The 144,179-nt window shown below is 39.1% G+C and overlaps 1 protein-coding gene across 2 annotated transcripts; it reads right to left on the bottom strand.

The window, feature by feature from the left end:
• Window positions 1-53,691: 53,691 nt before the first annotated feature.
• Window positions 53,692-112,226, bottom strand: ST8SIA4 (ST8 alpha-N-acetyl-neuraminide alpha-2,8-sialyltransferase 4). 2 transcript variants are annotated; one of them, XM_030968004.1, is made up of 6 exons: window positions 111,632-112,226; window positions 107,057-107,188; window positions 104,867-104,899; window positions 95,257-95,514; window positions 82,877-83,170; window positions 53,692-60,147 (listed from the first exon to the last, which is right to left on the bottom strand). In XM_030968004.1, the coding sequence occupies exons 1-6, from the start codon at window positions 111,742-111,744 to the stop codon at window positions 59,865-59,867; spliced, it is 1,113 nt and encodes a 370-aa protein (XP_030823864.1). In that variant the 5' UTR covers window positions 111,745-112,226; the 3' UTR covers window positions 53,692-59,864. The 2 variants fall into 2 exon arrangements, with proteins under 2 accessions (XP_030823864.1, XP_030823865.1); XM_030968005.1 differs by lacking the exon at window positions 104,867-104,899 and having other exon boundaries at window positions 111,632-112,221.
• Window positions 112,227-144,179: the final 31,953 nt, after the last annotated feature.

Genomic DNA, 144,179 nt, shown 5'->3' with positions numbered 1-144,179 from the left:
AAATGAAGAATAGAATAAGTACTGAAATACAGAATCTATAGAAACTGAAATACAAATTGCATATGTTTCTAAATATGGGCCAAAATTTTAAGGACTTTAACTTTCTCAGGTGTCTTCCAAATCTGACTAAAGTTGCATTCTACTGTTTCAATTTTTTTGTTTGTTTGGGGTTTTTGTTCTTGTTGTTTGGTTGGGTTTGTTTGGTTTGTTTGGTTTGTTTTTTTACTTGCTTCAAATAAATAGCTTCAGTTTTGGTATTTGAATCAAAACTGTAAAAGAAATTTTAAATCTGAAATAATGTTTTCCTTTTTTTTAGGCAGTAAGAAAACTAAAGAACAATTAGTTCATTAGATACAAAAAACACCTCAGAAAAATTAATATTTTAACAATATCTGTCTTTTATTTGTAACTTTTGGAAAGGGTTGTGAAGAAATGTATTGATACAGAGGATATTACAACAATCCATTTTACAATGATGCGCTTCATTAAAGTGTAATTGATTTCAGTAATTTTTGCACTTCCCACATCAAAAGCAATGATACTAACAGGTTAGGACTGTACATATCCAAAAGAACATGTTATTGTTTAATTATTATTACAAAAATACATTAAAATGAATGTATTTTTGTAATAATATATTGCTGCCAAAATATAACCAAAGAGAAATACAAACTTAAACCCAAACCATACAATTAAAACTAATTTGCTTGTGTGCATTTGGAATAAATTTTAAAAATATTATTCTGTCTTTTCAATATGTGAGGGCATTTCTAGCAATTCTCAAAAATATATTCACAAAATACAAAGAGACCTTAAATTATACACAACAATACATGAACATTAATCAAATTGAAAATGGTGAGTCAGTAAATGACCTACCTTATTCATATAGAACCTTTCACAAATTAGTCATTTCATGGTAAAAATGAAGTGTATTAAACTTTCTCATTTCATCTTCCTTGGGGTAACAATAAAGAATATACAGTCTCAAAACTATTAAAGGGAAATTCTAAACAACAGCTGTTGTGGTTTGCTCTTGAGCTTTAATTGTTTAATTTGCAATATATTTCCTATGTTCAGAAATGGTTTGTTCCATATCCCCCCTGTTCAGTTTCCCTAATGGTTCTTCCCAGAAGTTGTTTACCCCATATTTTCCCGCCTTTCTTTAAGTCAATCCCCATGTCAATCTCCTCTGCACCTCCCATGTTTCCTGACTCTTCCCTGTCAGTCCTGTAAACCCTGCCCCTGCAGCTTGTCAGTTATTGTTTGCTACACCCCTTTAACCAGAAGATTCTATGTCAGTTATGTTGTTTCCCTTCACCCATTTGTTGATTATGTATTCACTCCTCCCTCCTTCTTCCCCATTGGTTTTATGTTAATATAAACCCACCCCATGCTCCTCCTTGCTAGCCCATGATTGGTTTGTAGGCAGCCTCCTCCCCTGAGACTGCCCCCCCTTTATAACATGTTATAATAGCTTCAGTAGTGTTCTTCTGTGTGTGCTGTTTTTGGCATAGTTGCATTGTAATGTCTTGGGTGCTTCTTCCTCTGGGGAAGAATAAACATCTTGGAACTTTGCCACCAGGGTCCCTCTTTCTCTTTTTGCCACTCAGCTGTGAGGAGGAACCTCTCCAGGTGTCCACCTTCAGCCAGGCCAAGTGGAAGGAGAGGTTCCAAGCCAGAAGTCGAACTGCTGCCCTCAGTACCAGCTCAGGACGTCGAGGCAGGGAGCGGCCACTTGGTGACACCACTTGGAAGAAAAGGGCTGAGCATCTAGCGGGTTACATGGCTCGCCCTTTCTCTTGGGATCCAGGTGCGACGGCAAACAGCAAAGCCTAATGAACTTTAAGCTTGTGGTGGTTTCATTCGAAACCGCGCAGAAACACCAATTTTGTGTAGTGGTTTTGGTTCACCAATTTGAGATTTTGCCAATTTTGAGATTGCCTGGTCTATGCACCAGTGAATGTGGTGGGTTCCAGTGCTGGCCAATCACCAGTGCACTCACTTTGTGCTGTGAGGTAGGATTAGGAAAAGGCAAAGTAGGCTCAGAACTTCAAAAGGGTATAAAGAAAAATTTATTAACAGTAGCTAAAGAAAGAGTAATAAGAATCAGAGTAAAACCTTCAGAATACTTACCCTCCCCCCACAACCTTTTCTTTCCTACTGACAATATAAAGAAACAAAACTTAAAATTTCAGTCAGTTTACCACCTCTGGAATAGTCTTTTTTCAGTTCACTTAGGCAGCAAAGTCCTTCTTGTGAATATTATGGAGACTTCTCCACAGGAAAAAAATAATGCTTTCATGACTCTTAATTTCCTCATGTATAGCAGCTCCTCAGGGAAATCTGCAATCGTGAAGTCCCTCCCATTTTCTACAAGCTTTTTCCACAGTTGTGTTTATGTGCCATGTCAACTTATGGGGTACTGTTTTAAAGATGAATTGTTCAAAACCAAAAGTTCTCATTATCTGTTTCTAAAATCATCTGCATTTCTGGGAAGACAGATCTTATTTTTTTTCTCTTGGGGGCACAGGACTACTCTTTTCTCATTCTCTGGTCAAACTTCTCATAGGATCACAGCTACTTTAACATCTGCTTACTTAGGCCTTTGCTTGATATCAAATTGAACCCTTCCTCTCCCCATGGCTTTCATGTGTTACAAGGAAACAGGGTCTTTTTTCCACAGCTCTACAAGAGGATTTTGGCCCCATGATCAAGGCATCTCCTCATCCCTCCCATCTGGGACTTGACTTCTTCGCTGACCTCAGTGTCTTCATGTTGCTCCTCTACATGCTTACATCTTAGTAATTTCTCTCACTTGAGGGAGGATTGAAGCATTGAAAGAGTTAATACCTCACCCAGGGCCTGCAGATGATCACTTGGTGTTTGTGGCAGGAACAGTGGCTGGGGATGTGTCAGAATCGGTGGCATGGCTAGTTTTTGGTTTTCTCTTTATTTAATTCCAGCTGCAGGGTTACTCTGCACAGGCTGCAGGGCTGCCTCTGGTCTCAGCCACATGATCTCAACCATGCTGGGGCAGAGGACCTGATGGCCAGATGTTAACAGCCGCAGCCCAGCCCTGCTTTGGCCAGGGCCTCTGCAGCCTCCCCACTCCTGCCTGTCAGCTGCTGGAGCCTGTCCTGGCTGGGACAGGGCTCAACAGGCTCCCTGGAGAGGGGCCCGATCCTGTGCCAGAGTCTGCCTGGCCTGGTCCAGCCCCGGGCCAGCCTTGTTACCTGTTCCAGGCTGGAAGGAAAAGAGAGCTTTGTCAGGATTTTTCATCTTTAACATGTGTTTTTCACAGAGGCGTGGTTCCACAGACTGTCAATTACACAGAAGCTTTTACATCACTTCCATAAATGCCTCCCATTCAAAACCACCACACTGCTGTAGTCACTGGTCTGTGTTAGGGGAATGTTTGAAATCTTTAATTTAACACATTTTGGCAGTGAAACTTGCTTGAAGCAAATACTCCTGTGCCCAAAATAAAACAGGAATATATACCCTGTGATGCAGAAACAGCTATAAATCACAGCAGTTCACTTTTTTCCTATTAACTCTACAAGTAACACCAGCTGAGATAATACTAGCAAACAACTGAGCCATAGCAATGGAGCTTGATGCATTGCTGGTACTGCAGTCACGCACCATGTGCATTTCCTTCCCCAAGCCCAAGTCAGATCCAGCTATTCCTGAACCTCGATCAAAGACACAGCTGTAAGGTGGTTCTTTGAGACACCCTTCTTGAATGCCAAAGGGTCAGAGGTTAGGTTGTTTTAGTAACAAAAAATTGTCAGGATAAGGCCAGTTACTTTCCAACCTAGTTATATTTTGAACCTTGTTCTACAGAAGAGTATTAAATGCTTATCACTTATACAGAGAGTACCATAGCAGTTGCAACTAGAAACTGGCTGAGAGAGAAATCTGTGTTTTGATCAGAAAGTAAGACAGACAACTTATGACAGAAGTGAGAGCAAAGAAATACTGCCAGCTGGTTTTTTGCAGCATTTTATTTACTCAGTGCATACAATTTGACATACAACCTGTGGATTTTCTCAGTTCAGTTGAAGAGAGAACAGAGACAATTTCTCCCAGGCTGAGTCTGGTAATCTCAGATGAAAGAATTCAAACAATTATTATCCCTCTTTCTTTAACCATTTTTTGTAGTTATGGCTCTTCACAGCTTGCTATTCATAGCCACCAGTAATGTGAGATCTTTCTACTTTGAGATCAATCTGGTCCCACTTAGCAAGTGAGACTATAAAACTTGCTGCTTCTTGCTAATAAAGAATTCTTCTTGAGCCTTCTGATCCACCTGAAGACTGGAGCCTTTCTGTCCCTGACTCAACAGCATCAACAAAACCATAAATAACAACAACAAAAGAAATCCATTTACTAGTATTCATACTGGTATTCTACTAGAAATCATTAATTACTGGTATTAAGGCATCAAGGTATTGCTGCCTTGAGTCTTAGCATTCATATTTTTCAGTCTGTACTGCTTTAGTGCGTAACTCTGAACTTCATATTAAGTGTTGGTAAGTTCTCTTCACAGGGTGGTTAGACAAAACAATCCTTTTCCAGCTTGAGAACCAAACACAGCCATTAAAGCCTCAAGCCCAAAAGCATAAACAGCGAATTGAAGAAATCAAACCAGGAGGATGGGACTTAATAACCTGAAGCTGTAATTGGACAATTAACCCCAATTGGTAAATGGACCAAAACTTATTAAAGTGTGAAACCTCATGACTGGTCATTGATCTTGTGACCATCTTGGGTCCATCTTGGGCAAAGCCCAGGCCAGTCTCTTTTGCAGCCCAAGGTGTATCCTTCTAAGGCCTTTTAATAAATACCTACTTTATTCCTTTAGTTCTGTCTAGTCGCTGTTCTAGGTGAGCCTCTCAAGCCATCAGGATGAAATACTTAGAAAAAATACTTTCTATACAAACTATTTTGATCTATTGGAATTATGTTACATATATAAAGACTTCAAAATTAAATCTTAAAATTTAGTAGTATTTCTTTGATAATTTTATGATAGGACCAAAATGATCTTTCTTTAAGGTCCAAAGACCTTTTTGTTTGTTATAATTTTAGTGATTTTTTAATTTGGACTGGGTAAGGGAGTATATATCATGTAAATAAAGAAAAAGAGAGGGTTTAGACACTGAAGCTATGTTTGAGCAAATCAAATGCCTGTAATAGGATGACAATGAACCATTAATGGCCTTTAGAAACTTCCACATTTCTGTGCAATCTTGCTCTTAGGAGGAGTGAACTTCTGCAACAAAACTCTTAAGTGTCCCCTTTTATCATGCTTTAGTTCACACTGTGAATGGCAAGATGAAAACTTGTGCCCACATGTATGATCCCACAGGACACATGTATTCTGGAAATTCACCTGTTGGGCTCCAACTACTGGTGGTCGTTCTGTCATTAGAACCACAGTGGAACCTGGGGTAAACGCCTGAAAGGCATGTAGGATGTCAGTGGTATCTCAGCATTAATTTTACTTCCTGTACAAAAGTCCTCCAGCTTGCTAAGGTGAGCACAACCTTAAAGCAGGTCATCTCCTTAAGCAGAAAATAATAACAAACTACCTACACTGTCTATGACTGAGATGCTGACTCTTCTGAAGCAGAATATACTATCCAGGAGACCTTTTTCCTGCATCGGGAGGGTCAGTTGGACAGCTACAGATAATACAGTGCAATGGGGTTTTAAAAGCTATGTTAAATGCCTGACATCAGAGAAACGTGAACAATGTAAACAGTCAATGAAGTATAATTGATGTGCATACTTTTTAGTTATGCCAATCTTTGTTTTTAGGCAGAGCTCACAAAGAGTACCAATATCCCTCAGTCTGGGTACAGAAAAGTTGTTTTGTTTTTGTTTGGTGTTGTTTGGTTTGTTTTGTTTGTTTCGTGTATTGTCCTTTTTTGCTTTTTAGTATGTTTGGTTTTTTGGGTTTTCTTGTTTGTTTGTTTGTTTGTTTGTTTGTTTCTTGGGGTGTTGGGTGGTTGGTTTGGGTTTTTTTTTTGGCAGCACTTTAAAAATATTTGATTCTTGTAGTTCCACCAAGGTTTTTTGAAACAATATTTATTCTTAGACAGTACTTGCTTTTCTGAAAAAGAAGAGGCTTTGGAAATGAAAAGGAAATACATAAGCCAGACAGTCAGATGCCTGAACATCAGAACAATATTTGCATGGCTGCAAATGCACATGAAACGGTTTAAAACCCTATTCAAAAATGCCACCCACTGCATATGACTGTTCCTAGATAATGCATTACAAGAGCTCTGACATGGGTGTGAGGTCCCCTCCAGAGGGTTCAGATTCACGTCTCTTGCCTGGTTTGTTCAGTTACCTCTGCTGGGAGATTGCAAAATGCAAGGAGGAAGCCCTGAACAGTCATCTGAAGGAACATGACAGGGAGAGGTTCAAGATATGGTGTTTCAGCTCTTTCCTGTGTCAATTCATAACACCTGAAGGGAAGTTGCTTGATAATGGAAGAGGACCTAGAAATGTTTTTCTTTCCTTCATTCTGAAAAGTGACAGTTGTTTGTTTTCTTGCCTATTTAATGCTCAGTAACAAATCCTTGTTGTATCAGGCAGTAAGACCCAAGTATTTCTTTCCTTATTCAGAAAATGACTGAAAAAATATCTAGGACTTTTCATTCTCCTAGGTTTTTCAATGCCCCAAACAAAATGGGAACTTGGCATCAGTTCAGACTTCAATGCATGCCACTGTTTTCATACCCATAATGCCCAATAAGAGTCTCTGTTACATTCAGATTCAGAAAGCAAAGGCAGAGTGAAAGTGGGGGCAGAGAGGAACTTGTGGGCTTTAATTTTCCTGTGCTGAAGAAGAAATGGCAAAAGGAAATGGTGCAGCTGCTTAGAAAAGCTTACAAAGAGGTTTTGCTAGAATTGTTGATAGAGAAAGTCCAGGCATTATTATCTGACTTCAGAAGGGAGTTCAAGACTTCAAGTGAAAAACCTCTGAGATTATCTGGAGGTAGATGTGACTGCAGTCTTTCCTCCCAGGGGTTTTGTTTGGCTGTTTAATTTCTCATTTGCTGCCTTAGCTGTTGCAGGGCACTTTTATGTTGCTTGACTCATCTAGCCACAATTGACGTCATCAGTGGGGAAGGGAAGACCTGTGAATCTCACTAAATATCTCTAAGGCCTTTGATATGCTCCCCTACAACATTCTTATGTCTAAGCTGGAAATATGGGTTTGGTGTGAAATGAGAGTGTCTTGGTTTAAACGACAGGTATTTGTTGAGGAAGGCAGGAACTTCCCTTGGAATGAAAAATACTACCCCATGCAGTTGTTGACAGAATCAGCTCAATATTTGTAAACCTTCACATGAACGTTGAAGCTGGAAATTCACAGATACTAAAGTTTTCATTTATAACAACTACTCTAGAAAATGTCGATCCTGAAATACTATGACAACAGAAACAACATGCAGTGAACCTCTTCAGTACATAAAAACAAAAAATAATTCCTCAATGCAATAAAATAAATAGCCAATAAATGGTGGAAGATTTAGTTTTAGTTATTACTAGCAGCCCAGCTGAAAAATGAATTTTTTACTTTTAAGTGGATGGGGCACAGAGGAGAGGTGAGATTTGGAGCACCAACTCTTAATTAAAGGAGCATGAAGGATGAAAGCTCCTTCTGGAAATACTGAAGGGGCTTAGCTTGGAGCACAATGTATTTTGAAGACTGGCTGCTGTATTTTTCATGATTTTAAACATTTGCCAGCATCCTGCCAATGTCCATTCACATGTTGTCATTTTGCATTCTGAAGGCTTACAAAGATTTGCAGTCTCTTTTTGCATTTTACCTAACATCTAAACATCAGCAAGGGGCTCACCACATGTTTTTAACTTACAATTCTTCCTACTTCTCTCCATCATGCAACTCCAACTTCTTCTAAAAGCAGGTACTCCCTGCCTTCCAATCCTAGCCCAAATGAGAACAGGATTTGTACAATGATTCAAGAGATTTGCTTGTGACTCTGCCACAGAGAACATGATTGTGGGTTCTGGCAACTCCCTCTCAGCAGCAGCACTATGACTGTGAGTCCCTGTCTGCCTCACACATTACCGTGGAACCAGCTGCACAGAATGCCATGGTAATACCAGCCATCTGAGCCACAGAAGTCACAAGTGTGAGTCTGTGACAGTTTTCTAACCAGCAAATTCAGACTAATTAGTCTCCAATGAACTAAACAGCATTTTAATTATATGTTTGAATTTATTTATTTCCTTTCCTCATCCCACTGTTTTAGTTGTGTAACATACTGCTACAAGATTTGCTTGCTTTAATGTTTTGCTTGAAACCCTCCTGGCCTATAATGTTTTGCTTAAAACACCCCTGTATCAGATTTTCTGATTAATTTTTAGCTATATACTACATATAATTGAATTTAACTGCAGTAAGTATGTTAACAAAAGTATTCAACATAGGGGAAAGATGTTCAGAGTAATTTCCACTTGTGTGATTTATTTATGAACCCAAGTAATAGTATTTTTAGCAGATTTTTCTAGATTATTTTCCTTTGTTCTTTTTCATTCTCCTAACTTTCATTCTCCTAACATTTTAAACTATATTTCATAAGTCTTCTCTTTCTTTTTATATTTTAGTAATAATGTTGTCCCAGTGGCTCATTTTGGAGTGTAAGGTGTCCACTTACTTGTGGCTGAGACAAAAACTATAATGAAAATATGTAACTGTGCCTCAAATTCCCTGTAACAAGGCAAATGCCGTCTCTGACCTCTTTCAGCACAGATTTCTTGTGCCTGTGTTGTAAAAAAAGGTCTTGCATATATGATGAAAATCTGCATAAATGATGTTTAGTGTTTCCAAGATTATAACTTAACTGCATAGCTATGCTATAAGCCCTTCTTAGGCCTCTGTCACGTACCCCAAACCACAAAAACAAAATCACAAAATGGGAAAGACTGGAAATAACCTCCTGGAAGTCATCTGGTCCAACCTCCTTGATCAAGCAGGGTACCACAGAGCATATTGCTCAGGATTGTGTCCAAACACACTACTTGTCTACCTCACATCTGCAACATTGAATTTACCATCCAAAGAGACGCCCGAAGGCTTTGTGGACTATGGCACATGGTCGCTTAATCTAGTCCTGATTTGTCAAGAATTAGGTTATGCATCCCTCTGTAGAAGGAAGCTAGTTGCACCTTCTGAATATACACTTCGATATGGCTGTCATGGAGGTGGTGACACAGCTACTACTTCAGAGCAGATTTTACAACAGCATGTGCATCCATTGGAGGCCAGAGCGACTTACTGACTCATGGGAGCACAAACTGTCTTGCTGCCATCATGCAGGGGCTTTGGCTGATCTATGACCTACTGACAAACATGAAGGTTCAGTTAAAGGTTATTGACTATTATCATGGAGCTCAAATCCACCTATTTCAGTCTGTGTAAGGATATCCCAGAGCCAAATTAAAAAAACATTTGTATATTCCATGCCATGCTTTCCCAGTTCTCATACCCTCTGTAGACATATAGTTTTTTCACCATTGTCATGCTGAGGATGTTGCTGGACATTGGACTAAACGGATCCTACCAGCTGTGCTTGCATTCATCCACAGAGTCCTTGTATCATACTAAAAAGAAACCAAAATAATCTTTCCTTGCCATTCCTTTCTTGTCTCACAACCATTACAACAAACTTAACCTGAATTCCTGTCTTCTAAGTCCTCTTCCAAAACTTTCAAGAATAAAAAAACCCCAACAACGTGATTTTCCTTTCTTTCTTTCTTTGCCAGGGCAAATTTTCAGCCTTGAAAGTACTTTGTTTCTTCTGTCCAAAAGTGTGGAAAAAATAGGGTTTTTTTCCTCCCTTCCAGTCCAAAAGATGTTGAGATGTACTTCACTCAGTCTTCTTTCACAATAATCCTGCATAGATTGTTACTCTCCTATGAATCAGAATATCCTGTTACTTACCTAACTTGACTTAATTGTCTTTTATTCACTAAACAACCTTTCTTTTCCCAAAATAGCCATATATGTATTGGTCCACCAGTGAATAAATGGTTTCAGCCCCTCATGCCAACACCGCCTTGGAACCTGAATAGTACTGAGCCATTCTTTCCTTCCTCAGCCATATTTCTGGGTCCTAGGGCAGGTTAATAGAACAAATAAATTTAAAATCGTGACAGAGCAGAACACAGCTGACGTCAAAATATCTTTTTACTGAATAAATAGTGCTAAACTAGAAAACTGTAATATTGAAGGCAAACTCAAAAGATTTTCTGATCAACAGCTAAGAAGAATGAGCCAGGAAGGAAATTAACAATCATAGCAGCAAAATCCTGAAAAAATGAACAAGAAAGAGAAGTTATTAACAGAAATTATAGGTGGCAACAAATCTGGGGAATAGGGAATACAAACCTCTCTGGGGTTCTGCAAAACATTGTTGAATTCATTCATGGAAATGAAGTTGTTTTGCAACATGGCCTAGGAAACAGGCTATCTGTCTGCTGGTAATGGAACTGCTCTGGATAGAGCAGTCCTCTGCCTAAGGGTTACTAGGGTAGCTCTTGGCTATGCGGAGGGAGAAGGAGAATTATGAAGGGGTTTGGCAGTATCATAATAACACATTGCAATGCAGGGTTCAGGTCAGGTTTCTCCCTATTTCTGTATCTTCCTTTCCTTGCAATCTGTGATGTGACCTACTACAGCCAGCGAGCTCGCCTTAGCCAGAGTCGGCCCTAGGCCATGGAGAACCTCGCCCTAAGTTCAGAGACATTGTTTCAAGTCATGGAGAGTCACAGTTACAGTTCATTTGCAAAGGATCATGGAGGGGTGGTGTTATTATGTTAATATGGGTTACATGTATGTCTGTTATTGGTTAGAATGTTTCTAGAATGTTCATCACTTAGTCTATATAAGTTGTAGTCCCCCATTTTTCAGGGTCTTTGTGTGCCTACATTCAGAAGCATCTATTCTGTCGCTGTTGCGCGCAATAAAGGACCCTCGGATTTCACTGAAGACCTTTTACCAGCTTTTAATTTCTGCAGCTGACCAGTCACATTACTGCTTGTCCCCACAGACAGTGGGCAGCATGGCGCGACACCCCATGATAGCTTTCACCATAAGATACCAGCAGGAGTTGGTGGCCGGTCTGTTTTGCAGTGCCTGCCATGTTAGAAAGCATTTCTGAGTTGTCTTTTTCCATTGTCTCATTGGCATCAGAACCAATCTCTTGTCATTCAATAACCTAGGGAAAGAAAGAAAGTATCTCTTTACTACTGCCTGGGAACAATAATTGATATGGTTGCCCAAATCAGTCTTCTCAAAGAGTGAGCATATATTAAAATCCCCTTTAAGAATATGTCTGAAGATGCCAAAATGACTAATCACTGAGCAGATGCTTTACAGCTTTTCTTTTCTTTTTTTGGACTTTGCCCCAGAGCAACAGCAGTGTACCTGAGAGTGCAACTCCTTTTGGAATTTATCTCTATATAAGTGCTTAGAAGATCAGCAGGAAACAGATAAATAATATGGTTGGGAGTTACATTGCAAAAAGTTAGTTGTTGTTTGGAACTCTTATAAATTAACTGTCAATCAAATATAGTGTAATTTGAAGAAAAGGAAAGGGAGATAGAGGTAAATAAACTGCCAGAATTTAGCAACAAAATGGCAGATGGAAAAATACTAAATATAAAAATCTATCTCCAAACTCATACTTTGCATTTATGTAAATAAGATTTAGGCACAGAGAGTGAAAGAAAGAACAGTCACACCCAGCTGACAGTATTACTTCCTAACTCTGCCTGATTTTTTGGAGTGAAATGCTTCTTACTGATTGCTTATTTTAGAACATTTGAAATTTGGCAGTTCCAGGCTCATGAATAGGTTGTGGCCTTCCTCAGAAACTATGATTAAATTGCTACTGAAATGCATAACAGCAAGAACAGAAACAGGTAAAGACCTCAGGTGCTCTTGCCAGTGGCTTCAGACATTATTGCCCTACAGGGAAAGTGAGACAAGGCATCCAGTGTGATCTAGTTCTGACTGGAATAGCCTTTTTTATACTAGTGTCATGACTTTCAATAAAAGCTACAGGAAAGAGAACCTAACAATATATTTATTACTATAGAGGTAGGTAAGACATAATAAGACAGGCTGTCGGATGCACTTACAGCACGCCATGGCAGTACAGAGAAGCTTGTCTCTGCCTGATCTTGGAGGGAAGAGATGTGACATGGCAAATGCCCTACAGAGAGGAGCCTGCCAGAGCCTGCTGGACAAGTAGGCAGTGTGTGATCACCCCCATAAAAGGACATTAAAATGTGTTGCTGACATGGAAATTTGTGATAGGTTTTTTAGTGAAAAATACCATATAAGGAAATACTGTGTCTTGAAGAAGCTTGTTTCTCTCAACAAAAGTCTCAACATCCCTACTGATCTGAATCTGTGCATCAGCTGTTCACAAATTGCATTTAGGAACAGAATGTGGACTGAAATAACACCAAAGTCCTTGTGTGACTGTCTATTACCCTGACAAAAGACAGTCAAATCCCTTGGAACGAGACTGTACTTGTGAGAATTTTACTAAAAGGTCTCAGGTTGACAGAGCATGAGTAAAAAACAACAGGGATCAGTAGATGCCAGAATTAATGGTGTTTCAATTCCCTTAGTGGAAAGTGCAGCTTTCACTGACAGTATGTCCTGAAGTGGTCAGAAAAAACCAATCAACCTTTTTCTTTGGTGGAGTTCAGTAAGTGAAGGAATGGGACAGCTGTAGCATTGCCAATCTATAGCTGCACAGATGGATTGGCATTAACCGACACCAACTCAACCAGCCTAGCTTGTTAGAGAAATAGAAGTAAACAAGTCCCCAGGTATGTTGCTGATAGGTTAGGTCAAACTCAAACAGGGGACCTCAGCCAATCCCTTTGAACTATGAATGCACCCATATCATTAGCCAGTGAGATAGGTGGAGTTAAGACCCCTATCCAAACATGTTTGGAAGCGTGGAAAGTTTGAAGCCCCTATAAAAAGGAGTGCCCAACATGTTGCTGCATAAACGTTGGTGTGTTCTTGCCACATTCCTGTCTCCAAAACTGGGACAAAGGAATAATCCTTTTTCTTTTCTACAAAGGACATATGTAACTTAATTGTGGTAGAATGACGTGTGTCGACACAGAAACAAAAAAAAAGTCAGGAAATACAACTGGTTGATGTCAAAAAGAGATGGAATGTGCAAAAATTGGCAGTATCAGGGTAAAGATTGTTGAGGCACCATAGGGAAATATCTAGAGAGGAAAACTTAATTACAGAGGAATATACAGCATCTTAAAGAAAAATCTTCTCAGAGCCACTACCTATTTCCCACCTGTTGGTTTTACTTACTTTAAAAAATTTTATTTGTCTTTTTTGCCAAACCTTTGTCTTTATGCAAACCTGCAAATCATAAAAAACCTAGCCTTTGCTTTTAATTAAATACATTAGTATCTAAGAACAGTAAAACAAGACACTGTGTAAATTCTGGCATTCATAATTCTGCAGTCTTCATATATATATATATATATATAATCAAACAACTGATAAAAAGGTAGGCTACAGCCCTAAAAGACATTTTTAAGACAAGCCAGCTGGTTAACATTAGTTCAAAGCAGGAATGCTAGAGATAAAATGAGACTCTATGATTACAGTAGAAATGCTTGGACATGGCTGACCCTGTAGGAAATCACTGGCAAATGATCAAATTCTGCATTGCTTCCTGGATTGGTATAAGTCAGGGTGCAGCAAGCACTGTGCAACTGACCCATGAATATAAAGAATACTTTTTTTTTTAGTTTACAACTCTTGCTTTATATTTGGAAAGATAAAACCAAAGAATGCACATAAAAGAAAATACATCAGTAGAAATATCATCACCTTGTGTTGCAACAAATAACATATTGTAGTTACACTTGTCACTAAAATGTAATCAGCTTGATGTTTATCCGCTGTTTCAACTGCTCTACTTTTTAGAGCAGACTTGTTTAAGCCTTGTGCAGAAATTGACATCTTTTTGTTATCACAAATTATTATTTCCATTTTTCCCCCCAGGATTTGCTATTTACAAGGTTTTTCCTCAGGAACAAATAGAATGGCCTGGGTTGACAAGGATGCTAAAGATCATGTAGTTTCAGCCATCCCATCATGGTCAGGGATGTCTTCCAGTACCCCAGGTGGGGTTTCACCAGAGTGAAGTAGAGGGGCAGAATTCCCTGCCTGGCCACATTGCTCATCTCTCCCCAGGAGTGCATAACTTTGACGTGCATTTGGCAGTAGTAATTTTCAGGCATATGTAAGAATCAAAGTGCAGAAATACAGAGAAAGGTTTTAGGGACAAATTGACATTGTGTTGATGAGACATTAGTAGCAGATCATATGCTTGGAACAACATTGGAAAAGGTGCTGGCTGCCTGAACTGAAATTATGTTTCTGAGTTGTCTTGTACAACCTAAGTATTCTGGTTCTGGAGAAAGTTCAAGCTGGGGAAAAGATGGCCTGTTGCTTTATTTCATATTTGAAACCACTGAGTTGTGAAAACATTGTAAGGCATCTTGGAATGCTGCTTTCTATTTCTTATATTTTCTTGGAAAAGCAAAATGATATTTGATTTCTGTTCCTCCAAAACAATTAAGTCACATATATCAATCTTCCTGAACCTTAAAGTAACTACAGATGGGAGGATATTACATAAAAGCATTTGATAAATTTCTTTCTTCTCATTTGTTCTCAAGTGAGCATTCGTTATAAGCCCTTTACTGTGTTTAAATTTAGAAAGAGGCTAGAAAGTATGCTATATTTATTGCTAAAAGTACTGCCATTGTCAAAAATTAATATAACGTTCCCTGAGTACAGAGTTCATCAAACACCTTTTTAACATTCTCTTAATCTCATACACCGCCTTTTCTCCTTGCATACATTTCTTTATAACTGCAGTCACAAAAAACACTGGAAATTACTTATACAACAATTCTAGATATCCACATTAACCCCTTACATCCTCTTCTCCGAAAGTGCATCTTTCCAATGTGTGCAAAAGTGTTTTTCTGTAGTAGCAAGGTATGTACTCAAGTAAATATCAGTATAAGCTTGCATGGAAAGGAGGATTTTCAGCTTAGTAAAGGCATTTTTAACCAAAACTTTGTTGGTGTAGATGAAAGACGAGTTGTCTGGAAAGAATAATTCCAACAAAACTTGAGAAGAGAGAGAAGGTATAACATTTATATTGTAGTGGCTTCATAGTTCTCAAAACTATTTTGAATTTTTCTTCCACGATCTATCCAATTTTCCATTACCTTTTGTCCTGGATCTGCCCATGACAGAGGTAATTTTTTGCAGTAGATTTGGAGTCTTGTTGGAATAACTACATTTGGGACTTCCATTCCTAAACCATGACAGTGTTTTTAAAAATTTTTGCATCTGAATGGGTCAGTCTCATAATTTCACCCTCAGGATAAATTTCTTTATTTCGCTTTCATGTATGTTGATAGCAGAATACTTATTATTTGTGTGTACTCTGGCTGCTAAGATATAACTCAAAACCAATCCATCAGGTAGATTTTATTGAACATTTCCTTTATTTGTTTTATTATATTTGTAACTTTTTGTCAGTGTGCTTATGTTATCAAATAACTTACAACACCCAAGTACATATATTTGTCAGTCTTCATTAAAATTGTTATTTCAGCAAACAATAAAATTATTCTGGTTTGAAAAGATGCATTTTCTGTATAAGAATTAAATTTTTATCATTCAAACTGTTTATTAAATGATTATTGCAAGATCTTTTTATTATTTGTGTAGATTTCTCTAGTCCACTGTTATTTAGCTTATCTTCTTTCAGTGTTTCTTGTTTGTTTGTTTGTTTTTGGTTTAGTGCCCTTTTTTTTCTGTGTGTGTGGGTTTTCTTTGTTGTTGTTTTGTTTCTATATAGTTAGCATAATCTTGTAATTCTTCTTTCTTGACATTTTATAAAGAGAAAAATTTCTCTTTGAGAAAACTTAGGTGCTAATTGCACCAGCCCAATAATTAAAGAATTTTTTTATTCCTTTCACAATAAAATGCAGTCCCTAAGAATAACTGAACTTCATATCACTGTGATATCAAATCATCCTCATTCATAAATACTTACAAGAGAAATATCTACTTTTGTTTTAAGTCTTCCCTTTCTGTTTGATAAATAACAAGTTTTTTCTTGAATATTCTAAACTCCTTCTTCTCCTTGTCTAGCTATATATATATAGAGAGAGGTTTAGCTGAAATCCTTACCTCAGCAATTTTGTTTATTTCAGAACCCATCTGCACCTGTTGCCATTTGAAAACATATTTCCTACTGCTTACATATTTCCCTTTAATTATATGAAATTTAAATTAATTATACAATAGTCTTTTAAATTTCTGATTCAATTCACAGCTGACCCAAGATGGCTTATCAGCAAAATTTATTAATTTAATATTGAGTGGAGCAGAATTCATCACACCTTGTATGTGTTTCAGCATGAACTTTTCCTTTATTTTGGTCTCTTAAGAATTCAGGAAAGGGAATAAGGATTTCAGAATTTAATCTATTTTTGAAGAAGGCAATATGATCTGATGGAGTGATTAAGCAACTAAGACACAAAAAAATAATTCAAACAGCTGGAGAATTTCTTCCCAAGAATGCACATGGCAGATATCCTCTTTTTCTTTTATGCACAGATTGATCTAACCAGTAAGGCTGAAAGAAAGATTGAAATTTGTCATTACATAGTATTCAAGTATCTAAAAGATAAAATAAAGTCAAGGGGGAAATTAAATAACTAACCAAATTGATGATCTCTGTATCTTAGTTAATGGAATTAAAAGGCTAATAAGAAAATTATATTATGGTTTAGTGGATTTGAAATTCAACAGTAATATAGAAGATTTATGTTCTCCAGAACAGAATTTTCCCATATTAAACTGGAGTCTTTGAACTGCAAATGTCTAAATGAGTGAAAAAACGAAGATTAAAAATAGATGGATTCGAAAATGAAAGCAGCAGAAACAATTTGTCATCCTGACCTGCCTGAAGGACTAGGGAAAATAAGAAAAGAAAGTTAACAAATACCTCTTTAAAGAAAAGTTTATTAAAAATTTTATATCTGCATTCTTTTTTCTTGCAAAGAACAGTGAGCAGAGCACATGTTGGCATCTATTGGGGAGGATGAAACAGGAAAGCCTTATAAACATGATTGCCTGGCAAAAGATTTTGAGAATACGGAAACTATAAGCGAGATTGAAATGAAAGCAAGCTTTGAGATCCCTTAGTTACTGAACAACGGGAAAACAATGGTGTGTCTGCTGAAGGTAATCCCCTTTTGATGAAATAATTCCCTCTGCAAGCAGGCAGGTCCAAGGGTCCGAGCAGACCCTGCCAGCTTGGCAGAAGAGGTCCAAAAAGTAGTTTTTAGGGTTTAAAATGTAGCACAGTATGGTAATGTAGTGATCCTCATAGGCTGTATGGAAATGCTATAGGGTTTGTATCTTGTACTAGATCGGTTAGTGAGAATCAGAATATTCAACACAGAAGATAATTTATTGTATTGTAATGGGAACTTCACTCTCTTAGCTCTTAGCTCTTAGCTCTTACTCTCGTCTCTTAGCTTACCCCTTTTACTCTCTTATGCTTTCACACTCTTACTTTCTCATCCTCTCTACCTCTCTCTCCTCTCGGGCCTGCTCTGAGCTGCAGCTGGCAGCTCCCAGCAGGGCCCTGCACCCACGCCCTTTGCAATAAACTGCAAGTTCCATGACCTGGCTGCAGAGGTCTCTTGTCTCTGTCCATCCTGACTGTGCTGACCGCCCATCACTCTTACAGGCATCCACAAAGAAATGATAATAAAGTTTCTTAATTACAGAAATATAGATAAGCTGTTACAGCTGGCTACACTGAATAAGTTCAATTTATAATTCAGATAAGGACTGCCAATCCTTGACTGGAGTATGAAGATACAAAGGAAGCAGAATCCATAGAAACTGAGAGGAAGCTTTGGGATTTTAAAATTGAGTGCTTGTTTTATGCTGCTAGGCTTGAAACTGATGTGCATAAAAAAAGACTGTTTCTTTTATAGTACAGAAAGATTATCACTTTTTATTTCCACAAGAGAGGAACAGACAAGATGATTGCAAATAAAGGAGGATTGATACTCTGAATGTCCTAACATAGACTTTCACAAGTCCTCTCAAGAACAAAGAGTACACAAGGCCTATTCTCAGGGTTACTTCTGTTGTAATGACAGTTTAATGGATAATAGCTGCGCAGGACACAACAGTTTCTTGCCTTCTCTCACCTGATTAAATATTAAATAATTTTAATGCCATGATTCCTCTTTCTCAAATACCTCTCCTTTTTTGGAGTTGTGATGCAGGGTACCTTCTTGGCATATATTTCAGTAGGCTCTTGGACTCCTGCATGCATACACGCATACACCTACACATGCACACAGACAGAGACACAGAGCATTTAAGCACGTCTATCTCTTCAACATTTCTTGGTAGCAGTATTAAGGATTTTGGTGGTCAATGTGCTGGGTTCTGTGAACACATTTATGAATATCTGTATCTCTCAAGTTTCCATGGGGAATTTAGTTACTTGAACTCAACTTCATGAATTTTATGTCTGAGCAAGAAATCTATTGTTAAGGTATGACAGTAGAAGGTATCGTGTTTAATCCTTTCTTTGCATTTGATCCAAGACATTTACAAAGTCATGAAGTGGGAATTATCAAGCTGTTTTATCAAGCTCTCAGCCCAGGCTCTTGTATGTTTACAAGCTGTCTCACTGGGTAGTGATACCGTTTTCAGGTATAGGTACTTCCATTTCCAATTATATTTAAGTTTTCTATCTAAGAATAATGCAAATTTAATAAATATCTTTGCCCTACCATTAAATGTGAAGTAAACATTCTATAAATATTTGGTATTGCTCTTTCACCTGAGTAATCTCTTGATAGGGAGTTAATGAAAGAGCATCTTTCTCTGTGGTAGCTGTGACTGTTTCCAGCTGTTCTCCTATGGGTTAAACAGCTGGAAATGTGATCAGAGATGTCTCTGAGCAATTTCTTTCGAGATCTGTCCTGTCATGGAACTAGGTACCACAACTGCATTTCCAAGCTTTATACCTTATCATACCTTAAATCTCTCCAGGAGACAGGTAATATAATGGTCATTAATAATCCCTTCTCCTGTTTTCTATGTTCACAGGTAAATTGCTGAAAGTCTCCTTGAATTCCTTACAAAAATATAACAGATTAATTATATACAAAGAGTTTTAAATAGGAAGTCCATTCTGTGGAGGCTGATAAATGAAATTGTTCTATCTCTCGGGCTGGTGTAATATTTTCAAGCATTATGAACCTATGGCAATTTTTGTGTTAAAGGAAAAATAAGAAAGTAAGAGGACAGAGAGTCAAGCAAGTGAAAGCTAGTGAAATTGCCTGCCACTTGCATTACTATAATTTTGCTAAGAACTCCCAACTTCAAACAGATAAGCAGATTGAAAGGATCAAAGAGCTGGACAACATTTGGAGAAGCATGTAGCAGCTTGCGTCCCTTGATGGTCCTGCACAAGGCCATGAAGAAAAAGGGATCACTTTATTTACAATGAATTTCAACATTTAGATGTACCAGCTGGACTAAAAAGCCTGTCTAGACATGACCATTGCAGTCAGGATAGAACAATCTAAAAGACAAACAAAGCTGGGTTCTTCCATTGTATGGGAAAGCAGCTCAAAAGCCCTAAGAGTACCTTGGAAAACACACTCCTACAAAATATATATTCCAGATTGGCAAGTATAATACACCCCAGTCTCACAGATCACTGAGCCATCTCTACATCATCTCTGAGCTATTTATTATATTGATTCTAAAACAGACATCATATGCTACAAAGTTTCTTCATGTCAGTTAATACTTAATGCATTGCCTTCTAATGAGGCAGAACGCTAAATGTGATAGCTCAGATATTGTACATTCGCACAGGGATTTTTCAGTAGACAACATACTAGTGCTTTTATGCTCCAAGTACAAATACCATACAAGGATATTGACAGAATATTGAGATATGAGTTTTAGCAATAATGTCCATGAAATAGAAGAAAAAGTTAAACATACATTATCATGATCTGGTCCTAAAAGACACTGAGGAAATGCATTAGACACACATCAGCTATTTTAATTACTAGTTTTAAAGCTTCACTAGTTCTCCTATACTTTGTGCTTAATGAGCTTTTATAACAGCTTTGTATTATCTCCAAATTAAATTTTTCTTTTTTTAAAAAGAACTTATGAAGTAATAAGTTCTTACATATACATATAAGTATGAAGATATTTTGTTTCCAATATACAACTGTTTTAAAAAATAATTCATACCAAGGTATTGTTCATCTGAATAGCTGGTAAATAGAAGAGCTTCTACCACAAGACCAGTGTTTCTCACTTAGTTATCTTTAGCTCTTGAATGCAAATAAAAATGGTTTGATAATCTAAATCCCTGAGGAATTCAGAGACCTGATGACCTAATGCCTTGAGAAGAGATTGGGGTACTGCAATATTCAAATATTTTTAATATTCATCTGAGATGACATGAATGCTTCTGTGCTTGGTAAAATTCTTCACAGTGTTTTTTCTTCATAAAATTTTCCCAGTAACTGTGCAGCAACAAAGGTGGAGTTTTGCAGCAAGATTTTCTCACATGTATTCTGTGCTTTAAATGGGTAGGCATGATCCAAAGAATTTTGAAACACTAGAATGTTATGGAATGCAAATGGAGCATACATATTTTAAGGCAGACCTCTGTCTCAGAGTTAACTAATGCGAAATTGCTAATTTCTGCTGGTACTGCTATTATATTTTATAACAGATCACAGATAGTTTGTAAACCCACAGTAAAATAACAGAATATGCTCACCTGGAAGGGACCAAAATAGATCATTGAGTCTAGCTCCTGATCCCGCACAGCACCATTCCGAAGAGTCACACCACAGGCCTGAGAGCATTGTCCAAACACTTCTTGAACCGTGTCAGATTTGGTGCTGTGAGTACTTCCCTGGGGAGCCTGTTCCAGTGCCCACCCATGCTCTGAGTGAAAAATGTTTCCCTGATATCTAACCTAAACCTCCCCTGACACAACTTCATACCATTTACTTTGAGTTCTGTCACTGGGCACCACAGAAAGGAGATCAATGTCTGCCCATTTTCTTCCCCTCACAAAGAAACTGTAGACTGCTATGGGGCTTCCTCTCAGTCTCCTCTTTCCCAGGCTGAATAGACCAAGTGACTTCAGCCCCTTCTCTTATAACTTCCCCTCCAGACCCTTCATGATCTTCATGGCCCTCCTTTGGACACTCTCTAATGCTGAATAATTTTCTTACAGTTGGTGGTGCCCAAAACTGGTCCCACCACACAAAGTGAAACTACCCCGCTGCAGAACAGAGTGGGACAATACCCTTCCTCACCTACCAATGTGGCAGGCTATGAACCTAGTTAGGTCCAACCCGATGACATGGATAATATTTTGCAGGTTTGTAGTTCGGTTCATGTTTACTGCCTTGCACTGGAACTCCACCAGGTCCACTCACACTTGGAGGCCTTTTATTCCTTATATTAAATTCCACAATTTCTCCATCTCATAAACTGTGGAGGTATTTCCTGGGGTTATTCTTTTTTATAGCAGTTTGATAAACAAACACATCTTCCTTATCATTCCAGGTTATGAGACCGTATCTGTTTTTTACATTGAACCATTTCACTGTCCCCAAAACGTTCATGGCAAGGACTTTCTGACCTTTGCCAGTGGTTTTGTGTTGCTGGTGCCAGACACGTTGCTGGCACTGGTGCTGGTGCTGAGGCGCTGCCGTCCGATGTTTGTCCTGCTCCCAGCACTGGCGGCTGTGCTGGGGCCCAGCCCCTTCCTGGGGGTCTGTCTCGGCTGGGCACTGCCAGCATGGGGCTTCCAGTGCAGCATCAGTGGTGCAGGTCCTGCAGGCGGTTTTGCTGCCAGTACTGCGGCTTTGAGTTATCCCCCGGTGGGACTGCCCACCCGGCTGGCAATGGCAGTGGCCCGGGGACACCAGCCTCGCCTGTCCGCTCTCAGCCTCGATGCTGTGGGCTTCTGTGGTGTGGGCTGGGCAGCATGTATCGGCCGGCTTGCTCCAGCCATGCGGAGCAGCAGCCGTGGGTTTTCCACGATGGGGAGATCTGCGGCAGAGAGTGACGTCAGTTCGTTGCAAAGGGAGATGGCTCTCACCACCTGGCCGCATCTCCTGGTGCTATAGCAACTGAGGTAAACACATCCATTCTTTTGTTTACTGTCCTTTCCAGCACTGCAACACTGATTAAACCGTGTGTTTGGAAAAGGCTCGCACGTGGGGTTTCTTTCCCCTTGGTTGTAAGAAACTGCTGCAGCTGTAATTTGCCAATCAGGGGCCACTCCTCTGACCCCACTACCCTCAATCCTGGGACCTTGGGAACTGTGGGAAGAGACGTGGGGATCAGAGGGCAGAAGGGGAGACCCTGTGGCTCCTGTCATGTGGTCTCCACCATCTTGAGCATGTGAATGTGACCATGAGGCCGCAACCATGTGGTGAGTGCCAACTTGAGCCGGGAGTAAGGACGGGAAAACCTGGAGGAGTCTGTTATAAATGATCAGTCGAAAGCCAAATTATAAAAAATGCAAAAAGTATTTATTTACCTTTTTCCATGGCCAAAATACGGTCCTCAAAACCACCACAGCCAAAGAGACAGCATCAAGCTGGGTGAACTGGGATCCAACCTCTATTGCATCGAATCCGCCCCCATTCACGAGAGTCACTTCTAGCGGCAATGTTTTATACAGTTTATTGTACCCGAGGCGAAGGAGTCCCAGTTTCTTTTGTAACTCTTCACATTCATAGTTGTTTCTTTCACTGTACAGAGCTGGACAAAGGCCGTCTCCTGGTTGATAGCCAGCGTTGATCGAATCCCAGAAGTTGCATATTCACATGTATCCTTCTAGCAACTTCGGCTATCTTGATTGATGTTATCCACAGGGTGATGATCGCTCTTAGGCGGTTTCCGATGACTCAGGGTACTGGTGATCATTGCGTTGGGTGTGTCTATTATTGGGCTAAAATGGCGATTGTTATCTGGCTGACTCCAGGAATTTTGGAGTTTGAATAGACATCTGCCTCTCAGGCTGCTTGTGGTCAGAGACTCGTTTCGATTTCACGATCTTTATAAAATACATTCTTTGATAGCATGAAATATTTCTAACATATATTACAAGTCTTTCCTTGTGACAGGGGAGGGGGTGCAGGGGCATGAAAAAGGGAACACAGAAGAGGGGTTTTTAGCTAGGGTTCACCATTTAAAAAATGTTCCTCAAGAGTCAGAGCGCATTTCATCATCATATTTAATAAAGGCTAGAATTCTTTATGGAATTTTTCCTAGTTCCTAATTTCTCCAAACTACTTCCAAAAGTTCATTGGTTAGGACTTTGGAGTCCTAACAATGAGACTTTTGTACACTAGTTATTTAAGCATTTTCCTTATATTTTGTGGAACTCACTGGAGTTCCACAAAATATAAGGAAAATGCTTAAATAACCAGTGTACAAAACACTTCAACTCCCCCTCTGACAAACAAAAATTTTCTTGAAGGAAAGGCTTCTTAAGGTAAACGTCTTGTTGTGCGTGTGTGAGAAACAACTGCTTACTTTGAAAATTTATAAAGGTTTATTACACCTTAACAAAAATACAACAAAGGACTATGTAAGGAAAAAGTTGCAGCGTGGGGAATTTCCCGCATGCATATCATGTGGGTGGTTCATCTTCAAGATGGATGTTCTGTCTTTTATATCCCTGGGGTTGCATCAGCCAGCCCTGGCCCCTCCCAAAGTCTGTCAGTCAGCTCTTCTTTGCCATTTATCGCTGGAGACTGCTTTCTTGTAACTTGATTGGAGATCAGGTGTTGCCAGCCCCTAAGCAACAAGCTTTTCCGTTCCCAACTTGCCTTGTGCAAGGGACACGTGCAGCCTTCTTTGTACCTGTCCTAGACAACCCCGGCTGTCTGGTGGTCATAATACAGGGGGGAAAAGGGAACTATGGGGAGAACAGAGGACATCTAAACTACAATAGCATAACTATACATCACTAAAGCTTTTATTAATATTAACACAATAGTAATGTTTTAATTGCGAGAGCAAATCCTCTCATTATCCATCTATTACACGTGGGTTAGTGTTGTTTCCATCTTAACCCAACAACCCATCTCTTCCCAACGTCTGAGAGTAAATGAAGAAAGAACCAAAATGTTAAACTCACCACACTGGGGTAAAAAAAACCCCAAATTCTGGGGGTGGTCTAGTGCAGATATTTTCCAGGCGAAGAGGTCCCTGTTCAGTGTGTCATTTGTTGTAGCCTGACTTGCTGCTAGTAAAGTCCAGGGTAAGGAAGTAAAAAGAGCCTTTGCGTAGTATGCCCAGATGTTTAATTTAGCCATGTGGTAAGATGTTCAGGGTCCAAGGCACACTCATGGGGAGCCTCCTCGTTTCTCTGTCCCGAGGGGAAGGGGGGTGTTCCCCTTGTCTTGGGGCAGTACAAAGATGAGGGCCAATCAGGTAATAGGGAGGGAGTGGCTCAGGGACATAGGAGAAGGGGAAGGAGACAATGGAGACTTAACAGCTTTTTAAGGGAAGCTTCTTGTGTCTCCCTAACCTAGGGATGCCTCTTAGGGTGCCCACAACAGGTCACCAGTCTAATGTCACCCCGTTCACTGTCACCCTTTGTTCCTGACCCATAAGCCAATAGCTCATCCATGAGATGATGTGTTTATCCACCTGTGTGCTGGACAATTTGTCCAGGACACTGTGAGAGACAATATCAAAGACTTTACTGAAATTCAGAAAGAAGATTACATCAGCTGCTTCCCCTTGATCAACAAGATCAGGAACCTTGTCATGAAAGAAAATAAAATTTGTATAACAGGACTTTCCCCTTGTGAACTGGTGCTGGCTGTGACTGATGACAATGTAATATCACTTCTTTCAAAGCTGTTGAGATTTATTCAGTGTGAATGAGATCAAGAGTAAGATTTTAGTGAATTCCCAAAGACCTCCCTTGCCAAAATTATTTTCTGATAATTTTCATGTTATTATTCTATTTTATCTTGAAGCCTCTGGCAAAATCTAATCTAATGTCACTTCTTATATATCATAAGCACAGCCACAATGCATATCATATGTAGACCTAAAAGTTAAAGATCATTAAAATAAAATAATGTAAGAATCTGCCAAGTTCTTAGGTTTACTTTGATCATTCCCAAAGGTATTAAGCATCTAAGAGCTTTCCCCCATCTAAAATTGTTGAAGTATCACAGCCCACATGTTCTTTCCATCCTGATATGGAACGAAATTTCTGGTTTCACTGGATAGCATGGGAATTTTGGTATTTCAATATAAAACACATATACATAAGAAGGCAGAATACATTTCAGCCTGTTAATGCAGAGGAGACTTGCCCAAGAAATAACAGACTTCAATAACTAGCCTGATAAGAGTCAGATTCCTCTACTTCCTGGTGACCCATGTGGAATTTACAATCCAAAAATCACATTTGGAGTTGATTATAGACTACCATATGGGCCTATAAGCAAACTTGCAAGAGCAACCATTACTATGAATCCTATGGTACAGGCAGCCAGGAAACTTCTGTCCTTCCTTCCACAACTCTTTTGTTCTACACTAGGAAGCATTTGCATAAAAAAACAGAAATAATCAGAATTAAACTAGGAGGCAAAGCAAATGTTAGGCTTTCTTTAGGATAGCTTCACAACATTGTTAGAAATGCAAGTGTTTCCATCAATTTTCTGTGGCATTTTTTTCCTCCATCTTCATTTGTGTCCCACATGAATTTTTGACAGTATGTTTTTTTTGACAGTGAGTAACACTCACTCACATTATTATAATAAGGACACAAAGGACACGGTAGCAATAAAAAATAAAAGCAATTCTATGTTATTTTAGTTGCAAATACTACATCCATGTATAATCAGTAGTTTTACAAATAACATTGCAAGCAAGATTGTCATTCTGAATAATAAAGTATTGTGAGGGCTTAAAGCAGAATGGAACAGGAGTAAAGCTGGGTGTATTTGTGTTTGTTAAGAGCACTGATCAGGGTCTCCACTAAGTCTTATGAACTACATTATCTTCTTTTCTATTTCTATGATGTCTGTGATTTTCATTTTTCTAATTCAAGGAATATCCTAACAAAACCCACTGTGCCTGAACTTGATGTTTAGAACTTTCCTGGTCTGCTTCGAAACTGAAATTACTTGACAAAAGTGAAATCACATTTGACAAAGATGTCAAATACAAAATTCAATCATATACACTGGCATCCAAGACAATCTACTTTGTGTCTACAAATTTTAGGTTCTTGGCTACTGTGACAGCAGTGAAAACTGTAACATTTAGAACATTTTTTCTCCACTATGGTCAGAATAAGTTATAAAACAATTTATCCAAGGAGTACTTCTAATCTTCATAGTTTTTCCTAGATGCAAATAGTATAAATGTGACCTAAGATTGATTTAGTCTTTGGTTATTACTATACTGTATCACTGCAGTCAGAAAGACACAGCTTTAAAACCAGAGAACCAACAGCAAAGCTAGTTTTACTTGAAAAGGCCCTTAAAAAGAACTGTGACTACTTGGGCTCATTAAATCTTCTTTTTTACTGTCTTTCTCTTAGATGAAAGCTTTTAAGACCAATCTATCTGGAAAATGAATTTTAATGTAATTAAAATAACCACCAGAACAACCAGGAAGGAATCCTTTATGTTATTGTCTTAATTTTTGTTTCTTTAGCTCAAATGGAACAGATTGTCAAAGTCAAGGGGCACATGTGATAACTTTTTAATTTAAATTAATTATTCTTATGAAGAATAGAGCTGTCTGCAAGGCCCATTTTTTGTGCATTGAGAAAGGCAAAGAACAACAACAATGATGCCTTTTCGGTAAAAAAGATAACTCAAATAGCAAGATGAAGCATTTTGCTATTGTTCAAACTGTCATCGTTTTGAAAATGGTACTTCTTCTGTTCTGCTTACTTTCACTTTTTTGCTATTATCATATTAAAACCCCCACTACACAGAATGCAGAAATCAGAATGAATTAACAAACAATCAGGTTCTGCTTCTGAGAAATGTCATTTAGTTTCTTCCAGAGTTTCATTATGTAAGAAGCATTTTCTATTTTGATAGCAGAAGCGTCAGCTGTACTTTCAGTCATTCACAGTTCTTGGTTTTTCTCTGAGCTGAAAAATTCATTTCCTGTATATACCTATATTACTGTAGATAGATAGATATAGATACATAATGTATGTGGACTTCTCAACTCCTTTCTTTCTTGATTTTTGATATTCTACCTGCTCTGTCATCCACAAAAAGGAAGGAAGGAGAGAGGCAGGCTTAGTGAGAAGCATAGAGATGGCAGATTTCATTCTTGGAGAATGTGGCTTCCAGCCTAGTGTTCTGTTCTCTTTGTCTGACGTACAGTGCCATGAAATCTTCCCAATTCTATGCTTTTGTTGTCAAGGCACAGTTGGTCAGCAATGCCTACTTTGGAATGGTGAGGTGGGAATGAAGCCTGAGGGAGCCTACAGTATAGACAAGCGGTACACTTTTCTCTAGCTGAGTAGTTACCTTGAATCATGCAGCATCTTTGATGCTCAGTTCCCTTCCTGGGGAGCGGGTCTGTAGGACTCAGCACACTGGAGCCACATAGACCTACAAGCCCCTGAGAAGATATCTGGCAGCAGTACTGTCTTCTTCGTAAGCAGATCTGTCTCATGAGGTGAAACAGATGTCATCAAATGCCTTTCAAGGAGACCACAGTGTGGTGCCCTCTAGCTGTACTTTTAATTGTCAGAAAGTTATGTGGCATAACCTCACCTGCACAGAGGAGCATGGAGAAACAAAGGAGGTGTGGAAGCCCAAGAACACACTGCTTTGCCATATCTAGGCGCATCATAGGACTCATTAACACATCATCTTCCTGAGTCCAGAAGAGCTCAGGGGCACAAATACAAATGGGAATCTAAGAACACAGAAAGGCCTCCCTATTTTGGTCTTTCCCAGAGCTGTTCCAGGAGAGACCCAGGTGCTTTGTCCAGACATTAAATTCTTTATTGTCCAGGCGTGAAATCTTTCAAGATTAATCAATTCCAGAGCAACTTTCAGACTGCATGGTCACTGCCAAAGGGAAACAGAATGCAGAATAGCATTGTGGGAAAAGTCTACCTATGGGATATATAGTGCAGGAACCACAGGAAAGGAAAGGGAATGGGTTTTAATTATTTAGGAGAAACAAATGTGGGAAAATAAAGGAATAAGTTTATGGAAAATGGTCAGTCAAGTGTAAACCCTTTGCTGGGAAAAGTGTACTAGGAAACCTACTGTGTCACAAACATTTACATGCTGTTAAGCCAAAGGTTCAAAAAAAGCTTCAAAAAAGGTTCAAAATAAGATAAAAGAATTTACAATACGTAACAAGTCTAATAAATTATAGAGGATAAGCTAAATATACATTTTCCTCTAAATTTGGGGGAGACAGACTGTCTTGGTCTTATGAGTTACTCTATGTCTTAGCAGATGCTGTTTCTGTAATCCACTTCTTCCATTCACCACATTGTGTAAATATGTCTTTTCTTTGCAGAGTTAACTAAGATGGTTAACTGGTTGCCCCTCTCAGCCACTTAACCTTTTGATAAACTCCATTTTATTGATTGAACTCTGCATTTTGCAAGAATAATGCAAAAATAAAGTAACAATTTCTAGTGCCTTCACTAAATTCCTCTGTGTTTCCAGAAGTGGCTGTTCTGTACAGAAGAAAAGTTCTGTACAGCCTACATGCAAAGGAAAGCTGACTCTGCAGCATAAGAAAACAAGAAATATATACTAAAGATTGCCTTATCTTTAGTATATAGCAAGGGCAAATTACAATGCTTGAGCTCATCTAACAGATTGCTGTTTCATAAAGCAATTGGTTTTTTAATCGTTTGTTAACCAATTTTTACTGGTTCCAATTATCCATTTAATGTAATTTTATCCCTGATATAATACATATGCAGCAGCAATAAAACTCACTAAATGTCCTCAGTCAAATCAAGGTATGCAAATTTAAAACAGAAATGCAAGTATGCGTGAATGGCATTTTTTATAATTCATAGCTTGGCTTTGTTGAATTTTGTTCTAATACTTAAAAGAGACTGGCCCTGACAGATTCAGCAGAGATTTTAGGTATAAGAAAGACTGATACTTTTTTTTTTTTTAATTTTGAGATGCTACTCCATTTCCTTTCATGAATAAAAATGTCTTACTGTCCCTTTATGGGTTGCAGACGAAGCTCTGAAGTACGTCAGGAGTTTTTTATCATTTTGCTCAATTTGTTCATTATTAAACCCATAAAGATAAATTCAAAAGCGAGAACAAAATGCTCATAGCACTTCTTATTACAGCCTGCTGCTATTTAATTTTGGACAGCATAAAACTGTTCATATTAGGAATGTTTATTGTGGATTTTGTAAGCCCAGTAGGCCTCCCCAATCCCTCTTCCTCAATCCCTCCCCCCGCACCCCAAAGACATTTAAAGACTGAGTTTTATGATAACATAACTACTACCCAAGAAGGTAAATTTAATATTCTTGGGCATATTCTATATCTAGTGCTTCTTCCCTCATTATTGCTATTATATTAACCTCAATATAATGTCTTGAAGACATTACTTTTGCACTTCCACATACGCACCTGGTAAATTTCTAAGTATATGCACTTATTAAATCATACTGATTTGGAGAATACCACAAATATCTGTAATACTACAGAATAATCACTTTCCTCATACAACTGTCCTTCTGTAATTTCTTACACTCATGAAAGAACGGCTTAGTTGCAGATAACTTAAATTGTCTAGTTAAAGAATTTCAAATTGGTAGAAGGTCCTCTGAAAGGGCCAGACTGCCAAATAGGAAACACTATACTGAGGGATTTGGAAGGAATTTAAGCTACACATAACTTTTAAAAAACAGACTTAAGCTTTCAGATCCTTCAGGTTTCAACTCAGATGCCTTCACTTAGATAACGAAGACATTAAAAATAAGCAACATCTTTTATTTATCTAAATTTATCATCCTGGATCTTAAACGTGTTTTGTTGACAACAGTGTACACTAAACACACATTTACTGGAAGTTCACATTTTTCTTAGGAGATTCACTTTATGCCTTCTAGAATACATACATTTCCATGTCTTGAATGCCTATGAATGAGCATGTTTAAGATAAAAATAAAAAAGTTTCATCTCAGAGCTAAAGACTGAGTTTAATTACACTGGTATCTGAACTGTCAAGAGTACATACAGAACATGATAGATAATTTTCAAGGCTTCATCTTTTCATAAGCTTTTAGCTGACAAATTCATCTGGAAGCTATTTAAAATACATAAAATCACAAAGCACACTTTATAAGTAACTTGTGCAATCAAGGTGCACATTGAAAAGAGAAAGGGAGCTATAATATTGAAGTATTGCAGTAAATTGGGAAAGACAACAATGTACATTTGGAATCCAGATCAGCTTTCCAATGTACATTTGGAATCGAAGTCTTAGAAATGAAAGAAATCACCTAATACTTGTAAATGTTACAGGCTTTGTTATATATAGTAATAAAAACAGATCTGTATTTTTGTTGTTGTTGTTCTACAGAAAATTGAGTATATTTCTGCTCATACAGCCTGAAATTCTAGTGAACTAGCCAATATAACTGAAATGAAAAAATGCTATCTTTTAATATTGAAATCAAATCAGTATATCAACATGTGAATAAAAAATTGGAATGACCCAACTCATTAAAATCCTGGAAAATTACAGATTATATGTTATCTGAGTTAGTATGACCCCTCTGAAACAGAAGGACAGACTTTGTCATCAACTTGAGGCTGCAAATGCATGATTTTAGGCTATTGTTTTCCAAGCAACAGGTACAACTAACTCTTATGCTGCCTAAATATTCCTTTCTGACATGGAATGTCTTGCAATCACTTTTACTTGATGTGGTAAAGTAATTTCACACTGAGCAAGCATGGATTATGGCTGCGTTAGTGTTTGTCAGAGTTAGTATGATGATCAAAGCAGAAAAACAACAACAAAAAAATTCAGAATATGATTCTGAAATGCTCTACCCCAAAGCAACAAGGAAGATCAACAACTCCCTGCCACTGCAATTAGGAGGGATCACAAGTTGTTCTTTTGCATATCACATAACACCACTTTTAATTAGAATCTTCAGCTGTGATTATCCTTTGGCTTTGGACTTCGTACAAGGAGAATTTCTCACTTTTTTCCCCTTTTTAGACTGTAAGGACAGCAAAGGCCTCCATTATGACGTAGATGCTGAAGGAAAACACATATTTTTGGTATTTATGAATATCTAATTTAACGGGTTGCCATTTTTCCCCCTTGGATACATATCACTTATTTCTACTCTTTATTCTGATTATCTCTTGTTTCTATAAGTAAAAATTATTTCAATGATACTATGAGCAACACCTGGAAAGGAGATGTCATCACAGGCACAGCATTAAAATCATTATCTGATTCCTGCCTAATTTTCTCTCTTTGTTTTTATTTTTTCACTGAAGAAACAACTGATATTTTCTCCATGCACACAATTAACTTTCTTCACAGTTTCTTTGCATTTCCATTACCTAAACAAATTTAAAAGCAATCATAATCTTTTTTGTTTATTTTGAAGAGGCAGAAGTAATTTTCTTTATTTGATCAAATAAAACTAATACTTCGGAATATATGTCTTACTTGTGAATTTATATTCCTTGTGTATCTGTTAAGTAATAAATTAAGAAACAGTTTGCTGATTTAATTTTACCCAGAGAAAGCGCTTCTGCTGTATGTCAGCATTGTTGTTGTAACACAGCTTGCAAAGTAATATTCAAATATCCATTTCTGTGGAATAGTTAGATTTTATTTTGCAAAACTGAATATGTGAAAATAAAACCAGGGTATTTTTAGAAGATTTTAATTTAACTAGTTTCTATAGTTCTTCTGTGCAATTTTTTGTACAAATAACAGTTTAATTTCACAGTTTTAGTTAATATTTCTGAGTGCAAAATGTGCATTCTACTTCTGCCATGACTTCAAGACTAGAGCATAAACTGTAGGAATTTTTTTTCATTGTGATTAGTCAACATAAAATGTATATTTTTATTTATGAAGAAAGACAGAGTTTCTGTGCTGAACCTTCCGCTACTGATCTGATTAACATTTAGCCTTCTTTTCAAAGTGAGGTCATCCATGCTTCACTTTTCTCTTCTATGTTTAGGAAGTAAAATCAAGCAACATCAAATACTATAGTACTTTCAAATATACTGAAGAATTCTCAATTAACCCAATTTGTTAAATCAGTTTTAAATTTAGATTTAAAGATCAGTCTTTTGAAGCAGGCAAATTTTCAGGCATCTTTGCAAATGCTTCCATTTTCCCTATGGAAATTATGCTTCTGCTGCTACAGCTCAGCATATTTTTAAAGTTTTCTCAAGTTAAATAAGAACAATTTTCATAAACTCAAGCTAAAAATAAGTAATCCTGTGACGGTGTTCAGAGTGGTTCTTGGATCGGGGAAGAGACGAGGATCTGACTTCACGTTTCAGAAGACTTGATTTATTATTTTATTATATCTATTACATTAAAACTATACTAAAATAATAGAAGAAAAGGGTTCATCAGAAGGCTAGCTAAGAATAGAAAGGAATGATAACAAAAACTTCTGTCTCGGACAGAGAATCCAAGCCAGCTGACTGTGATTGGCCATTAACTAGAAATAACTCTGTGAGACCAATCACAGATCCACCTGTTGCATTCCACAGCAGCAGATAATCAATGCTTACATTTTGTTCCTGAGGCCTCTCAGCTTCTCAGGACGAAAAATCCTAAGGAATGGATTTTCCATAAAAATTGTCTGCGACATAATCTCACTCTCAGATAAGATGCGTTTTCAATATCAGATGGAACTTCCCAATGCAAACTCTTGCATCATATGAAACTTCTCTTCCCTCACACTGGTGTTTCCACATCATTCAGATAAACACTGGGGCAGAAAGCGAAAGAAGGAGCAAGACTTTCATTTCTCTTATAGATCATGTGGACCTTCTTTTGCAGTCTGATCTGAAACTGTTGACTTCTCCCTTTCATTATTTTTTTTCTTCTCTTGGAGGAGAATCAAACAACAAAGAAGTGAAATGAGGTGAAGTCTGTCTGTGGGAAAGTACATATGGAGATTTTACCTCAGCTGGGGTAAATCAGCCCTTTTTCCAGGAAATCTCACAGTGCTCTGGTAATATACCCAGGCTGAAGGACTGCTCTGTTTTGAATAAAAACATAGAGAGAAGTAGGCACTTAGCTAACAAAGGGGCATGCCTGCTAAAGTTAAAATAACTGCCTTAGTAATGATGAATGGTGCTGTAGACAATACACCCCTAATGAAGTATCTACTAACAGACAACATAAGAAAATACTTCCTTTTTCATCTCAGTCTACACATAAAGGGATTCTATACCTTTGAGGATGAAAGGAAGATAAAGCTTAGAGAGAAAAAAGAATGTGATTAATTATCTGAGAACATGTCAACATATAAGACAAAATAAAAAATTGTCACTGATTTATAAGTAACTAAAAAATCCTGTGAGGAATATATAAACATTTCACTAGGTTTTGTGTATAAATATTTAATATACATACACCTTTATTGTCGAAAGATTAGTGCTTTATATGAGTTTCTATTGATCTATGTATGGGTATGTTCTAAACCTATGAAACACAGTATGTTGAACTGCACATTCACAGGCAGTAAAGCGAAAAACTTTCCATGCTGGTTGGGAATTAGCAAAATATAGAACCTCTAGGGTAAAAATAGAAAAATATTGGAAAAGTGCTCTGTGTTGTAGAGAACTTTATCTGAAACAGACTAGCATCAGCAGGAAGTCAGCAGTTTCCTAGTATGTCATAACCCTGAAGTTAAAGAACATTTAAAAATCTTTACTGTCCTGCTTGTGTTGACAGGGAATCCTGTCAGTCCCTTGTAGCTAGGCAGGAGAAAAAGCAGACCTTAGATATGTAGTCAAGAGTCACAGATAAATTAAGAAAGAATAGGCCATCAAAGCACACAGAACCCCACTTACTCCCATCACTATTTGCCATTAATCATTGAGAAATAAACAGTTTGTACTTACAGAGAATGGTCATCTTATAGTTCCCCAGAACTCCCCTTTTTTCCTTGGGATAACAATGCTCCAGAGACCTGTCAAGTTAGATTTTATCCTAGTCCAGCTTAACTCTTTTGGGGTCTATCCATTCCCTCCATAACCAAAACTAAGCTCTTAGGCAAGAGGGAGGATTGTAGAATATCATAGTTCCAGTCTAAAAAGCCATTTTTCCTTATCACATTCCATCTTTTAAATTGTTTTATTTCTAGGTTTTGAGGGCCTTTAAATTTGGAGAAATGGAACAGTCATTTTAAAAGCTAACCTTTTTTGTTCAGGTACCTGTACAAGTATTTGTTACAGTCCTAAATTCAGGTATGTACAACAAACAGCTGAGCTAACAAAGAATGACTATAATATCTGGCCACTCAAAACAAGGATTTTTTGAGTGAAAAGTAAATCCTACTGTGTTTAAGTTTTCGTTTGTACTATCTGTTTTTTAAACATATTTGCTGCCTATCCATGTGTGAATAAAATGCAAGAGTTTGTGAAGAAGGGTTATATATAATTTGGTAAAGGTTATGCAATTTTTTATTGTTTTTCTTTTGACACCATGTGAGGCCAAGGTGATAATGACCTCTTTCTGTTTTGCTGCAGATGGGTGAAAAGGCTTTGGAGATGTAAGAGATAGTGTTCAGAAAGGTTTTTAGTCCTGTGAGAGTGAATGTATTTCCTTTCTCACATGCACAGTTTGCAATGCTGTCATTCATATGAAGAAAAGTCCTTTCCCCTTCCATCTGTTTTGGCTTTTGCATACACAAAATCCACACTAATTCTGAAGGGAAATGGAGAGATTCATTCTGTTGTTATTGTGTAGCGTGACCCCTGCTGTGTTTTTTCCCTATCCTTTATTAATAATGCCTCTGTGTTGCCTTAGCTAACCTCAGGAGCCCTGTTCCCCTTGAGAACAGAACGCCCGAGGACCCAGCGTAGCTCAGGCGTGGCCACAGGGCTATTGCCAGCAAGCATAGGTGATTGTCAGCTCTAATGATATTCAGCTCAGGATTTCAGCTTGCCTGCTTGGCAGGGTTAGCCCAGGGCGAGAGGCACAGCGGACGAGAGAGAGGAGAAGAGGCGACGGAGGTTCCGCAGAGATGTCTTTATTGATGCGAAGGGTCCGGACTGCACTCGTTCCCACAAGTGGGCTAAAATGTGCCCCTTGTATAGGATTTAGGAGGATTGAGATTTGGACCAATGGCAAGGGGTTAAAGTCCTAACCTATAGGGTTACAGGGATATCCTCTAGGGTGGGGGTTAGGAAGTCAGGAAGCAAAATGCTGATTCAATTCCTCCAAGGAGCCTTGCTTGTGTCTATAGGGACTGCTACAATCCTTGGCCTCCTAGAAACTCAACTTCTTCTGACATTATAACCAAACACGTTCAGTCTTAGACAACAGCGCACATTTGTCACTGATGCCAAATAGCCACTTTCCTTTGGATTGCCTATCAGTGAGACGTAGCGTTAGCGTTCGGAAACATAAAACCTCAAAATAATCATATGTTGGTGCTTTTATTAAGAGCTCTGGAAATCAGGGGTGTTTTCACCTCAAATCTGATTTCGACATACATTCGAGGTTGACATGCTTTTATATTCTATCGTTATATAACTTTCATGCTAATTTTTAAACTTATATTGTTCTATTGTATACATAGATTTCAGCTAATCATAGCCCACTTAAGTTTCCAACATAGTTTCTCATGATTCTTCCTATAATTATATAATAATTATATTTAATTACTAAACAATCATCACATCTAACAATTATATCATTTATCATACTGCTTACGCAGGTGCAGTGATCTGAGAAAACACAAAGCCTAACATTTTCAGAATCTATCTTTAGCATTTTCCAGGGTCCCATTATCAGTAGGATCTCTTTTCTTCCCAAATAGCTTAATCGTACTTCATCTTTTTTCTTGGATCCCATTTTTCATTAGAATTCCTCAGCAGAAGTTAAATGATCTCAAGACAAATCTGTAAAAATCGGAAAAAGTGAAGAGGTAGGAGCAAACATCAAGATTACCTGATGCTCCAACAGAACAACTTCATCTTAGTACTCAGCTGAGAAAGCAATATACTTGGTTGCAAAACTAAACTAGTTATAGACAAACAAAAGAGAATTACAATTTCTTTATATTTCAGACACAACAGGTATTTTAAAATATCATAATCAGGTAGAAATGACTGTTCAAGTCTTACTTACATTACTATTACTTCTTTATTGTTGTAGCTGTTGAGTAAATTGGATTGAAGAATGATTTAAATTTTTTATATACTCTTAAGTAAAGAAAAAAAACAAACCTGAACACTCTCATTCACTCCTCTAAACCACAGCTTCTTGCCAGTAAGTTTTTTTTAAAGAAAAAACAGACATACAAAAATTAAAATAGGTTAACACTGAAAGAAAAATTAAGCTAAGGAGATAGATTTTTAAGGGAAATAATCACAAGAATTTTACACACACAAGTATGAAATTAAAAAAAAAATAGATAAACAATCACAGACTCTTGAATGGCATCACCTATATATCTAACTAGACAAGAGTCAGTTATAACTTCTTTAACCTGATCATCAGTTAAACAAAAAGCTTATCAACAAGAAAATAACTTTCTCTAAATATTGGCAGAGTATTTTTTTCCATTTGTGGCATTACCTGGATAAGAATTGTAGCCAAAGACATGTCATTTTTAGAAGAATATGGAGTTTTACTTTGTTTCTTGCAGCTCACACCATTATCTAAATACAGTCTTGTTTACAATTATCCCACAGAAGCAGAGTTATTTGTTCTGACAAAAAGGGAATCTAAATCCAAACTTTTTATTTTGTAAATATTATTTTCCTTAAACTTAGGGTAAAAAAACAACTTAACTAGGTGAATTTTCCATTTCTTTACTTTTGAGTGAACTAGAGAGAAAAGGAAGTGGCTCTTCCTTTTCTCTCTAGGGGGTGGGAATAGAGGCAGAACATGAAGAAGTGGCTGGATACAGAGGGTGTGAGAGAGAAGGGGAAATAAATTGAGAGGCAATGCTACATGAGGAAAGAGTGAAAGAAAGAGGGAGAGATGGAGACATAAGAGGAAGAATGGGAGTGCATAGAGACAAGATGTGCATGAGGAAGAGAGGAGCACAAGAAGTAATAATTTTCAATTTACTAGTAAAACTAAGGAAGATTTATGACATCTAATGAATTATAAAAAACTTCTGAAAGAAATGAAACATTTTCTTGCCATATATTTTCTTATTTTTGACTTAGATTTCATCTTCATTCTTAAATCTCCCTCAAAACCAAAACTTTTCCCCCTTTTGATATCACTTTCAATATACTTTTATACTTTTTAATAGAATTTTCCCAAACATTATATTACCTCCAAAGTGTTATTAAGAGACCTGGTCAGAGAATAATGGATTTGTACTTACAGTACAGCAAAGCTATGATATCAGATGACTTCAAAAAATGCATTCCTACCAACAAGCAGATCAGGGGGTCTCACTGTGACAGATACACAGCTTAATCTCTCTACCACATCTTCTGCTATGAAACTGCATAGTTATTTGGGTACTGTTACTTTAGGCACTGTCATCTAAGCGTGAAAGCAGTATCTCTATAAAATATGTGTATGTAAGAATCACAGATTATGCTATGATGAGAAAACTCAGAAATGTTATTGTAATTTGGAGTACTGAAGTAAGAAAAGCCCCCAGAGCCTCATAGACAAACTTCCATACCAACCTCCATACGTCACCTTCCAAGATTCAGTCTGCAAGAGGTGGTTCATTATATGCACCATGTTCACTAAAAATAATCTCTTGTGATTAAAATGAAAACTGTGTTTCAACAAGGTGACTTCTGTTGCAGCACTTCAGCTGGGCTATAACTGCTGTCTTTGAAAGACTTCGTTTTGGCTCATCACAGATGTTTTTCTGGGATGTTAAATGCAGACTCCAAGCAGAAAAAATTCATTCCTGATGGTGTCTTGCTGCAAACAGTGTGGAACAATATGAAGGGAGGCCTGAAAATTGTGACCAACATGGAATTCAAAGCTCTTGTCAGAACAACTGGACATCCTGCAAGTGAGCAACAGAGATGTGAAGGGTAATTGAGCACTTTCTGGTGAGCTGGCACTAGCTCTGATCAAGTGATCTTAAATTAAATGCTCATTCAATAATTTTCATTCATGTGTGATTTGCTTACAATTTTCTAAAGGATTTTTCTGATCTCATCTTAAAACATTTGCTAAGTTGCAGCAAAAAGACATGCAAAATATCCTGAAAATTATAAAGAGATCATATTCTGGTTTAATCCAATCCGATGTTCAAACATGATTAGTAAAAAATGAAAGTGACACAATTTCTCTACCATGTTCACCATCTTCCATCTTTGTAAACGGATGCACAGACTCTTCTGGGAAGAAATCTACCCAAATACTACTGTGCTGCTGGGTCTTCATGTTGATATTGCACAGTAGCCTCTGAAGAGACCAGTATGCCAGAGACACTTGATGCTCAGGCAGTAAAGCTCAGTTTGCTGCCTTGGATTTTTCAACATTGCTTGAACTTCCTCTAGTTCATCCTATTGGCAGGAGAAAAGGGTGTGGTCTTCCAATAAGAGCTATGACAGCACTCTTATCACTTAGATCTTGAATCATGCTGACCCAAACAAATTTGAAGCCCAAAATATTACCCACATCAGATCAACCTTCCAATTAAAAAAAAAGAAACAGCCTAATTTTCAGTCAGGAGGAATGAAAATTTTTGAAAAACATTGCTTAAGTATTTTCATTCAAGCAGTTAGAAGCATCAAGTCAAGATGCATTTCTGTAATTCTTCTGAGAAAACAGGAGTATTTTAAAACCTACAAGAATGCCTGTATGAATAAAGCTATGACACACTCACCTGCCAAGCACCCTATTAACCTGAGAGTATTTAATGTCATGACTATTTCCATATCCAGCACTTTTCAGAAGCTGTTAGCTCTCTCAGGTTAATAGTGCCAAATCGTCTTCCTACAAGTACATCCATTTCAAAAGTAATTCACACTGTGAGTAGAGGGATCAAGAATTTTGCAAGAATTTGCCCAGATCTTTGCATGCAACTATCTCTAAACATTTTTACTTATAGGTCTCTGTTATGTTTGGCTGCTATCAGAAAAAAAAAAAAACAAACAAAATCCAAACAAACCAGTTGTTGAGTTTTCTATAGTGGTTCCCAGTCAGTTCCCTGCAGACTGAGTGTACAGATTGTGCAGATTGTTCAGAGAGTGCAGATTAAAGGATTTAGTTCTTTGTAGCAGTTCAGTGACTGACAGGTCTCTGAAGGCCACCTCAGCTCAGCTTAACTGAGCTCAAAGATTACTCTAATATAGCTGAGTGGCTGCTCCATGAATCAGAGAATGCAGAGGTGGACAAATACAACTTTGTAGTTTGTCCCTTTTATCACACAAGCTAAAGATAATAGAGCTGCAGCTCTTCCATTTAATGATATATGTTTGAAATTTGCTGCCTTTCGAGAATCTGCATAAACATTCCTGCATGTTTTATAGAAAAATTGATTAAACACCTTTATGGAATAGCTGAATAGCTTGGTAGAAAAAAAGATATTATATACTGATATAAGATAATGAATTAAGAAAATGGTGATATGAATGTTATCTGCTTTTTAAAGACAAAGCTTCTGAAAATACAAACAAAAAAAATTATTTTAGATGACAAACTCCTTAAGTAACTTCTTTCCCTTTTTAAAAGACCTTCAGAATAAAAAAGTTACAATTTTAGAATTTAAATACTCAGAAAAATAAGAAGGATAAAAGAACATGACATATTGCAGTTCTTTAAAATGAAAGTTTATCTTAAGCATCTCTTGAGTAAGGAGCTCCCTTTCCATTGGACTTGAAATATTTAAACATATTAGCCAATTGGTTTTTCAGTTTGCCTGTCCTAAAATAAGATAAATTTTTTCTGTTTTACCTAAAATATGCCTAAACAGCTAGAATGTATGTCTAAAACCCTAAAGCAGGTTATTTCTACTGCCCTAGGAATTACTTACTACAACAGGAGGAAGCATGTTACATTCAACTACCTGCAGATGTTTTACTCTAAATATTTCTACAATGAACACTTCTGTATCATCAGGTGGTTCATATATCTATTGACAACATTACAACTCTCCTAGAACGTGGGCAGAAATGCAGGCCTTTCATTTAAATGTCTAAAAATCAAAATATTCTCCACCCAAAACAAACTAGTTGCACCTAGCTTCTGACAGTTCAAATCTACCACTGCTTAACAAACACAACACACACTGCTTAAGCAGCTCTGGAGATGCTTTGTCCTGCAGCTGAGCACATACTGGGACAATGTGTTAATGACAGCTTAAAATATTCAGATTGGAAATTTTTGGTATCTATCTGAATGCTGAAAAATAAGAACGGTAAAGGTCTAGGGTAAATGAGGGCTTAAAGGTCCTCATTTAGGAAGAAGCATGTGATTTTTAGACATTTCAGTACATAAAATAAGAGTTACTTAGGTTCTCAAGACTTTGCCTAGAATCATGTCACAGTCTCACTATTAAAAGTCTCCCTTCTCCAAAGTGGCATTTTTCTGCTGATGAAATATAGAGTTGGTGGTTCATTCTGGGTCCTGTGCTGTGACAGTATTCTTGTTTCTTTTTGCTATCATTGTTAAAAACAATGCCACCATCCCTTGAGCACATAATTTCCAAATATCAACTATCTTTACCCAGAGTATATATATTTTGTATTGATTGTGTGTCATATATTTCTTCACAAGATAATGTAATTCCTTGTGGGCAATGGGATCTTACTCAGCATATGTCAATTTTATCATCAAATAAATGAGCGTACATAAAATAAATGAGAGTATCTGTTTCAGATAAAGTCCTCTTTTTGGAGAATCTTTCTTCATCTACAGCTGCTTTACACTGAAACTTTCATCAGACTTCTTCTGTGACACATTGCCTGAGAACGCAAACCTATGAAAGATAGTCTTGCCCATATTTTGAGCTAAATAGAAGTTTGCAGAAGATCAGAATACGTTTTATGAGAAAAGACACTCACTTTTTAAAAATTTCATAGGTTTATTAAAAACCTTAACAAAATACAACCATGACTGAATAAGGAAAAAGGACAGCGTGCACTGGCAGTTGGTGACCCAGCAGCCACAAGCTCATTTACAAAATGGCTGCTCCACCTTTTATACCCCTGAGGCTTGCCTCAGCCAACCCTAGCCCCTCCCAAAGTCTGTCAAATGACTCTTCTTTACTGCTTATTGGTGGAGGCTACTTTCTTGCAATCTGATTGGACGTCAGGTGTTGTCACGCCATGCCTCCTAGTAACAAGTGTTCCATCCTCCCAAATGCCCCATGCAAGAAGCACAGGTACATCCTTCTACATGTCCTGACTACCAAGCCTGTCTCTTGGCAACCATATGAAGGAGCAGGGTGGGGGGAAGAGGACTATTGGGGAGAACAAACAACATCCAAACAAAACACAATAACATAGCCATATATCAATAAAACTTCTCTTAACATACACATTATATTCATCCCTTAGTTGTGCAAGCCAATCATCTCATTACTCATCTATAACATCTTTAGTTCTGTTAGCATGTCAATACAAAGTTAATGAATTCTCCTAAGAGGCAGAAGATATTGGTGTAGCAATGGATTTAAGCTGCAATAAAAGATGCAATAAAATATGTTTAGGCTGGAATTTGGCTTGGATTCTGGGTACACAGAAAGTGGGCTGCAATTATGCCATTCTTCAAGTGTCCTGTATTTCCAGCCTGCGTATTAGGGCAGTTCATTCCTGTCATGACCCTTTTCCACATTACAAATTTAACCCCCCTGGTCCTGAAAGCTTTTAAGCACTGTAGAAGATCTTGTAAAATGTCAGCAGAGTACCTTGTAGAAGTGAGACCTACCCATTATCATTGTTTCATGGTATACAGGATCTGCTTAGAAAGTACCTAGGGGAGTAAGACTGATTTTCTATCACATTATTTCCTATCAGACTGCCACAGAAATACAAATTTTCCTCAAGAATAAAAGCTTCTTTTCAGCTCAAAGGTCTTGTCTGTATTCTGGTAATATAAATAGCTTCAGCACATCATCTCCTGTTCTTCAAGTCAGTGTACAAAGATCCCACACAGATCCTGCCTGTGCTGGCAAGGGTAGGAGCAGTGCTGATGGCTTACCTGGTTCTTTTGCAAACAATAATTTCCCAAAGTTAATTCTATCTTCATAATGCCTTTTTCTCCAGACTCAGCTATCTAAGGCATTCCTTAATCAACTCATGCATTCATACAGCACTCCGAGCAGAAACTTTTTACCTCTTTAAACTAAGGAACTAGTGGACTCATTTCTGTAAAACAAGAAGTATAAAATAGTTAAGGCAAAGGCTTTTGGGCTTTTAGACTCTGCTTTCTTTTTTTCTTTCTACTATATTCAGGGGGGTACTTCCTCTAGAAAGGTTTTGTTTTCCCACCTACCATAATTATTAATTTCTAGTGTATGTCAGGCTAGTTAACCAGCCTCACAGCTAAAATGGCATCACTCATTTCCTGCTAATATTTGTCAGTCTTCAGTTCTGGCCACTGGTTCCTTTCAAAGACTTTTTTGGCACCTTTAACTCCTGGCACTTTTCCCATGCATGTATATCTATGAGATGTTACCATGTCTTGATTATTTCTGCATCCTGCTGTCTTTTCTTATTGGTAGAAAGTAGAAGCTCTTCCATGGTTTTTTGTTGTTTAACCTACACAGCATCAGAACCCAATCTAACTATCAGCTGTCTCTAAATTTTAATTTCTGGCCTGCTGCAGGAAAGCCTTTAAAGTAAGAGGAGAGTCTGATTAGCAATTAGCAGCGACCCAGAGGTGTCTTCTCAAGAACTCAGTTTTAATTCCAGAGGTTGATTAAGCCTAAATGGCATATTACACGAAAGAAAAAAAAAAAAAAAAGGAAAAAAAGTAATGTCTGACAATATGTGGCAATGTAAGAAATAGATTAAATGCATAATCCATGTACTTTGTCAATGTTAGCCATGGCATAGTGAAAGAAAGTGTTTTTCTCACTCTTTCCTTTCAATAGATCTGTGTGACATTATGAGTTCTAACTGGCATAAGCTTTCAAGGATCAGTAAACTGAAGGTTAAATGCTTATAAATGCTTATAAAATACATGCTTACAAGGCTTCAGAAATGATGAATCTCATTCTAACAGTTTAAGATCCAAACAACTTGAGTGGCTCCAATAAAGTTAATGGCTTTATTGTGCTGCACTCTGAAACAAACTCACCCAGATGGTATTTCCCTAGAACCACTTTAAAAAGCCAGTCCTCTTTCACTTTCCTCTGCCCCACCAAATCTATTCAGACCAAAACTTACCACCAGCAGTTACAAAAGTGCCCCTTGTCTTATCAATGAAAGGAGACTCTATCAATAGCAATAGCACCTGTCCCAGGTGCTGGAAGGGGACATGGGCACAACTGAGTGCAGTTTACTTACATGGCAAGAGCAGCAGGATCACACCATTAACATCAGCTCTAAACTTTTTCTTTTCCCTCTTGCTGTGTTTATGGTCCTTGTAATTTGTCCATCACAACACTACCACTCATCACTCTCCTGGACTAAGTTTCCCTTCATATACTTATTTCCACCAGTGGTTTCCGTCATTATTCCAGAATTTCTTTTCTAAGGAAACACAGGCTTTATTCTTTTATTAAAAGCATTGTAAATATGTATAGCTACTCATGTCCCATGTCAAACATCACTGCTTGGTCACCATTCTGAGAAAGTAAGCTGGTCTCATGCACAGACAAAAGTAAACACATTTACCCAATGAGGTTCTTGCTCTGCTGTCTGTATAATGCTCACCTATTTTCTATCTGGAGTTCTTTTCCCTTTAAATTGTGTCTCCATCATAAGAGAAGGAGAAGAAAAAGCATTCAGAAGAGTTTTTTGTCAGTTGCATCACCAGCCACAGCAGTGACATCAACCATAAGCAAGGGAAAAATCCTTTGTTCTGACATATACCCACATTATTAATGAGCTTGGTCTGAAGTCACATGTATTATGGATCATTCCTAATTTATAAGTTATTCAACATTCAAAAATAAGAGCTTTTGCCACTGTCAAATTAGAAGCTTGCTTTAAAATCTTAATGATCAACTTCATTGCATGAAGTGCCTTAAGCTACTTTGAGTGGTCAGAAATTTAACTATACCTAATAAATTAAGTAAATACCTATCTGTATGATTTATTTGCTCTGTTCTGTAAAATATTTACTACTTTGTCAGGGCAGCTCAAGAAGAATTGGCTTCAATTAAAAACTGTGTTCTTCTCTTCAACAGCCAAGCAGAACAATGCCACTGCAAGTCAAAGACTGTTTCCAGATATTCCTGCTATACTGTGTTCAGCCAGAGGGTAATGGAACCTCCTGTGAAGTGCAAAGACTGTGATAAATATAGCTGAGTCATTTTTTGTAGATCTTCTACTAGTTCTTCCACATTGCCTGCCTGTTTGACCTTTCTTTTCAGGATTTTGGCCTGCAAAAAGGAAACTGTATCCATACTATAACTAATGATGCATTTCTCACAATTACTAACTTATTGGCCCCAGGTTACACAGTTTTTGTTTCTAGCTCTCCTGCCTAGTGAGGTGGATAAGTGACCTAGTGAGGATGGAATGATTGCCTTGTGACAGAAGGTTGGCTGAGCACAGGTGTTTTCCCAGCTTAGAAATTTTCGGCCAATTGTTTTCTTAATGTTGGTAGGTATACATGGGATATAAATCTTGTTCTATACAATTACCAAAGAATCTTCTAGTGTTAAAAATGACAGCATGCTCCCGGTACTAAAGTGATTTCAGCATTTATTATAAGAAAAAGTCCTAAAGCATGGGGGCCCGCAGCCTGAGCAGGAGCATTCCAGTTAAAGAGGCTGCAACGCCGGTGCTGGGTCTTTAGGGCAGCGATGTAGTGATGTCCCCGATGTCCCTGATGGATCATCACAGGTCCAGTGAGTCAGAAGTCCCCTTTTTATCCTGTTTATTTGTCCATTTGGATTGGTTTCTTTTTGGATCCTTCATTTGCATGAAGGTTTAAGGCGCTTGATTGGCCCATCAAGAGTTCTGTCCAGGCTGGCTCGTTTTGCTTAGGGGTGGTGCAATTTAATTAGATGTAATATGGTATGTTGAGCACCATATTTCTTATAACTACCCTTTTAAACCCCTTTTACCATAAACAAACTAACAGTACATGCTTAACAATTATCAACTATTTTACAACAGTTTCTAACCTATTTTTAACAGCTAGCAAACACAGAGAACACCTTCATTAAAAAATACAGTATTTTTAAGAAAATACAGTACTGTATTTTCTTAAAAAAGAACCAAACAACAAAACAACCTACACGATGAAATAAGAGCACCATCTTAAAAATTTCCATTATAAATTTTAATTAACTATTACTGTTGTTATAGCAGATTAGATCCTCTGCTTAGTGACCACCTTTAGATGTGCACTATATAAAAACAGAAGGATGTTTGCATTAACTCTTTGGTGACTTTCAGTTGACTTTCATTACAGCAGCAGGTGAACTGAAACTGAAATTACCAAAACTGAAATCTACCAAAACTATGAGGTATTCTAGTGTTGGGGTTTAGGACTTTTTCCTTTTGTTTATTTCTCTCAGGGAATTTTTTTTCCCATTTTGTTGCTAAGAGACAATAACAACTGGGTACTCAAGAAAGACAAAAGATGTTGCCACAGGAAGGGTGCAGCTGGCTATTCTCTTAGCTAGGGTGGTGCGGGATCACGTTGTTGTTCCTGGGCAGGTGCGGTCGAGAGCTGTCTCCTCTTGGTCTGGGTGACCAGCTCCCCCAGCCCACCTTGCTCTCAGGCCCGGAAGACAAGACGTACGCATGACCAGACGATGAAGGAACGCTCCGAACACGGCTATAGGTCCAACAGGGTTTATTGCAGGAAGGTGGGAGGGTCCAGGTAAGGTGAGGACAAGAAGAGGGGCAGGAACACAACCACTGCGGAAGGGAAATCAGTGGCAGAGCCCAGAACAAGGGCGGGGCCAGGGTATATAACTGGGGGAAGGTAGGCAGGGTCAGGATACATGTATCCAATGGGAAGGGGAGTCAGGGGAGGAGTTGAGGTGGGCTGACAAGGGGTACACCAATGAGAGAGGGGGGCAAGGGCGGTCCTATGAGGAGACCCAACCAGGAAAGGAAGAGCTGAGAACCTTCTAGAATCGGGGAGTGGATGACAGTTGATTGACAGTCAGGCTGAAGCCTCTTCCCAGGGCATCTCCGCCCCTTCCCCCCTGTGGTCCCCTCCCACAGGGCAGTTTCTTGTGGAGGGGCAGAGATAGCAGGCAGAGATATCGCGAGAACTGGGCTGGGGAAAAGGGGGCTCGGTGTAGCTCTTTGCTCTCCGGCACTCTCGGCATTTGGAGGGGGAAAGGGGCTGCAGTTGCTGTGGGAAGAATTTGCCACCACCGCGGGTTTCTGTCTCCTGCTGCCTTTCTTCTACCATGAGTGGAGCTCTGCTCATAAGAGTTGTTATAAGTAGAAAAGTTGCCCATTTTTTAAAAGGTTGCAGAGTTCACAGGTTGAGCCAATTGCTGCCAGGGTGGAGTTCTAACTGTTTGTTATTGTAATCACCTGTTGTTAATAGTTTTTTGTTAACTACTTGTTGTTGATGGTTAGGAATTCCCATTTGTTGAGTAACACCCTGCTGCTTCCTGGAGGATGGTGCCCTGGACGGTGAAGAGGAGGGGGCATGGGTGTTGGCATGCAAAAGAAGAAACCCCTCACAAAACCTAGCAAAAACCCCCAAAAATAATGAGCCAACACAGAATTAAGAGATCGAAGTGATGTCTAGACGTGAGGAACAGAATCCAGTGTCCGCTAAGACCCTTTTTACCTTTCACCCTAACCTAAAAGGATGTCAGATAGAAAGAAGACCTCAAACGTCAAACTGAAAAAGGGGGAATTTCCTAGTGCTCTCATGAGGACAGAAGCCCCAGCTCTGCCGGCAGACCAGCAGACAAAGCTGCACTTTTCCTCCTCCTCTGTGCCACTCCTGGAAGCAGCAGCAGCGTGAACGTGACCCATCAGTTCTTCCCACCCGAGCTGATTTTTAATAAAGGCATTAAAAAGGAGAAAGATGTCCTGCCCTATTTATTTCAAGAGTGGCCTTTGCACTGGGACCTTATTAACACCCTACCTCACCAAAAAAAGGACCCTTCGCATTCTGCTCAGGTGCCTCAGGGGATACCCCGTGATTCCCCAACCCTTTTCCCCTTCCAGGGAACCTCTCCCTGTCGTGTGTAGGAGCTAGGCTACTGCTGCTAGTCTGCCCTGTACCTCTGCCACTGCTCTGGGGATTTTTGTTTCACTGTAGCCCTTCACCCCCTGCCTGCCTATAGCGGTTCCAGCTACAGCTGCAGAGTTTGTGATACATCTCATCTACCGCTTCGGGACTGTGCTCCTCCCTGCCATTACAGCTTCCTGCTTCCCTGCTACAGCTCTTTTGCTATCCAGATGGGCACCACGGTCAGCTGCTTCTTGGGGTTCGTAAAGGAGACTCCTTCTCCATCCCTTCTGTCAGCTGTGTTGGCCATTACCATGTGAGAGATGTTTGAAACTCGCGGTACAGTGCCACCTGCAGCCGCGGGGGAATCACCGCACCCGTCCGGCCTAGCTGGGGAGCCGCCAGCGCCCGTGCCGGCTGTGAGCGGAACTGCACCAAGGGGGAAATAGCCTGACGGCCGACAGAAGGCTGTTGTTGGGTCTCTGATTTTTCTGTTTGCTGTTGCTGCTGCTGTTGTTGTTTGTTTGCCTTGTTATACACACATATATATTCTAGTAAAGAATGGTCATTTCCTTTCCCCATATCTTTGCCTGAAAGCTCCTTAATTTTAAAGTTATAAAAATTTGGAGGAAAGGGGGTCATATTCTCCAATCTAAGGGAGGTTCCTACCTTCCTTGGCAGACACCTCTTTCAAACCAAGACGAGTAGTTAAGAAAAAGTCAAGTAACTAAACATTAATATACCTCATACAAACTATTTCTATGCAAAATAATTTCAGATGCATATGAAAGTTCTGCATGCTATTCAGATAAAGAGAGTGTAGATTTTTTTCTTACCGATTTTTAGAGAACCGCTGGTGTCCTAACCAAAAAATTTATCTTCTCCATATAACTGGTTTCAACAGCACATTGAATAAAATCCAGATCATTATATTTTTTCAGTATGAGCAATTGCCTTCAAGCCAGCTTCCAGACATATTAGTCTATTTAGCTCTAAAAATAAAGCTCAAAGACATATGGATGTATGTTTTAAATATATTTTCCATTAATTGAAACCTTGTGCAAAGTATGAAAGTAAACAATATACAAGTGTATCTGGAATCACTTCATCATAGTTACCTAGAGATCTGCTCAAGACAGAAGCCATGTTAAAGCTATAAAATATAATCTGACCCAAGTCAGTCACAAGAATTTAAGAAAAATATTCTCCTGCTCTATGTGGTAACTTTCATATTGTTCCTGTGAAGCAAGTTACTTTCCCCATCAGAATTACGCATTATCTTTCCAAACATTCATTACATGCTCCAGGCAAGAAGCTACTGAAAATGAAAGGAGGAGAATATGGTCTGGATTACTACTCATCTGCCTTTATATCTCAACCAATACACCAGTGAGGGTGTTGAAATACTAGCAGTAGTAGCAAGACCAGGAAATAGGGTTTATCTCATTGACAACATAAACAATTCTGTTCAGGCGTCTTTCTATTTACAGTCACATACTTTTGTCTTTAGGTACAGCTAATTTCATCTTGGTTTTCGAAGGCAATAAACTTTAAATTAAATGGTCAGTCCATCCTAATAACTTAGCAAATGAGTTCTGCACAGGTCCATGAAGAAATGTAAGGGTCCAAAGCATTTTTTGCTTGAGGAAAATTTCATACATTTTTTGTATGAAAGAACTGGAACTGCTCATTTTGCAGAAGGCTCAGGGAGGTCTCAAAAATTGTGTATAAATAAATGATGACTTTAAAGATAGATGAAGGAGTCACATTCTTCTCAGTAGTGCACTTTAACAACACAAGAGGGAAAAGGTGCAAATTAAAAACTGGAAATACCATATTAACTGAAGATAATGTTGTTTTGGGTTTTTTTTGTTTTGTTTTGGTTTTCGGTTTTTTGTTTTGTTTTGTTTTAGTTTGGTGTTTTGTTTTTACTGTGAGAATGGTAAAATAAAGGACCAGGCTGCCGAGGGAGGTTGTGGAGTCTTCATCATTGGAAGCTTTCAAAACATAAAATGGTCCTGGGCAAACTGCTCTATTTGAATCAGCTCAAGCAGCAGGAGATGGACTTGATGATGTCAAGAGACCCCTTCCAAATTAAATTATTCTCTGATTCCATATCCCTTGATCAAATTCAGCCATATTTGTTAGAAGAGTAGCTGACTTAGACATTTTTAATTCTTTGGAGTTTTTGGAAATAAGTAAGTTACAAGGAGGAGAGAAAGAGGGAACTCCATTTCTACTTCTGCAGAACAGACAATTAGCATTCTGCACTCCCTCAGCAGCAACAATCCCCTAAATGGGATTCAGATTTATTAGCATGGGCATATTAGTGCTTGCATGGCTGCTTGGCTTATGAGCTTCTCCTGTCTTTGTGGAACAGGTCCTTCTTTCCCATTCTACAACAGTGGATGCAGCAGAGATATGGGATCATTGGAAGAGGAAGCAGCTCAGTGAGAGAGCTCTAGAAGACACTGGAATTGTAAAGATGGAAGGTGGAAAAGCAGTGATACAGCTGGCATGAGAGGAGCTGAGGTTACCTCAGAACATAACTGTAAAATCAGGCTTTACACATTGACTTGCTTGATAAACAATTACAGCCATTACAGCACTGAGTGCTGCTTGCATCACACAACCTTTTCTGCGTGCTGTAGAAGCAGAGCAAAAAGCATTACCATAATCCATTTCCCAGTCAACTCCTTCATTCTTCTTGAAGAAGCAATTCATCCATGTGGAGCACCTTACCACAATATCTGTTCTTCCTCCAGGTTGGTGCATTGCTACATAACACTGCCTCAGGCTTCAAAGTCTCCCTCCACACACAGATTTAGGACTTAGCTTGTGCTTGCTAATGTTTCAGCAGGAGGAAGAACAGAGAGCTTGGAGAACAAGTGGGCAGCCCTGGAGAGGAAAGGGTGAATGCCATGCAGCTGGAGATTCAGGAGAGATATTTGAAAGCATCTGTTTTTATTTTGCTACTTTTTTTTCCTTCTTCTTGCTATTTTCATACTCTTACAATGTCATTAACCTTCACTTTGATTCTTGCTTTTCTGCAGTCAGAGGATTATATGGCAAAACATGTGAATGGGCTGCTCAGACACTGTTCTTGAACATATGAGACTTGAAGAATTTTCTTGTTAGTGCAATATGGAAGCACTGGAAAAAAGGATCTGAATTACCCAGAACAGCTATTGAGTCATGAAAGTAAGCCTGAGAAATGTGATAGTGAATAGAGGCAGGTAAGTTGACTAATTACTTTCTCTAATAGCAGCTGTCAATCTCTGAAAGGAAAAGAAGCTACAGAGAATAATATTCATGAGCTAATAAGGAAGCAAAAGTCCTAGAAATACTATCTGAACAGCACAGCTAATTAATCAAAAAGTTTTTTTTAGGATGTATTTTTTGAGAAAAGAATGCTTGCACTTGACTATCTCCTGCCATCCAGGGAAGTAGCCCTTTTCATCACTTCTGTATTAGCAAAACACTTTGTGAGCATGAATCCACTTTATCATAACTTCAGAAGCTGACTGCTTACTAATTTGAGGCAAGAAGACCTCTACAAAAAATCCTACATCTCTTAAAAGTATTTTGGAGATACATATCACGTAAGGATGGTGACTATTTGGAAGGGTTTTTTTCATGTACAGAACATATTATCAGGCAGCCCTGGCCATGCCCATTCTGCCACTGGAACTAATAACTTCTCCTGCTTTACATAGGTCTGAGTCCTCATTCCTTGATAGCATCCTTGTGAGTCAACAGGGTTTTTTTTTTTTTGGCAGGGGTATTCCAGGAATGTCTTTTATTGTCCCTTAGATGGAGACTGTGCTTAAAGTCAGGAGTTGAATTTTTACTTCAGTATACTCATGATTATTCACTGTATGTTATTTACAGATTAACATAATTGTCACAGTATGTTTTCAATGAGTGGTTTAGGTTGCCTAAAGAATCACCATCAAACATTAGCAAAAGCAGATTTGATGTAAATAGGCAGAAAAGAGAGTTGGATGGCAAGGCTCACTCTATTGCATCACTACATAAATGAAACATACAGAGGAAAATCAAGTCAGAAGCACCAAAAGAAGAACCACGGAAATATCCCTGTTGGCTTCTGATCTTGCAGCTGTTTGCTCGAAAACAATAAAAGAGCACTGAGACTCAAACAACGTCTCCTTCTTGTTCCTTTTTGTCATTTTATGTTTCTTCTTGCACTTCCCTTGGAATACATTTTAGTTTCCAGGAAAGAAGTATTCTTTTTGTTTGGGACCAAAGCCCCTGCAAGGGGAAACAGAATAAACATAAACAGAGAAGTTCCCTCTCAGTATGAGGAAAAGCTTTAACTTTGAGGTTGATAGAGCACTGGAATGAACTGCACAGAGAGGCTGCAGAGGATCCATCTCTGGAGATATTCTGAAGTCACCTGGTCATTGGGTGAACCTGTTCTGCCAGTGGGGTTGGACTAAAGGATCTTCAGAGGTCTCCTTTCAACCAGTTGTTCAGTGCTACTCTGGTGACCAGCTACGGGTCCAGTTGGCTAGCTCTGTTATCACCTGAGCACCATAATAAGACAACTTAACCAGTAGTGGAAATTACCTGCATTTTCATTACTCCTTCTGGGAGGACTCCTCTGAAAAGCAGTTTTTCATCTTATCAATCAGGTTCCTTAAGGCAGCACTTGAATCTCATAAAAAATCTTTAAAGTTTTGCAGTAAAAAAAGGGTGAAAACATCTAATTGATTTATGCCTTTATCTGGGGATATAAGGAACAAGCAGGAGATAAGGCATAAAGTTAATACAGAAAGGAGAGGTTCATGAAGCCACTTGCAAAAGTGGCAGGAGAAAGTAGGGCTGAACAGTGCCAGTGTAAGCAAGTCTTCATTACAGTGCAGTAATTTTTCATGAATCCAATTACTTACTATCAATTATATGTGGGGGCCGGAGAACTAGCAAAGGGAAAGCCTCCTGCATTCCCCTGGAGGGCCAACACCTGAGCTACAACCCTCCCTTGCAAGCTAGGGAGAGCAAGAAAATTGCCCCCAGAGCCCTTTGCAACTGTATGTTGATTTCTTCTACCCCACTGACACTTCCCCCTCACTCCACCCCTGTGCCCTCATCCCACTGGCCTGGTATTCTGTCCTGGCCCCTGAGATCCCTATATAAAACCCTGCTTTCCCAGCTCTGAGTGGCTCTTTTGTCACAGGACTCTTTGAGGAAGAAGCTGAATAAAAGCTGTCCTTGGAACCCCACACACAGACCCCGTCTCTCTTCTGTGCTGCCCAGATCACAGAAGAGCTGAAATCACTTGATGTGAGCACAGACCCGCCTGTGCTCCCAAAGTGTCTTTTTCAAGGCACTTGGGAATGTTGTGGGACTCTGGACAAGCACCTGCCATGACAATTATGTGCTTGTATTTTTGCAGGAGTAAGCACCCAAAAGACCAATAAGAATGGATAGCAATTTAAAATAATCTAATTAATATTACAGAGCCTTAAGCATAATTCAGCAAAATTTGGCCTCTTTTATGCCCATGTAATGAAAAAGAACACAGTCATAGGATTCTCAAAGACACATAAGCTCCAACAGTGTGTGAAAATGGAAACTGCAATTACGGCATAGAAATATCCAACTCATTACAGAAAAAGTTGGGGATATTTTCTAGTATCTATAACCAGAATGGAGGTGTGTATTTCCTTTTGCAACATGTCTGGTAAAGGTTTAGAAATCTGTTATTGTTTTAATCTATTATTTGTAGGGATGGATTAATGGGCTTTAAATATACTGTACTGTACTTGCAGTACTATCTATGATTTCTATGTGTCTTCATACAATCACTGAGCAAAATTTTTTCATTTTTTTCCACTTTATCTAAAAATCTAAAGTGCATACAGAGTTTAAATCTAAATCTCACTGATCCAGTTTTGCTGTCCTGTGAATTGCTTCCAACATTTTATAATAGAGTCTATTAGTGGGGCATTTGGGCCAGGACCTCTCCTGCCTCGCTGATATCCAGTGCCTGGGGGCCTGGAGTCTGTGCCCAGACTGAGGGCAGTGTTTTTTCCATTTCCAAGCACACACAGAAGTGAAGCTGAGCACATATTCTCATGACACACAGAGGACACCAACACAGCTGGTCACTCACGCTGGCACTGCACAGTACTGCACAGCTCCCTGCTCTTCCTCCTAGGCTGGCAGGTAGAAGGTCCCATGTGCAACACTCCGGGAACACTCTCCAGGCTCATGAGCATACGCATGTTCATGGGGCCACCTCTGCCTGCCTGGCGCCCCTGCCCCAATCCCAGACCCCCTCATTACACCCATGTGTCCTCAACCTGCTGGCTAATCCAGATGGAAGTTGGCTGGTGATGGCCACATGCACCCCATCAACACCAGGTTTAGGGAGAATACAGATATTTCATCTCAGCAGCTGGCACCACACGGATAGAATGTGAGCTGTGGTTCTATTGCAGCAACCAGCGCTGATCATTTGCCTCACTCATGCAAAGCCTGCCCAGCATCTGGTTTTGTTAACACCCAGCATTCCCTTCCCCCAAAAGGAGGTTAGTCAACACTACTTGCTACAGTGCTGACACTGAATCACAGAATCATTAAGGTTGGAAAAGATCTCTAAAATCATTGAGGAAAACTGTTAACCCAGCACTACCAAATCCACCACTACAGCACATCCCCCAGGTCTGACTCCACCATATCCCTGGGCAGGCTGTTTAAATGCCTAACTACCTTTTCAATGAAGAATTTTTCCCTAATATCCAATGCAAAGCCCCCTGGCATAAAGCCCTTCATTCAGTAGTTGTAGAGAGTGACTGAGATTCCCGCCACTCACTCCAGCAGCTAATACCACAGGCCAGGGGCATCTACATCCCTCATCAGCACTCCAGCAGCTGGCACCCAATTCTCTCACAACAGTCCCCCACTATCTGGTACTGAGTCCTTCCAGCATGCACATACATAGGACAGACAGTGAGATGACACAGAGAAGGAGGTAAGAGAAGATTTAACGGACTTAAGATAGACTGGGGCAATCACCCTTAGGAATCTGCCAGACAAGCATACTGACCTGCCATGGTTTACAAGCAACTGGCCCCTTTTCTGTCTGTTCCTCTTTTCTTCCTCCCCTGAACACTGCCCAATTTATAAAGACCCATCAACTCCCCTCCAACATTCTGAACCCCCAGGACTGCATTCTTATCAGTTGCAAAGTACCATTTGCCCACAGTTTATTGATAGCTGTTCAGTGCGATTGATGAGGTTGGCTTCTTCTTGTTGTCTCCATTATGATTTGCCTGTCAGGTTTGGGTCTCCATACACTTTGGTTCCCCCTTCTCCTTAGAATCCCTTTTGACAAAGTCCCTGATCAGAAAATCATACTGGAATAAAAAATCCTACACTTGACCCTTACTATTTTGTGTGACTCATCAGTTTTAGTTCTCATCTCTGCCTCCCTTGTTATTGGTCAGACAGGTTTGTGTCTCTCTGTTCCTGTTTATGGCTTCCTCCTTTTCTTAATATCCCCTTTTGTGTTGAGAAAGTCCCTGATCAGACACCTTAAGAAGCAGACATTCTTCTTCCACAGATTCTTAAAATTAGCACAAGATTGATTAAATTATCATAAATGTGTTACAAAGAAATATGGAACAGAATATAGCAGAAAACATGAAAGGAAATTTTTTATTTTTCAGTTATACAAATAAAAAACAATCCCCATAGCTGTACTTGAAATAAGAACTAACAGTGTCAAACATTGCAATTCTGAAAGAATATGTATCAATACTTTAAACCACAGAAATTGTATGACATACACTCAGTAGCAATAGTACTCTCCTTTATCTACATCTATAACAATTGTGCTTTTCCTTGCACAAAGTAACAGTGCTCTTAAAAATAAGTAATGTGCAATTTCAGAGTTCTATCCCGAAATATGCTAATCTAGATCCCCATGTAAATCCAGGACATGTCTCTCCCAGGAAAGTCACCGCAAAGAGGGCTTAGCACTTTGCTAGATCAATAATTTAAAAAGGTACTGAACCTGCACCTGTTTTTCTTCAAATTGCAATTAGAGAAAAAGTACTGACCTCAAACATGTTGCTTATATTGTCAAACAAAAGAATGATACAGTTGTTACTACACATCAGAGTCAGATTTGAAAGGTTCAGTAGATCTTGTATCTGGAGAGTGGCTCAGAGCTGTGGAACAGAACTATCCCAAAGCTGGAAAGTTAACAATCAAACACTTATCTATTGTTGTATGAAATATGAAGGACTGTCACAGAAACATTAACATGTATCTTAACAAACAATTTACAATCAATTTATCTGAATGAAATCAAGTTGTTTAATGCAAAGCTGCCATAACCTTTGGAAAAACAGATGCAGTCTGCTGTCTTGATTTAATTTCCAGTTCTTATTTTTAATGTACATTTAGGAACTACAGCAGGAAACTTATATAGCTGATGAGAGGATAAATTTGAGGAACACTCTGAACACAACTGATTGGCATTTCAGTTGTTCCTCACCAGGGCAGATACATTAGGGATCTTTCTTTTTATCCTACTACTTTGTTTTAGTTATTGATGGTATTGGATTATAAAAGTGGTAATTATAATACAAATTGATTATCTGCTCTGTGCTGCTGGCAGCAGAGGTGTGAATATAGATAAAACAACATAAATCACCCAAGGCAGCTATGAAGACTTAAGCTGTTGACTGCTAACCAGTAAAGGACTGCAAAGTGAAATCCATTTCACCTCAAAGTCTCTAAAGAGCAGTTAAAACTTTGCTGCAATGTCCTGGGTCACCTTTAGGGAAAAAGTCACACAATAGAAGTAATCTGTTTTTCCATTTAGGTTCTGGGGTGCCTTAACAGAAATGCCCCAAGAGCCCAGGAAGTATAAGGGAAAGATAAGAAGGGTGTCTGCAATGAATCCATTGCCACAGCTTCCCAGCTGTAGAATGCAAACAACAAGGAAAGTCCTGGGCATGTCTCACCTCAGGTTACCTTAGACCAAACAGTAGCTGGTGGTCACAAACCATCTCGAAACAATTTTTTGAAACATCAAACCACAGACCAAAGAGCCACCCAGAATCTTTGGGCTCCACATGGACACAGGTCTTACAAAAGAACAAGCGTAAAATGACCACTATTTTTTGTAAAAACCAACACAGTCAGATGACAACTACCTCACAGAATAGTTTGAGACCCACCCCTCAGTACATCACACCTCAGCTCAGGATAAAGTGAGGCAGGTGAGAGAAGTGTACTGGTGTGGAGTCCCATGGTTTTGGTAAGGAGACACACCTAGGTGCTGGTTTAAGGGGAGAGTGCTGTGAGAAGGATGAGTGTTGATGACAGCTGAGTGCCCTGAGCCTATAGCTCACAGTGTCCAAAAGTGCAGTACTGAAGGTAGAAAGCCTGCAGAGCATGAGGTTAAGGCCCAGTTTTGAGGAGGTATGAGAAAACCCTGTTGTAATTGAAGCAGGTACTACTGTCATGTCTTGTGCCAAACCAAGTCAGAGAAATTTAGCGATTTGGTAAAAATCTTGACTCCATGGCTTTTGTACTAAACTTAACTTCACTTGCAGAAAATCAAATGTGAAGCATGCTAAACCAAGGCTTAGGCCAAGGTTTAATTTCTCTGCTGACTTTTAAATGCAAATTCTCTCACCTATCTTTCTATTTGTATGATACTCTTTTCATGTATTCATTTGCACAAATATTTTTTTTACTGCCAAGGAATGCAAGAGTACCCATTTTGCTGTCAGATACATAATCAATTGACATTCTCAAACCTTCCACAGGTGAACAAAATCATCTGTCAGTTAATATTTTAGACTACTTGAGCATGAGGTTTGTCAATGGCCTGACACTAGAGAGAAGAAAAGACACTCCGAGAAGATAAAGCTGAGCAGATGTTTCTCTGAGCTTCTGAGAGACTGGCAATCTGTGAATTCTTTATTTCAATAGCAATTTTGTCAATGTGTATGAAATATGCTTTAGAAGATCAACAGTAGCAAAACCCTAACAGCAAGAAGAAGAATATGCTTACCCTTAATTGAAGAAATAACCTTGTATTAAAATGAAGGTGTACATAGAGAACAAATAGCACCCTCTGGTTTATAAACACCAAATAAAACACATTCCAGTCTGCATGGCTGTTTACTTCCTCATGATGCCTTGGTTTCAGTGAGTTTCATGTTAGGACCACTTATTGCACATTAGCATGTGGCCACAGTAAACTGTCCTAAGTACAAGAGTCTGGTGACTAGGGAAAGATGTTACTGTATCTTACATATAACAAAACTGACTTTCTACTTCCTGTAATATTTGACCGCAAGGCACTGATTTAGCTACCAATAATCCCAGATCTCCAATCATGCATAATGAAATACATGAACTTAAGAAAATGGGTAATAAAGAGCATTTTCAGCTAATAAATGTCTGTGAGATTGGTAAAACATATGAAATTGCTCAAACTAATTAAAAATTCAGTAGATATGCTGAATATCATATTTGGAGATCAAGACCTAATGTAGCTCTGAAAATATAACAAGAAAATATCCATACATTATACCTGCACGCCTACTCCTTAGCCAAGCATAACAGGAAAGATATGAAACCATGATGTTAACCTATTTAGTGCTCCTTTAGCACTAAAATACATGATAGGACAACAAGTTTTATTCCTTAATGTGTGCTGTACTGACACTCCACTCTCCTATACTCCTGTAATTTCTTGTTTTCTTTTTTCTTGGAAAGAAGGAAGTGAAAGAACTCTTCTTTTTTTGGATAAACAAGACTGATGATCAAAAAACCAACTGTGAGATAATGTGTTATTTCAGTCATACACACATCAGAACATCTAAATTATACAAGAGGTATATTAAATAAAGAGATCATTTAACAGCATTAGAAGTTTAAAAGAACTGTATGATCTACATCTTTTCCCATTAATTGGCTAGGTGTTTTTTTTCCCTTTAGTTCTGCTGTCACCTGAGTTTCTTTAGACCTTTTCTTTCCACCAAGGATAAAACTATATACATACATACATGTGTATATATATATATATAGCTAGATATACACACATATGTATTTGAATACATGAAGGAATTTCTTTACTCCTTTGCAGATTTTTCTGAAGAATTCTATATGTGAAGTCTATAAAAGAGCTTTGATTTGAGATGCTTAAAAAATATAAATAACAAAGAATATGTTCCTTTAAGCAGCAAAGAAACATGAATCCACAACATTTCTACAAGATAAGGGAAAAATGTGTATAAAAGTTATCTTTGGCACTGAAAATAAGGGCACCCTCTTGAATGCCTTCAAATCTCTACAGGAGAGAAAAACTTATAAGTCAGATCAAAATGGTATCTGTGTGGTTTCATGTAATGGGTACTGGGTATCTAGAAAAACAATTGGGATGTTGAGGAATGTGTGACAGCAGGATGCGACACAATAACACTCGGTAAAATATTTGACGTTCCGCTCCATCCTCCTATGCTTACAAATCTTCTTTCCTTAAGACAATCCCATAAGATAAAAAATGTAATTACTCATTCCTTGAAATCTTGTAAGGGCTCCAAAACTTAAAAGCAACAAAACCCAACCAACGGCAATAAAAACAGCAACAAAAACTGAAGTTATAATACAATATCAGAAACAGTTCTCTGATTGAAGGCATTTACTAATTTTTTTGATCTTACAGACTTCACTTTCTCTACTTAAATCCATCATGACATTTTCTGCCGAAGCCTGATTTATTTACTCAAGTAAATATTCCATCCACTGGGTATTCCTGCGTGGGCTGTCTGACCACAGCTGCAAATTGGCAGGCTCTTTTTCTTCTTTAATTTGTGATGAATGTGTCACTGCATCCTGTAAACACTACTGAGCATACATTCAAGCTTTCTTTTTAGTAAAAGTGGCACTTAAACCCTTGCTGTCAGGATAGCTTAGTTATATAGCACTTTACAGGTATAACAGCTGGTTATGTACTTCTGATATAACACGTTCTTCCAATAACTTCGTGGGTATTGAAACAAATCCCCACAGTGGTCCCACTGCCATTTCACATCATCTTTATGATCTTTATGATGAGGTGTGTATTCTGTATTTATTGTACAATACTAGTGCTTTATTGCTGTATGCATTTCCCTGTTGTTAATTTAAGTGCTCCTTTGTTATGTAACACATACAATGTTTTAAACTCTAATGGCATCCTATGAGGACTGGCATTAGAAAAGTACCGATACTTCAGATCATCATAATAGTGATACTTGACTGGTTTTCCAAGTAAATCCTTTGGGAATGGCCAAAATCCGTACAGGTGAATTTCATCACAAAATCTGGTAGCAAGTGTATACATGAGAAGACCAGTGCTGGGTCGTTTAATGTGCACCTTGTTTGTCAGCCAATAGCTGCGAAGAAAGAAAAAGTGCATTAACAAACTCATACAACTTCACGTGAATAAATTCTGTGAACTTATTTTATCGACTATGGATTCATTTTACACGATGAAAAGGTAAAAGTCTCCTTTTCTCTAAACTGAGATCATAATGACACTGTTCATAATGGCACATTTATTCCTCCTAGGAGAGGTAAAGGGAAACCTTAGCACAGTGCTGGAAAAAACCTGGCCAACTAAGAGACTTAGTTCAGGCTTTAATTCCAACACAACATCATATCTGCAGAAGCTAGAAGACTGTAGTTAACCTCCTCAGCCGGATCAGGGAACAGTCTCCTGCTATAAAAAATCTGACCTGTTGTGGTATCCAGTTCATGTGATCAAGTGAGCCCTATGCTGAATATTTGATTGGTCTGGTGGTCACTTCATAGATTGCTTGTCTAAATAGAAAGCAAATGGAAATGATACACCTAAGTTAAGAATGTAACTTTCAGAAGTCAGTAAAAGAGAAGCTCGATTTACTTCCTTGTGATTAAACACATAAAACTACCTGTTGTTAAAGGCAGTCTCCAGATAAGCAAAACCTTAACACTACTGATTTTTAAAAGGTTTTGTTTTGTACTCAAACATTCAGTGGTCGGACTGAGGCTACAGGACAGTTTTCCTGAGCCAGTACCAAGAAGTCTGCTTATGGCTTTAAAAGCAGCAGAGAGTTTTCTAAGACACAAATGGAAACTTAGCTGGATTCCAGCACATAGCTCATGTTAGTACCCTCAAAGTCTGTCACCAACACTGTTCTACATCTCTAACCTTTAAAATTAGAACGTCATTAAAACAGTGCCAGCTATTGCTGGCAAAACACTTCTCCCAGGTCTGATTCAATAGAAAGTACAATAGTACTTAATGAAAATGAAAAAGGTCACTTAGATTCTTAAACCTGGTCATTTTTTTAACTCGGACAAGCAACAGCCATGCACACAGCTATACTGATTGGACTGTGGAATTGTGTTACTGCAAGTAAGGGAAGTAAGCATGACTTAGCATTACCACACAAATGTAAAATCATTGCAGTGTGGCACTGTACTCTTAGTTGTAGGCTGTGAATTGCTTCTACCACAGTCTAGGAAAAAGGTCAAGTGAGAAAAGCCTCACCAGACCAGAGTTAGCCTTGTTTTAAATGGGATTTCAATAAGGCTGAAACTTAAAATTATACATCCAGAGTCCTATAAAGGCATTAATGATGTAGTAGAAGGAATGTCCCACGCCCCCAGTATGAGACAGGACAGCAAAACTATGCCTTTAATCAAAGCTCAAAGTATGTTAAAAGCAGCAGTTAATATGCAACATTTAAATTAACGATCCCACTGAAACTGGCCTTTTCAGTTTCATTCTTTGCCAAAACCATAGCTTTGAATCATAGATAGGTATGCATGTGAAAGCTAGTTTGGTATTTTTGGTGGGTTCTTTGATTTTTTTTGTTCTGTTGCTGTTGGCTTTTTAAAAATTTGGTTTGTTTGTTTGTTTGCATTATACTGAAGTTTATTTTTTGAAAGCTGAAGGACCCTGTAAGCAGAAAACAGTTCTGAGCTGAGTAACTGCTTCTCCAAAGCCACTATAGGGAGAATTTCACTTGTCTAAAAACAGGATGGTAAAAACAGGATGGTAAAAAGCTTATTTAAGGGTGGAATGCAATTGGGAATGGGTACATCTACAAATGACACATGCATATATAATTTTTTATTGTCTTCATAAACGCCACGTTTTAGACATAACATGCTAAGCAGTTTTCACTCTAATAAGCTGCAACTCTAAGATGAGAAACGAAAGGAGAGACTCCATTCTAGAAAATAAATGTTTGTTTATGGAAAAGTTGCTGGAGAAAGAAATCGGAACACTTTTAGCACTTCATAGCGCTAAAAGTAGCTGTCTCTTGAGAAGTCGGTACTTTAGTCTCATGCAGTCATCCATCTAACATTAGTGTTTCTAGCCAAAGAGCAGTTAAAATTGATGCATCTGGTACTACAGGGTACCACTATCATTCCAGCTGAATTTCAACCCTCCAGGAATAGGATGCTCATGGCAGAAAATTAAATTAGTAAACAGGTAAATATGAAAAGGACATTATATCTTAAGCATTTCTGTGCAGAAATAAGTATGTAATGAATAAGATGCAATGAAGACCCTCTTACAATTTAAGAGTATAAAAACGTATATTCTCTTCTGTTTGTTATACTCAGGTATTATACAAACCAGAAGTTTAACTATTTGGTATTTCTTAAAATTGAAAAGATACCCAAAATCTCTCTCTATATATACTGAAAATATAGTCCTTGATGTAATTACTATAACAATTTTGTAACTTGGGATCAATTATACTTCAGATTAAAAAAAAAAAAAAAGAAAAGAAATGCAACAAATGAAACAGTTGGAGGCACTCAGCTCTAGGCTGATGCTTCCCAAAGATCATTTATCTCTGCAAATTCCTGGCTCCCAACGTCTGCTTGAATGAATAGAATTATCAAGTGGTGACACAAATCTCAAGTAGCCTTTTTGATCTGAAAGATATATGCAAACTTTTCAGTCGCTCAGGTACCTATTCTGATCTCTGAGTGAAGGCTGATTAGGGGTGATCGATGTTATAGATGCTTTAAGCAATAAGCATCTTTGTACCTGTTTTTAGTTTCTGGAGTTTTATTACAGCTTTAGTTTAAAGCATAAAGATACTCTCCCCATATACTTTTCTGGGATGCACTCATTTTCTGTTTAAGTAAGATTACATCATGAAGGAAGCAACTAACTATAGAATTGAATGAGAATCTCTCTTGTTTCTCATATCTCTAGATTTTCAACTGTGACCAGTTCCTGATTTTCCAACTGGATACAGCATCAGCTTAACTGACAGGACTGGGTGGATCTCACCATGTGAAAAAACAGTCATCACTATGAAGTCTGTAACTGGCGACACAGTGCACCACTACTCATTTTCTTGATGTCTCATGCTAAAACAACTCTTTTGTGGGGCCTGAAGCCTGAATTTATTGAAGATTAGTGAATGCGCCAATGCATAAACACTCTTTTAATCCTATAATTCCTGTGACTTGAAGTTGAGTAGCTTGAATTTAAAGAGATCTCACTTCAAATTACTTTAAAATATATGGCTGATGGTAATGTAGTAAAGACATTGCCAAGATACCATGAATTTCAATGTATGCTCAAAAGTTAAAAGTAATCTCTAGGGTAAGTGAGTAAGCACAAATAGAGAGTATGTTGAACCGTCTGCAATGAAAGGAAGGTCAGATCTGTACTTAGGTCCATGTACTTGCATTTTATAAAATTGCTGTTAATAAATACCATGTTTGCAACAGGTAACTAAAAAGCCCCATAATATACTGTAACAGTAAGGGTCACCCTGCTGACAGCAGGAGAGTACTAAAAATGACTCTTCCATGAAAAGAAAGGGTATTTGAGCAGGCAGTGGTTCCTGTGAAATGTCCTTGTGCTTCTACAATCATTCGGTCTATTTTCACCTCAGCTCCTCATCCCAACTCCAAGCATCTTTGCCTTCAAAACTGCTTACCCACTTCAGACAAATTAGGTAGTGAGTCATGGCCACACATCCAAGAACACTTTCACACAGTCCAATATGGATCTCTCTTCTACAATCCATTCTTTTTACAGAGCATACATATTTCAAATAGATTTCACATGATTTTAAAATTTGAACAATGATCTCTTGCATGTTTCACTGTATTTTACATTAAAAAAAGGAAATAATCAAAGACATTTTTGGTATTTCTGTTAGTACCAGAATGAAATACTGTCAATAATGGATTTCTGCCAGCATTATATTTCAGATGAAAAAAAACCTTTTTGATGCTTTAAACATGCATGTTTTTTGCTTCCTTTTTATTACTACCTTAATGAAACGTAGTTCCTATATGCAGTTCCACACCATAAATAAAAGATATGTTTTACAATTCTTTATGTAAAAATGTATTTTTTGGCAAAGATCCTTATTTGTCTCCACTAAGATACTACAAAAAGCCGTAAATTTATATAAAGAATTGATTTTTTTTAATTGAGGCATTGGTACAAAACCTAAACTTCTCAGTGATAATGACTTTTAGAAGTATCATGTCATTATTTGTATTGGAAGGAATGTCAGCAGACCTCTGACAGATCTCAGTCCAACATCTTTCTCCAAGGAGGGCTTCTCAGCCACTGCGGCTGGGCCTGTGCTCCAGCTGAAAGAGATGGTCTGAAGTTTCCCTAATTTTTGCCTCACAACTGTCGCAAGAACAGAGACCCTATTGAAGACCCTATTCAGAGTTCTGGCCTGGTTGAGGTGGATGCCCCACCAAGCGATTATTCACAGCTGTGTTGACAGTGCCACATGGTTTACTGCTTCTAGCAGGGCCTGCCAAGGATCTTGTGCCTGCTTCATGACAATGGCCCATGAATTTCCCCACATCTCGGCCAAATGACTTTCAGGGGCAACTTTGGTGGTCCCTCAGAGAAAACCCTTCATCTGCTTCACTACCACTGTGATGGATGGAGATTGAAGCCCCCTCCCAAGGACTGAGACCCCTGTAATCCTAACACGGTGGGGGGGTGCTGCTGGCCCGAGCAAAGTGAGCCCAGGTGTGTTCTCTGGACCAAGAAAACAATGGGTCTCGCTCACTGCTGAGAACATGGGCTGTCTGTATCCGTTCTCAATACCTGTTACCCCTCAGCAATTTCAACAGACTTATTCTTTATTGTATCTGTTCCCCCTTGGTGATTTCAAGATCTGTTTCCCCCGTTGGCAAAAGACTATAATAGACCCCTCAGTTAACCAGGACTTTGAGTTTCTCACTGATGTGACAATTCCCCTGGTGTCCAGACCATCGAGGATTTCGTCCCTGTGTTGGTAGCTATACCTGGTCCCCCCTCTCTCTCTCCCTCTCTCTCTCTCGCATCTCCTTTCTTCCCTTCTAAATCCCTCTATCACATTTGCTGTGGTCATTCCATAAAAGGTGTATTTGTCTTGATTAATATTGAAATCCCCACCGTGTTTTTTCTCCACTCTGAGATCAATTAACAAACCATCACGATGCCCGCTTGTACCAGTGTATCGTGACACCAGCCCAATCACCTCTAAACAGCTCACTGTTTAGCTTGTTTCAGTTGGAAAATACTTTTTGTGTTTTAAGGGGGCTCAAAGATGCTTGAGTGGGAAACTGTCTACATTAAAAAAAAGCAATGAAAAAAGTGAAAGTCTGCCCTGGTGAATATGAGATAAATAAATTATTTACAACTGTAAGCACTATTAAAAGATCACTTTGACACATTTGAGTTTATGGCACTTCAATATTTTGGCCTTTAAAAATATTAAACCTGTTTCTACCAGATCAAAATGTCACCTATAGTTAAATATACAGTCAAATCCACCAGACTTTCACCTATATCTAGCAAGATATCCTCATATTTATGAAAATGGAATGTTCTACTATCAGCATGACTGCCAGAGGAATGTCAATTGAATAGCATGTTACTACCTGAGAATGACTTCTTGCAGGTATTGACAAAAATTAAATGAAAATAAACACATAAACCCACAGATATCTGTTTTAAAAACAGTTAATGTTAAAATGATGTTCTGAGGACACTCTATTACAATGACTAATACAGGAAACAATTGATTCCAATATTCATTACATTATATGAATGGAAATATATATGGGGAATTCAAATTACAATTGTTTATCCTGTTACTATGGAATAGATGACTTGTGACTAAAAACATGAGATGTGCTTTCTCATGGCTGTACTCAGAGTGAAGTGTTGTCTCAGACACAGAAAATCAGATATGATGGGTTACATTCAAATACCAGGTAATTTAGTGTACTTAGCATCTTTATTTGCCTTATTTACAAATTCCATAAGATGTCATAGCACAAAGAGATTCAGAATCTGGTTGTTTATATTTCAATGGATTTTGAATTCCTTGTTCTGGACAGGGGTGAATCTGAGGAAACATATATGCTTAAACTCTGAATAGCTCAAAAGATTATATATCGAGCTCTGTTTCTTGAGATATCCAAGCTGATCTCCAAGCAAACCTACTTAACATACCTGGCTGTCACTGAAATTCTGATCCTTTTACAGACAGAGAGGATATTTTTAAAAAGAGCTTTCTGAGAAGTCATGTATGGTATTTTTGAAGTTAAAATATTAACATCAATAGGAAGCTAGGAGAAAAAAGATTTTGAAAGATGACAAAACATTTCAGTGTTACTCAAGCATGTCTGTGTGAGAAGCTAGAGGATGTATATTGTCTTGATTACACTTCCTCAAAAAATACTTCAGAATGGGACAAGACACAGAGTAAAGCGACATATGCTATTAGAAGAATAAAGTAACTTCTGTATGAGGAGAGAATAGCTGGAAAAAGAGACAATTAGATGGGAAGATGCAAAACACTCCAAAATTATGAAGTGGTGAAGGTGGCAAATAGGAATTTAATTACTACTTTAACACAAGCACTGTAACATAAAAAGTAACTGACTCAGTAAAGACATTTATTAGGTCTCAAATAAGGCGTGAAATAAACAGATGAAAGTACTTTTTACACAATACAACACTGAACTGGGAATTCAAGGCAATAGGATGTTTGGATGCCATTGACCAACTGACTAAAAAACCCACAACTTGTCAATGTTCATAAACCCAATGGTGCAGATGAAACTCAAAAGTTTGCTCAGCTGCTGGTGATGCATATATCACAGGGTAATTTTCCTCTATTTCTAACTTTTCTTCTACATTTCTGTGTTGACACCTGGCACTGGTAAGACTACAGACTAGAAAGGGATCTCTTAAATAGCAACTTTTATGATCTTGGACCTAACATCTGTTTTCTAAAGAAAGTATTAGGGCATGTTTCTTCCTCAAATTCAAAGAACAAGCCTTTCCTTGTGCTTTCTTGTCTTCAGTGGGATTAATCACACCAATGACAGGAACAACTCTTCAATTTACCCTCTCAATTTATGTGAATGTTTTAATTAAAAATGCACTATTTTTCTTTTTCTTACTGAGATATGCTTTGTGCAGAATGCTGCACACAAGGAATCTAAAGTGTGAAAGAATTAAAGTATGAACAACAACACAGAAAATGTGACAGCAGCACAAAAGCACTGCTGAGTGCAAAGATCTACTTGAAAGTTTTCAGTGTACAATATTTTCAAAGAGCACACATAGAAAAAGTCTTTCATTAAAAAGAATAATGCACTTTATGAAGAGCTGAAACTCCATCAAAGCTCTATCAAAACATCAAGATTCTGTCCTGATCTGCCTCTTTAGTAGTTAGAAATGTTAGAAACTGTTTTGAGCTGAATATATCACATTACAGGACAACAAGGGAAAGTAAAGGCTACTTACTTATATTGCTATGAAACTTGTCAAGAATATCCATCAATACGTTTTAAAAATTATTTAAGCCCTCAGGAATCCATTTAGATGAAAAAGAGACCTGACCCTTTGCCAGTAAATATGGTTAGTTTTCTACTGCATGAAGACTTAAATGTGTACCCTTGCTTCAGAGTCATGAAAGTCATCAGCTGACACACTAGCACAGTACATGCCTCTGCTAAGAAGTGTTGCTCACTCAACTCACACACAAAACCATTTTCAAGAGTGAAACGCAGCTTAATTTTAGAAGAACTCATCTATAAATAATTTGAGATTACAGTTGCACTAGATGAGCACACAAACACATAGCAAAGGTGCAGGAAAACAGACCTAGAGTATATTTTACAGGCTCAGAAAGTCAAGAAACTTCTGGAGAAAAGATTTTCCTTTCTGACAGATCAGCTCATCAATGGAATATGATGGAAAGAGACAGATCTTCCAGTAGGTGTTCCATGGCTATGTTATTTCTGTGACATAGTCGGACAATAACATATGCCTACTGTGCAGATAATGGAGCAAAATACAGAATTCTATGAATTAGAGAATCACAGAATTGATTCAGTTGGGCAAGACCTTTAAAGATCAATTAGTCCTCTCCCCCTATTCTGGGCATGGATATACTTCACTAGACCAGGTTGCTCAAAGCTCCATCCAACCTGGCCTTCAGCAATTACAGTGATGGAACATCCACAACCTCCCTGAACAACATGTTTCAGTGTCTTAACAGCCTCATGATAAAACATTTCTGCCTTCTGTCTAATCCCAACCTACCTTCTTTTAGCTCAAAACCACTGTCCTTTGTGCTCTCTTGGAGAGACCAGTAAAAAGTCTCTCCCTCTCCAGCTTTCTTGTAGGCTCCCTTCAAGTACTGGAGGGCCACAGTAAGGTGTCCCTGGACTATTCTCTTCTCCAGGCTCAGCAAGCCGATCTCTCTCTGCCCTTCCTCAGAGGAGGGATGCTCCAGCCCTATGATCATTTCTGTGTCCCTGCTCTGTACCCGCTGCAGCAGGTCCCTGTCTTCTTTCTGTTGAAGACTCCAGAGCTAGATGCAAGACTCCCAAGTGGGGTTTCAGCAGAGCAAGATTGGACAGAATGAACTCCCTTGACTTGCTGGCCATGCTCCTTTTGAAGCAGCCAAGGATACAATTGGCTTTCTGGGCAGTGAGTGTATATTTCCAGCTCATATACATATGAAGACATGTTAATGTTTCCTTCAGGTTAAAAAATCCTAATCACTCAAAAAACATTTTCTAAAATCAATTTGTAGCCATAAAATAGAATCCAACAGTGATAAACTTGCAGTGTTGCAACAATTTTTTCTTTTACTCCCCACATAGACATTATAAATTAATAAACTACCTTCACAATTATAAAGTGAAAGTCAATATGCCAGTGTGTAATTTCAAATCAATCTGGTTTTGATTAATACAGACTGAACCTGCATCAAGTAAACTACTTTTTGTTCCACATTTGTTAAAAACTGCTGCACTTCTGGGCTTTTTAAAATTCCCTTTACAGTTCTAATGGGTTTAACAACTATTTATTATTTTGCATATTTTTATCTTGTTCTATGGAACCATTTAAAAATATGGAAATATTAAGGACTAAGGTTTTAAAAGTTTTTAAGGTTTTAAAACCTCAAAAATGTTGGAGAACATTTGAACAGTGTGACTGGTAGATGTAAAAATGGTGATCAAGAAGCATGCATGACTTTATGAGGATTTGAAATGTCAGGAGATGTTTTTAGATGGTACAGTCAAATGTAAGATAAACAGTCAAATCTAAGTGACATACAATATCTGTGGCAACATACAGTAGCAATGATAAAACACAAAAGAGAGGGTATCTAATAAAAAAGTAAGAAATAGAACCACCCGGTTGAATAGTGAATCTAAGCAGCTATTTGCCATAATTTTATAGTCCTCCTTTCTCCTTTGTTTCATTCCTTCTGCATGAAACCTCAGAAGATAAACTATTTACCCATGTCTATAATTATAAAGCTCAGCTGCAAAAGAAAAAACCTTGTCTGGAAAAGTAGTGTGGGATTGCCATTTTAGAAAGCACACTGGGCCCAATTCTAAGAATAGAACCTAAGAAAATTCTAAGAAAGGGATACAACTATATTTTAAATAAATAGGGCTACAAATGGTTTCAGAGGGTGTCAGTGGCTTTTTTCTCTCTTGTATAGGTTGAAAATATTATTTCTTTTCTTCTCTAGAAAGGGTACTGGTATTAGTTTGGATTAAACAGAAACAAGGAAGCAAAAGGATGATTCATATTCAGATTGAAGATGGCACAACAGTATTTTTTTCATCTTAAAAACCTAATTTTCTACTCAGTAAAATAGGATTACCTACCACCATTCCACACACAGAAACTTATGAAAAGGTGGGAGAGATAAGCTTGAAAGTAGGAAAAATTGTCAGGAAAAATCCCCCAAATGTGTAGTGTACAGAAAAGCTCCAGCATTTCCTAATAGCAACATGAGAAGGCAGTCACAGGAAAGAGATATTTTCAGGTTTTAGGACATTTAGAGACTAAGCTTATATTTTGACTCGTGTTTGTGCTGGGTCTGTTTTAGAAGTAGACTCTTCCACTGAAGAAAAAGTTTGGCTGTGAGTGGTAACAACTGCTAGAAAGAATTACTTTGCACTCCACTCATTTTCTCGGGCTCCTTTTTCACTTAGATGTGGCACATGGCTGCTGTTCCCTGCTAAAGGAAAATTCTATGGACCTAGAGGTTGATCCAGGGCAGCTGTGACAGATGTGGCTGGTGGATTTCCTTGGCAGGGATTGTGTCTGTGGCATCAGGAAGGTTGTTATCAGCAGCCATCCTCAAGCTGAATGACAGTAACACAAGCCCACTCTGTGATCTTTCTGGAGCTAAACTGAGAAATCTGAACTCAAGAGTATAACCCACCTGACCCACAGGGGCAATTCTAATAGGCAGAGATCAGGCAGGATGATAAATAAACAGCCTATTTTCTATCGGCCTTATTCCCTTCCTGAAAGTACCCTTATTATACTCAGAGTAGCTATTCAAGCCTCAGAAAGACTATTGAAGCAGTCCCTTGACAGGAAACCTTGAAAATGGCTTAGGTCAGCAAAGGTACCAAGAAGTGAATTTGACCTATGTTTCCACAGTAACTTGGTTATACAGAACCAGTGCTGTTGGGTATGTAAAACCAAATGTGCATACTAATCTTGAACTTCTGTGCTTTGTCAGTATGTGTCCTGGTGTTCTGATTTTTCTGGGAGTTGGTGAGGGCATAACAAAAATTACATTATATTCCATTAAAAATTACCACTAAAAATCTATCCCTCATGCCAAAGATAGGCAAATGGAATGAAAGAGGAATTTGGTTTGTAAAAAGAGTGCCACCGATGGGATAAAATTCTTCAGCTGTGTTAGTGAAAGCTTGTCTGGGTAAGCCATGCCAAATTAAGAACATAGAAAAACCTTCAGTTGGAGCAAAGCTATTCAAAAAATAAAATTCAGTTTAAGGATGGTAGACTAAAAAAAAACTATGCAACTTTAGTGTAGAGTTATAACACATTCTGTACCAGAGTGACTGGGGACATTGCTAAGTGCTTTGAATCACACAGGTAACTTCAGATAAAATTCATAAAATATGGACTTCAGAAACTCATATTAATTTTTAATATTTTATGACATAAAATTAATAATATAAAGCATTAATTCTTCATATTTTATGAAGACATTACAACAACTTATAATTGATTACATTTTTCCTATAAAAATTTGAACAGAATATTACTGGAGGATTGTAATTAAAATCAGTAACATGTCTTTATTCTAGCTTTCACCATTAGATCTAGTCTTTCCTAGTGAGTGAATATCTGTTCTTATGCTAATGGACAATTAATATATTTCTGTAACAGAAAAAAATCCTATCTAATTTTCTCTCTTTTCAAAACAATGCAAATAGTTCTGAAAAGACTATTCAGACAAGTCATGCATGACCAGTCATGTTCAGAAGAAAAATTTCATATATGAAGAATAGGAATAAAATGCAGTGTCCACTATGCATAGTAGGGAATCAGAAAGAGAATAATGGAAGGACATACTCAATTTGTTAAATTCTGCCTTTGATCACTTCAGAATAATTTATCTGTTGCCTAGAACATCCATTCCATAGGTCTGTATTCTTGAAAGCCCATTTTCCAAAAAAAAAATCACTTACATCACCTGTTAAATCTACCCTAAAACAAGAAAAAGCTTGGTAGGAAAAGCTGTGTTGAATTTCCATTCTGCGTCCAATCCTAACAAAACAGTTATAAATGTAGGCAAAATAAAACAACTCCATTTTAAGTAGGGTTACAAAAGAAAGATGATCCCAGGATGAGTACTCTGCCCTCATCTGAAAGCATTTCATTAATGGCACTGATACTGAAAGTAATGTTGATAAGTGCAGCCTATAAATTTGAGAATTATGTTCAGGATGCTCTTTGCTCACTGGACTAGAAACGGTTTTAAACTGCTTCCACCTTGTGCCAAACTGCCCTTTACAGATGAAGTCAATAATGCCCAACACCAGGTCTGGATACAGTAAAACAATACGTTCATTGCTATGCTACTTGTTAGACATTTTGAAGTTCTTGAAGTTCTCTGTATATATAAATATATATGAAATATATTGAAGCTCTATATAACTTCAGTTATATAGAATAAAATATGGTTTGTATTGATTTAATAAAAATAATTTAATAATTATAATATTAGTTTAATTTAACTGAAGTCTCCTATTTAGAGATTATTAAAGAAAATATGCATTACAGGACCTTAAATTTGATCAGTGAAATGAACCAGAACAAATGAATCAGATATAAAAGCTACTGATTTTACTTTCTGTCTTGGAGTGATTTATGATGATAGTCTATTCCATGATCCTCTGCTTTATGCCCAAAATTGATTGCTATATCTTTAAGGCCTGGGACTGGGTATGTGCAGGGCTGGGGATGGGGGAGCTTATGGGGGTTTTGGTGGGCAATTTCGAGGACTCACTGCACACGTGTTCCATGGTCTGTGAGGTTTGGTTCTGCTTGGCTAGCTTGGTTTTGTTGGGGCAGACAAAAGCTTTTCCCTTCCCTGGCTTGAAGAAGCTGCAGTAGAAATCTTTCATCTGCCTTGAGGTGAACACAACAGCTGCAGGTCTGAGAACGGAGTGTGACTGGCGGGAGCAGGGCTGCCCCATTCCAGCCTCAAGCCTCAGGGAGCCAAGGGAGAGAAAGCACACCAAGAGGCTCTACACCAGTTTTTTTGCCTGCCGTGACAGCTGTGTAGAGGTCAATACCACAGAGCCACCAGGTTTTTGCCTCCTGTTGAAACTCCTTGTGGAAGCTGCACTTCCCTCAGAATGAAAGTTGGTGCTACCTTGAACCATGTGTTGGGAAGAGGTATTTCTCCAATATTTTCCCAATTTTTCAGGCATTTTTGGGTTTTCATTCCTCTGTGAGTGTGGGGTGGAACACAAGTTCTGATGGTTCAGTGCTGTTTTTCTTCCTTGCATTGGAGGCATTTTGTTGTTAATAAACCACTGGTTTTTTTTTTCACTTTCCTCTATTATTAGTTTTATACTGGTGCAGGGGCATTGTTGAAACTCTTTAGAGGAGACAACTCATTACAGAGCGTACTCTCTTAAATTTGTCTCAGAAGTGAGACATCATCATAAGCCCCATGGTTCTCATTGAATTAACCAACTGATAGAGGCAGGCTTCATATAAATAGAAGTATACTACTTCAGTAAATGGAGGAGGCAGAAGTTACTCCTTTACCTCCAAACGTTAGACAAAACCTTTGACCAGTCAAAAACATTCACCGAAGCATGCGTGTGTTGAAGAATGTGTTTGAACAGAAACAATTTGCTGCATCACAGCTTATGTGGAACTCAAAGTGGCAGATTGCCTTACAAAATCCATTAAATATGAAAAGAACACCTGAACAATACTGGAGTCCACACACCAAAGGACCTCTGTCTTTAAAGAAGGAATGAATGATCACTGTTCACATCCTATTAAATTCTAGCTCACTGCAAACAATACCAACCAAAATACCCATTAAATAGCAATGGGATGTGACTGGAGTTCTGTCAAACCCATCAACTGGTTTCACAAGAACATGCCATATACAAAGGAAAAAATTGCTTTTAGTCACTTCTACAATCCATCAGAAACAAATATGACACCTATGTGTAAGGCTTCAGATCCCATTACTGATTTTACAAGCAGTAACTTCCAAAGAGAAATTTCAAAAGTAAGAAGATAATTGGATGTTTTTACTCCCCAAAGGTTTTCTGTCTTTAGCTTGCTTTCTGATCTGACAGCCTTCTGCATAATTTTCTCTTCTGACTATATACAAGAGGAGTAAAGAGAAAAATGACAAAAGACTTTGCATTATTGGCTAGTATTAGAAAAATAGAAATATGTCCTCTGTATTGTACAATTTGCTTTATTTTCTTTATGTGGGTTTTACGCACTTTAAATCTGCACTGCATCAATAGAGGCATACAGTAGGTAGTACCTACTATTTTCCACTTTATTACTGCTGTTATATATCAAATAAAGAAGGAATCCTGAACCATATACCCACTTCACTAGACTGAAAGATTAAAACAAAGCAAATTTAGAAAAAGGAAAAAAAAGGTTGTGCAAATGTATTTAGAATGATTTTAAAAGGAAAAAGTTATCACATTATGGATTAAAGCCTTTAAACAAAATCTGAGCTGTCTTATTGCTACTTACAATGCTATCTTTGTATATCGTCAGTGGCTTTACTAAGTTACCATCAACCATGTAACCAACAGTCATTTGAAGTGAGATCTTCAGTCTGAATTCAAGCTACTCAACTTTAAGTCATTAATGCTATAGAAATAAAGTGTGTTTACACATTGGCACTTTTCCCAGATATTCTGTGCCCAGAACTTGCTATGCATATTATGAACCAATTTACAGAATTTGAAAACAAAACCAGAAAGATGGATTTCCTGTTCTCTTTCACCTCTGCTTCAGAGAATAATTATCATACCAAAATAGCAATGGTGGCTTAGCAATCCCATGAGTTAACACAAGGAGATCTGAGGCATAATTTTGTGCTCTTCTCCAGTCTTTATGTAGTATTCTTGCTTGTGAGAAGCCTACTGTTCTTTTAACAGATTCATTTGGAAAAGATTGCTTGCTACTAACATCTTCAGAGAGCTGACATTAACATATGCATGAACCAAATCTTCCTCTATCCACATCTTCTCAAACCTGTTTTCTCTCTCCTGAATTCATTCAGTTCATTTTCTAATAGACTCCAGGGCCAGCAAGCATCATCTCTCAGGATCTGCTCCCACTGTGAAACATCCCTGGAGGAAACCCACAAACTACAGCAAATAAACTCCTCTCTGGAAACTCATGACAAATCCCTTGTAAGCAGCAGAAATCCCAATTGCCACCAGTGATCTATGGGTCAAACCTGTATTTTGTTTTCAGTGCCAGCATGCAGCAATACTCCCACAGCAGGCAGAGCTGTCCTATCTGCTTGTCACTCACTTTTCAACAGCACAGCTGTGCTCCCAGGGTTTCACACACCCAACACAGCTTCCAGCAGATGCCTTTTAGAGAGGAGAACACACTGCAGCATGGAGGGAGGGCTTTCTCTCTTTGACATTGTCTTTATCAGACCTGAGGATTTCTCTTCAGTGATTTTTAAATGACTGCTTGATTTCCAAAGGAAGAGATCACTGAGATTATTTTCTGAAACCTTCTTGTCATGGAGAGCTATGTAAACCACCTTTTTCCTATTGTGTTTCAATGCTCTGTCCATTATAGACTAAAAGGCAAAAAAGGCAAGGCCTCACCCATAAAGTTTGAGCCACACATGAATCTTTCTACAGCCTCGTTAGCCCATCTGTATATTACATTTCATCTGAGACTAAATAATTTGATACCAGCATAAGCTGTGACACCTGTTGGTTTCAGTATGACTGTGAAATACCCATTTATTTCCCCTCTGCCAATTCTGCTAGTGGGTGTGCCCACACTTGTACTAAAATGAAAAAAAAAAGGAAACAAAACCCCCCACCTTGTGAGCCTCCAAAATGTTCTGAAACCAGGGACTGTATTTGTTTTTGGTACAGCCCTATCTCAGATTCTTTTATGGGTCTTCTCTTTCTTTGGAAAGTCCCCTGTACCCCAGAGGTAGACAATAAAGTACAAATAAATGTGAAATGAAAAAGCAAGTTCTAGCAAGAACTTTTGCTAAGTCCATTTTCTTTGACTACTTCACTAAAGATATGATAGAAAAATGCAAATTATGACACTTGCTTCCACTAAATACAGACTAGAAAACATCAATAAGCTGTTTCTGCAGTGCTCATGAAGTATAGGAACTATAATATGTCTATTAAAAATATTGCTTTAAAAAGTTAGGAATAAAAGTAATTCTGTTTTACACATTACAGCAGTAACTATTATTTTCCTAATTTTTCTTATGGCCAATTAATTCACCTGTTGAAGACAGAAGGACAGAGCTCAGAAAAGGACTTCAATACAGCAGTGTTATAGTATTGGATTCCTAACATGAATCCAAACAGCACTAACCTCTCACATGTGTATAGACAGGTCCTCATGGCTACAAATGAGGATAAGAATAAGCATAATACCTAAGAATAGGATTCACAGGAGCAACTTCTGCTGAAAGAAACACACAAGACACAATAAAGAGGGACAGAGACTTCTGTCTAGAATGGGAAGGAAATGAGTACTGGTGAGAGACTTCAAATCTCATTCCATCCAAAACACATGCATTACTAGCATCTACCTCAACTATGGTGAGCCTTCCGACAGCAAAGGAGCACAATCCAGATTTATCACCTAATGAATCAGTTATTTTCTTGAAAACGTGTTCTGTTCTTAAAACATCACACCAGACATGTCAGCACTGACCTAACCCTCACAAGGGTCTGAAATAGAGCAATGCTCACCCTTCTTCTCACGTTCTAATTCTTTGATGTGAACTCAAACAGGCTGACAGGCTTCCCTTAGCCTCTGAAAAGCCTATACACGACTTGTGTATCAAATAAAAAAATTCCTTCCTTCACATGTAGGCCTGACACTGCCCAGATGCTCTCACTCCCCTCCCCACTCCTCAGTGGGGTGGAAAAAGATCAGGAAGAGCAAAACCAAGTAAAGTCAGGAATCAAGATAAAGACAGCTTACTAGGTGAATGAAAGAACCACCTCTCACCTTCTTATTCTGCTACCATAGTTGTATTGCTTGCTGAGCATGATGCTGGACTGCATGGCATTTCCTTTGGTAACAGGGAAGTTTTGAGGCTGTGCAAGTGCCATTCAGGTGCAGCCAAAACATTGGTGCGTTATTAACACACCAATGTTAATGTAGGTGCACACAGCACCTACATTTTGGTACAAATGTTCGGGAAGAAAGTAGTAGCCATTAGTCTTAGCACTCGGAAATTCCAGACAAAATATCCTCACATACTTCTCAGTCCTTCTGATCTCAAACACTCCCTGTACACCATCAAGAATTTAGAGACTTCAAACAAATCCATTTAAACATTCTTAAAGGAACTCATATGCATTAAAAAGCAAGGCTACAGAAGGCACTAAGCCAAACTGCTCATTCCTATGCTGACACCACTGTTTATATTTGTGCTAGTGTATTATTTCACTGAAGCACTTCTCATGTTAACAACCCAATGACTTGAAGTGACAGAAGCAAAAGGCCAAACCATATAGTGTATATAGCTATAGCTTTGTTCACTTATTTCCACATCACCTCAGTAGTTAATTAAACATTAAAGAAATCTGTTACTGGCTGGATGCTTAATACAACCTCTCCTCATCACAGAAGATCAGTAAGGATAAAACTAAATGCACACATCTTTAAAAACACTTGGAAGACGTTACAATCAAAATAAAAGAAAGCAGAATTTTTATTATTGTCTTGGAAACACCACTTTAAAAAAACAGGAAGGAAGCCTAACAATTTTCTTATGCATACATGTTCTAGCCAGAATCAACAGATAATTCATCTCATGTGTCAAAAAAAAATCCCAAGAGAAGATATTCTCAATTCTATTAATACTATATGGCCAACATCACTCTCTGTGGATTCCTGTCCTGTTACTGGTTCATCAAAAATAGACTACAAAAAATGTTTCTAGTTTGCTTCTCCATTGCACAGCTACAGGTTTTTTACAGGAGTATGAAACGATCAAATGGGAGTTATAACACATTTTTATGGTTTTCAGAAACACAAGTTTTATGTAAGGGAAAATAAATAAAAACAACCTAAAATCAAAAAATAATATAGTAAGTACCAAAACAGTTGTCAAATAAATATAAATTTGCAGATACACTGTATGAATAACAATGTGTTACTCCCTGCTTAGCTCCTAGGAGTCATTAGCATTAGTTAGAGTGCTATTGCTCATGGTAGATAACCTAAACAATAAACTTGGAAATGGAAAATTTCATTCCTATTCTTGTTTATGACTAATTCTGTTGCTCTCCACTAGTTGAAACCTGAAATTCAATCTGGGAGGAGTAAGTTTTATAAGTGTTAGGTATATTAACATTGCTGATAAGGAACCAAGCAGTTGCCTCAGTAAGAGATGAAACCGTTCTCCCAAAACAAAAACTTACAGGAGTGTATTGTCAAAAGGTAAATAAGAATTTAAAGAATTGGATAGAAATACCCCTATTATCGTGATAAACTTATCTTGGTTTACCTGGCAGAATGAACCAGGGAGTGAAAAATACAAAAAAACAATTTAGTGTGCTGTCAGTTCTGCTTTCATGTCCTCTACTTCAACTGTGCTTGCCTCCAATGAAAACTCTCAAGAAGTAAGATATTGACAGACCTTGCTAAATCTTTCAGAAATGTGATAAAATAGAAGAACTTGTGCAAAGGAAATAAAAGCTCATCCTGTGAAACTTTAAAACAAGATTTGGGCATATCCTTAAGAGACACAGGGTGTTGCTGCTCTGGAAAGCAGGTGCTAGACTGAAAAGTCAACTCTGGAGTGTCGCCACTTCAAGAACAGGAACATCACTTCCTGCTCTCCACATAGGACAGCATATTGGGATTAGATGAACAACATTATACAATAGATTAGGTTCTTAAAATCCAAACTAACTGGCTTCCTATTTGTTTGTGTAACTTAAAGAAAGCCAGTTCCAAGGATACCTTAGGTTAGGGCACAAGGGTACTTACAGTGTAAAACACTTCTTTTTAACATCCACATATATAAAAAACAGGATCGTATTCCACTGAAAAGTAGCTAGTATGAATTTTTTTCACAGTATTTTGAATATTTATATACATGATGCAAAAGACACAGTCATTTTATACATAGAATTCTGTTTTTAGTGTAATGGCCATTTTTTTTCCTCAGGTGATTTATTTATCCATGTATTTCAAAACATCTTTTCTTAATAAATATATTTTAGCAGTTAACTGAAAAACTGAAAAGGGAAGTCTGTTAGGAAGAAGAAAATAAACAGAAGTATTTATAGATTACTCACAGTAGTTGTTTCTCAGTACAGAGCTGCTGGAAAACTACTTGATTTCTGCACATTTCAGTTTCTGAAACTATTTTCTCTGTAACTCCCGGAGTAAAGAACTCTGAAGATGTGGTAATGTTATGCAAAAGGTCACTACATCCAAAGAATAGCTGTTTGACCAATAAAGGAAAGGAGATCCTGCACTGTGACCATAAACATGACTATAAATAGGTACAGCATACTCCTCACATAGACAAAACAGAGATTTCAGCGGGAGTTCTGCCATGTTTAATGCAGGATAATACTGCTCTTTCACAAGCCAAATCAAGGAGGAAATAAATAGAGCACAGGCAAATCCCACAGGATGTCTACACAATTGTTCCATACCCAGAAGATGGGAAGGAATCTAATGTGAAGCAGTTGCGGTGATATTGCTGCTGAATGACTAATAGTTCAAAATATCCAGTTCCCTGCTGGCTCCACTTGGAAGAGCAGCCAAGAAAACATTCTTACACATCAAGATGAGCGTGAGAACTTTTGTTTTGTGGATTTAGGAGAGGAAATACAAGAAAAAACTTCACAGAAAACTAGTGTATTTTGAATCTGTGTTGCTTGTCAGGGCAAGGGGGTGGTGGTGTTCAGCCTCCTCAACAGACATCTTCAAATACTCACCGGCAGAAGCACAAAAAAAAGAGCTGTGCAAGGCTCTGGGAGTTAACTGACCTCTGCTTAATGTACCAACTAGATGTTCAGTGTCAGGAATCCCTCTAATCCCTCCACAGATCCATGAGGTGGGATCCATAGCAAAATGTCTTGCTGATCCTACTTTTGAGTTTGGTTGTCTGCCACCAGTAGAAGCATGATCTGGACTCTAACTGCAGCAGCCTCAGTTCCGGTTTACCTGCTATTTAGTCCACACTCAATTACAGCTCTGCTACTGAGACAAGCCTCTATACAGACACTTTCCACACCTGAGAGAGTATAATTTCATTTGGAAAGTATTACTACAAATAATCCTAATGAAACAGTTCAGCATTAAATCTCAGCCTTCTTAATAAAGTTTCTGAAATTAGTCACTGAAGTCAATAAAAAGAAGTTATGAGGTTTGTTCATTACAATTACTTTATATTTAAACTTCCTGGCAGCGACATTAGAGAGCAAGTAAATGTTTTTAATCAGTTAAGATGTTAGTTTAAAGATCTTAGTTCCATCTTGAACTCCATCACACATTGATTGTCTAATTTATTTTGTCAATATGTGCACAGTGACATTAAAAGTTCTATAAATTAGCTTTTAGAAACACTTTGGGGGAAAAAACCCATGCAATGGCTCCCAGATCACTCTCAAAATCTCATATTCCAAACTTGCTGATGAAAAGATGAAAAAGTAAAATAGAGAAAAATGATCACAGGTAACCACTTGAACTAAACCTACTGAAGAAAAAAAAATCTGAATACAATGGCCATTTATGATACTACTCATTTAAAATATAGTTATCATGCTGGATCTTGTATGTATATAATCTGGTTTTAAAACCTAAAATCCTTCTCAGATTCTAGAGGAGCATCCATCACTCACAGCAGCTTTGTAAAGCATGAAATCAGCAAAACAGTAGCTTCTTTTTCCAATACCACATTACCTTATTTTTAACCTAAAAAGTGCATAATGGACAGAAAAAGTTTTAAAACTTATCTCAGAATGCAGTCAACTGATCAATAAAGACTATCTGATCAATAGCAACTCTGGAACACTATGTACAGCTCATAACATTTCTTTCATTAAAAGAGAAGGAAGAACAGGAGCAAGAATTTCAGTGCAGGGCTGTGATTGTAGCCAAACTGACCCGTTACTAGATAAAACTCTAATATAACTTTATACTGCATTAGAAATAAAGAATTTGGCCTCATTAGATCAGAAGCCAAAGAAAATTTATCTTCTGCCCTTAGAAAGTGCCTAACACCATATGCTTTAAAGGTTAATGAAGGAAATATTCGACAGTTTGATGCATATTAAAAGGAATATGGACAACACTTTTCAAACCTTGAGCCTGCACTGTTCAGCATAGGATATTCTCTATTTGTATTTAACATGTCAGGTTGGAATCATGAACCTTACTGATTATTAGATATGAAACGATTTTACCCAAAATTCACCGTATCTCCATATTTTAATATAATTTTAGGTTCATTAAATCAAAGCTCTTGATATCAATTTAAATTTACTGTGGAATTTAAACCGCAGATTCAACAATTGCACAAATCTATGCAGTCATATCAGATGACATTGCTAGGTATAATATAAAATACACTTAATCTAAATTTTCAACAATTCAGATGGCAGAGCTTTTGTTGCCTCATTCAGAGAGACAATGTAGGTACTAATACTTCTTTTAAGACAGAGCCCCCTAAAGGACCTTGAATTTGGCCAGTTAAAGACTGCACATTCTGAACTACCATTCACACTGGATAATTTTACCCAGATTTTAGCAGATAGAAATTAAAAATGTTGTTTATAAACCGGAAGCAATCTCAGACAGGTTTATATACACATACAAATGACCATAACTATGTACTACAGACATTTTGAATACTTGAAAATTCAACACAATCATGGCCCATAAATAGCTAAAGTCTAAATGTCTAATGAAATGGAGTAACTCAGTAATAAAGTAACAGTTTTCTGAAGGATTCCTTAATATCACAGGCAATAGATTTTTTTTCCAGTGCCAGAAGTGCATCACAGAGGGAATGCAGCAGTTAATCTATGAGACATAGCAAAATATCCTGAAGAATAATTTATGCCTAAGCTTTACACACATACTACACTGGGATAACGGTTCAAACATCCCTTCTAAACTTATCTCTGCTGCTGTAACAGTAAGAACAGCTACACAATCAGTAACTGGTGTACAAGCCATTAGGCCTTACTTTATGTATACAAGTACTTACAAGGACTTTAAGGCAACTTCCTACACCCCACAAGGAGCACATTTCAAGGAACTCAAGTTGAATATTACCATACTGTCATAATTTGATGTACAAACACATTGCATTACCATCATCTTTTGAATGATTTTCAGACATAGAACTATATACTTTCAGGCACAGACCTACATATAGTAGTTACAAAGACACGGGAGACTTCATCTGACAGTTTTTTTAAATTATGGGGTTAAAAAGAAAAGTATCCGCTTAAAGCATGGATACATCTTTTTTCTAATAAGTGGTTTCATTAACCACTTCATTAAGTGGTGATTCTTATCAATGTTTTTGAATTGCCAAAGCATCTTGCCAAATTCAAAAGGAGAAAGATTGCTCCAAATCCTAGATACTTTATGAAGGAGTTCAGTACTTTCAAATCTGCCAGGCCTCATTATTTACAGGGTTGCTTCCTTACCCTGATGCTGTTGAGATTGTATTTTTTATCTTCACAATTGTTTCCCAAAGAAGACATGTAGCACTTTCATTATACACTGAATTCAGACTATTTTTAGGATTAGTTTATCATAAAATGATGATACTTTTTTTTACATAAAAGTGCAATTTGAAAAGTTATTGTGCAAATGCACTTCAGTTGTTTGTAGCAGAGCTGGCTAAATGAGTGGCCAGCATTTATTACCAAACAAACCTGCTGTAAATGCAATCCATTACATCAATATGGGAAATACCATACTCCTTTTGACATTCATCTTTTTTTCTGCCTGCTAGGAATTCTAGTTATGATTTCATTGTGCTGAGGACAGACCAGTCTTTTCCATACACTTACCCTCTGACAGCATGAATAAGTCTCAGTGATGGATAGGCAGTTCGCACTTTCAATTTATTCTTAAGGATTAATGCATTAACCCACTCCACGTGCTTCTCTCCACCTTTGACCATGAAAGCTGGGATCCAAAGGACACTGTCATTCAGCATGGACAGTCTATGCACAAATTTTTCTCTGTCACTCTCATTCCGAAAGCCTCCAAAAGCTCTTTGTACAACTGAAGGGTTCATGGTAATAAAATCAGATTTAGTTCCCACATCAGCAGCATACTCCACCACAGGAGCTAGATTGCACCTGAAGAGGAAGAAATTAATGGAAAAATGAAAACAAATATGAAATATTAATCAGAAAAATGTGTGCATGAAGGGAAACCTAAAAATGAACATGAAAGCCCAATTCAATTTAATGTGAGAAAAAAATACTAATATAGAAGGTGTGATAATACATAGTATTTTACTCAAGTTGGACAAGGATCAAACAAATTTTTAAAAACATTAAGTGTACAGAATGCTGTGACAAAAAATACTCCTCTTGGAATCATTTGGAAGCCACATCATTATGCTCTAGAATGCTCAACATCTAAAGCAGCACTTGTGAGTAATATGCTTTCTTAAACCTATTACCTTTCATTATTTGTTTACCATCATGTTGCCAACAGCTCTCACACAAAGAAAGCCCCGCTAACAAAATAAGGCATATTTTATACAATTTAGTCCATGCATTTTTATTTTACTTTATTTACAACACAGTATTTATATATTATTTACAAACGACCTTTACCCCATCTTTAAATGAATTTTTTGTGTTTTTGGTTTTGGTATTATCACTGCAGTTGGGAAGATGTTTAGAAATTTAGTCTTTTTATTTGACTTAGAACTGCAATTTTTGGAAAGAAGTATTAAACTGTCAGTTTTTCATTCATATCTCATTTTCAAACCTTCTTTAATTTTTCAGTAGGTTTGTGCCTTTTTCCTAGGGTTGAAAAGTTCTCATTATGCCATTGTTCAGCAGATTTTTACCTCAATTACATAAATGCATACATATGTAATCCCACATATGTGTTGAATGCAGGTGACAAAATTCAGAAATTAGCTGTGACTTCAGCAACCAATGTAATGTGACAGAAACAAATCATTTCCACAACAACCTCAATGAATTAGCCTGTAGCTGGTATGTCCCAAAAATATAACCTAACACAACAATATTTTAATAACATAACAGACTGCTCTGTTTGAGGCAAAGGATGGTAAGAAGCAATGTTGGAACAGGTTCCTTCAAAACATTTGCACATTATCGCACTCCTAATATAACCAGTATTCCATTAATTTTGCCATTTTTTATCCACTAGTTTCTTCTAATGCCAGACGTCCAATGACATAAAAATGAGTCAGCATTACTTAACACCAACTGATGACCTAGTGCTGTCTGATAATACTAATTACCCAGAAAAAAATTTTCATTATGCAATTATCAGGTTAAGAAGTGGTCCTACATTCTTCAGAAAGATGTTCTGAAGACTATAAAGCAACTATATAAAGACTATTCCTAGGAGATAAAGAAGTCAAGGTTTCTGATAACATGTGGGCAGATGTAGGCTAAGGAAATAGATTTACATTCTTCATAATCTTTATACATCTATTCCATAAATCATCTGCATGCATTTCAGACTGCTAAGAGTCATATTTTCTAGAAAATTGTTAGGGCATAAGAAAAACTCCCACTGAATTTAACACTGGCTTTGCAAATTTCTTCTGAAAACCTTAATGCATGAACAACCTGCTACTATTAAAAGTTTTTTAAAATCTAAAAATAAATGTGATAAAATAATCAAACCAAGTACTTAAAACCAACCAATCAAATTGACTGAATTACTGCTGCTCTTGAAAATACCTCTTTTAAGGGCAGATTGCACAACATAATGAGGGATTTGTATAGTGGGTTTGTTTTAGTAGTCACATATACACACATGATGAAATCTATTACTGAAAAATGTAAGACAGATCTTGACATTGCAAATCCTTGTTTTCTCTGAGTCCAACTTTAAGAAACAGACCACGCAGGCACGAACATCATCATGTCTAAAAAGCTGTATGCCATATGCATACATTGTATGGAATTACTGCTACATCAGTAACTCAAATATGTATTTTAGAAAGGTATACAGTGTAAGCAATATAAATTTGTTACTTATTGCATACTCATTTTTCACGTATAACTTCAGAAAATAATGAGCAATCCAAATACACTCAGTAACAATAGAACTGCAATTCTTTACCACTCTTAGAGTAAAATTTCTCGCTTATAACTAGTCTGAATCTATGTTCCTTCACTTTAAAATTACTGCACCTTGTCCTGGTGCAACAGGCTGGGCTAAAAAGTTTATCCCTACACTTCTTCTATGCTTCACGGTTAATAAAACTGGCTATTGTGTATTTGCATATAGACCTGAGTGTATGTATAGAGCTTTTACCTGTTTTGGAGCTTTTATCTTAACCTCTAATACATCTTTATGCTATGCCATAGTTTCATACTGCTGTTGGAATTTTTAAGTTTATTTTGTTAGAAGATGTCAATGATCTCCCACGAATTCTCATGATTCTTTCAAGAAAACTTCATATTCAGAGGCAAACATACATATATTAATATTCTTCTAAGTGAAATGAAAAAGCCTATTAACTGAACAACTTTTAAATAATCAAAGCAATATTCTTCCCTTGTTGTATTTTTTAATTCTAGCTAATTTGCCATAAGGCACAGATGCTAAATATAATCACAACAGAGATGAGGTAGTGAAAGTGTTTCTGCACCAAAAGCATTACATGCCTAGGGATTTATTAATCATAAATGAAATCATACTTTTATTGAGGTTTTTTAAGGAAGAATATATAAGATTGTAATTTACTGAATTCCCTCTTTCTCACATGCCACGTTATTAGTACCATGTAACATATGAATGCATATGCACAAACTTCTTGCAACATACCATCATTTTCCATTCATTCTAAAAACAACCTCTGTGCTGCCTTATGTTAGCATGCAAGTAAGCAGGCAACAGGTGAAAGCTGAGCAAGACAAACTTGCTATGGTACTATTACTGAGAATAAAAGAACAGTAATGAAGAGTCAAATTGAGCACTGAAGATTGATTTAATTAAGCAAATAGCAATACTGAAATTGATAATATATCACATTATAAAAAGGTTTGTAAATCTCCTAGATCTCCTTCCCCTGAGCAAGCTATTGACCGTTTTCAGACAAAAAAGATAGAATGAGTATTCTCCCAGAAAAAATAATTGTCTAAAATAATGGTTTTCATGGGTTCCTTTGCTAGTTTTTCCCATAAAAATTCAAACTCAGTATATTATTTGAAACAAAGAATCTCATGGGTATTTTTTCAGTATAAAAGCATTTAATCAGAAGCTCTACCTACTACTTCTTTCCCTTGCACAAAACTAGCAAATAATTAGTTATTATTTGTTCCCTTAAGTCCCAGTTCAGGGCAAATCTCGAAGAAAATCTCCAAAGGGGGCCCATCCATAAAGCAAACCCACACCGCCCCTCCCCCAACCAGTTTGGGAAGGATTCCTCAGAGACAAGTGGAAAGAACCTGTTTATTTAACAGGCAAAACACCCCCCAGCACACAAAAGGAACAATACTGGATCACAGCACTCTTTCACCACTCTGAAAAAGATGATAAATTCAGAAAGTCTCTCCTGGGAGTGGTCGCTCTGTTATCGGTCCCTCTGGCGCCCGGGTAGCTGCTGCAGGCCACAAAGTGCAAACTGTTCAGTATTTCCCAGGTCCCAGTCTGGAGCAGGTTTGAGTGGTTCCAAGAAAGGGAAAGAAAAACAATCCAGAGAAAAATTCGGACTGCTTAGCTAAACTAACTAATGAGCAGAAGCAAAAGCAAGAACAAAGCAGGAGCAAAGCAGGAGCAAAGCAATATGCAAAGCAATAAGCAAAAGCTGCCCTATGTATCACCCCTGTCTCTGTGTCCTGCCGACTGCTGGGGGAGTGAGCAGGCTGATAACAAAACAAAACAAACCTTCACTCTTCAGAGCCAGTCTTGAAGGCACAAAACATAATATCCAGCATAAACAGAACACATGATTGGGGATACAACCATCATCCTAGGACTCCTTACTTCTTCTAAGCACTATCTATGGCAGAAGTATTTAGAAAATGGTCTAATGAGACAAAGATTGATACATTTTAGAGAGGGGGTTAGAAAAAGACCTAAATGTATGGGAAACATTCATAATTCATGTGATAGCTAGTATCATAGCTACTAATATCCATGGTACCTCAAATTAATGCTGCAGTGCCTGCTCTTCCCATGACGTCAGACCAGACCATAGACAAAACCTCTGCACAGCTATTTCAACAAGGTGGCTACTCTAAACATAGTATTAAGCATCAATTATATTATATAGGAAATTTCTAAGCTTACAGAGGCACCTAACTTACAAAAATACTATGTACAACCATACTACTAAAAGGCAAATATACCTATAAAATATTCCCCGTAAAAATACAGGGGTTCTCACACATGAGCTTTCAGTGTGATAACAGAAGATTTTCAACTGAAAAATGAACTGCAATGCTACCACTAAAAAGAGCTCTGGGATATAAAAGGGAAAAATTAGATAATGTTTGAAATATTATGTAGTATTTGAGCACATATAAAACAACTGAGAGACTAAGATACACAGACCAAAAAGTCTCAGTGATGGAAAACATGCTTCTTCCACAAACACCTGTAGAATGTATTAGTTACGGTAGGATAAGAAAAAAAAGTGGAGAAAAAACAGTTAATAGCTGAACTTGTATGCCATGAGAAAAAAATGAAGAATGGAGTAGGTGCTCCTATACCACACTTTCACCAAACTGGGTGATCATCTCTGAGTTTACTGTGCCATTTTTATGGCCCAAACATCCATAACATAGTCTTTTAGAAAGCAGATCTCAACAAGAAAATAATGCAATCAAAATCATAAAAATATGCTCAAATGAGAAGTCAGTTATTCTTCAGAGATTCAGCTCAACTTGCTTTGTCATTAATAAGTATACAGATCATTTATATGAATACAAAGGTCCAGCACACAGTATTCATAGACCATATTTCAAGTTAAGTTTTAAATAAAAGCCATTAAAATTTCATTGAGTAAAATAGCTATCATTTCCATTTTATCTGACATTGAGAACCAAAAGAATACACCTACAGTAGAATAATGCAAGAAATGGCCATGAATCTGTAGACTTTTAAATCCTCTAACAATTGGTGGACTTGAGGATTACAAGTTGAAATAAGTACTTTGAAACACTATTAAGCCATGGGAAAGAAGTGCTTTACACTGATGCTTTGTTTCATTAATATCTTCTCTTTGTAGATCTAAGCCAAAAATATCAGTAGCACAGAAATAAACACATAATTCTGAGTAGACAAAAAATGAAAATCAGATTGTTGCTGGCAGATATATTAAAGCTTTCTGAAACATAAGGCATTACACTAGATTAGTGTCAATAACATATACTCCTTCCTGAGTAGCCTGCAAGATTCACATCCAAATTCTTGTAAGAATCAAAACAGTAATCTTGAGTTCAGTGGTTCATGCCATTTTTAGGAAATAATTGGACATGAAAGAAAAATTAAAGGCTCGAGCAAGCAGAAGAGGGAAAAAAGAGTTCAAGACTGAAGAGAACCTCACAGCTGGACTAGACTCAATCTACACACAAGAAGCACACTGCCCTAATATTTGGGTGCACATAGCACATCTTTTGACATGGTTCTCCAAATAAAAGTGTGCAGCAGTGCTGTGGTAACTTTCACACATTCCCAAAAAAAGAGGAATTTACAAAAAACAACATGCACCAACTTCCTATTTCCCCCAACAAATACAATTATTAGTGAAGTGTATGGATTCTCACATGTTCTGCATACTTCTGTGGCTACTAAAAAAAACTAAAATTGCTTCAAATTAACCATAGGAATCTGAAGTAAAAGTGAATCCTCTAACATACCCACTTCATCTCTCTTCTTATCCATGGCATGACAGAGGATGTTTCATGAGAACTGCAAGGTTAGAGGCTCAGGTACAGTACTGCAGATTCTATTCACATACAACAATCATGAGGGGTTTTTAGTATGTGCCATGTAAAATATTGACCTGATACACCCTTCCACAACACAAGTTCACAAAAATACTGAATCTATGACTTCAGTATGGAGATGGTTTTTGTAACATCACCTGCTAAAAAACTTCCATAATTCCTGCTGCCCAGATTAGAACTTCTACTGCTAATCAACAAATTCATTCTTCCGAGCATCTCCCTGAACAGCAGTGACTGAAATCCAAGTTATCAACTGACACGGAAAGTGGAGTGTCACAAAAAGTCTAAATGGCATTTTAGAAAGAGCTGCAAAACACATCATTTACATCTTTATTGTGTGTCCTGCTGCAAAATTACACATGGATTAGATTTGCTGTTCTTCCCAGTACTATTCCTTTGACAAGAAAACAAAGCAATGAATTTCTATCACTGAAAGTTTTTTGCACATATAAAAAAATTATGAAAAAAATCCCTACAAAAACTACACCAGTGAAATATTAAAAATATATTTTACTGCATGAAAAACTAAGAAATGGAACTTAGCAGTATCCTGAACACCCGTGCCTTAGCCTTTTTATGTGAAAATGCCATCACACATTACTATCTATAAAGAACATATTCTGTAGGGCAATTATGAAGACCCACATAATTGTTATAATTCTGATACAGAAAATTAAAAAAAAATTTACAACATTATCAGGACAGAAAGGGTTAAAAATTATTAGCCCTGCAATACATTCAGAAAAAAATTATTATTTTCATTTTTTTTGGATAAGGACTTTGGGGCTGTTAAAATAGAATATAGTAAGCAGCAGTAGTTTGGACTTTCCAAAATGGAGAACAGCTAAAAAGCCAGTTATTTAGATTAAGACTCTTCTGAACCTTTTCAACTCTTAAAAAACAGTCAATGGGAAAAAAAAAGCAGCACAGTGCTCCGAGTTTCCAACCATTTAGAAAACTGATAAATTAAAGGCTCTGTATTATCAACAATAGGAGCAAGTGACCTAAAAATAATAGTATCCTTTTTTTCTCAGGATAGTTATAAGAAGATTCAAGGAAGATTCAGACTAACCCTATCTGCTCTACATTTGGATGCTTATAGGATATGTATTTATTCAAACAGCCTCTTTAGAACCCATTATCATTTGTATATAGGTGTAGAGAAGTCACTTTCTACTGGTATTTCTTGAGCATTCTAGACTTCTGTCCTTAAATATCCTCCTGAATCACCTACTTAAGGACTAACTTCTTTTTTTAAAAAAAACAATAATCCTAAAATGTGGCTACATGAGTCAAGCCTTCTCCAAGGCTCTCCTGAGATGGAGACCACTCACACCTGGCTGACTGGAACAACTTCACCAGAGCTCCCCTTTTCTAAGACGCTTAAATCCCTGAGCAAGAACATTGGACGATGATGGCTTTCTCTCCTTTAATTTAATTTTTCAATGTAGTGTGACAAGTTTAAGGAAGAAACAGAAGGCAAAAATAGAGCTGCCACATTTGAATTCTGAAAAAGGCCTAATGATCTAGTCATGATGTATTCAGACGTTATTTTTAGAGGAAGACTCATGCTTTAAAATATATGTGTTAAATTGGCAACTTTGCTTTCAACAGATCTGCTGGCTCCAAGGATTTAGCTCTACTTGGCATGATGGCCATGGTCCAAGCAAGGTGTACTAAAAAAAAATTGAAGATAAAAGCTGATATTAATTACAAAAACCAAGTTCCAGGATATAGGCAAACTAATATTCTTAATACCTTTATTCTGACAAATTTATGATGCTTTTTTCCTAGGGCCTGAAGGAACAACACACATTAATGAAGCTACTACCTATTTCTTATTATTAATTTAAATTGTTCTCCTGAAATAAGATACCACACCTCCTCACTATGATTAGGTCCGTCCTTTTCTTCTGCCAGACCACATGTGCTGTCTTCTGCTTGTACCATATACGATGCTTGCTTCTGCATATCACAGAAACATTCACCTATTGCCCACAAAAATCAACACGCTAGGGAGAAAGTCAAATCAGATTATCCTCACCTATGTGCAGGGCAAACCAAGACATCTGTTAAAGGATGTATTCTTTCCTCTCAAAAGGAAAAAAAAAAGGACTACAAGCTTTTTCATGTTAACTCCACTAACCACATGGATGGCAAAGTTAAAAAACAAAAGTCAAAGTATGCTGGAAAAATAGAGCTGCATTTGCCCAGCAAAATTTTATCACCAGTGATGGCAAAAACATCCATTTGGTTCCTAAATGCTGGCAGAGTCACCAGGAAAAACTCCGGTGAGAAAACAAGAGTTGTAACATATAAACTAGACTCTCCAATCCAAAGAAAGAAGGAACTAATATCTTCTCATGGCTGTTCCTAGTCAGAGCAGCCCTAACCTACTGACCAAGTTTCACTCAACAGGCCTCTTCTCCATACTGTCCAACTGAAATGAAAGGGACTTTTCCAGAAGTGGGGTTACCACAAGAAAAAAACGCAATATATTTACTAGGGTTTGTTTGACTGGTTGGTTTTAACCAAATTACTCCAAAACTGAACTTGGCCTCTGCTTTTGTGTAGGTCTCATCACTAACGTCCAATTAAATAATTTTAAAAAATAAAAAATATAACTACTTACTCTGATTTTTGATATTGTTCAAATTCTGAACCCAAAGCTGAACTGTTTGGTACATATTGGTTTCCAGAAGTAATTCCTTGCCAAGTTATTACTTGGCAATGCTTAGCATTTTTATTTTCCACTTGCCCAAAATACAGCTGCACTTCTCAGAAACTCCTATATAACCACTACATTTCAAAATATACCACTTACTATAAGAAGTTCATCTGCTCCATAAGATGCAACAGTTAACTCACCCCTGGCTTGGTAATTTCAGCATGAGAAAGTGCATAAATATGGGAACAAGATGTACTTATTCATGTAATCAGATATTTTGGAGTGCTTCAGACTCTGTCTGGGTATAGATCAAAATGCAGCACACTGAAGCTTGGCACTAGAAGAGAGTAGCAGGGACATACAGATCAACAGTTTCTTATGGGGTATAAAAACATGAGAGATAAAAAGGAAAGGTATATGGGAATCAGAAAACAGTTCACAGTCATCACATCATCAGTTTGGGATTCTTTTACAAACAGTCTCCTTTCTTCCCATTTTAATTAGATGGACCACATTTTCTACTGCCAAAATAGGCATGACTTCACTAAACTTGTGAAATTTCTGTGTGTTTGTCCATTATTATTAACACTTTCACTCCCTTCATAGGATCTTGAGTTGATCAATACTGCAAATATTGTTGGATATCTGTTGTGTCCTCCTCATTGTCACAGACCTTCACTGTCAGTTTGATTATTAAATTAATGGTATTGTTAGTGTTAACTCTAACCTAAGAACTGCTCCTCTAAGAAACAACTCTGAGACAAAATTTTCCTTCAGATTTCACCCCCTTTCCCCCCCCCCCAATAAAATACAATCAAAATCAATGGAATATATTTAACCAGAATAGTATGACATACTTGTCACAGCACACAGACATAATGCACTTAGTATCAGAAGATTCTACAAAACTGTCCTTCGCCAGCCTATACATTTCAGGCAACACATAAGTGAGGACATTTTACTTCTAGAGAGATCAGATAAGAGGATTAACAGAGTGTCATGGTACATTTTAATACCAGAATCCTAACAGCAATACTGATAAGGGTTTATGAAGCACTCCAGAATTTCATAATTACACCATGTGATTACATATCAAGTGATGTACAATTTTTCTAAAGGGACAATGAGGAATGAAGGAAACTAAGTCCGATGACTGATTTGTTTTTTTCTTTAACTTCAGTTACAAACAAATCCCTTGCTATTTAAACAGACGCTATATAACTATACATCCATTGAGACGTAAATAAATAAATATAATATAGTTTAAATTATAATATGTAAATTCTAAAATATCTCAACTTTCATTTGTAAATTTAAAAAAAAATCACTGCATTTAAACTCCCTATAGGCAGGAGGGCCAAGCATGTTATTCTCAAAACATTAGAGATTATTAATCAGAATATTGTCAGACTCACTAGTTGTTATACAGACCACTTTACTGTCATATACCATATGAGAGATGTTTCATGGTTTAGGTTGAAAGGGGGCCTTAAAGATTATCTAGTTCTAAATCCTCCACCATGGTCAGGGAGACCTTTCACTAGACCAGGTTGCTCAGAGCCCCATACAACATGGCCCTGAACACTTGAGGGATGGGACATGCACAGCTTCCCCGGGGCAAACTGTTCCATTTCCTCATCATCTTCACAGTACATCCACATCTCTTGCCAGTCTAAACTCCTGATTAGCAACAGTAACTTCCTACTGATCTTATTAAGCTCAACCAAGTCTCTAGAATATTATCCTTCCTCCATGTAACTGAATTAGTTAAAACCTCCTATCAGATATTATCACTTGGTTCATGGCTAGTTAAAATGTGCAGAAGAGCATGGGGATGACTGCAAAGAAATTCAGCACATGATTTAAAATAAAGTATGTACCTTGCCTTCTCTATGAAAAATTTAATCTAGAAAATTTAGCATCAAATTTTTTCTGTAGTCTTGTGTCCTGGTGTGATTTGTTCACCTGCTTTGTGCCCAAAAATGGGTCCCACAGCTTTAAGCTAAACCCAGAGAGAGAGAAAGAGAAGCGATAACATTTTTTTGCCACCTGTGTTTAAAAACACAGAGATGAGACTCTTGGTTTCTCCCAACTCGTGGCTTTTTTTCTCTAAAAAAAACCAGATGGAGTAGTTTCTTTGCTTTTTAAGCTAGCTTTTCATTTGTTAATTGAAGCAGAAGTTTTTCCTGAACAGTAGCTCCAAAACCCAAAACATTGTCCAGGGCCCCCCCCACATTGCACTGTGGTCCAGAGACCAGCTCCAGACTCAGAAAAAGACTGAACCACACTACAGAAACAATTCTGAATCTCTTCAAAGCAGCAAAAAGTTTTATTATTTAACATTATTCGTTCTTTTCATACCTGTAAACAACTTGCTAAATAAATCATTTTTTCACTTTCTCCAAGAAAAATCCTTTCAAACCTGTAAGAACCCGTGAAAAAAAGTTTCTAAAACCTATTCTTCAGTAAAGTATACAGAACATTTCCTTTCAGAAGGGTTCCTCCTAAATTTGTCCAAAACCAGGACATCCTGTTAAATGAATCACATTTAATCTCAGAGAGAATACAAAAGCATGCCACAGACTACATGCAGTTTACAACTGTGGTAGTTAATTTTAGATTTCCTCTGCAGTAAGTAAGGATGCTGATTTCAATAACTAGTGGTACAACTAATAAGAAAAATGAAAGAGAAGTGTGTTATTACTTCAGCTGCAACTTGTTAAAATAACTTTCAAATTAACTATAAAACTCATGTACATTCTTTTATTTATGTACTGCAAAACCATTATTTTTCTTTTCCATGTCCTTTTACTATTTATTGTCCTCATCATTCTTTAAGGTGAAAAAAGGAAAAAGCAAATAACTCATAATTACTAATATTTCTCTATTGCTTTCTGTCACAATCATCCTGTTTTCTGTCCTTTCACCCTTCTCAAACCAAATCAACTGAAACTTCTGCTTCAAAAGCAGAAGTACCCATCTCTTGCTCAGCATTTTCTACATAATGCCAAGATGTCAAATAAGGTCAGCTTTTACATGATACATGAAATCCAAAGGCCCTCTACTGTGTGTGTTTGAAGAATAAATAAAAAGTGAAACATATAATTTTCCCCCAGACTGCAAGAATAGATTCTTAAACCATTGTGAAGGAATATATTAGGGTGACTTCCAGCTACCTCAGGGGCATCCTCGTTTAACATCAATATACCACACTGAAATTTTACTACATGCTACACAAAAGTAATGTAGTAATTTACAAAAGGCTATCTATGCTGACCAAAAGCTAAAAAAGATATTCTTAAAAAGAAACCATTTTGCATTTCTTCTACCAAGACCTCTGTAAGAATCACTTTGTCTGGAATAAGCACAGCAAAAAGCAAAATTAAGTAATGCAAACCTCTCTCCCTCGTTTTATTTTCACAATAATCTTCTTATCAATAACACAAGGATGAATTTAAATTTGGGGAATCACATCTTACTGGATATTGTTTCAGATTAATTGACATAACGCCTGTAATATGTACGTCAGATTAAAACATTTCCCCAGCTTTTCTGCAAGAAACATAGTACCCTCCATCTTCAACAGCAGATAAAAACTTACCTTATTACAAAGTCATGGCTGTCAATCTCTTTTCCACAACCACTCTTCAGAAGGACGCCAGAATTCCCAACAACTGCACAGGTTTTAAATCGGCGATTTTTCATTGGGGAAACTTCAGGGAGAAGGCTGTGCAAATCCTGAGAAATATTTAGAGTGCGTCGTCTATCCAGTACATAATGAATTACATCTCCAGGCTTGAAGCTGCTTTTGACCACCGAGACATCTCTTTCGGCATCCAAGAACTGAAGAATATTCTTCCTGCATTGACAGAAAAACGTAGAGACAAAACCCAACACTCCCTGCTCAAATGGAATTTTATCTAGCAGCAGTATAGACTGCACAAACTATACATAAAGCAGAGAGCAAACAGTGTCAGTCCTGCCAGGGTAATTTCCCATGCTCTAGGATGGAGTTAGAGCAAAGCTTTTAGGATTAACACTGTGGTTACAATGTAACACACAAATACTACAGAACTAGAGCTTAATGACTTCTACACACACAGACACAGAGAGACGAAGGAAAGATAACTGAAAATTTGAAGGCATACTGTGCTTGACTATCTTCACAAAATTTTGGAATTAGGACATTTTTAAAAATAACTGTGTCAGTTTGTTTCCATAAAAACAAACTCAAATACATGAAACATTTGTGATCAGATAATGTTACGTCTTACAAATCAGCTTGGCTCAGGAATGGCGCTGTTTTCTTGTAGATTCTTATTTCACCATAAGAGTAATATATTCAGTTTAGCATAAACTTCCTCCTAATTAACTGAAGTTTAACTAAAGCTATCTTAATTGACTCTATATGAGAATACACCCAGCCTTTTGTACCAATTTGAACAAAATCAGCTTAAAACATAATGTAAATTAAATTACTGCAGCTCAGGGTCCAGTCAAGCTTTTAGCCGAACTCAAAATCTCTTACAAACTCATCAACACTTTGAAACATTGATCAACTTTTCAGCAAATAATTGTTTAAACTATTACACAGGTTAAGACACACATGACCAAATATGAGGGTTTCATAAACTACCATGTATCAAGCGAACTGTGGCAGATGTACAGTTGTATACTCCCAGCTCCCAGCAAATAACTGAGGAAGAATGTTTGCTTTTATGTCAGCTGAAAAGTGAAGTCATGGTATCTGCTTATGGGGACATCAGGATGCTCTGCCTAAGTGGAGGTAGAGCAGCTCAAACTTGCCTCTATTTGCAGAAGTTATCAGTGCTGACGGAGAAGAGGGGTTCACCCAGCATTTGGTGTTGAAGAATGCTGAGACCAGCCTGACTCATCAATCCCAAAGTTAAACACTCTATTCTGTGAAGAACAGTCTTTCCCAACAGAAATTGACCCTGGTGAGGATGGAGCAGACAGAGCTCCTTATAATGGAACCAAGAAGTGACAGCACTAGTAACTTAAGTAAAGCTGCTGAGCTGATACATCTGACTGTCAATCACTTTATAGTACAAAAGGCGTAGCCCCCTTTTTAATGGCAGAGAATTCTGACACATTCCTTCTTGGATAGAGTGTGTGTGTAGCTTCCTTCCTTGAATGGGAATCCCCTTACAGGTTACTCCTTAAGGCTGAGTAAAAGAGACTTGCCCATGGTCACTGGTATGGTAAGTACTATCAATTTCTTTTCAATTATTTTGCTATCTTTATTATTGTTGCTTCCATATGGTTTCAGTAAACAGTGCACTATACTGGAATTTATAACTGTACCATGTATTAAATAAAACTGATCTTTTAGTCTAATTTTTATCATTAAGATCATCAATAAATAATTTACTTTAATAACTTAAGTATATTTGGTTTGCTATCCTTAATCTTGTGGGGAAAGTCGCATAAATGTTTAATTACACACGCACAATCCTTTAAACATAAACTGTTGACCAAGTCAGGGGTGAAGATTAGATCAAATCATACCTTGACTCCTCTCTGAAAAGGGGTTTAACATACAAGGGGTTTAGAAAACAAGTTCTATACCTCGTAACTCAGTGGGAGGGATTCTCTAATAAACTCTGTCCAAAGCTTCCACTCTGCCCACAACAGAATGGTAGAGACGACGGTCCAAAAATTGGCACATGTTCAATACGTAGATTCAAAACAGATACAAAATGACTGCAATGTTATGACTAATGTATGCAATGATGGACACCTAAACTGGCAGAGTAGAGCAGTTTCCAGTACACCCTTGACATAAAAAGCTGAAAAATCCCTAGGCCAGAGATGGAGGAGCCACTGATGGCTCAGGATTGCAAGTGAGCTGTCTTAGGTTGCAAAAGCAAGATGTGGCCAGAGATGTGTTTTCGATTGCTGTCTGTTAAAACCAGGTGGGATGGCTTTCTTTATCTCTTCCACAACCAATCCTCCCTCTGGGTAGATATCTTCTGTTAATGGACCATTGAGTTTCACAGCATGACTGATAAAATTACATCATTCCATTGCGAGATGTTCCACCCAGGGGGAGGAGCCAAGGATTTCTACCTGGATATAATCTGCTATTTAGAACACCACAGGCAGCTTTTTCCCACTAGAATCCCAGAAGATCAGCCTTTTCCTACTAGATTCCCAGAAAAAGACCAGACCCATCTACAACACCACTGTAGCTTCAGAGAAGACCTACACCCTTTCTACAGAGTCATTGTTTCAACAGAAATACATCTGTCACTTCGGGAGGACTGCAGCCACCATTTAATCTGACTGCTACCACCACCCTGACCCACAGGGTGTCAAGTTGTATTCTGACTCTGTCAGTGTTGTTTTGTATTACTGCGTTTTTATTTTTATTTTTCCTAATAAAGAACTCTTATTCCTATTCCCATATCTTTGCCTAAAAGCTCCTTAATTTCAAAATTACAATAATTCCGAGGGAGCGGGTTTACATTTTGCATTTCAAGAGAAGCTCCTGCCTTCCTTAACAGACACCTGTCTTTTCAAACCAAGACATGAGCGAAGCTTTACAAGCTTGTGTCCACCTGTGAAGCAGGTATGTTTGTGAAGAAAGATCATATCTGAACCAAGTAAAACCCTCTTATGGAACAGACAGGGAGTGCTGAGCCAGGCCAGGATGTTTAGTACATAATAAATCTACTAGAAACCTTTGCTTCTACCAAGATAAGAAGAAAAACAAAAACTTAGTATTTTTCACTGTTGTCAGTAGGTAAGGTGGATTTTTAAAAAAATGGATATTTTGTTAACTAAAAGAATGTTTTTTACATATTAAGCTTCTAAAGAAAAACTTCCATAGAGTACAACCAATCAGGAAAAGATAACTAGAAATGAGATTCTAGCAGTTGTAACACTTAGTCACAGCCATAAAGGTGAAACAGTCCCCCACAAATTAAAAGAGATGAACAATAGAAAGACCCATACTCATTAGCCAGCTCTTGTGTTGCTGCCTCAAGAAAGAAGAGTATGTCTGAATCTTGCAACCAACAACACAAGATACTTGCCATGGAACTGATCTTAAAAGCCATAGGAAAAGTGAAACATAATATAAATGGTTTTTAAGTAATTCTTCTCATTTCCTAAACTTGGCCAAAAAAAAAAAAAGGAAAGAATATCTGGAATGTGTTGGGCTATCTGTTACAGCTGTCACATATGAAGCAAGCAGCCTCAGAGCAAAGGCAACTTATGCTGAGGCATATGAGGGACTCAGAAAAGCAGGATAAACAATCTTAAAATCCTTAGTTTAGCCTTTGCTAAGGCCAGGCAAGGGATTTCTGTAAAAGGAAGATGAAGACTCCAATTTGGCCTTTAAATTGAATGGACTTTAAATTTCCTTGGGTTTGATAGTTTAACTTGGTGGGCGCTCTGCAACAGATAGATCAACTGATGCAAAACAAAAAAGAAAAGGAAAAAAAGAATTGCCCAATCTAGAAGCATTAAAAATTACTGCAATTATTCATCACATAGGAAGAGGGCTACTACAGCTGGGGCTGTAAAAGATAATATGAATCCATCAAAAGCTACAAACATCATTGGCCAAGCTATCGAGAAACTCATTTCACATCAACTTTGACGTGAGAAGGGATAACCACTGGTGAGTCTCAAAACCTCAAAAAATTACGTGCAATTCACAGGAACTAGATTTCCAACCACAAAAAGTCACATGATCACAGATTTGCTTTAGTCCCTGTTATCTAGAAAAAATTGGCCTTAAACTGCCCATGTTAGCAAAAAAATAACAACGTTTGTACATGAACACAGTATCCTCTGTATTATTTTTAAAAGAGGAAGGCAGTGAAGTTACGCAAACAGTGTCAAAAAAGTAAAAGCACATTGGCTTCCATTATTCATTTGGTTGCTTACATTCAAAACTCATTTATCTATATGCTTATTAAAGTCCTCCAAAGAATTTCATGTGGACCTGAATTAGAATCAGATAATCAACCACTCACTTAACACAGCCAAAATTTCCAAAGTGTCTACAGAATTTATTTTTCAATAAAATGCTGAGATGGTCAGAAGTGTCTAATCTTAGTATCTTCTACATATTTAAAAATGTTTTCTTATCCAAAGCTGTCATTAGCCTATTTAGTTAAATGTGAACACAGTTACTGCAGTACACAGTAGAATCCTTTATATAAGAGAGATGCATTAATGTTAACATTAAAATATTTTTTATTGATTCATCTGACTGTATCCAGTTATCTTCTAATACTGAAAGTAATATGATAAATAATGCAGAGTCCATGCTATTGTCTTAAGTTCCTCTGTGCTACTGACTCACTGATACCATGGCAATAACAGTACTTCCGATTTTCACTTCAAGCTGCATACTAAATTCAAAAGTAACCTCAACTGCAAGGGAAAAAAGAATAGTGTTTTTAGCAAACCTTGAAGAAACAGTGTTCTGCAGCCTTAAGCTAAACTGTGTAAACAAACAGTTTCATTTAAGGTGGTTTTCAAGTTTTTTTACGACAAATAAAACGGTGTCAGGGTGTGACCTGAGCCATTTTGTGGGCAGTTGAGACTGATGTGACTCACCCTTAATTGTAGCCAAGCAGCTGCTTGGAACATGTTTACACGACTCAAAAAACCACAGTGTCATAATCTGTGACTGACCCATGGTTTTTCTTTACTGAGCAGAAACAGATCTCCATAATATTTAAGTACCAACAGAAAATCCGGGTTGTCTGATGAGTTCATGCAACAGTAATGTCTCTGAACAGCTTTCCAAATTTTAAGACTATGTACTGTTCTGGGGCAGTATGATGGCATTTTTCTCATCACACATTTTTCTAGTTTCATTTTGTACTATGGTCTTTGTACCACAATACTATTATACAATCTCAAACTGTTCTTCATCTGCCTCAGAACTGTGTGAATGAACAAAAGAAAATAGACCACTAGACAATATGAATTTTAAGATTACAAAACCATGTATATTTTTAGACATTCTTAAGAAGACTGAAATATGACTGTCAATGCTTTTTCTGGGGAAAGTCATTTTTGTAGAGGAAGCCAGTGCCATAAATCATTGCTGCTGGACTTGAGTAGACCACCCCAGGTGTGAGGAGAAGCCTCTAGAGTGCATCCTAAGTGCCCAGGAGGGTTCGCCAGCAATCACATTATGGAACAGAGATGGACTTGATCCTCTCTATGCCCACTGAAGATATGCCTTTATCTACATGTCCCCTAGCCCACGTTTACCTAATATGTTCCTAATAATCCCGTGTGGTGGGGACTTGACAACCTCCCCAGGCACCTCTGTCAGTGCTTCCCTGGCCTTACTGAAAGCATAGTATTCCTCAGATCTTTTCCACAGAAGCTGAGGCTGCTCCTGTTCCTTATGCCTTGCTTAGGCCTACACCGTATTCTTAGCAATATCCTTCATTTACCTGGGGATAAAAAACCACTCAACATTTTTTTAAAAACTTTTATGCTGTAGATTTCTAATCCCTCCTCTTGATTTCCTGCAGACTGTCTCTGACAGGCCTTCATAAACAACCCCACTTTCCAATCTAGCAAGCCCTAACTCTGCTTTGCACTCTGCAGCTGGAAAGCAGAAGGCGCCTCTCAGCCTTTAGAATCACCAGGATTGCAACCTAGATAAAACATGATTTTTTGCCAGCTAAATTATTTTAATTAAAAACAACATGAAAGAACAAACTCTGTGGTTACAGACGGTCACAGTTTGCTTTTGTACATGACTAGAGTTCCAGCTCCTGCTGGTTTCTTGAGGAGGCTGTGGGGACCACAGCTATCTGCACCTGTGCTAGGTTTTACTTTAGTCTGAAAGGGTTTCAAGAAAAGCTCTTCAAGGAAAGCAGTCTTTAGAATCATAGGATAGTTTGTGTTGGAAGAGGACTTGAAAGATCATGTAGTTCAACCACTAATTTGGATTTGTTAAAAACATACCTAGCTGCAAATAACCCTGGAAGGGCTTCTAGGAGTTCCCAGCTGATGGAGGCCACACAAACAGAAACACTTTAATACAAGAGAGCGGGCATGCAAAAGGAAGAGGGATTTTAAACAGACCATAACCCAACTACTGTTTATCACAGGAAGGTCGTCCACATACCAGCTTTTGAAGAAGATAAGCAAGGCAGAGTAAGACAGATCGGCAAGCAAAATCTCCTGAGGATTAATATGACTAAACCAGACCAGAGAACCCTGGATTCTATGTCTTTGACACAAAAACAATCAGAAAGAAACAGTGCAAATGGCTTCAGAATATTGCTTCAAAAGCTTCAGAGCAATTGTAGTGCTCCGTTGCTGATTCTGTATTTACTACTTAGCAATTGTAGTGCTCCTTTGCTGGCTCTGTATTTACTGCTAGCACTTCAGGGACTTGTCACAGCTGTTTCACACTAACTTGTAAGACAGAAATTGATAATAATCTGAACCTTTTGAAGGAGGAAGATGCTTTTTTTTTTTTTACATGCTGCTGACATCTTACAAATTCTCACGCTTTTCTGACAGGAAATAGTCTCTGTTACATTGCAGAAATAAATATATTCCCAATGTAGTTATTTAAAAATTTGCCTTCCTGCAATTCATAATCTTATTTTGCTCCCTTCAGCATAAATTTCCATATTTATTTAAAGGTAAGTAGAAAAAAGTCACAGACGTGAAATTGTAGCTCATTTCACACAGGTCATAGATGTGCTGTCATGAGCCCTGTGTGGAAGGCCTTCCCAAACAGGTTTGTGCCATCGCAGCCACATCCCTACTTTCTGAAACTACAGCCTTCATTACAAATGAAGTCTACTTATTTCTATAAGCATAAGAAAAACTTTCACATTGCTACAGAGAGTAGAAAGGGCATAAGACATAAAACCTTAGCAGATGTTGGACTCCTCTTCATGACTTAAATAACACAGATAGAAAAGGTAGCCAAGAAAGCAGTCTTCTTCCCTTTTCCCTTTGTCACAGGAACTATCAATTCTTCTTCAAAGAAGTTGCCAGCAATGAGAACATCAGTTGCAAAAATCAGTCTCCTACTAAATCAGTCACTGCAAAGGCAGAACATTTCACACAGTCCCAAGTAATTAGTAATACTAATTCGTAATACCCATAATTTTCACCTCAATCACAGAAAATCTAGCACTTTCTTCTTAAGCCTGCTTAGTATCTCCAAAAGGCTGCTGCCTTCCCAAGAAGGCTGCTACACTCCACAGACTGCCTTCTCTGGCTGTAAAGTTCTAGAGCACCAGAAACCCACTGAAAGCTTTCCATCCTTCCATGGGGTACTGATAAAGAAGATTTAGCACTTATTGACTCCTATCTGAGCCTGGCTTTGCCAAGAATTCCTAAGGCCTTTGAGGCTGACAGACACATCACTAACTTGAGCAAAAATAAAATAGCCAGAGATGATGACCACAAAGTCAAGAAAGCAATAGCAAAGCACAATATTCTACATTCCAATCAACAAGATTTGACACATCACTGACCAACTGTCCTTGCACAAAGCAAAAAAATACTTTATACATTTGAAAATTGCTAATGTAGGTGGCTGTCGTGGGTTTACAGGAAATAGGTTTTTTGGGAATGGAGTGGCCAGAGGCTAATGGGTGTTCAGATTCTAAAATTGACACCAGGCTTGGCCACTGAGGGTGGATGCGCCTCTGAGAACACAGGGGTTAGAAGCAGAGCACTCCCTTGGGCTCTCTCTTTGATTTCCAGCCAGCAAAGAGGCAAGGCCTCCCCTGCCCGGCTTCGAGCTGGGCGGGGGAGAGGAAACCTGCGCCGGCCCCTCAAGATGTAACGTGTGGCCGGGCAGAGGTAGGCCTGACCCCTCAGGATGGAAGGGTGGTGGGGGCACCAGGAGGCGTTGGGCAGCCCCCCAGCCAGAAGACGAGAGAGAGAAAGCTGGTACGGGCCTGTGGCCTTGAAGTGATATCGGCTGTGGAGAAGGAGTGGAAAGGGGGGAGTGCAGCAGGGAAGGAGCCTGGCTGCGTGCAGAAGTTTGTTAACCCCTTTCTGGATGATGAAGACCTCACAGAGCATTTGGACCTTTCCTGGAGGGGAGATGGAGTGGATGATAAAGAGGAAATGGGCAAGTGAATGACAGTCGGAGCAGTGAGTGAGGCTGGGAGAGTAAAGAAGAGGCCGGAAAGAGATGATGGAGTAGCTGGTTGCTGGACTCTTTTTGGTACAGCCATGGACAGAACCATGCTTCCTTGCGACACAGAGGCTGCATCCAGGGGGGAGGCGATGGCGCAGAACTGAGAGGGTTCAGTGTTGGAGACCCCCCGGCCCCAGGGGGTAGACAAGTATGGGGGGGACAAGAGGTCCCAAAAGTGAGAGACTGTGCCCTTTGGGAACTGGGCAATGCACCCTTAATAAGAACAACCCTCGAAGCAGCTCTGATCATCTCAGATGGTGAGAGCGCTGGGCATGCAAGGAAGAGGTCACCATGGACCTCCAAGAAGGACTCCACTCCTCTTGACGGACTGAAATTGAGTATTTACAGGGTGATGGATGGAGAGTTGAAATTTGGAAGATGTATTGGAAATGTGGTGGGGGGAGGAGGAAATGCTTTTGTGGAGTTTTCATTTTCCAGGTGTGTGTGTGTGTGTGTGGGTGGGTGTGTGTGTGTATGGTTTTTTTTCCTTTTGTAGTTTCGTTAATAAACCTTTTTTTTTTCCTAAGCTAGAGGCCTGCTTTGCTTATTTCCTGGTCACATTTCACAGCAAACACCAGGGAAGTATATTTTCATGGGGCACTGGCATTGTGCCAGTGTCAAACCATGACAGTGGCAAGCTGAAGTAAGACACAAAAACATCTGTCATTTATGGGTGACTCTAAGTTTTATGAAATATCTTTATGATGCACACTAATGGCTTCACAAATTATTTTTCCACTACTTAGAACTGATAACATTTTATACATTACTCAACAGGCACTACCTTGTTTTTTATTTCTCTCTTATTGTTACTTCCTGTGATCACACCACAAGACCACCAACCACTCTTCACGTTAACAGCAGCAATTATAAACAATGAATCATCTTCATAGTCTACACAGTGCATGCAACATATTATGGAGGGCTAAGCAGTTAGTTAAACCACAAGAATACTGTACGACTTTGCTAGACACTTTTAAAGTTAGTCCTGATAGGTGTGTAAGTGTAAAACTACAGCTAAAATGCTTCTTACTGTAACATGGAAGAAAGGTGCATAGCAAACCACCTGAAAAAGGGAAAGAATGTACATAATTTAGTCAACATCAGACTAAAATACATCATAGGGGGTTGCATGCAGCTTCCTCAGTGAAAAGCATGCCTGATATCCCTCCCTCACCACTGAGAACCATAACTGAATGTGCTATGCATGTCAGCAAAGAGGATTGCTGGAAAGATTATGCCTGGCGGGTAGCACTGACTCCTTTCATAGAGCTCATGTCAACTTTTGACCCTAACTCACATTAATCTAAAATAATTTTCTGGTTCGCACCTACCTACTCTGTCTGCCGCAGAGTTCACTAAGGTAGCCATTTCCTCTGAAAACAAGACTGGCAATGTGGACTTCTAAATAATCTCAGCTTTATGCCCTCTATGGTACAATCTTACAATGAAAGAATTACAGTGGAACCTCTACTTCTAGTACTTAAGCCAGCGTACAAGATCCACTGTTTTCTTCACTATACTAATGAGACAAAAAAGACCCCCTTCCCTGCATGGTATTTTAAAACCCCACATATAAAAGTGGTTCTTAAGTACACAATAGTGATTTATTAAATAAGAGAGATTTCCCCCTCTGGAAACAATAAAGAAAAAATCAGAGATTTTGATCTGATTAAAGAGATTTTGATTTGATTAAGAAAAAATGAAATTTTGAATCTCATTAATCTAGTAGATTGAAATTATTACACATGAAATGATACACATGTATTAACAGGATGAAAACAGACTAAAGCATTCTCTACTGTTTTACTTTGTTTTCTGAATAACATATTTTGCATTTGGAACAGGTGGAAAATTGGCAAAACCCAAGCTTAATTTTCTCTCTTGATTTTAACCAAAAGGTTATTGTAATACTTTTTCTTGTTTGTTGTTTGGCTTGAGCATGAAAGCGTATCGGTTTTAAATGGTTCTGAAATATGATACTCAAATTTTCAGTAAAATGACTGAGAATAATTGTCTCTACTTATAGCCACTCAATCATTTCCAAATCAGCTTACTTCACAAGTAGAAAAAAGCTGGTTTTTCCCAACTTTGGGACCCATAACTTATGATACATACATTTCTGAGCTACCTTTATCTTCTGCATGCTTTAGAATTAGGGACTTAAAATAGTAGTCATTAAAAAAATCCCTAAATTTCTCATTCAGAGAAGCCATGCTTTTATACATGAAAACAATGCCTGATTTAGGGGTTTGCAAACTGTCCTTTAATTAAAAAAAAAAATAAAAGTAGAAAGGGAAATCACATAGAAACTACATTTTAATTGGAACACATTACTATTCAAAATCTTAATATTCAGAAATCAGGTCTAATCTACTATGTGATAGTTGTTAAAAATAGTTACTTTCCCTCATTTTTCATAGCATATGACACTCCTAGATCTCCACACTGCCAATCCATGCTCCATGTGCTTCTTTCATGGGCCATCTTCCTGATGAAGATGGGGAAGATACGATATGACACACTCAGAGGCATCTCTCTGTGGCCCTAAGGTGCAGAGATACACTGTAAAGACACATCAGAACTATCACACAGTTCAACTCTGCTACTGGGTTGCCCCCTCAGCATAAGCCTAAGGCTCTTTTTGGCCTCATATCAAGAAAGGAAACTGCTTAAGACGCAGTTATTGTCAGTGTCTGACCCTGTGATGTGGACCAGCCACAGCCACAAGTGGACTCACAACACTTGATGGCCCAGCTACTGACTCCTGCACCCCAGCCAGCTGTTTGCCTAAGCTCCCTCTGTAGTCAAGGGAGGAAAACTGGTATGCTTAAGATACTTTCACCTGTTATATGTCAAACCTTTAGGATAAGGGAAAATCGTGTCCTAAATGCAGTTTAGGTTTCTCACCATTGACTGTGGAAGAGTTCTAGACAACCAGCTTAAATATGGACATGAATAATAGAGATTGATTGCACAGGTCTTACAGTCACAGACAGATGAAAACATTTTATTAATTCTTATGAAGGATGACTTTACTTTGAAGCCTAATGTCATACAGTTGCATTTAACACTGAAACCTAAATAGATACAGTTTAAAAACATCCACCTGCAAATGTAAATCAAATTACTGTTTTATAGACCAAAGGAATCATAAAGCAACATGAATTAAAATAATCATAGGCAAGGTGAAATGAATTGCTTATTTATTTAAGAAACTCACCTTATTTCCATTACCAAAGAAGAATTGATTTTCCAACCTCCTGCAGCATGTTGGAAAATTGAGGAGCCACTCTTTTGAATTATCTTATCGGAGTTATTGATCATTGATCTACTCAAACTCAGTATACCATCTCTGCAATGCAATATAGAAAGCACACAATTACATCAAGGATAACTCCAGTTTAAGTAATTTACATCCCAAGCACCAGCAATATATCGTTTTATTCACAAAAAAAAACCAACTATCTCTTAGCTTTCTAAAGAAAATAAACTGTAACAGAAAAAGTCTATGACAGTTATCTGTAATAGTTGAATATGCAAATTAGGAGCTTAAATTTGTTTATATTTGTCATGGAATAGCCATAACAAGAACTACAATAAACTCCAAATTGTGAATCTGGACAAAACTTCATTATGATTGTGAGGCAGATTCTGCACTTCTAGGTTCCAAATTTCTAGTACTAAACTAAGAATCAAGTGTTACATTTCAAGCCTTTGCCCAGCTCATAATCTGCAATACTGGTTTAACAGATATTTTTGGCCTCCTGCTTAAAAATGCTAAAGATTTTTAAGTATGGAATTCTGGAGTTTAATGATATAAAAAATACAAAATTTTCCTAACACTTCCTGAAACTTTTGCTTGCACACATCCAAAACATTCCAATTGTCTTATCCTGTCCATCAGCCTTATCATCGTCAAGGTAACCTTAAAAGAAATAAATACTGTAAGCTTTGGGTGATGACCACTGAACACCTGGTGAGCTAGCATAAGATGCAGTAATATTAGCCAACAGGATAACATAAATGAGACAAAGAAGCCAAATGCTACAAGCATAACTTAAGGTGTTATGACTAAAACTCATTTTTATCTCCACATCTTTCCATTATCATCCATAGTGTATCATCCGTTGTCTTTTAGATGCCAGAGCAATGCTCAATTGAGTTCAAACATGGCCGTTAATCACAAATATATCAAAGTTGTTGGAGGCAAAAGTCCACCAGAAAAAAATGTCTTGTAACTCAGGTGTGCACAGGACAATAATACACAGAAATCTATTTGTCTGTCAAATAAGCATGCTCTGAAATACTGGCAATAACAATAACTTGGAAACAGAATATCTGACCCAGGCCCTTCAATGAACAAAATGGTAAAGATGTGAGACTGAAAACTTTCCAGAACTGCTGACTTTTGTTTTTCTGTGGCTGTAATCTTCGATAACAATGGTATCAGAACCCTTAGTAAGAAACACAGCAACATTACTGGCTGTATATAAAGCAATAATACTTAGTAAAATATACAACAGACTAAACACAAGCAATAGAAAATTAATTAAGGGCAATAGGACATTAATTAAGCTAAATTAACAAAACTGGTAATATGCAGTATTTTCTAAAATGTGCTGTCATTGCAAAAGCCCCTATAACTAACAAATCATTACCATACTCTTCACCAAAACCATCCTGCATTACTTGCAGCTCCCTTTCTCCCTCACCCTCATGCCAACCAACACCCTGCAGCCCAGACATCACACTGGTGCAGAGGTAAGGCTGCCATCTACCAAAAACCAACAACTTTAGGTTCATGACCTGTATGCAACTTACCCAAATCCTGCTAACTTGAATGCATGGGAAGATGCTGCAGAAGTCCCTAAATCCAATAGCCAGAATACAACTAATACTTTTTGCTATATAAGTTTTTTTATTCTCTAAAACTTTTCCAAAATTGTTGTAATAATATTAATTACATATATATTCCTGCATATATTTTCTACATGCATTGAGTGCATGCATCTAAAGGAAAATTACCAAATTACATCCAGGTAAAGCTCTCAGTCTAAGGATACTTCAGAGATGTCTCTAGTTTACTCTAGATTAAATATTATTTAGTACACACTTGAAAAGTGAAACAAGTGACAAAACTTAGCAACAAAATGCACTGCCAACACTCAAACCATAGCACTTGATACGTGGCTGATTTCCATAGTCATAATTTACAACTGCAGTGAATTACACAGATTGTACATTGAAAAAATGTTAAATTATGTTCTTATGAAAGAAGATCCTAAGCACTTTGTGTTCAAGTTATTGCTATGAATACAATTGTGCTCATTTAGATGCTCCTCTCCCCTTTACTAGATTGATTTTCACTTAAAGCACTATTAAATAAACTAATACAGAAAAATCAAAACTTTCTCCTGGTAATTCTTCATTGTGCAAATAAATGAAAGAAACGTGGATTATTTTGTATCTTCTAGAATCACTGCAAATCCTCTCTGATATAACTGAAAGAACTGCCATACTGTGGCAGCAACTTACAACTGACAGTGTCAGCCTTCACTTTGGATTACCTTGCCTTGGTGACCAATCAGACCTATATAACAAGACTCTCTTCTCATGAAGATAGTTCATTAAATAAAGTAACTGACTTCAAGGGTATTCCATTTCAGTAGAAGATGACACTGTCTAAACAACACTACCCTGCCCATAGCATGCACGTTTCATTACTTGCTTAACCTTTAAAGGGACATTACTGTCTATTAGAAGTAGGGCACACTTCACAGTAATTCTCCTAGCACACTTCTCTATGAAAGTGCACAGCTGGTTTAGAGGTTCTCATGTAATTTGGAATTGTATATAGCCAGTCCATTTTGAATAGTCTGGTGCCACTAATAACCATAAAATGGGCCACCTTGTACATCCATAACTTCTGAAAGTAAAATAACCCATGGAAAACTGACTTTGCTTGCCCACATGACCAGTCAAAAATAACCCAACATCCCAAACCCCTAGTCCAGGAGAAAGGAAAGTGTAACATCAATAGGGGCGGCAGTGATGAGCAACACATTTTTAGGCTATTGTTTTGCTTCATACAGTAATGAATGGGATGACAGGCTGTGAAGAGAAAAAATATTTCCATAGTGAAAGTGAGTAGTACCATACAGCACAAGAAGTCTCCCTGATAAAGAAATAGAAATATCACAATGACTAATCAGAAGTATATTATAGCTGTATTTTAAAAGGTTTGTTAGGAACATAGGTATTTATAACTAAACACACTTGTTTCCTTCCATTTAATATTAAAACAACAGTTCATTTTAGTAAGGTTTTAAGTTGTGTCAAACAATGTGCAGTGAGCGGAAGGCAGTTTTTTCATTGCAAACTTATATAAAGTGATTTCTGAACAATTTCATCAGTTCCTTCTAGTCTGAGAGGAAGGAGCACATGCTAAGAAACATGGGTATCTACGACAATTCTACCTCACATGTTCATTTTCACATCTGTTTTCACACAGCTGTAACCCCAAATTTTAAACTTCTGTACATCTCCTAAGAGCAGAGATACGTTTGTGGTAGAAACCGGGTTACACCCAGGCTGAACAAGAGGAAGAGATACCAGAAAGCTGTAAAAATCTTGAATAAAAAAGGAAGCAAATATTGCACACAAAGGTGAGGACAGCCCCTGTCCTCAGCATGTGCCAGGGCGACAGCTGCCCAGCCGTGCTCAGCTGCCTGTGTCCCCCTCCCTCACCAGACTGCCTGAGAAAGAGGGATGTGCTTTGTCTTTAACTCCGGGGCCCAAGTAGGCTGTACTCAGCTTCCTCCAGGCCTGTACGGGTACTTACAACCCCCTTATGCCTCCTCCTTAAATTAAGGCAACGGCTTACACAAGAGGACAAAAATCTGCTGAGAAAGAATTCTACCCACGGTCGACATGCACAAACAAATAGAAAGTGTGAGTTCCTACTTAGCTTTTATCGATTACATTGAACGACCAATAAATTTATGCATTGCTCCAGAGAAACCAAAATCTTATACATCACTATGGAAAAACCAGCTTGGCTGAAAACCCAGCATCTCCAGAGAACAGCTGCAAGATGGGACAAAAATGAGGAATGTAGGATGAATTCACACACATAAAGAGAAAGCTGAGCTGCAAATATAAAAATGGCAAGGAACTCCTTGTCCTTCGTTTTGAGTCAACCATAGGCAGCAAAGAGAAAGAGTATGTAACAAATGGTCTCAGCGAGGGACCAGACTTTCCCGGGGAGGAAGCTCGAGAGCTAAGAGCGCTACACTTTTCTCAGAGCAAGAATCCTTAAGAAAAAGCCAAGTTAAGCAAAGCTTCCAGGCAAACATCAAAGACGGAAGCAGACGTTCACCCGCATCCCACCACGCCTGACTGCGAAAGGCAAGAAACCGAGGCACAATGAGCTCCAGCGACTGCCGCCGCCGCCACCACCTCGGGCCGTCCCGGTCTCCGGGGCAGCCGCGGACAGGTGAAACTTCCCAGGAGCGCCCCGTTACGGCGGCTAAAAGGCAACTTCGAAGCAGGGCAGCTCCTGTCCTTTCCCGTGCACTCGCACCCACCCTCGGCCGAGCCCCGGCAGCAAGCCCCACTCGCCACTCTTCCCGTAGCGGCATCCGGGCCCTCCGGCAGCGCCCGTCAGCGAGAGGGCCGAGCTGCGCCGGTATCGCAGGCTGGGGGTCACAGCCCGAGTAGCGCCGGAGCACCTGACAACCCACACGGCCCAGCCGCCCTCTCGGATCGCCCTCCCGTCACGGCGCCCCGCAGTTACCCGGCGAGAGCTGCCTCCTGGCGCTCCTCGGTCCGTGTTATTTCCTTCGTCTTATAGAAGATCAGGAGGAGACTTATGGTGCACGCAGTCCACCTCTTCCTGACGGAACGCATGTCTTCCGCGAAACGTGGCCCCCTCCCCCTTTTCCTTTGTTTATCAGGGGTGTGCTGGAAACAGCTGCATACGCGGCACGAATTGTTAAAAACACGGCGATGTATTTTTGGTTATTTTTTTCAGAAATAATTACAGAAGATAAAATAAAACCAGGCAGGAGCAGAGGCTGGAAGTTCTTTGGCGTTTAGTTTGTCTCTTTTTCGCCCTGCCAGGCAGCTGGGCTTGCAAGCTCGCCTCGGCCGGCGAGACGAGTCCGCGGCGTCGCTGGGCGTTAGATGAGCAGGGCCGAACCGAGGAACGCTCCGCGCCTCCCCTCTCCGTCCAGATCCGCTGCAGCGCCCCTCGGCCGAAGGCGCGGCCACTGCCGTCTTCGCCGGGGCGGGGGTAGGGGCGGGCGAAGCGTGGCCAATGCAGACGGAGCGGGTGGGGCCTTGGCGCGGGGAGGAGGGCGGAAGACGCGGACGGCGGACGCGGGCGCCGCTGGCGCGGTGAGAGGAGGTGGGAGAGCTCCGCGGGCGGCTCCACCGGGTTTGAGGAAGGGTTGCACTCCTCGCCTGGGTCATGTCCGTTGTGCCCGTGTCTGGGCAGCTGGGCGTCTGAAAGTGAGAGTGGAGGACTGCCAATGCTGTGCCGCAGAAAAGGAACACACTTCAGAGAAGGATGAGGGATTTTGGCCATTGGTTATTTTTTTTCCCCTCGCTCCCGATATGATTGTGGCTGGAACAAGGCACTGGGGGTTTTTCCCGTCTTGCTGTCCCAAAGCCGCAGGAGAAGGCGCGAATGCAGAAGGAAAGCGACGTGACCCCAGCACAGACCCACCTGGAGTCCTGGAGTCCGGCCAAATCCACCGCTCATGCCGCGCTCTCCAGGGTCTTGTTTCATCCACACCGTCTCAACACGGCCGTTATTTTCCTAATTTCTGCTGTGACAGTTTCTCTGAAATGCAGAAGGAAAAAAAAAAAAAAAAAACACCCATGAAACCTGTAAACGAAACAAAAACCCCCAAACCTTTGAGATGGATAATGCCACATGAAGATTAAATTATTGGCTAAATCTGCTTTTCTCAGTATTGTTTTGCCTTTTTCAAAGTGAGTGAACTGGAACTATGCTGATTCTGTGTGACAGGGATCTGCCCACAGCCCTTAAGTTTGCTCTTACGGAACAAGTAAGACCGATATGACACACCTCCCACAGGGATCCAGGAAGGCTTTTATGGTAAATTTAGTGTGACTTCTCTTTCCTAGCTTATATTACAAACAAGAGATCATGGGATGACAAAACCTTCCCTGGGTCTATTTGGTCTGCTATCTTGTATCCAGAACTGATCTGTAACAGACATTTCACAGGCGGATGCAAAGAAATTTGGAAGTACACATTCTTCCTTTCTAGGAGAGTACTCCCTCACAGGCATGAGGAGTGAGGAAAGGTTAGAGAAGTTGTTGAAAATCTTAAGGCTACTAATAGTAGTTACGTTGGAAAAATCAGTTGTGTGTAGTAAAAAAGTTTTAATTTAGTCTCTGTGGAATGGAATGGAAATTGCAGTTTCCTTCTACACAAGCCCGACCAAGCTGCATTTTCTGTGCTATTCTCTGCTGTGGCTCTAATAACTTAGTCTCAGAAAGTGATCTCTCTAAGGCATCAGCAGCAAAGGGAGAAAAACCCATTCTATCTGTGAGAATGAATTTCAAATTTCCCATTGTATAATACCTGACATTCTTAAAAAAAAAAAAAAGTTGATTCAATGCAAGACCCTACTTAATACCTTTGTAAAAACTACATCACATGTTTAGCCTAAAAGTAGGGATGTCAATTCTGTTGAATATCTGTGATTTTTTTATACCTTATATAATTTTTGTATATTAGATTATTTTTGTATTTAGATGGACTAATTCAAAATAGGCATTGAAAATGTATATATAGGAACCCGAATTCAGCCATCTTCAGAGGTGATTTTACTTGATTCCATCCTCAACTACCAAAGGCAGTTTATGATACAGTTAGCCACAGCAGCTCCTTGGTGTCATGCCAGACCACATGTAGGTTCAAAAGAAAACAATGTTGCCTCCATCATCTTCTTCTCCTCTACCTGCTGCAGCACTTCTTCCTCCCTGAAGGTTAAAACCCAGCTCCCCTGCTGCTTCATGAGAACTAATTCTCACTCCACACAAGAAATCCCTGCCTGCATCTAAGACACTTGAGAATTAACAGTGATGTTCCTACCGTGCCCAGCAGTGCACTTTTCTTTCCCTGCCTGGTCTGGTTGCAACCAGTCTGACTGAAACTGACCAAAAAAGTTCAAGCTCCTAACCATCAAAACTCAAAAAGATTTTTCCAGTTACTACAATGAAAAACTGTCAGTTCATACTTGGGTAAAACATGGAGAAAACCACTTCTCAACAAAAGCACAATGCACATAACAACCTGTGGCATTTTCCTGAAAATTTCATGTTCCCATGCCTGTCATTCTACTAACATGAATACATACTTCTGGGTCAGAAAAGGACTGTGGCATCCTGAGACGAAAACCAGCTCATCCCCTACAGTGATTCACTGTCTTCATCTTCTGTCCATGCCATTCAAAGCTCTGATGTTATCTATGTAACAGAGACACAGAGTCTCAGAAGATCCTTAGAAGTGGATCCAGAGCAAGTTCCCAATTTGTTCATTCCTCTTCCAAATCACTCCTGAGCTTTCATTCAGAAATAGACTTACAGCTCTGACTACAGTGAGGAGGACCCCTCTCAGCTGTTCTGCCCTTCCTTGGGTTGCCCTCCTGGTATAGTTTTATTCTCTACTGAATTCTCTACTTAAAACTACTACAGTTTTATTCTCAAGTAACAGGCAGACACAAATAATACATATATGTATAGCACATATGTAATATAATTCAGCCAGATGTTACATTTCATTTACAATGATAGAATTAATTTTTTACAGAAAATGAGTTTACAGTGCAGAGTTTAAATATTCATATTTAGTATTTCACCAATTCCTTTGTCTTTGTGCCATCTACAGCAGTTCATACTTCTAAAAAGCTATCTAAATTATGCCTTGAAATTATTTCCTCTTTCTCATACATCCTAATGATATTTAAATCATTAATCAATTTAAATATTTGAATAGCATTTATATCAAATAGTGTGATTTATTTTACATTAATTAGAGGCATGGTTTCACTCTGTGAACCAGAAACATGTTCAGTAAATCCTATTTTGTGGCATCTGGTGATAATAGTAGAATTTCTTTCACGAAGACTGCTGGAGGAGCAAAAATGTGAATGATACAAATAATCTTGCATTTAAGCATTTCAAATTTCAGAGTGTTAATTAGTTTCTATGGCAAAGAGTTCTTGAAGAACTGCATTTCATGCTGAAGATGGTGCCTAGAAACATGAAACATTTATGTTTGTTAATGTATATTATCATATAAAATCCCTTTTTCATTAAGAGTATTTTATGTTTTACGTGGGTGGCCAGAAATCTCTTCTGGATTAATTCAGGCTATTTTATCACTGAGGATAAAGAAACACTAGAAGAGATCTCCTGGGGAAACTGTAGCATTTCAATCCCTAGTTGTCTTTAGGACCAAGTTACACAAATTGGATTTTTGACTGAAGGTGGAAGGATGAATGAGGTAAGTTTGTCAGGTACCCTTAAACTATTTTTTTTACCATATAATTTTAATGTAAATCTATCAAATTACAGTGAATACAGATTTCTGATTCCTACATAGTAACTTTCAACAAAATACACAACATTATGTAAAGGTCATGTGTACATGACCTTTTATTTCAGGAGCAGGCAAGGTTGTGTGGCATTCTTGCATTTGCTTAACAACTTTGACTCTGATTTAATCCTATGGAATGTATTTAATAGTATTAACAATTAAATTTTTTTTTTGTAAAAAACCCAGCTAAAACAAAGAATGATGCTTTGTGAATTTATAAGTTACTACTGCTACTTTAATCTTTTGTCGTTGCCGACTTCAATATCCTTCAATATTTTCATTGATGGTTCAAGCAAAGGCACCAGACATCCCACTAGTTGCTTATGACTAATGTGCACAGAACACTTAAACTTACAGAATTGCTCATACAGCCTAAATTTGAATATTTTCTATGCTTCTGATTATCATAATCTATCATACTTTCATAAAAATGTACACCTCTTGAAATATTATCTCTTCCTCTTGTAGCAGAAGTCCAGTATTACAGTTTTAGCATTACTGGCATTACAAATAGCAGCACATAAAATACTTTATAATTATATGCAACAGCTTTCCATAGGCAGCAGAATAAAAGATAATGCACTAAGCTGCATTTTTGCATAGTTATTCTACCATATAGGACTCAAGGTTTGGGTTGGTGGATCTTAAATTTCTCATGATGTTCAGAGGCACAAAAGCCAGGTCAGAATCCATATTCCCATTCACTTTCCCTGTCACTTTTGTGACCAGCATGCAGTGGTGACTTAGTCTTTGCAATTGCTTTGCAGAACAATCACATGATCAATAGTGAGTAGACAGAATAAACTTATCCAAATTTCTCAGCCATTTCTTTTGTGTGGGTGATAGGAAGAGAGTATACTTTTCTCTAGAAGAAATTCTGCAGTAATTCCTTAGGAAGTGTTAGAACTAAATCCCAATGAAGCCGTAGTCTCTGCTTTGAATTCTTTTCTGCAGTAGTGTATTTAGCCAGTGCAGAGGTCCCCAGATAAAGTTGCAGTGCAACAGCAAAAAAGGATGTTTAATTTAGGGACATACACTGTTGTGTTTATTGCATTGCATACTTCCCTGATCAGTGCACGCCTTCCACAGTAGGAAAATACAAACCATGTCCATATTCCAAGCCAAATGATCATGCAGATAGGGACCACTTGGAAAGAAGATGTCGTCAGTTGTCATAAACTCCTCCTTACTTTTGTGACATAGGATATTGCAGAAGTCCCACAAACATTGGTTATAAAAATGCTAATTCAAGATGGTTCTCAGCTAATATGCCTTGCAAGAGGGCTAAATCCTCACTACTTTTAATCAAAATGTCTATCACATGCATAGGGACTATATATCTGAAATTTAATAATGGTGAGCTGCAGTACTTCCCATATTGTATTTGAGCTAGGCTCAAGACAGCCTGTTTTTTTTGTAAGTGGGAGGAAGAGAAAAATTAGGGAACAGAGATAAGGGTTAGAGAACACTGGGAAACTAACAGAAGAGAAAGATAGAAGTTGATATAGAAGAAAGGTGAAGATGAAAGGATTAAGGGGTTGGCAACGGGGAGAGAGGGCAACGACTATATCTGATCCAATAAAAGAAATTAGAGGAAAAGTTCAGAGTTCAGAAAGGGTATAAGAACCTACTTAAATGGTATCTTAAGTTACAGTGTAAGATGTAACAAAAAGTTTGTATTCTATTACTGTCTTCATAAGATGTTAAAACAGGTGGAGCAGCGTTCTTAATCTCCACCACGAGACAGCCCTAATAACTACCTTCAGAGGGCTACCTCTGCTAATGGGCCATCAAGGTCTCACAGATTGACTCACAAAATTACACCATCCCATTGTGAGATGCTCCGCCCAGGGGGAGGAACCAAACAGTCCAAACTGCATATAATCTGAGGCTTAGAACGCCAGAGCAGTACCACTGGATCCCCACAGGAAAAGAGCATCATATCCACCACTAGAGCTCCAGAGAAGGACTAGACTTTTCAACAGGACCACTGCTTTGACAGAACCACATCCATCACTCCCAACAGGACTACAGCCACCATTTCATAGGACTGGTCCCACCACCCTGACCAACAGGGTGTCAGGTTATATTCTGACTCTGTCAGGTTAAGCTAGTGTTTCTGTCCTATTGTCTTTATTTAAATTTTCCTATGAAATTGTAGTCCTGACTTGGAATCTCCCACTGCTTTGCTTCAAACTGTGCAAATGGAGAAGTATGACTAATTCAGGCCTACTGAGTAAGCAAGGTAAGAAATGCATATAGCTGTGTCTGTTTTTTGTCTTGATCTGTCTTTCTTGCAAGAACATGCCTCTTGTCTCCCTTACTTAAATGTGCCTGCACCTGTGGTCAAGACCTAAATTCACTTAATTTATCAGATACAATTCAGTTTTGGAGTCCAAATGAAGAATTTCTATTTCTAGAAGATAAAATATGACTTAGCCAGGAGACTGCTTTTTACTTAGGTGTTTCTTTTAGGTCAAATGAAAGAAAGTGAAGTAAATTGCTGGCCATATTTCCATGCTTACAGTTTAATTTGTAAATTGCAAACACATCTAAAATGTAACTGGATAAACATTTACAACTTGAGAAAGCAATTTGCTTTCTGATTACATCAAACCTCCAATCCTCTTTTCATTAGGGCAACAGGGCAGCTTTTCCTTCAAATTTTGAAACTAGCAAAAATTATTTAAAGTATTTCCAAGTAAGACTTAGGGAATTATGATAACCTGCATTACTGTCCAGCCCTGCTGAGACATTCCTTATGAGTTAGGGGGTATTCATGAGAGTTGCAGAGGACTCTGTACACCTCCTTATGCTATTAGTTGAACTGGACATATTGCTGAAGGAGAGAAGAAGAAAAATCACAGCTGTGTTATCATTAGGTTAATCCTAATGTGTTTGTCCTTGATCATGCCTGCAGCGAAATCTTGTCCAAAGTCTTTCCTCTTAGGTGTTAAGGTTAGGGTTTAGGTTTGGAGTGAGAGGTCAGGGTTGGGTTTGGGGTTAGAGTTAAGGTGCCTAGAATTAGGGTTATGATCATTGCAGTGTAGGGTTGTGGTTAGGGTGGTAGGGTTAGGTGTTAGGGCCTAGGGCTTACAGGTTAAGGCTGAGTATTAAGGGTTATGTTTTGAATGAGGTTTAACTCAACTGCATTGAGTCTATTCTGGTTTTAGGTGGTCTCAGATCAGTGAATCCTGCAGAGTCCCTTACTCCATCGAACAATCAGGAAGGTCTGAAACTGTTTGCCCTGTGTACTGGATTTGACTGTTACAATTTTTTCATAGTATCTGATAAGGTAAAGTGTTTTGCATTTGTGTTGAATACAGATGTTTTTGTTATTGCATACTAAAGGCCTTTTCTCTTTTCCATACTGACACACTGACAAGGAAGTCAGAGATACGTGGTAAGATGGGAGGAGATGTGACTAGGATGGGTGCCCATAACTTACCAAAGGTAAATGTGATATCATGCTCAGTATACAAAGTGGATGAAGAAGGGGGAGAAGGTGATGTGAAGGGATGTTTGGAGTGATGGTGTTTGATGTTTATTTTCCCAAGTTACCTTTATGCATTATGGGGCCCTGCTTTCCAGGATATGGCTGAACATCTACCTGTCCATGGGAAGCAGTGAATTAATTCCTTGTTTTGTTTGCTTGTGTGTGTGGCTTTCACTTTCCTTATTAAATTATCTTCATCTCAGCTCCTGAGTTCTTTGATTTTTACCCTTCCAATTATCTTCCCCAGTTCTACTGGTGGGACAGTGAGTGAGCAGCTGGGCTGCTGGCTGGGGTTTAAGCACAACACCCTGTATTGGTCCTGTGGTGTTTCCAATGGCCCTTCTGAGCTAAGAAGTGAGATCAGACGTAGGCAGGTTGTCATTGGCTTTTGCAAACTCTTTTAACATGGCACAAAATGTCCAGGTTTGTAGCGGTCCCTACGGACATGAGCAAAGCTCCATGGAGAATGGAATGAGAGAATGAGACAGCAATTTTACTTCCTTACTCCCCTGACCCCCCGCCCTAGAGCGCATCCCTGTAACCCTATAGGCTAGGACTTTAACCTTTTCCATTGGTCAAATCTGAATCCTCTAAAACCCTATAAAAGGGGCATATTTTAGCCCACTCCTTAGAATGAGAAGCTGACTGAGACCCCTTCGCACCCTTCTTCAATAAAGACATCTCAGCGGAGCACTCGTGTCGCCTGTTCTCCTCTCTCTCGTCTGATGATGCCTCTCGCCCTGGGCTGACCACTGCCTAGCAAGCAAGCTGAAATCCTGAGCTGGAAATCACTAAGAGCTGATAACTACCCTCGCTTGCTAGCAGGCAGCCCTGCGGTGCCGGCCTGAGCTAAGCCTGGCTATTTGGGCTCCTTGTTCCCCTGGGGACAAGGCTCCCGATATTAATAAAGGCCATACAAGACGCTTTATTAATACAGGTTGATTTTTTTCTTCTAATATTTAGGCAAGGTTCTAGGGTTGAGAGGCCTGGAATCACAGCCAAGGTGAACTTAGGTTCCCACACAATCCTAAACCCCTGCACAGTAGTGTGATTAGTTGTAGTTATGCTGTCACCACACCTGCTAGCAATCTTATCTTCAGTTGTTACTGCAAAAATGATGTTTAAGGAATTATCTCATAAAGTCATGAAATAATACTTGCTTTACATCTGTTAATGTAGAGTTTGCATATTGATTTCTTTTTCAGAGTGAGTAACCATGGTTGTAAAACCAAAGCTGACTTTTTCCTTCATTTGGAAGGCTGTGCTTTAGTTTCATTTATTTATATCTCTATGTAACACATTAGCGCATGAAGCGAAAATATATTTCCTAAGAATATTTTTGTGAAATTATGAGAGATTACTTTATGAGTTGCTCATGACTGAGAAGGGGAAAGAGATTTTCTGAGAAGCTAAATGGTGGGTTGGTGAGGTTCTATTATATATATTTTAAAAACAGTGAATGGCTTCCCAGTGAGAACAATGATTTTAATAGAAGTTTACAGCCAGATACCCACCTAGGTTATAGATTTGAAGATGGGGAAATAACTTTTCTTTCTGAATTCCAGCCACAGCAACAGCTATTCAGTCTTTGCGAACTAATTCCCATTTTTATTACTACTATTTTAAGTTTTGCTTAATTTAATGCTGGTTTAATTATATAGCTAGACAGTAAAAAATTACTTGGCTTTTATTACTTTGTGCTGGATGAAGTCATACAAAAGAGCTTCCCATGCCTTCAACTATGTTTTCTTACATATTTCTTTGACAGTAACATTTCAAGGCATTTGCTGAGTTTGACATTTTGTTGAGACCTTTTTCCTTTCTTTTTCCTAAATGGAAAAGCATAGTTCAACAACACTGTTACAGCATCCTTATAAGTTTCAATAAAAAGAAATCTTCTCTATATCCAAAACTGCATTTCTGGTCATTAACTTAGCCTGTTCTGAACTGACCTGACATACAAAGCCTGTCAAAAGAGGGATTTTTCTCTGTCTTCATCAGCAGTTTATACACCTTACAGACCTTTTTGGGCACGTGAACAAGCGAGGCCTTTTGATTGGCAATTAAAATACCTTAATATAATCTTGTATTTGCTGCAGACAAAAGCACGTGTGTGAATTTTTACTGCATAACTAACAGATGCTGTAGGTTTATAGTACACCCTCTGCTGTGGTAAATTATGAAGCTAATTCTCACCTTGCATTGTTATGATCAAATTGTCTTTAATGACTGCTTTCAATGACAGTTTTGCAGTATGAGACAAACTGGTTTACAACATGACCTGGCACTAAAAACAAGACCCCCCAGTTCATCTACTCCATTCCAAGAATAAGTAAGTAGTATTCTTTTCAGCTCTCATTGCTCTTAAATGCAAGGATGTCCATTTTTTTCCCCCTCTATGTTTTATTTCTTTGCAAACTAGGATTTGGTGTTCCACTCACAGATGACTGGGGTTCTAGGTATTTAAATTCCCATGGGAAAGCCTGCATCAGAAATTTTCAGTCAGCAGAGAAGACCCCGGCACCAACCTGGGCAAGATAAATCCACAAGGAAATTACATTTCCCACATGTCACCCAGGTCAATTGGAAGTCATGTGAAGAAGATCTAACATTGTGTTGCTGATCTGCTGACGGTGGTGTTAAATTTTGATTAACTTCAGCAGTGTTAGATATCCCTTCAGCTCACCTAACTTCTAGTCATATAGTCAAGATAGGCAGCCACTGAATTTTAAAATTACATATCAAGAAAGATATTTCTTAGTGTTCTTTAGTGTTTTTTGTTAAATCTCTTGGAGTAAAAATTTTAAAAATCACAAATAATGCAACTTTATCACATAAAAATTGAAGTAATAATCTAATCCTATTACTTGTAGTCCTGTCAAAGACAGTATTGAGGGCAGTTGTTTTTTCAGTGACAGTAATTTCGATGACTCAGGAAAAGCATAAAAATTCTTAACCAGACACAGTTATAGAAATCCTTTAGAAGATTCTCAATGCTGAGACTATTTCTTCTGAGGAAGTATAATAATTGTATCAATTTCAGACCTACTCTTTTGACTTCTATAAATATGATTTGTATTAAATAAAAAGCAGAAGACTTTTTAGTTTGGCTTAGACAACTTTTTTTTTAGTCCTCTTTAAAGAAAATTATGTCACAAAACTAAAAATAGCTATTTTGATAGAAACTAAGAACGCCATTATTTTTATAGTTCAGAGGAATACTATGGAAAGTACATATCACAGACTGTGAACTTTAACATTAGAGCAAAACAAATATTTGATTTTGAAATCATTGGTTTAGCCCTAAATGAAAGAAAGTAATATGTTAAAGGAAGAAAATGTATGTAAACAAAGTTTTGTAAAGTACTGTAAGTCACAAGATGTAAATATTCTGTAATTACAGTATTACAGAGGAAGAGACAAATCTGAGTCTGAAGTGCTTGAACAGGGAATCACCGCTTAGCTTGGCAGAATTTTGGGATATTTTCCATATGTTCACGTACCTATTTTTTCTGACTGGAAAGTGAGAAAATGTGCATTGGTCTTAGGCTGAAGAAAGATATGATGAACCTAGGTTTGTGTCCAGAAACAAGTACTTAGAAATTCTTCTTCTCAGCTGCTGCAAAGTGCTGTAGTCTTGTTTTTGCTCTCAGTGGAGAATTTCCACAATGCAGAACACAGATGTGCCACATCTAGGTCTGTTCTCTTTCCATGTCCTTTCCTCAAAATAAAAAAAATGCCAAGCAGAGGGAAGAACAGACAGAAGTGTAGTGTACAATGATAATACTCTCTGGCAGTGACTGGAAATTGCTTTGTAGTTAGGCGAGTCCTACCAGCTCAAGCTCTGGCACAGAGCACAAAAACATTCTGTGCTCTCAGAATATGAGCTTAGGAAGCCCTTTTTTCCACAGCAGTATAATATTTATAATGAGTTCCAGGTGACATTTGCTTCCTCCAAATCAATGGCTTTCAGATTTTATAGTATTTTATAGGAGTATCACTTAGCAGTTACAGGTGCATTGACATTCAACTTTCAAAAGCACCTGTGATACCTTAGCCTTGAACCACACCACTGCAAATGGGATTTAGCAGTATCTTTCCCTGAATCTTGAGCTGGACAAATTAATCCTGGACATGTCTCACATCCATTAGTCCTAGCATTTCGGTCAGCATCTCAGATTCTCAAGATTTGAGCTGTGCATCCTGCAAAGCAGCATTGTTAGGGCAATGGTTTTAGAATGCAGGCTGATGTTTTCGCAAGTAAAACTTGTTTATTTGGAGGGAACTTAGTACATTATCAGTCTGGGGAAGCAAGCAAGTTGCTAATGAATGAGCTCAGGCTTGCTACCAAAACCTCCTTGTTCTTTGCTAGGTTAACTCTTATCACATGCCATTCTGTGCTCTTCTTCTGTGAAATTCTTTCCAGAGGGTAAATCCAGAAAGCAATTTGATGGCATGGACCCTCTTCAGATGAAACATTGTTAAGTATTCACAGACCTCCTTCTCCACTGGCAGATCCTACACCATAAAAATGCTCCTTGCTTTTTATCCTCAAAAGATAACACCTTTTCTGGCAAGCTACCAGTTCTTTGGGTTTGTGAACACAATGTTTTTTTCCTTTGTCTTGACTCCCCATATCTATTCAATTAGCCATGGCATTACATATTGGTTTTGCTCTGTCTCCTCTACCGCATAGGACATCCTTAAACTAACTGAATTGTATGTCATTTGCTCAGTTTCATCTTTAGATTTGGCTTAACAATTGCTTTCCAAAGGCTGGAAGATATACCCAAACCGTGACAAAACTAATTTGATCCTTTACCAATGAAGTGAAAGTAGTTGGTTATAAGTCACCTTTTTCATAAGGTGAAACTTTATAACCATGGTGAATAATATTTTTTAACAGTAGAGTCCTGTATTTAAGCACAGGTCATTCTTATATTCCACCAGGGAGATGAAAGTAGAACTGAAAACACTACATTAGCATGCTCTGCAGGCCCTTTTCTCGACCCACCCTGTGCATGCTCAGTAGTACTGACCAACCCATGCAAATTGTGACACATGGCTGGCACCTTTGTTTCCATGCATCATGTAACACCCTGGCTTCCTGCCTCTCACAGCCTGTATCTCATCATCTCCTTGATACTGATATTTACATTTCAAGACCAGAATTTTATTTTTTGGGCCAATTTGAACTCACAGTTGTTGTATCAAAGTACTGTTAATTCTCAAGTTTCTTCTTGGCTTAGTGAGTTTTAGCAAGTTTTAGCTATCTCTCTGTTTTAGTTGCATCTCTGTGTTCCAACTACTATCACTGCTCTCAAGAAGGATTTATTTAAATCAATTAAGACTGCAAGACTTACACCTTTGTTATTTTAGTAATTTTTATTTTTCAGTTGAAAAACAGTATGTTCCCTTTCCATATTAAGTAAAGCAGACCTTCAGTTTCTGTCTCAGGTCTCAAGTGAATATTAACTGAAGCTACCATTTCAGTCAGCCCCTCATAACTACCACATTTTAATTCTGCTGCAGCACTTGCCTGTCCTTTTCTTCCAGCCACCACATTTTTATGTGTCCTGTGGGAAGGCTCTTCTGTGGGTAGTCAGTCCATAGCTGCTCTGCCCTTTTTCAGACACAAGTGAAAGACCTCTGCCAGTCTCCCTGTAACTTGTCCTGTCAATGATATCCTTAGAGTTTCTCTATCTGAGAAGTGAAACACTTTAAAACCAGGGCTCCCGATTGAAACAGTACCTACTTTTGCAGTTAGTCTTCTCAGCTGTTCAATGAGGCTGAAACAGAAGGGAAGGTCTCTCAGCAAAAGCCAAAGTGAATACCTGGCCTTTCCTTCATTCCTCTAGAAAGAAATGAAAGGTGGGAAAGAAAATTTAGCTTCGTTGATCTTTTGAACTTGTTTTAATTCTTGGTGATCTCCTTCAGTGCCAAAACAATGCAATCTTTTGGATGCTTTTCTCGCCAAGTTTCTGGACTATGTGACTAAGGAGATATGTAGGAGTAGGTGCTTAATTCAGCAGTTTCCAGCAACAGAGACTCCTTATGCTGTGAAACATTTGACCGGGCCCAGAAAATTAAATTTTTTCCTCTCACTTCTCTATTCCATATTTCCATTACATGGTTTGAGAAATAAAACAAACACTTAGCAAAAGTGAAATAAAACTTCCACATTCCCTCCTATATCTGTCAGTCTGACACTCTTTAAAGTTTGGGGTTTTTTCCTATTTAAAGCAAATTGCAATGTAAAGAAATTGTATGTGTGAAATTCTACATGTCTAAAAATTCAGCAACCTATGAAGTATTCACCAGATATGGGGAAAAATTGCTAGATTAAGTTACTCAAAATTTAAGGAATTCTTTGATCTGTGCGTAAGAGGTTGTTTTGAGGGGGAAACGCAAAGTGGCCTGTGAAACTGCAGACACATCTTTCTAAAAACCTGCAATATAGCTGTCATACATATTTGAATATCCCAGGCAGAATTTATTCAGTGACCACATTTAGCATGACATGAAAGCCAATATACAAATCTAGTGTGAGGAAAGAGGCTTGCTCTGCAAATTTTGACAAATATCTCCAAGGCTAGTGAAAACTGTGCTTCATAAATGCTCTTGTTAGGAAGCAAAAGAAGAAAGAAACGGTAGATAATTAAACATAGGTATTATAACCAGAGTCACAGAAGGGTAAATCACTAACTAGAACAATGTGGAACAATGTGTCTCTGCAGTAAATGGGTCAGTTCTCAAAGAAAAATGCTGAGCAATGCAGGACAAAAGGACATAAATTACACAGTCCATAACAGCAGCAATAACAACATAGGCTATCTAAAAATAGAAAAAAACAACCAAAAAACCAAAACCCTGCTGATGAAAAATGCAAAATATTTGAAGTTGGTAGTGATGCAGAAGTATATGTTGGTTAGGATTCATTGTAGATATATAAGGAGATATCCTGCAATTAACTAATTTATTACAGGAGCGCAATATAAGTATGAAGTAAAGTTATTACAGAGCTTCCTTGGTTGGCTATGGAGATGTTGAAGGGCCTTGAGTGGAAGATATATAAGCATAGGCTGAGGTCAGTTGGCCCGTTCAGCCTGGAGGAGACTCTTCGATGAGGGAGACCTCACTGCAGTCTACAACTGCCTTGTGAGGGAAGAGGAGGGGCAGACGCTGATCTCTTCTCTGTGATGCCCAGTGACAGGACTCTAGTAAATGGCATGAAGTTAAGTGAGGAGAGGTTTAAATTGGATATCAGAAAAAAGTTTTTGACCAACAGGGTAGTTTGGCACTGGAACAGATTCCCTAGGAAGTCCTCACAGCACCAAACCTGACACAGTTCAACAAGTGCTTGGGCAATGCTCTCAGGGCCATGGTGTGATTCTTGGGGATGGTTCTTTGCAGTCCCAGGAGTTGGACATTGATGATTGCGATGAGTCCTTTCTAACTTAAGAGTATTTTGTGAATCTATATAGACTTAAAGTTCTCTTTGTCCTGGATGCATTTTGTGAGATGAACTATTTTATCACTCAGGGCTTCAAAATGTTTTCAAATTTTAGACAAAACAATAGTTTGTGAGAAAAGGGTCCATTCCAATAATTTTTACTCTTGGTAGACCTAAATCACTTTGCCACAAAAAAGACTGAGGACAATGCACCATTTGAAGAGAACTTCTATTTATAGGTAAGGGTCTATACTAAGTTATCTTTCATGTATGTGTGGGAACTCTGCACATCACTCCGGATGTGAGGAGTCCCCCAAGACCACGTCGAGAGCCGAAACCCCGTCAGGGGGCTCGGAAATATTGGCATGATGCCCGGAACACTTGGTGGCTGGATTTCAATCCTGCCAATGAATTGCCAGTTTGGTATGAGGGCTGGAAGGTGTCACAGGTTTAAAGGGTGTTTTTATAAGGTGTACACAGGGTGGAAATATAAGTTTTAAAAATTTTTGTATAAAGGTAATGGGGACAAGATGGAGGGGACAGGGCGTGTCTCATCCTTCTTCCTTCTTCTTCTTGTTCTCCATCTTCTGCTGTGGTGTTGGCACTCAGGGATTGGTTTGGGGAAGGGGTGCACTGTCCAACATGGGTGATAGGTATTGGAAGGTAAAGGTAAATATGATATACGTAGTTTGTGGTATAAGAGACGGAGCAGCCTTGGGGGTGGTCGGAGAGCGTCGTGGCTGCCTTGCTGGTCAGACCTCTGTCTGCCAGGGAGAAAATTTTGTAGATAAGACTTAATAAACAACCTGAAGACCGAACAGCAAAGAGTCCAGTCTCATTCTTCAGAGCCTGGGGTCTCTCCCTGGACCACCCAACTCACCTCGGGGGCCGAGAACAAGCAGCCAACCCCGAGACTTGGCATCCCTGGGTGGGCAGCCAGGGCAGAGGCGCCCAAGGGGCACCCAGAGAAGACCCGAAGCAAGCTCCAGATTAGCTTCGAAGAGGACCCGAAGAAAAACTTCGAGTGGGCAGCTCCCAGAGCTGGACTCGTTCCCAGGAGGGCTCCGATAAACCTCCTTGGGAAGCAGCCAGAGCAGCGGAAAGCAGGCAGCCACTCAAGGTCAACTCGTACTCCCACCTTCGCCGAAGAAGAATTCGTAGCAGGACAGCCTGGACCGGACCCAGAGGCGCGCCTGGGATCCATCCTCCTGTGAGCTGCAGGCCGGTGAGCAGGACTTCCAGACTGCCCTGACAACCTCGCTTTGGTAAGAAGGTTCAGAATTAAGAACATGGGGGGGACACTCTCCCAGGAACAACTGACCATTCTATCCGCCCTACAGGGTGTGCCACAAGCACAAACCCCTTCAATCTCTAAGAAGGAGCTCAAAGATCTTTTACTTTGGGTCAGACGCAATTATCCTTATACGGAGACGCGTCTGTTGTTTGAAGTTGGTTTTTGGCAAGAAATAAATAGACATCTTTACTTCTCAGCAGTTAAAAGGGATGAAGTAGCCACAAAATTACTAGCACCAGCTAGGGTCATGCTTGAGGCAATCTCTAAAAGAGTTGCCAGGCAGAAATCTGTCAAATATCTGACAGAGGCAAAAGGAGAGGAGCAAAGCCAGAGAAGGAGATTGGCTCTGCTCCCGGCTGCCCAAAAAGAGGCAGGCCCCGATAAAAGGGGGATTTCACCATCTGCAATTCTCTCATCCCAAGGGGCTGCGGGACCTCAAAAATACCCAGAAATTTCAGACACTTCAGAAGTTTCAGGGTCTGACTCTGATATCTCCTCACTTCCAAGCGGGATCGAGGAATCAGATTGCGCTGTTACAGCACATCTGACCGGCCCGCGGGAGAAAAAGGGGAGGGGGGAGATCTCAGGATCGGGTAGAGGGACCCGGGAGATGCCGGAGGGAGAGGGGGAAGGGCATTCTCGCGGCGGACCCGTTTGCGCTGCAAAGGCAGCGGCGGCGGGGCCGGGAGGCGGAGAGGCCGCGGAGATGGTGCGAGGCAGGGATTTTCAAGCTGCTTCAGGCGCAGCGGCGGCGGCGGCAGCGGTCCCCGGTGGAGCCGTGCCCAAAGTGCGCGCGAGAGGCAAGACCGGGAGACCCGGGGAGGAGTCGGGGTTCGATTCCACTGCGTCGGACACGGGGGGAAAGCAAGCCGGAGCAGCTGCAGAGCTCCAGGCTCCCGTGGGGAAACGCAGGGAGGGAACCCCTCACCCGGAAGTCAAACCGCGCAGGTCTGCCAGGATCGCGGCAAGAAAGCAGGCACAGGCGGGGGGGAAACTGCGCGCGCCGTCGGGAGTCATGGATACGGCGTCCGACGGGGAGGAGAGGGAGTCCGAGGAGGAGGGAACATCAGAGGCGGAGCGGGACAGAGACAGTGACGTCAGCGAGGGGGCGGAGAGAGGCGTGCCCAAGGCTACGCATGCCCGGAAGAAGTGGGGGCGTGGTCGGAGGCGTGTCCATTCCCCTGTGACGACACGGGCAAGGAGGAGGCGGGCTCGGGGTTCGAGTTCGGGGAGCTCCACCCCTTCTCCAGTCTCGGTTCCTCCGGTTCCCAACCCTTCGGGTCAGACCTTTGTTGCCCCAGGGAGGCGTTCGCGTGTCCAATCCCAAATGCCAGCACAGCTAGAAGCAGCCCGTTCCTTGTCTCACGAAAAGCTGCATGCGTTTCAGTCCGTCAAACAAAGGCAGCAGGGACGAGGCGAGTTCGCGTCGCCATGTCAGTCGACCGGGCGGGCGACAGCGACACCTTGTGGCGGGATGACAACAATGCAGGACATGCTGAACCTGCTCGGCCAAGCCACAGCGCCGTCTGCTGGCGGGACTGCAACATTGCAGCAATTTTTTCCAACAACATATAAAAAGAAAACAACAACAAAAAAATCAACAGCAGCACAGCGAAAAGGATATCCTTCAGCTTCGGAATTTTATGAAGCACAAGAAACCTCGGATGAAGCGCAATCACAAGAAGAATTAATACACATCACAGCATCAGAAGGGATGCCAGTGTGGATGTTTTCAGCAGCTGAAGCAGCAAAGCAGTTCCTGCGATCATTTAATATAGCAAAAAAGAAAAAACAACCAGAATTTCAATATGAATATTTAGGAGCAAAGCCGAAGACTTCATCAAAAGGAAGGGTGTGGTCTTCTGAGACACCAACAACTTCAAAAACTCCATTGTTCATGCAAATACCAACGGAGTTTCCAGAAGAGAAAGAAGAAGAAAGTCCAGTGAAAATAATGGACTGGAAAAATATTAGACAAGAACTGTCAAAAAAGGGAGGCCTTTTGCAAGGTCCAGCAGATCTCACAATGCCAGTCACATATGATGCACAGGGTCAGAATCCAAGGTGGGAAAGAACAGATCACGAAGTGGTCAAAGAATTAGTGAAAGCAGTCCGAGAATATGGATTGACATCACAATTCTTCAAACAGACGTTAACAGGAACATTCAATATGTATGACTTCACACCCTACGACATTCGCTGCCTTGTGTCAATGATGTTGACAGACATACAAAATCTCATATGGGACAGAAGGTGGAGAAGATACCTCGAAGAATTGAGAAATAGATATCAAGGTGGGCCAAATGCAAACCTCACAGTGGCACAGTTAGCAGGTGATCCTCCAGATGACAATCCAGCAGAACAAGCAGTGAGGCTTCCAAGGCAAGTGTTGAGAGACATCAAGGAAGCAGCACAAAGAGCGATTTTGCAAATTGCTCCAGCAGGAATCCCAGACATTCCATTCTCAGCCATCAGACAGGGTTCCACAGAACCTTACTCATCATTCATAGATCGGCTCACACAAGCTGTGGATCGACAAGTAGTCGATGAAGCGGTGAAGAGACCACTCTTGGAAAATTTAGCTTATGCTAATGCCAACCCAGATTGTCAACGGGTCATTACCGCAATGCCAGGAAGACCATCCTTGGTGGAAATGGTGGAGGCATGCAACAAGGTGGGAACACCTCAGCATGTCGCGTCGATCGTGAAGGATGAGTTGCGAGAAGAATGGGAAGGAAAAATGAAAGGATCGTCAGAAGAGAAAATATTAGAGAAAATTCTTCAACAACAAACAGAGGCGATGGACAAAGTTCTCGCAAGCATTCAGAAGAAGAGCAACTCATCAGGAGAACGATGCTACAAGTGTAGGGCATTTGGACACATGAAAAAGAATTGTCCACAAGTACAAGCTCACACACAAACACAAGCTCAAACACATGTGCAAAAATCAGTGAGGCCACTCTGTCCACGATGTGGGAAAGGAAGACACTCCGCGAAGGCATGTTACTCTCAGACGGACATGGAAGGAAATCCTTTACTGTGTCCGGGAAACGCCGGAAAGAGCGCGGGAAATCGCCAGCGCGCGAAGACACAAGTGATGGCGATGACACAAGAACAGGCAGGACAGTCGTCGAACAACGTCACACAGACGCCCTCAGCAGGGTCGTCAGCAAACTTCCCTGTGACCCAGAACTCCTCCCACCAGGATCGCAGTGCACACTGGCAGCTTCCAAATTAGTGTGTTTCTTGGATGAAGGTCACGCAGTGATACCAACAGGTGTCAACGGGGCTTCAGCCAGGAGACAAGATTTTTTAATTATAGGTCAAGACAGGAGCAGTATCCTGGGACTTGTCGTCTATCCCTCAATCATTTCAGCAGACAAGACTGAAGAATTGACAGTCTTGGCAAAAACTCTTCGTCCACCAATGACTGTGGCAGAAAATACTCCGGTAGCAAGAGCTATTGCTTTGCCACCACACGCCATGGAACAAGTCATGCCAGTGTTTGACGAAGAGGGACTTCCTTTGAAGGAGCATGTTGAAATACACACTACATGGGTGAAACACATAGGCCGAGATCGACCCACAGTTCCTTGTCGGTTGACATGTGGAGAAAAAACAATAATGGTCAGAGGGATGCTCGACACAGGGGCAGATGTCACAGGTTTAAAGGGTGTTTTTATAAGGTGTACGCAGGGTGAAAATATAAGTTTTAAAAATTTTTGTATAAAGGTAATGGGGACAAGATGGAGGGAACAAGGCGTGTCTCATCCTTCTTCCTTCTTCTTCTTGTTCTCCATCTTCTGCTGTGATGTTGGCACTCAGGGATTGGTTTGGGGAAGGGGTGCACTGTCCAACATGGGTGATAGGTATTGGAAGGTAAAGGTAAATATGATATACGTAATTTGTGGTATAAGAGACGGCGCAGCCTTGGGAGCGGTCGGAGAGCGTCGTGGCTGCCTTGCTGGTCAGACCTCTGTCTGCCAGGGAGAAAATTTTGTAGATAAGACTTAATAAACAACCTGAAGACAGAATAACAGAGAGTCCAGTCTCATTCTTCAGAGCCTGGGGTCTCTCCCTGGACCACCCAACTCACCTCGGGGGCAGAGAACAAGCAGCCGACCCCGAGACTTGGCGTCCCTGGGTGGGCACGAACCAAGAATAAGTGAAGAACCTCTGGATGGGATCACAGTGTTCACTGAATGGATGAAAGGAGACTTGTTAAGACAGTGTGTTATGGAAAACTGTAATGCTGCCACAAGGGCCATTAGAGTTACATTGCCAGGGGATGCTACAGTGGAAGAAATGCTAGACAGGATGCAAGCTATGTTAGTGGAGGCAGTAAAAGAGTTAGGGAAAGATTGGGTGCAAGCTCAACAGCAAGCCTTTGCCGCCCTTGCCCCACTGTGAGTGGAAGGACCTCCAAACAATACCACTACCCCAAGCGTCAGGGATTCGAAATGTTTCCGGTGTGGCTGTAGGGGCCATATACAATGGCAGCGCCAAGTCCAACAGGTGTCATGCCAGAACTGTAGTATGGCCAGCCATAGTACGGAAGCCTGTTGCCGGAGGCCAGGAAACCAGGGGCCGAGTGCGAGGAGCCGTGGCACTATGACCCCAACTGTGGCTCATGGAGCAGCAACATCGCCTCCCGGTCCTGTCTGTAACCCACCAGTCAACTCCGGCCAGCGACCAGAGGGAGTCTCGACATGGACCTGGCAACCGCAATAGATGTGACCCTTATCAACAATAAAACACAAATGATCCCTATTGGGGTAAAGGGACCAGTGATGATAAATAATCAGCCCCAGGGAGCATTATTATTAGGACGCTCCTCAAGTGGATTGAAAGGACTCTTTGTTCTCCCTGGTCTTATTGACAGAGACAATGAAGGAGAAATCAGCATAGGGGTGCAAACACACTTCCTGCCGATGCACATCCCAAAGGACAGCAGAATAGCACAACTTGTCCCTATGCAGCAGCTCACTGATGCAGCAACAGCGTCCTCCCCACATGACCGTGGAAATGGGGGATTTGGATCTCGCACTACTTACTGTTCCCATGGGCCAACGCCCCATTGTTACTGCAATCCCGCAATACGAGCATGAGTCAATACAACTTCCCGTCCTGCTAGATACCGGCGCTGACTTAACCATTGACTCCTCTGCTGTGTGGCCCTCACAATGGCCCCTACAACATGCGATGGGAAGTGTAGAAGGGGTAGGGGGGTCTGCCATTGTGCAGCGTAGCAAGACCAAGGTACAGATTACAATGGATGGAAGAACTGTATCTGTCTTTGTTACCGTGATGCCGCTGCCCTTCAAGGTTAATGCATTAATTGGCAGAGATGTGTTAAGCCAAATCGGAATTGTGCTAACATCTGAAAAGCCTTTTTAGCCATGGTCACTTCATGGACTTTCCCGATTCCCTTGCAATGGTTAACTGAAGAACCTGTGTGGGTCGAGCAGTGGCCACTAAAAGAGGAAAGTCTGCAACAAGCACATATGTTAGTACAGGAGCAACTGAAACAAGGACACTTGAAAACTTTCTACCAGCCCTTGGAACTGGAGGCTAAAAAATCCTATTTTTGTGATCAAAAAGAATTTAGGGAAGTATCGACTGCTGCATGATTTGCGCGCCTTGAATGTGCAGATGCAGGCTATGGGGGCTCTACAACCTGGTTTACCCATACTACAGGCCCAGATTTGCTTAGCATAAAAGAGGGACTGTAGAGGATTTTGTGGACAGCTGGTTAGCTGAGAAAGGCCATGTCGACATGATACCAATGAATAAGCAAGAGATAGACAAGTGTAAGAGTCAGCAGTCAGTGTCTGTATAAAGCAAAGGACACTGTGCCCTTGGTGCAACATTAGGATGTGGAAGAGAGGCTTTAGCCAGAATATGAAGAAAAGTTTCAATAGAATAGCCATAAGAATGCAGAAGTAGGCGTAGTTGACTGATAAGTAACTAACCAATTGTGAGCTTGCCTTTGCAATATGCATTAGCTTCATTAACACCAATATAAATATGTATGCCTATCAATAAAGTTGGAGACTTGCTGATCGTTCGCATCGAATGCCGCATTTCTCCCGCCGATGTTTTCTCCACAAATGGTGACCCTGACGTGATATCTGTAACGGCAACCACGGTGGATCGGTGTAGGAGTTCGGGTCCTTTGCAGCGAGGACGGCAAATAAGCACCGCTGAAAAAGCGAAAGGTGCCGTGCCCTGGGTGACCTCATCGGAGAGCCTGGCCGATACGTGCTGCCGAGACCTTGTGAAGCTGCAACAGCGCGCTGACTTTATCAAAAATGGAAATAGAAAGGCAAGCAGCATATGATTTATTTACTTGCTTTTTAAATAAGGGTCAGGTTAAGGGCATAGATTTGCAGAAAGAGCTTCCTTCATTGTTAGAGTATGGGTGTGCACAGGGATTTTTTCAAAATCCTCATACAGTACATGAATTAACAGAGTGGCGTAAATTTGGGGACATATTGTGGGATGCAGCTTTAGATGATGATAAATTAGCAAAAAAGATGGGAAAGTTATGGCGAGTTGTGCATAATGAGTTGTTACAATATCAGGCAGAAAAGAAGGCTGCACAGCAAGCTAGTATGGCACAGTATAAGAATAAAGGTTATGGGGATAGGTCTGATTGCCTGTTACTCCCTGCCACATCTACAGCCATTTTACCACCAACAGCGGCTCCTCCTTCAAGCAGCAGCTCTTCCCCCACCGCGCGTGCTGTAACAGCACCGTCTGCACCGCCTGTGCCATGGCCAAACTCTCCCCCTCCTTCTCCTAATGAGCCGACCTCTAGGGCAAGGAATGACCTAGCAGGGGCCATTGCAAGGGGGAGAAGGGAGGCGTGGGCAGCGGTAGCAAAAGAAATCATGAACTCGGGGGATAGCGAGGCTATAACAGCCGCTATGGATGTTGCCTGTCCGGTTATATTTACACCGCTGGCAGGGGGTGGTTTGCAAGCAACAATTACTGCACTAGACTGGAAGTTGTTGTCGCAATTACGGTCCACAGTTAGTCAGTTTGGAGTGACCAGTGAGCCTACGAAGCAAATGCTTGATTATATCTGGGGGACTCAGGTGTTACTGCCGGCTGATTGTAGAGGAATAGTGAAGCTCATCTTTACTCAACATCAGCAGCTTTTGTTTCATGCACACTGGCAAGCGCTCTGTCAGGAATGCGTAGCGGTGGTGAGGCAGCCAGGTGACCCATTACACGGAATTACCCCAGACGAGTTAATGGGTTCAGGACCTTTTCTTCACACAGAAGCGCAAGCGTTAATTGGTCCCGATAAGTGTCGAGAGGCTATGCGCCTGGTGCGATTGGCTATAGATAGGATCAAAGAGCCAGGAGGAATTCCTTCTTACATGGGAATAAAACAAGGAAGGGATGAGTCATTTGGATCTTTTATAGATAAGGCAGCCGCTGCTATCGAAAGGGCAGGAGTTCCTGATTACATGAAGGGGGCTTTGTTAAAGCAGTGCACGCTCCAAAATTGTAATCAGGCTACAAGGAATGTATTAAATACCTTAGGAGCTAATTGGTCTATAGAGGAAGCATTAGAACGATTGGCAAATATGCCCATAGGAAATCAAGCAATGTTAGTAGAGCTTATAAAGGAATTAGGAATAGGATTACAAAAGCAGGCAGCCGCTTCACAGACACAAGTTTTAGCTGCTCTTGCACCGTCACAAGCAGCAGCAGCAGCAAATGCTTCACGGGCTCCATCTAGTGGCCGATTTAAATGCTACCGGTACGGAGGCTTGGGACATACACGGCGAACTTGTCAGGCAGCCAACGTCTGGTGCCAAAGCTGTCGCTCGGATACCCACAACACCGCAGCCTGCCGACGTCGCTCGGGAAACGGGAGGATGCCCAGACACAAGTAGCTGCTGTCAACGCCTCAGCCCAGCCTCCCTTCCACCAGCCACCACCTCTCTTCAACCAGCCACAGCCTCTCTTCAACCAGCCACCGCCGGGAGCCTCGGGATGGACGTGGCATCATCAGTAGCTGTGACATTGATGACCACCCAGCCGGAAGAGGTTCCAACTGGAATAAAGGGGCCAATCATCACTGATGGACAACCTATGGGAGCTTTGCTTTTGGGACGGTCATCGGCTACCATGCTGGGATTATTTGTTTTACCTGGAGTAATAGACGCTGATTTTACAGGGGAAATTTCTGTTATGGTATATACTCCTTTTCCACCAATACAAATCGAGAAAGGACAAAGGATAGCACAATTGGTTCCATTGGAGCAAATGACTAAATCATTACCTCCTCGTCAATCACAGTCGAGGGGGGGACAGGGTTTTGGTTCCACTGGAAGACTTACTTTATTAACAATGAATTTGAATGATCGGCCAAAGCGCACTGTAATAATAGAATACCAGGGTGGAAAGCAAACCTTGGAAGGTTTATTGGACACTGGTGCGGATTCCAGCATTATTAGTCCGGATTGTTGGCCCTGTAACTGGCCATTACAGTCAACCACAGCGACAGTTACCGGGGTTGGAGGTTTAACACTTGCAAGAAAGTCACCTATGTTGTCTGTAACTATTGATGGAAGAACTTTATGGACTGTTTTTTCAATTGTACCTTTACCCCCTACTGTGCAGTGCCTTATTGGTCGGGACATTTTAGCTCAAATAGGTGTGGTGTTGACAAATGAGCACCCTTTAGGTTAATGGCCATTGCTTGGACTTTCCCAATCCCATTAACCTGGACAACTAGTACACCGGTATGGGTTAAATAATGGCCTTTGAAAAGGGAAAGTCTGGAGCAAGCACATATTGGTGCAAGAACAGTATAAACAAGGACATCTACAGCTTTCTATTAGTCCCTAGAATACCCCTATCTTTGTTATTAAAAAGAAGTCCAGGAAATATTGTTTGTTACATGATTTACGGGCTGTAAATGAACAAATGGAACCTATGGGAGCCTTACAACCAGGCTTACCTAACCCGGCTATGTTGCCAAAAGACTGGCCATTATTGATTATAGACATTAAGAGCTGCTTTTTTATTATTGCACTTCATCCTCAAGATACTCGGAGATTTGCCTTTACCTTACCAACTTTAAACAGGGAAGAACCAGATAAAAGATTTGAATGGAAGACCCTTCCTCAGGGAATGTGTTGCAGTCCTACTTTATGTCAGTTGTATGTTGATAATGCTTTACAACCCTTGCAGCGAACTTGGTCTAAAACAATCATTTATCATTACATGGATGATATTTTATTTGCACAGCCGCAACCTTTCACAGATCAACAAATTCAAGAAATAAATTATGCTTTGAAATTACATGGCTTAAATGCAGCTCCTGAAAAAATTCAGTTATCAGCACCCTGGAAATATCTAGGATGGACACTTACTGATCAGATTGTTACCCCCCAGAAACTGCAATTGAATGTTAAAATACATACATTGCATGATGCTCAAAGGTTACTTGGTGATCTGCAATGGTTGCGCCCTATTGTAGGCATTCCAAATGAGTTGCTAGATGAACTTCGACCTTTACTAAAAGGGACTGATCCGGCACAACCTGTCCATATAACCTCTGAGCAGGTTAAAACACTTCAACAGATACTGGATTGTGTGACACAGGGCAGTGTTCGGAGACGTGATCTTAACCTCCCCATACAACTAACAATTTGGTGTGGAACTAAATTTTTACTGGGTGCACTTACTCAGCAAAACAGAAAAACGGGGGAGGTGTGGGCCTTGGAATGGATATCTCCTCCACTTCAACAGCATAAAACCCTTCTTCAAAAAATCGAAATTTTGGCTGTTTTGATTAAAAAGGGTCGTGAACAGATGGTACAGGTTACGGGAAAAGAGCCTGATCAGATACGGATACCAATGAAGAAAGATACATTGACCTGGTACCTGATAAACAGTATGGAATTACAAGAGGCATTGTTGGGAGCCGGAAGTGTGATTGCCACTGATGATATTCCCAATATACCATTGAACTGGATAGGGCAGTGGGGTTGGATTCAATGCCCAAAAAGATCACAGAAACCCCTGTCGGATGCTATAACAGCCTACACGGATGCAGGAAGGAAATCCAGAACTGCTGCTGTAACTTGGCAGGAAAAGGGACAATGGCATCATCAGATTCTCCAGGCTTCGGAGTTGGATACTTTACAAACAATGGAGTTGTTGGCTGTTGTTTGGGCCATGATGCATTTTTCTAGGCCTCTTAACATAGTGAGAGATTCTTTGTATGTTGCAGGAGTGTGTGAATGAATAGAAGAAGCCTCTATAAAAGAGGTTCTAAATAGGAGGTTACATGAGCTGTTTATACAGCTACAGAGATCCCAAAACAGGACAATGGCAAGGCCCTGCTAAGATGTTATACTGGGGCCGCAGATATCTTTGTGTTTCTACCCCTACAGGATCCTTATGGGTACCTGCTAAGTGGACCAGGGCAGCTGTGTTAAATGGAACAGGACCCTCGTCGGCTGAGCGAGGAAGACCTTCGGCGAGTAGAGACGAAGCTGTTGATCATCCTTCGACCAATATTACTTAAATTGAAAGGACAATGTAGTTATGCCATTGATCGAGCAGTTGATCAGTGTAGATCTTTCGATGATATATTAAGCTTGCGTTTGGTGCTTTCTGCATATGAATTTAGAGGGCCTAAGAATCTAGCTTGTATCAAATGTCAAGATAGACACTGTGCTGCATGGATATTGCTTTTTTGTGGGGGTTGTCAACAAACTAAGTGGGTACACCAGTCTCATATACCTGAATTGTGGTGCCAGAGTTGTAGATTTTATTGGCAGTCTAACTTCTGGCAAAGAGATCTTCAAACCTTTACAGGGTTACCTGGTCGCCAAGGGTTACAGTTGTATGAATCACCAGAACAGAAAATTCTTGCATGGTATAGGTGGGAATTCCAGCACTTAATTGAATACATTTTAGGGCAATCTCGGTCGTGTATTTTACAATCTAAGTGTGGTCGGAATATTCCTCTATCGCAAACAACAGTAATAGGTCCAATTTTGAGAGATCAAGATCCAAACCAAGCATTGAAAGATTGTATAAGGGACCTAAAGAGATAAAATCTGGGCAGATCAAAGAGGAATAAGAGGAAAGGAAAGAAAAAATATCCTTAGAAACATGTCTGAGTGGTTCAGAGCAGCGTCTGGAAAAATCAAGGTGATGCGGCAGACTTATGCTGCTGTTTTACTTATTTTCACTCTCTCCATAGATAGTGCAGACGCTGCCAGAGGAGTGAAAGCTCATCAAGCATGGGTCCCACCTCAGCCCAAAACTAATATTTGGGTCACCCTGGCAAACTTAACTAATCAGGAGGCTATTTGCCTGTCATTATCTTCTCCCGGTAACCCATTTACAACCTGTTTGGTTGGGCTACCAGCAGATCCCTGGCCATGCCCTTCAAATGTACCCACCTGCAAGACCAACAATGCTAAACCAAGTGTAGACAGCTGGGATCAATGGGGTTCCTATTTTCCCTTAGCACCGCAGGAACCCCAAGAGTTAGAGCTGTTAGGTTCAGTGATGGCAGATGCATGTCTTAATTTTAATCATAGAAGCCAGCTTCCAGCCAAGAACCATTCTACTACTGTAACTTCTAGCATAGCTATTTACCGTAATGCAACAGCCTGGTGCAATTATACTACAAAGACAGTGTCAATCTCATCAAATGACCCTATCCAATTGCCAGCAGGTTACTTTTTAATTTGTGGGGACCGTGCTTGGGCCGGTGTCCCATTGATGCTGCGTGGGGGGCCATGTACAATTGGATGGCTCTCTCTACTCACACCCAATATGTCCATGATACTAAATATGAGCCACCGCCGTCATCGAAGTAAAAGAATGACTCATGCATTTACTGCTGATTGCAAAGATGATGTGAAGTTTTGGTCCCCAGAGGCTATAATTGCAGCATCTTTTTTGACTCCAGGAGTGGCAGCTGCAGGTGCTCATGCCACCCTAAACAAATTGGGATGCTGGCTTGCTAAGCAAACAAATGCCACCTCTTTGGCAATTTCTAGCCTTTTGCTTGATGTTGATTCTATTCGCCATGCAACACTTCAGAATAGAGCTGCAATTGATTTTCTTTTACTAGCACAAGGCCATGGCTGTGAAGAATTTGAGGGTGTGTGCTGTATGAACCTTTCTGACCATGCACAGTCTATCCACTCTCAGCTCTCTGAGCTGCGATGGTTAACTGGAAATTTACAGTTGGAATCAGGCCTCGGTATTGATGGATGGCTCAAATCTTTAGGCCTAGGATCATGGTTACGTTCTATTGTTAAGGTTGGCATTACAGTAGGCATTGTAGCTTTGTTGATCATGTTAATTTTGCCGTGTTTTTGCATATGCTTACAGAACATGGTGCAGAAGATGATATCTGCTGCATTTAATCAGACCATGCTTGTTCAACAGAAAAACGGGGGAACTGTAGAGGATTTTGTGGACAGCTGGTTAGCTGAGAAAGGCCATGTCGACATGATACCAATGAATAAGCAAGAGATAGACAAGTATAAGAGTCAGCAGTCAGTGTCTGTACAAAGCAAAGGACACTGTGCCCTTGGTGCAACATTAGGATGTGGAAGAGAGGCTTTAGCCAGAATATGAAGAAAAGTTTCAATAGAATAGCCATAAGAATGCAGAAGTAGGCGTAGTTGACTGATAAGTAACTAACCAATTGTGAGCTTGCCTTTGCAATATGCATTAGCTTCATTAACACCAATATAAATATGTATACCTATCAATAAAGTTGGAGACTTGCTGATCGTTCGCATCGAATGCCGCATTTCTCCCGCCGATGTTTTCTCCACAAGGGACAACCAAAAAATGATAGCACTTGGATATCATCCCCTGCCTCCTCATGGTACTACAATACCGCAGCTTATTGCAACAACTGGACAGAGCCTTTACCAACAAAACAAGGTGTAGCAAAAATGCTACCTCCTGGGGTTTTCCTTATCTGCGGGGATAGAGCCTGGCCTGTGGTGCCTCAGAAGGCTCTGGGAGGACCATGTTATTTCGGCAAACTAACATTATTTGCCCCTAACATTCACCAGATGCTTAACATCAGTCACAAGTCCCAACACTCAAGATGCAGTGTACATCAGTTAGGCCCTGAATGTAGAGATGATGTACAATTATGGGAACCACCATCAATTATATTGGCACCACTTTATGCGCCAGGAGTAGCTTCTGCATGGGCCCTCACGCTATTGAGTTGGCTAGCGTGTTGGACAGGAAAACAAGTCAACATCATGTCCGCAGTGTCAGATGAACTCACTATTGATGTTGATAGCATACGCCATGGAGTATTACAAAGTAGGGCTGCCATAGATTTTTTATTGCTACCGCAAGGACATGGTTGTGAAGACTTTGAAGGGATGTGTTGTTTCAGTCTATCAGACCATAGCATTTCAATCCATAAACAGCTCCAGTGACTAAAAGAGCATACACAGAAGCTCATGATAAGTGATAATCCATTTGATGGTTGGCTGTCTTCTATTTTTGGGAATTTATCTCCCTGGCTCATATCCCTTATAAAAGAAGGACTACGCTGGTTAGGAATATTGCTTGCAGTCATAATAGTTATTAGAATTGCCTATTTTTGTATTATTAAAAATGTAATGCAATTAACCAATAGGGCTTTGCTTGTACAAAAAGAAAAAGGGGGAATTGTGGAAGAATGGCTGGAGGAAAAGGGCCATGGATCTGTGGAAATGTTGTACAAGTAAATCCCATGTTAACTTAACATACATGTTAGCTTAGCATAAGTAACTTAGCATAACCAGGCCGCACGCCATGATAGGAACATTGCAAAATATGCTGCATCCTGCCTGCTGATAAGGTCGAAAGGGCAAGGACAGTGACAAAAATAGAAACCACAAAGTAGGGGAATATGTAAATGTAATCTCTTGCTTTAAAGCAATGAACTCATGACATGTATGAGCAATTAAACCAATGAACTAACGACAAGTATGTATAATTACTGGAAACAATGTAAAAGTACCAGCATACTCAAAATAAACCAAAGCTTGCTTTATCAATCATATTGATTGATTGCTTGTCTTCCCTCGCCACCCTCAAACTTAGGCTCATTTAAGAAAAATAAATCTGTTCTCCTGTTTGGCAAGTTTTTTTATATATATTTAAGCACAGATTTACTTATGTTGTAACATTTTTATTTGAGCAGGAATTGAATCTCTGAAAGCTGGTATGGTTGAAATATTACCCTGATCACCTCTGTTTTCTCCATGTGCATTTTAGGATTTTCAGTTCAGCCTAAAATCAATTACATTCACTTATATAAACAATATGGGGAAAATACATAACACTGCTCTTCTGCATACATGCAAGGGCTATTAAAGAGTTTTTTAGAAGTAATTTCCTGGTGACAGGCTTTGTGGATACTCTTCTGTTTCTCTAAGCACTACATTAACAGCATATTTATGGACATGTGCATATATATCAAGCACTACAGTTGGATTTTATATTCTGGCCAGTGCCTGTAAGTGTGTTATATGAAGCCATTTATGAGTCAATATCAAGAGTGTTCTTTACTGCTGTTTGTAGTTGGCCTATGAACAACAGCTGCTCTTTGAACTCAAAAGTGGGGTGACAGGTACTTCAGAAAAAATTCTATCACACTTTACAGGCAGCAGAGAAAATCAGACAGTTTTAGTCTTCAGTGTTCTTAGTACTTTTTAGTCCTAACAGATAATATTTTCTTTATGTTAGTTCTCAGGGTTTTTTGGGTTTTGGTTTTTAGTGATTTTTTTGCCTGAGTTCATTTAAGAACATAGAATAGAGATTTAAGAACATAGAATAGAAATACTTTTAAAATGGCATAGTTCTAGTTACAATTCAAAATAACTACCAGGGTGCATATGTGGCCCAATATTTATAGAAATAAATACAGATTAAGAAGATATGCCAAGTGTAGGAACAGTTTTGTGCATTAAAATCCATACTCAATTTCTATGCTTCAAGAAAACCTCATCTAATGCATACACTGGAACAAAGTGGAAACTACAGCTACACATTATTTTTAACAGCTGCACTTTGGAAGACTCTCATAGTGTAGCTGGTAAGCATTATTTTTTTTTTTGCCTTTGTTTTCTGCTTTAGTTCATCTATTTAAACATACTTCTACATAAATCCCCTCCGACACACATCCAATGTGCCGTTGTTTATTCTGAGGGTCACTGTGACTAGGAAAGTGACTTTCACACGTCTCCCTTGATTAAACACAGACAATTTTGGCTTAAATACACTGAAAAAACAGAAAAATACAATGAAATATGGTATGTTTTTAGGGAAAAAATGTACTTTTTCTAAATTTTGAATTTTTCATTTTTTCATGTGTACGCTAGAAAGTAAAGAAAGAGTGAGGATTGCCAAAGCTTTTAATTTGAAGTTTTGAAAGGACTGTCACAAACACTCCATGTGAGATAGTGGACAGCTTTTCCTGCACAAATTTTCTTCAGCCTTCCATAAAAAAATTATCTGTAGGTGTTCATGAGCTTCCCTTCCCTGGAAAGCCATTCCAATATTTGTTTAAATAACGTTCAATTCCTTTTTTCTCCCCTTAAATTGTATTTTCACTGTGTATTTATTCATCACTTCCATGTTTTTAACAATCTCACACCTGCAGGTGCGCGTGTCGCTGAGCCCGGCACGTCCACAAAACGCGCGCCACAGCCTGGTTGGGCCAGCCGCGTGGCCACTTCAGCCTTCGCTCCGAGCGGGGAGCGACTGAGGCAAACGGCTCGCTAGGGGAGCTCCTTCATGGCATGGGTGAAGGACTGCCTCCCCCTGGAAGGCAGGGAAGCGGCAGCTAGCTAGCGAAAGCAGCAAGGACAAGGCGGAGAGGCAGCAGTTCGTCGCAGCAGGGAGAGTTTATTTAGGAGAGGAAGGTGCGGGTCAGGAGGGAGACTGCAGCAAACTGCCACAGATCGCCCCCAGGGGCGAGCAGTTATAGATTTCCCCGAAGGGAGGAGCGCGCCACAGCAAACAAATCATATTACAGAACAGAATGATGAGCATGAGACAATAACAAATGAGGGAACAACGTAGGAGGGACAACCCCGCCTGCACCAATCACCTTCTGCCCTGGATGGAAGTTTCTGGGGCTGGGGAGTGGGCAGGCACGTGGGTTGCCAAAGTAACAGGGGAGGGGAAATCGAGATAATGAGAAAACAAGGCAGGGATTATAGATGGACATGAAAATTGATACAAAAAGGCGGGAGTTACTATGGAAACCTGTGACGGACAGATAACTGCACGAGGGAGCAGGTGGAGGAGGTCTGGGACAGAACCATCTTATGAAATACTGGAACCATTTTGAGTAACAAAACTACAACTTATAAAACAGACTGTAATACAATTTAGAACACCACCATCACACACCACAACACACATGAAGATAAATTCTCACAAATAT

The sequence above is a fragment of the Camarhynchus parvulus genome, chromosome Z (genome assembly GCF_901933205.1).
Source record: "Camarhynchus parvulus chromosome Z, STF_HiC, whole genome shotgun sequence".
Lineage (NCBI taxonomy): Eukaryota > Metazoa > Chordata > Aves > Passeriformes > Thraupidae > Camarhynchus > Camarhynchus parvulus.
Note: the sequence above shows the minus strand (reverse complement) of the source record. Positions and strands in the feature narration are given on the sequence as shown.

Excerpts from the sequence above, each read along its gene's own strand:
- ST8SIA4 (XM_030968004.1), bottom strand. The coding sequence starts at position 111,744 with ATGCGTTCCGTCAGGAAGAGGTGGACTGCGTGCACCATAAGTCTCCTC. Across the intron at positions 95,515-104,866 it reads CACCTTTCTTCCATGTTACA|GAAGAATATTCTTCAGTTCT; the intron begins GTAAGAAGCATT and ends CTGTCAATGCAG. Across the intron at positions 60,148-82,876 it reads CTTATTCATGCTGTCAGAGG|CTATTGGCTGACAAACAAGG; the intron begins GTAAGTGTATGG and ends CTTTCTTCGCAG.